The 130,821-nt window shown below is 35.3% G+C and overlaps 1 protein-coding gene and 1 long non-coding RNA gene across 12 annotated transcripts in view; both read right to left on the bottom strand.

Annotated features, from left to right (window-relative positions):
* Positions 1–9,999: 9,999 nt before the first annotated feature.
* LOC138696210 (uncharacterized) lies at positions 10,000–65,888 on the bottom strand. 3 transcript variants are annotated; one of them, XR_011331286.1, is made up of 7 exons: positions 63,214–65,888; positions 59,481–59,658; positions 54,928–55,065; positions 48,529–48,614; positions 32,889–32,992; positions 22,520–24,305; positions 10,000–11,504 (listed from the first exon to the last, which is right to left on the bottom strand). It is a non-coding gene; the product is annotated as an uncharacterized lncRNA (long non-coding RNA). The 3 variants fall into 3 exon arrangements; XR_011331284.1 differs by lacking the exon at positions 32,889–32,992; XR_011331285.1 differs by lacking the exons at positions 32,889–32,992; positions 63,214–65,888 and adding an exon at positions 61,174–61,337.
* Positions 65,889–110,563: 44,675 nt separating this feature from the next.
* Positions 110,564–130,821, bottom strand: part of Btk (tyrosine-protein kinase Btk29A) — a 361,167-nt gene continuing 340,909 nt past the window's right edge. For 8 of the 9 annotated variants that reach the window (XM_069820855.1, XM_069820852.1, XM_069820853.1 and 5 more), the window contains one exon: positions 110,564–111,919. In XM_069820855.1, coding sequence (XP_069676956.1) covers positions 111,818–111,919 — 102 coding nt within the window. In that variant the 3' untranslated portion in view covers positions 110,564–111,817. Of the gene's footprint in view, positions 111,920–127,990; positions 128,051–130,821 lie in introns of all 9 variants that reach the window. The other variant, XM_069820854.1, reaches the window with a different exon arrangement.

The following is a 130,821-nucleotide window of genomic DNA, read 5'->3' as shown; positions in this document are numbered from 1 at the left end:
TCGAGGCTTAATTATCAGCCCTTTATTTCGAATAAATTTTATTCAGCTTCCTCCAACTGAAGGCTGCCTAGGAGACAAAGCTTACCATAAAATTGTTGTTATAATGGGGAAAAAAAAATAAATAATACAATGGAGAAGAAAAAGAATAAGAAATAGCACAATTATAAATAATTGGAAAAGACTAAACAAAACATCATTAATTCCAGAAGAAACATAAAATTTCCTAGTATCTATTAGCTATTGGATGATCACAGTCGTCTATTTAGCACTGGTTGCAAGACCCAACTTAAGTAAGCAGATCGCCATAGCAAAGAGCTCAATCTATATAACTGTAGAGATGGTTTCTTAGGATTTTTATAGGTCCCTTCACTGCAGACATAGATACTTCAGTGACAAGAGTTTTTCCTAGACCAAACTGCTTGCAAAAATGCGCGAATCTTTTTGTGATGGTTCCTCTAGCCCCAATCAGTAATCCAATAACTTCGATCGACGTTAGATGATATTTTTCCTTATAATATGGTATATTGGGGTCGTATATGTCGCATTTTTCCTGATGTACCTCAGCAGGTTGATTTTCGTGTGTTTCCATCCTTACAGTTGGATCAATTATGAATCCGCTTGTTGATCTTGTCGGGATAGCGATGATGTCAATGCACCTTGTAGATCCATTTGTGGACAAACCATGGACCTCCTCCTCTACTTGGTAGTTTTTTCCTCGTAGGGCCGATGCTAGGAGGGATCGAATCTTGTGGTGACGACTATTCCTCAGTAGTTCTCCATGAGGACAGGCTCCCAGAATGTGAGCAAGTGTTTCTTTCTCACTCTGACAATGTCGGCAGTGGGTTCCATTCTGAGACCTATCTGGTAGAGCACGTACTGGACATACATTGGCAGTCATCTTAATAGCGTCCTTCCATTCGGTTTAGATAGCCATTTATTACCAGGCGTGTATTCTTTATATAGAATGACTCCCTTTCCTTTCTGAGGCAACGTACACCAGGAATCAAATTCTTTGTCTCGTAGGAGTTTTTGTAAAGATGATACGTTTATCTGATCAGAGGAGTCAATATTTGCCAATCCAAGTTTATCCAGACTTGCTTGTATTTCATTGGTCAAATCACGTGTATTTGAAACATATATGTTGTTTGTCTTTGCAAGCAATTTGCAGGCGTTGATAAACTGTAGAAAAGCTTCCCAGCTTGCTTTATAAAGACCAAGTCCTTTGTATTTCTTAGGTGAATAAAGCATATTGTCTGGAGTGTCGGATGGAAGATTTAAAATTTCTTTTACTGTAGTTCTAATCAGAATGTCAGCATCAAAGAGAAACTTTGAAGGAATTCTGTTCATCGGAGTTGTTTGAAAGGTGTAAATAAGTGAAGGACATATAAAGGTGGATATGAGAAACTTCTGGTATGGCTGTAAAAGAGATGATGTTGCTATAGCTTCCAGCTTTTGTTTCAGTTTGTCCATTGTTGCTCTAAGATCGAAGACCGTTGTAGAACTGTAATTGACACCAAGATATTTAATGGTTTCATCTGGAGTTATGGATGGTATTGAGTGACCCGAAGTTAAGGTTAAAGCACTATATTCAAGAGATCCATTTTTAATGGACAAGACTTTGGATTTGGTTAGGTTAAGTTGTAATCCAATTTCTTCAAACTTGGAAATAGCCTGGCAGGTGAGATTTTTAGCACATTCTACATCTTTACCCAAAATGACAATGTCATCAGCGAATGCAATTATATTTATATTTGGGAGATCAGGCATTAAAGAATATCCAAACTCTTCTAAATTCTCATTACATGACAAATCTGTCAATATATGATCTGTAGATAAATTATACATTGAAGGAGAGAGGGGCGAACCTTGTAAACCTCCTTTTTTGATAATGACAGGCTTCGTCTTCTGATGGTTGGTCTCGATTTGTGTGGAATTTCCATTTTGCAAGCCAATGATGAGGTTAGATAATTTGGGAGGTATGTTTAGGGAAGACAATGTCTGCTCCAGATGACTATATGGCCAATGCTATCGAAGGCCTTGCTTATATCAAGAAATACTAAGACAAGGTCTTTTTTTTTACGTTTTGCTGAGGACAGAATGGATTCTAGTATAGAAGTATTTATAAGACAGCCAGGAGAATTTGTGAATCCTCTCTGATGTTCTGAGAAATTAACAAAAGATCGCAATCGTCTATCCAATATTCGTTCCAGGACTCTTCTTAAAACTGAGCAGATCGTTATTGGTCTCCAATTATTTGGATCTGACTTATCATCGCCTTTAAAAATTAGTATTGTTCTTGCACGTTGGAGACATTTTGGGACTATAGTTTGGGACAGCATGAATGTCGCAATGCGAGCAATAATATCGTAACAAGTATCATCTTTAAGTGTACAAACAAGTACTCTATTGGGACCGGGAGCAGTATCAACAGCTATTCCTCTGATAGAATCAATTACTTCTTGTTTGGTTATTACAGTGTTCTCTAGTTCTTCAGATAACACTTGCGCGGTTTCTGTGGGGCAAGGATATTCGTGGCGCATATGGTTGTTAGGCATAGACAGCAAAGAAGAGAAATGATCATAGAGTGTATTTGTGTTGATTTCACATATCTCGTGTTTATCATTCAATACATTTCTCACAGCTTTCCGTCGTTGGTTGTAGAAAAGAAATTGCGTCTTTTGATATTCATAACGTTCTTTGCGTTTTTGTCGATCACGTTTTGATGATCTTTCGGGATTACTAGATGTCATATGACCTCTTTGAGTGAGTTGCAACTTCTTTTTCCTCCTTGCTTCATAATGCTTAACTGCGGGATGTTTTGGTCCTGGGAGAAGATGTATTGCTCTAGCCAAAAACTCTGCGAATTCTTCGACCTTGTTACTGAAAATATTACTGTCACTTATATTTGTAAATTCGGATTTCCACATTAACAACTCATGTTTGTAACTAGCCAAACCCGTATCTTCATTGGAACAGTCAAGAAAGCTGTTTTCTTCCACGGGCTTGGAGATGTTAGATTGTAAATCGTCTTTATTCCTGCTTTCCCTAGCCCTAATTCCATTGGTCTGTCTGGCAACGATAGTGTTTCTTTGCTCGGAAGGATGAACTTGACTTATATGTATATTAACTCCATGGTGTCCTTTATAAAATTTTCCACAGTGTGGGCAAGGTACATCTTGCGTGTTTCCTTGATTAATCGTATTTTCAATTACACTAATAGAATCTTCTTCATCGAATAGGATGGAATCTTTACTGTCGACTTCCATAGGAAGAGAAATGTCAGGACTGAAGAACTGTGCCATAGCACAGACATCAGATGTGCGCCCTGGCATACCGTAATATATGCAAAGCAAAAAACAGTACTTGAAATAACTTCACATGACACTAATGAATAATTTTGTGGGTTCTATGCACGCTAAATCCACTATAAAAATGTTATCTGTTAAGGTTGAAGGAATTTCAGAAACAGTGTCAGCCATAGTAGATGTAGCGGAAACAGATGTCATAACACAGAATATATAATTGTAGTGGGTTATGAAAACAGTTAAGAATAATATTCAGCGATACACAAGAAGTTAATATACGAAATAGAGAAAAAAAAATGTCCTTAACAACCACATAAACAAAGCCAGTTTCTTTGTATAGGATGAGATATTATAATTAAATCAGTTTGCATGGATTAAAAACACTCCTAGTAATTGTAGATGTTATAAATCTTCTAATAAACACACTGCACTAACTGTTAGGCAGAAAACGAATCACTAACATAGCTAAAACAGCGAAATACACACCACAAAACAAAGATACTGTTATTTATTCCTAGAATCGCTATTGACGCTACTTACTGTTGCAGTTTTCAAGCAGAAATCGTAATATAACTTAGAAAGCTTACCTCAATGGGAAGAGGTTCATCCTAGTTGTCCCATGGGAATCGAACCAAGCTCCTCAATACACACACTCTCCATAAAGTGCTATCTTTGCTTGCTTTAATTGAAATCAAAAATCATAATGGCAGTCCAATATGTCATTTGCATTGTTGAAGATTGAATTGTTACAAGTTGAGGGATGAATTCCATAGAGAATGAAAAAATGGAACTAGCATCAATGAGTAGAAGCTGTAGGAAAGAAAACTGATAGTACTTGGGTTGAGAACTTTCGACTTGATTTTAAATGTAGTCGACCAGCCACAAGGGAATTTAAATATTGTAGTTTTTTTTAAATTTATTTATTGGTCGACCAGCAAATACAGACCACTGTTAAATTATGGAATATCACATACAGAATATCATGCTGAGGTTAGCTGTAAAGGCTCCTCTAATTAATTTAAATTAATTAATTAATCATTTTTGTGAATTATGAGAATAAAAATATGATGATTTTCTGTCTTAAATTTATGAAGAGTCGTCAGTATCGCTAAGAAAGATGTCTTGAGGTAGTTTCCTTTTAAGTCTAGATGGCTGACAAGATCTTGCTCCAATGTTATATGTCACAGCTCCAGGAAGGCCAGGAAGTTTGTTGAAGAAAGATTTTGACATTGAATGAATGTACTGTTCTAGTGGAAGAATATTGTAGTTTTCATATTTTATATTTAAAACGAATAGTTTTAAGTTTCTGAAGAAATTGTTATAACATACATTTTATGATGCAGTTACGTATTTCATTCCCGTCAGTTGATTTTTATCAGTAAAAACCACACATTTTCACTTTTTCGAAAAATATTAATTTCAAAACTCTTTTTCTTAGAGATGTTCTTCCTCTTCTTTTATTAATTTTGTAGCTGAAACTTAATTCTACACTATGATGGCTCCGTTTTCATAATAGTTAGGAGATGAACCTAAATGTTGCAACTGTGCATTTAAGAAAATATAATTCTTCTCATGTGTTCATTTGCGTATTTGGATTTAAAAATTACATTTCTTCCATTCTCTCTGGAACAAGTGAAAGTAGACAGTTGAAATTTCACAGTTTTTTTATAATACTACATTATGTCAGTCATGTGGTAATTAACTTACTGATTGAATATAGATTAGAAACTTCTGTAGGAGTCAAAACTTTTTCAAATAATACAATAGAAATAGGTTAATTCGACATTGGATAATTGGAATAAATGTCTATTTCTCTGGTAATTACTTTGAAACTAATGTTGATAATTCATACTGCATTCCAATTTTCGAAACTTACTTTTAGAAAATTCATTAATTTCAATGAAAATAGTGTCCATTCTGAAATCCTAGAGGTTGTTGATGAAATCCCATTATTTTTTCTTCTAGCTATAAAACGTTGTACAGCCTGATTATTTAGTCCTGACAGTCGCTGGCGATCTGTGCCTGGGTCAGGCGAGTCCATTAAGTTACGCCAAGGGATGTTCAGGTTAGTCTGTTGCCTGCAGTCAAAGCGATTGGATGTCTCGCATGGGGTATAGCATTGTGTTTCCAGTACAGTTGAGCTGTACTGCATACTGACCGCTCGCCCTTATCTCTACTCTGGAACTCTCCCCACTACTCCTATTACTTCCCCTCTTTCGCGTCGCTGAGCTGTCAGGACTAAATAATCGGGCTGTAGTTTATTACAGTAATTCATTTTAATTTATAATAAAACAAAATAATGTAATTTTTATGTTATAGTAGCTGAAAGCACCTGGCATTGCCCGAATTATCCTTTCTGCTTCTATTTTTAATTAAACTGGTTGTTAGACTTTCCATAAGTCTCGGAAACTCGACTATAGACAACCAAAACGAATTTCTCGTCCATAAAGATGCATCTTCACTTAGCGTCATTTACATTAACTAATAAACTTCTTAGCCAAATGTCTGTCAGGGTTAACTCATTTTAAATCAGTTGTAGATCAGGCACCAAAAAGAAAACATTTCATTGTGTTCCCTACGTTCAACTGCTTTTTAATTTATTTATTTATTTATTTTTGTTTATTTATTTAATCTGGTATAGTTAATGCCATCAGAAATACTAATAAAATAATAGAGAAAGCTCAAACTATAAACAAAGTAAAACCAAGAAGTTCAGCAAAACAAAAACATACCCCTCAGTATATATATATGCCCACTAAGCGTTGACTCAATATTCTATAGATTTTACATTTTATCTCTGGCAGTCAGTGACCATTAAATTTCAAGTGGCTTATCTTATTAATGGGCATCAGTATATTAAAAACATTACAACCTTTCTGCTGTCTCCTTTTATCCCCACCACAAATTTGATACAGAGACAGATATAAAATAATTATAAGATCTGTACATTGATTTGAATAAGGTTAACATATGTCCTCTTTTCCCCGGACATGTCCTCTTTTTTCAGTCAAAAAAAGTGTCCCGGCGGATTTTACGAAAAAGGGTGTCCTCTTTTTTACTCAAGTAAAAAAAAATCTACTTTTAAGGGGAGATTGGTACTTCCATATCTTACAATGTTAAATTCCTCAATTTTGGGTGCACTTTTCTCAGAAGTTATAAAAGATACAAATGTAGACAAAATAGGGCATATATAGCATACCTCTATGTATACAACCGGTTCAATAAATTTAAAATTCCACTGAACAGTTGGCAAAAAAAAAAAATTAATTGATAACATTTTTGCATTAAGAATTACTACAATACTTTTGCTGAAGATAGGGCTAAAAGCTGATAATTAGAAGAAATAAAATCATATTATCATTTTACACATATTAAACTACCTACAAACGATAAAAACCACAATTTAATTTTTTGTTAAAATTCGATGTACAGACTCCACTTAAATGCAATCTCGCTGTGTTGCGTACAGACTATGAAGTATTCTGCCCTTTTGTTGGCAAATACAGTTCAAACAGAGTTACAAAACGTTATCAAAAACTGTTTCATACTTCAACAAAGCTAAAGCATAGTTTCTTAATCATTGTTGTTAGCCTAAAATATCAATATTCATTTTATTTTTAATTGTTGCCGGCTGGTTAACCTGATAGTAATATGACGTGCATAATTTAGTTTTGTCATTAAAAAAGATGATTATGTTAGAACTTTTGTCGATAGGAAGTGTTCTCTTTTTTTTATTAGAAATGCCCTCTTTTTCTGTTATGGATGTATGGTAACCCTAGATTTGAAGCTGTGCTGACACAAATTTCACGTAATTTCATATCTATGTTTTCTTTCACTTGAACTTCAGAGACAGCTACGATAAATAAGAAATTCCCTTGTTCCCAGTCTGAACCCATAGGGGTGTTATTGTGAGCCAGTATTTATCTCTCTATCGGTTGTACCCTGGCTTGCAAAACTTTTGTCCTATGAAATAATGTGGAAGTGAACTCTGTGAGATATGTTGGCAATGTGTCTACATAACCCACTCCACATGTTGGCCTGGGGAGGGAGGTATTTGAAATCTGAGTTGCAGCTAATCAAACCAAAAAGAACCTTTTAGAGCAATAACGGTATAAGTGAACTACAGAAATAAAACATTGAATTTATTTTGCACCGAAATGTTTAAAAACATGTTGTTTATTTCTCTTCAGTATTGTAGAACTTTCCAGGAAAATTTTTTTATCTTCCCTGCACTTATAAATACCATATTGGATCATAAACATAGAATAGATCGCACAGCGTTTTGACAAGAATATTTTTTTTTAGTTGGTTATTTAACGATGCTGTATCAACTACTAGGTTATTTAGCGTCGATGAGATTGGTGATAGTGAGATGATATTTGGCGAGATGAGGCCGAGGATTCACCATAGATTACCTTGCATTCACATTATGGTTGGGGAAAACCTCGGGAAAAATCCAACCAGGTAATCATCCCAAGTGGGGATCGAACCCACGCCCGAATGCAACTTCAAACCAACAGGCAAGCACCTTAACCGACTGAGCCACTCTGGTTGCTGACAAGAATATTATGAATATCCATAGGAAAATGTGATATTTTCAGTTTAAAAGATTTTCTCAAACACCAGTCATGGGCCTATTCAGGTATTTCGTCCTATTGGGTCTACAAGTTCCAGCCAGAATAAGTAACATCAAGACAATGCAGTGGACGTATTTCTGTCACTGTTTGGGGATGAATTTCCAGGCTATGTGGAGGAACTCTGTGTAAAATTGAAGAGAATTTGACTTCCCAGCAAAATATTCACATACTGGAAAATATAATGCTACCTAGCGTGTGCATGTTGCAACCTGATAGAATTATATTTTTTCAACAGGACAATTCTTCCATCCACACATCTTTGTTGTATCAGATCTGGTTCTAATAAGATGTTTGATGTTTAAAGCACAGACATTTGCTATTTCTATATGCTTTGTTTATTTTTTAGTTTGTTACATCCAGATTTTCGTTCCGTTACTATAATGAGAGTAATATGCAAACCTTTCTTTATGTGTGCAAAATATAAATTAAACTGCTGTATCCTACGGGATACAATTGACAATCAAGTTCTAAATTGTAGACATACCCATAACAATTTGTCTTAATAAAATTGTTTACCCGATTTTTTGGAATATTAATCTGTTGATTATTAGTGCCATCTTTAATCAATGTAATTAACGTAGTGTTATTACTCTATGACAATAGCCAAAGGAAAATATGTTATAGATGCATCATAACTAGGGAGCGGATTTTTATGTGATAAAAATTTTTAATATATTTATTTTTTATGTGCTAAAAAGTACGAAAATATTTGCTAAAAATATTTTTTTTAAATATGACAAAAATACCTTAGCCTACTTACCTTGAAAATAAAAAGTTATAGGCCTAGGTACTCACCAACCACACTTGAGTGCTAGTAGTTGGCCGAGAATTGCAGTGAACAACAAAGGTTATCTCCAAATTCTGCATCACAAATGCATACCGATTATCTCTGAACAACGACTTATACTGTGAAAACGATCTTTCCACATCACAGGACGTCAGATATGCATATTTAAAGAAAAGAATGTCACAAACACCGTCAATTTCACCTACAGGCGCATCCTCTAATACTTGAGGAACTTTACACATTTTTTTTATATCGACTGTTTTTCCCAAATACATTCTTGAATTTGTCCCTTAGTAATTGTGCTTCTGAACCTGGTAGCGAGTCTAGTTTAATTTCCACGGCACGCACCTCCTTCTTTCAGACAACAGGTTTTTGGATGTTTCGAGTTTTTTATGGTGTCACACAAAAAGCTTAAATTTGCTAATAGGAAAGCCAAATCGTTTTTTAAACAAACATCTTTCAATATACCTATCTTGAAGGATATCGATTGACGAAGCCCAATAACAGGGAATCACAAGAAGAGTGCATGACATGAGCGAGAGGCGAGAGATTTGTTTAAATTAAATAATGTTCATACCCGAGCTCTTATCTGTTGTGTTTCACAAACAAAGCGTGGAATGAAATCATCTTCAGCAACAATAAACATTCCTAATTATTGTTGCACGATCTCTCCTCCTTGTCCATGTTAATTTATCCTCTAATAATAACATTGATATGCTGCCTAGCAGTTCTCATAACTTGAGGCGATACTATTACAAAAATGGATCACGGATACACCACACAGCGCTTAGAAACATGAAGCAACCAAGAATTCTTAAAAAAAAGCTAACATACTTCTGAGTGATATAATTGATTTAGTTTTAAAATATTTAAAAGTGCTTGTAAAAAATTATTTAAGTAAAAAAACTCCAAGATTTATGTGTTTATGATAAATTTCCTGAAAATGTAGTTACATAATTTTTTTGTGAAAATATGCGTTTTTATGTGAAATAACATTCGGGTTTTAAACTTGAAACTTCATGTTCGGAATTTTTAACTTTGTTAATTGTGTTTTATCACACACGAAAAGAATATTTAATTACATAGGAATCCGCTCCTTAATCATAATGCAAAGAACCGTGGCATGAGGAGGAGCTACAAAATACAGGTTTATTAAATTTACCTATATCACTAGACCACTAAGTATACATAAAGGATTCTATTTGAGTTTAGAATCAACTAGCTTAGTTCAACCTTTCTGTTGTAAGGAAGGGTGGCTTGTTACCTGTGGAGAGGCTAATTGCCATCTACGCTACTATCTTTGGATGAGTACAAATACCAACTTAAGAACGAGGAAAACTGTACAGTATATCAGACAAAAGTTTTGCGAGCCCATGTACGAAGAATCAATATATACATATATAATTTAATTTATATTGGAACATATTTTACCCCTTGACCACTGTATGCTCGCTTATATCATATCTGGTTTTTTTAAATAATATGACTTGAGTTAATTATAATTATCTTACAAATTCAAATCACATTAATTACTGTACATTATTTTTTATTTTATATATACAATACAGAAAGGTACAGTGTAATTTTACGAGAAGTCATTGTTTAACAAGAAGAATAGGCCTAATATTCTGAGAGACATATATTTTTGAAATTAAGAGATTGTTCTTTCTACAATGCTTAGCATACTACATTAGCAACATGATTACACAGATAGAATTTCGCAATAACACATTTTTAGACATAAACAACAATATTTTGAGAGACATACATTTTAGAATTAATACAGTGTTATTTTCAGTGGCTTTCATATATTCACATACCGCATTAGGAGCATGACAAAAGTATCAATGAATTGCTTTTTGATGTTCGTACAATTCTTTGTTTTCCCCTCTATTGTATAACTATATAAATATAAAAGTTTAGGTATGCTCACTCGAAAGCAATTACTGAATTGGTCTTTTTGAGAAACCTCTTAAGTCACGAAAGACAATGTTCTGGGGAATGACAAAAAAATGTTTAAAAGAAATGCATGAGTTAAGAATTGGAATATTTTAAATGAAAAATGTTGGTAAAATATAACGAATATTTCCGTATGAAAAATTATTTCTTAAATAGAATATGACTCTAGATTCATGTTGGGAAATGTTTGAATTGTGGGGTTTTTCAAAATGTGGTAAAGATTTAACAAAACAATCTATTTCATGAATTAATTGACAATTTGGTTAAAAATAATAAGAATTTGATCTCAAAACCAGTATTTAGAAGCTGACTTCATAATTTTTACTTCATGTGAACAAATTTTACTAACCTGTATGAACTGTCACTAACAAGAGAAGGGTTTCGGCTCAAACAAGAATTTTGTATCCAAAATTTGTATACAGGCCCATCTTTACATTTCTGTAAAGCTCTCAAAAGCATTCATTTGTGTAATATGTGGTTTGTCTGTTAGAGTACTGTACAAGTTGAGGGAGTGGGGAGAGCACTGCACAAGTTAAGGGGGTGGGGGACCTTGCCTGTAAGCCTACCCTGCTCACAACAGCTAGAGACAGCAGTTTATATCTCGCTGGTGTTTGTACCGTGTCTCTTGTTGCTTGGAAGGAAAGTTAAAATGGATGAAAGGAAAACTCTAACATATGGAATGTTTTAAATGTATTGACATCTAAACTGAGGAGATGTATCCTAAAACAGACACTGTCGGTAATGAAGACCATATGTTTGGTAACAAGCTCATCACTTTCTGGAAGTGGTATCTACCACCAATGTACAGCATGGCATCTGCAAACAAGTGAAAGGAAAATTTGCATTAAAGAAAAATACATGTCAACAGATACTGTGTACAACGAAATATATGAAAAAGGCGAATGAACTGAAGATTTTACGGAGACAGTGTTGCTTCCAATACCGAAGAAAAATAATGCTAAGAAATGTAATGAGTTTAAGACTATCAATCTGATATCGCACTCGGCGAAGATTCTTCTGAGAATACAGAATCGACATTTATATTCTAAGATGGAAGAACAGTTGGAAGAAGAGCAGTTTGGCTTCAGGAAGGGAAAAGGCACGAGATTTGCAATTGGACTGCTAAGAACAATCAGCAAAAGATACCTAGAGAAGAATAAAGGAGTGTATGTAGTGTTGGTGGACTTAGAAAAGGTTTTTGACAGAGTGGATTGGAATAAACTGATGCAGATTCTAAAGAAAATAGGAGTGGATTGGAAAGAGAGAAGACTATTCAGTATTGGTAATTTTTATATGAAACAAGTCAAAGTCAGGATAGGAGAAGAAATGTCAGAAAGAAGTTAAATTAAGAGAGGAGTACAACAAGAATGCCCTTTATTACCTATACTGTTCAACATCTACTTAGAGGATTTAGTAAAGAACTGTTTTCAGAACATGGGAGGAATGATAATAAGAGGGAGAAGAATAAAGTGCATAATATTTTACTGATGATATGGCTTTGTTATTAGAAGAGAAGATGATACTAAGGGATATGCTACAGGAGCTAAATGACAAGTGTGAACAGTATGGGATGAAGATAAATGCAAATAAGACGAAGATCATGGTCATAGGGAGAAAAATAAAGAAGGTAAACTTGCAAATTCTAAATGAGGCGGTAGAGCAAGTGGACAGCTTCAAATACTTGGGGGGTGCTATAAGCAGTAATATGAGCTGCTGCCAGGAAGTCAAAAGCAAGACAGCAATCGCCAAGGAAGCTTTTAATAGAAAAAGGAGCATCTTCTGCGGAAAAAGAACTAAGGAAGAGACCAGTGAAGTGCTTTGTATGGAGTGTGGCATTGTATGGGGCAGAAACGTGGACATTACAATGAAGTGAAGAAAAGTGAATAGAAGCATTTGAAATGTGGATATGGAGAAGAATGGAACATGTGAAGTGGATAGACAGAATAAGAAATGAAGCTGTGTTGGAAAGAGTGGGTGAAGAAAGAATAATGTTGAAACTGATCAGGAAGAGAAAAAGGAATTGGTTGGATCACTGGCTGAAAAGAAACTGCCTACTGAAGAATGCACTGGAAGGAATGTGAACAGAAGAGTTCGGGGCAGAAGAAGATATCAGAAAATAGGAAAGATTGGAGAAAGCTGGGTTTGCAGTGAAAGACCTGCTCTTGTGCAGAACAGTGAATGAAAAAATAAATGAATAGTGTAATGTTCTACATGCCGACTCATGAATGAATGAATGAATTAATTAATTAATTAATTAATTAATGTCTATAACAGGGCAAAGCCCCAATTACAATAGACAGTACAGATTTGTTTAAAAAAACACAGAATTGCATATAACATGAAAAAGGAGATAAAACAGAAACAAATGCATGCAAGATACAAGTGTAATTAGAAAAAAAAAAAAAAAAACAAACAAATGTTATAAGTATTTGTATTGGTAAACTAGGTTGGTTTCTAATGCTGAGCACTAGACAACTAAACTGGTAGTTTTTCTCAGTGTAGTTGATAACCATTATCAACTGATCAAATTCCTGCACATAAGTTGATAGGATCTTTACACAGATCCCTATATAACTATTGCGTCTATCTTTCCTGATAGATCACCTGGGGACTATGCCATATTAAGTATGAAGTAATAATTTACAATTTCTGAGTTTCGAAATATAGTAAATTACACATGAACTTCGAAAAATGATAGCAAACTTTTGTTAAAACTGAACATTTTTAATCATGTCCTCAAAACATTAATAAAATGAACTATATACAGGAGGGTGCATAAGTAGGTTTACAGTAATACAATATATAGTGAAACCCCGATAATACACGCTCATTTGTTATGCTATCCCGCATTACCGGTATACACTCTTTTCGTTCAGTCCCTTGACATTCCTATACAAACCATGTAAAATCCACAACTTAATATGCTCATCATCCCATTTAATACACTCTTTCATCTGCTGAAAATTCTAAAATATCGTACTGTAAAGGATACTGAGAAAATTTTCCCAGTCTTCTACATTTACCACTGGCACCTGCATATTCAAGAATTTATAGGAGCCTTTTTTCGGTGAATACAATAGAATGGAATGCGACCCTTGAGTACTACTGTATTCAGCTGTATTCAGTACAGTACTGACTACTGTATTCAGAGTCTGTCCTTCTTGCTAGCAGTTTTAAATCGCATTGTCAGTGGAGATTTGACGGAAAAGAAGTGGAAGCAGTAGACATTCCAAATCCTTCTCGCAACAAAGTCCTTGCCGTGGTGTCTGTGATTTGTAGATTCATTAATATTTCTAGTAGTCAAATTACTGATGTCACTTCCAATTTAAATCATGTGGAAAATGCAATTATTCATAGTACTGGATCAAGTGCAAGACAGAAAAATATTTTTGGCTTTTTTAATAAAGGGGCACTTTAATTGATAAGACATTGTATTTGTTCTGACATTTCCTGAAAGGACAGAAAATAAAATAACCTTCTATCCTGTATGATTACAGTATTTAATCCTTAAATTTCTTCAACAAATGTTTATGATGATTCATATTTTTGTGGTAAAATTTAAAAAATCCAAAAATGACTCACTTTTGCTAATATGTAGTCCCGTTTAATATGCTATTTTATACGGTCCCTTGAAGAGTGTTTTCCCAAGGTTTCACTGTAGTTTTATTAAGTACAAATGAGGATTACATACCAACAACAACAATCACATAACATCAATCGACAATCAACATCAATTTAACAACCTGATAATCATCAGTGTGCAAGTATTGGGCCTCACTGTCCCATTAGCCACTTTAGCCATCTTTTCTTAGGTACCAAAGGAGAGAAGTTTACAAACCTTGCAATTTGACTTAACCCCCTTTACACGAGCACCCGCGACTTCATCCCTGAAGAAGATGGCAGAGCTAGCCGTCGAAAGCTTGGAAGCTAATCTCCAACTCACCTGGCTGAGAACCCGAGAAGAGTTATTCTATATCAAACGCCGGGAAAGCCTCAAGTCATACATGTGTATGGTTTTTCATACATGTCACTAGAGTGTTTTTGCTTTGTTTTGGCTTGTTTACTTCACTATTGGATGTATAAATTAGCACAATGTATCACACAAAAAATTACACCACTTGCTTCTTAGTTGAGGCCCAATACTTGCACACTGATGAGAAAGTCCTCCTGCTCCTCTTTCTTTTATTTTTTGTCTTCAGGTATTTTACGCTTTAACATCCAACAATAATGAGGATGCATACTGATGCTTCATCGTCCCTGGTATCTCCTTTTGAACTCCTGCAGATCCTTGTGAAATCGTTCACCTTGCTCTTCGCTCAAAAATCCTAGATTTTCGGGGAAATAATCTAGGTGAGAAAACAGAAAATGAATTTTGATACTCATGTAACAACCAAGTTCCTTGTATGCTTCAAGCATGTTAGCCACAGTGTTTCGGTAATTAGGACCCTTGTTGTTACCAAGAAATTTTAAAACAAATTCACAGAAAGATATCCATGCTGCTTTCCCCTTTTCATCCAAAGTGTTCTTAAATGCTGCATCAGACATCTGTTTTATTTTGTCAGGACCATTAAATATATTTTCTTTTAATTTGCTTCAGATAGTAGTGGAAATTTCTCACATATGTATTTGAAACAGTGTCTTTCCTTATTTAAAGCCACATTCTGCAGCACCCGACTCTGTCACTCGTCACAATTTCCCTCACCACTACAACAGACTCAGATGAAAACTATTCAAGATTTTCTAGTCGCACAGTGATTGGTACATCAGCCCCATGGGGTACAGGTAAAATGGCTGACTGAATAACTGGATACACGATATGCTTTTTATTTTTAGAATCGTACCCCTTCACATCACACGAACAGAAGTAGCAGTCATTACTATGGTTCGACTGCTCTCTCCAAACCATAGGTACTCCAAAAGATAGCAACAGTCTTCTGCCATTGATCCAATGATGAAGTTCTTCAATGTATACTCTACATACTCTGTGTGGTGTCCAAGCTTTACTTTGGTCTCCAAGTTTGATTCCAAAATAGGCATGATATGACTTTTTCACAAAATCTGTAAAATTACGCCTCTGCTTAGGCAATGTGTATATCCTACATAAATTATATAATAAAAGTGGTCTGGATTATTTAGACATCCTCGATGCAACATGGTAAATACTTTCTTACTGAACTAAAAACTCTCAACTTTCTACTCCACAATAAAGCTTCAAAAACTGATTTCGTTTCGTTTCCAGGTGAAACACAGACTATTGAAATGTGAGAGGAACTAGACAAGTTGAGTTGAGTCTCTCACCAAGGTATGGCTGACATTTCTATCTCCCACAAATAAAGATAATGGCAAAGCTGCACGTTATTTCACCTTAACTTCCTTATACGCTTGCACCCTCTATCTGCTAAGAAACATCTGTTATCCTTGATTTTCAATATAAACATCTTAAACATATGTTGAATATATTTGGTTTTCATATCTTAACATACTAAAACTACAGTTGTTAAAGTGTTATAGTTTAAATAATTACGCTATAAATTGTCGTAATATATTATAAGAAAATTAAAATAACAAAAAAATGGTACGTGACAGGAACTTTCTGGCTTCCAATTTTACTTCAGCATGCTAAAAATACCCTAAAAACATTCAAACTTTGGAGGCAGTAATTTCATCGCAGACTAGTGTAATTATATAATTGAATCATTTAAACCCATGTTACAGTTACAATTCAATCTGAAAATAAGACCTAGCCTATATAAGCATCTTTCTTTTAAAACTGAACCAAACTACGTATTACAAGAAATATAATTCCTTTGCATAATTACTCGTACACTGATTTAATTTAATAAAAAATTATTAAACCTATTGCATTGTGTTCCTTGTAAGACTTCAACAGAAAAGCCTAATAAATGCTGTAAAATTCAGTAAACACCAAATCGGATCTTTTTTTATGGACACCAGATTTCTTTACCAACATTCATTCATTTATAGTTTTCTGTCCAAGGGCAGGTACTTCACTGCAAACCCAGCATTCTCCAGTCATTTACCATGGAGTATACCGTATTAAAAACTTTAGGTATTCACCTCCAAACTGTGGAAAAAATTATCACAGGCATCATCAAAGATTGCTAGAGCATTTTGGATTATCACCTCTATTTTAAATCTTTATATACAGAGTGTTCCGCTTATAAGTATAACAAAAGAAATAGCTATAACTTCTGAATTAATACAAGTATATAGTTGAAACCAACTGCTACAAAGAATGAAAACTGGGAATTTTTGTTACCTTATGTTCCATAAACCTCAACATGGCTTCCATTGGTTGCACGGGAAATATCCAACCGGTATTCAACCTCGACCCAAGTGTTATGAAGCATCTGTGGTGTAACATTGTTGACAGCAGCATAAATTCTTTCTTGTAAGTCTGCCAAATCACGTACTGGCGTCCTGTAGACCTGGTCCTTAACAAACCCCCACAGGAAAAAATCAGGTGGTGTTAGATCTGGTGATCTGGCAGGCCATGTGATGTACGGTGATCCTCTTCCGATCCATCTTGCAGGGAATTGTTCGTCTAAGAATGTGCGAACCATGTTGGCAAAGTGTGGTGGAGCCCCATCTTGCTGGAAAATTGCTCCATCTGGGAGTTGTGGCACAGCATACAGTTGCAACATATCCAGGTACGTGTTTGCAGTGACTGTCTTTTCAGCAAAGAAATAGGGACCAATGATTCTGTCACGCATGATCCCACACCAAACATTCCATTTAGGGGAATCCCGTTGGTGTTCAATTACGACACTTGGATTTTCCGACCCCCAGATGCGACAATTGTGTTGGTTTACTTTTCCACTGACGTGGAAGGTTGCCTCATCTGAGAAACAGACTCGAGTTAGAAATGTGTCGTCATCGTCCACTTTATCCAACATTGTTTCTGCAAAGCGTTTTTGTTCCAGTTTATCATTCGGCGTAATCATCTGATGAAGTTGCAGCTTGTACGCTCGCAAACGCAATCTTTTATGGAGCACTGTATGCACTGTTGTTGGTGGAATGTTCAACTGCACACTAGCCTGTCGAATGGATTTCCGCGGGCTTCTCTGAAATGCCTCGCGAATGCGTTCGACATTTTCGTCAGACACTTTACGCTTGGAATGTTTACCTGCATTAGACAACAAACTTCCTGTTTCTCTGAGCTGCCTATCCCATTTCATTATTGAGACGTACGTCGGTACAGCTTCCCTCGGTCTAAGATTGTACTGACGGCGAAACAAGCGCTGTACACGAATTATGGATCTATGTTCTGCTAATGACAGCACACAAAAGGCTTTCTGCTGTGGCGTCCACATGCTGACTGACTAAAGATACGATACGAATTCTCTTATTTAATGATCTGCGCATGCGTGAGTCTTCTAAAAATAAGTAACAAAAATGGATTAAAACTTCCCAATTTCCTCTTTACAATGGTACCAATCTTAACCCATTTGCATGCATTGTTATGAAATTATAACTATTTCTTTTATTATACTTATAAGCGGAACACGGTGTATATAATATATATAAAGGTCGTCGACTTTCTGAAAACCTATGTATATTATGTAATTATAGGGGATTATTCCTGCGTTCGTCCATGGTCTGGAATTTAGGTTAAGTTTAGATTTAAGACCTCTCCTGGCACCACATTATCATAATCATCCTATCACATCATCGGGGTAATGTAACTCCGCCTTCCAGGCGCCCCAACCTCAGAAGTGGGTTACAATTAAGCCACGGCCAGGAGTGAAGACCAGAAATGTCGAAAAGACAACCTGGTGGCATTGGATAAAAAAAAATATATATTATGTAATTATTGTTTAATTTTTCAGTGGTGTACCTTGATAAAACGACTATGCTTTACGAGAAAATATTATGACAAGATGCATTTAATAGCTTTTAGATTTCATGTTCTGAGTTTCATCCATCTCAGTGAAATTTGAAAACTTCTTTTTCTTTCAGTGACAATGTCGAGACTGTATTCTATTTGTTTCCTAGTAGTCCAGTAAAGGGCAATGATGTTTTTATTCTTCTGTTTTAGTCTTTTCTCATTAAATTTCGGCCAATGTATGAAACTGGTTCCTATCCAATATTATGAATCTGGGGAACTACATTGAGCATTGAAATATGGTTTCGCAAGTTATAATAGCTGGGAAGTTCATTGTACTAACTACAGATTACCCTGTACTGGTTGGATAATCTTTCACTCTGCTGAGGCATGTGAAAGTGAGGCTACTAGTTGGCTGGTAGGCCTTGGTCCTCCACTGGCTGTCACGCAATGGATTTGTTTGTTCTTAAATTATTAAGGTTTAGATTTTTGTTGTTGGGTGGGCTGTATATTCCATAGATGTTATACTTTTGTTGGGTTTTACATGTTGTGGTCTAATGTGTCCATATGGCTTGCTGATTTTGAAGTGAGATTTCAGATTGTTCTCCGAGAACTTTGCAGACCTAATAATTTGGTTGTTTCTCAACACACCTACAATGCTTTCACTAGGATCCCACAACTACAGTAAAACTTCATTTGTTCTTATTTTGTTGGAGTCTAAAGGAAAAATGCATAAGTGAGAAAAACGTATAACTGAAACAACATTTAATAATATCTGAATTATCATTTGAAGACTATATGGGAAAGACGTGTTAAGTATATTTAGTAAAATTTTGCAAGAGAAAATTAGAACTTCATAGTTAAGTCATCTTTGAGTTCATAATACAGTAGGCTACTGGTACTCAAATTTATAACACATATTCTTGAAGAATATAAGATTATAATCTGTATTATTTACACTGCAAGTGGGCAAGCACCCGGTGGCAGTGGTATATACAATATTAACATTATTAACAATACACAATAAAATGTAGGAAATCTTAGCTTCTTAGAGCCAAAGCTGGCTGATATATTACATTTCGAACACCAATCCAGAAAATTTTACGAAATTGACTTACCTTGTTCTTATCATGTGATCTTCATCATTTACAACATGTTATTGCTTTACAATATATATATCTGTGTGTGTGTGTGAGAGAGAGGGGGAGAGAGAGGGAGGGAGGAAGGGGGAGAGAGAGGGAGGGAGGGGGAAGGAGAGAGAGAGGGGGGAGAGAGGGAGAGAGAGAGGGGAAGAGAGAGGGAGAGAGGGGGGAGAGAGGGGGAGAAAGAGAGGGGGAGAGAGAGGGAGGGAGAGAGAGGGAGGGAGGGAGAGAGAGGGGGAGAGAGGGGGAGAGAGGGAGGGGGAGAGAGAGGGGGAGGGAGGGAGAGAGGGGAGGGAGAGAGGGGAGGGAGGGAGAGAGGGGGAGAAGGGGAGGGAGAGAGGGGGAGGGAGGGAGAGGGAGGGAGGGAGAGAGAGGGATGGAGAGAGGGGGAGAGAGAGGGGAGAGAGAGGAGGGAGAGAGAGGGAGAGAGAGGGGGGAGAGAGGGAGAGAGAGAGGGAGAGAGAGAGGGGGAGGAGAGAGAGAGAGTGAGAGAGAGAGTGTGTGTGTGTGTGTTTTTTTTTTGGATTGCTTCTGCTTGCTCCTAAGGAATAAACTAAGTCCTCAAATTGTTGTGACAACTGTTTCCTAATTTATTCAGTTACATCATGGTGTGTTATGGGAACATTTCACTGTTTCTAAAGCAGTAACAACGCCATTAAAGGACACAAGATTGTTGGAGGCAAGCATATGCATGCATCTTCTGATTTCCACGAATTTCGAAGTGGCCCACAACTTAACAATGAACATGTACTGTATATTCGCGTTCGTACATTTTCACAGCAAACCTAATTTCGAATAAAAGTTTATTTGGAACATAAAAATGACGTTTCATATCTCTTAGAGACTTAAAATACGATCATATAAGTTTAACAAATAACGAAAAACGTATAACCGAAATAAATTGATATGGAAAGTATAGAAATTTTGCTGGGAACTCAGAAAAAAAAACGCATAAGTGTGAAATGTATAAAAGAATTTTTACTATAATAACTATAGGGGAATAAGTATTCTAAATACGTGTTATAAACTATATGCAACAATATTAAAGAACCGATTGAAGATAATAATGGAGAATATTATCTCGGAAGCTCAAAATGGGTTTCGTGAAGGAAGAGCTTGTGTAGATGGCATATTTAGTATAAACCAAATAATAGAAAAACATAGTGAATATAACATACCAACATATATGGCATTCATAGACTACGAAAAAGCCTTTGATAAGGTTAATAGAAATAAATTATGGTGTATTTTAGAACAAAAAGGTATACCGAATCATTTAATAACAATATAAGAAGTTTATATGTAGACAACAAAATAATGATAGAAACAAGAACAAAGAACGAGGATAAAATAGCAACAATTAACAAAGGAGTGAGACAGGGCTGTCCTCTCTCACCACTGCTTTTTAATATATATATATATATATATATATATATATATTGACAATGTCATAGTAGAATGGCAGATACATTTAGAGACACATTTTAAAATTAAGAATAGGTTTTTAGACACAATTTTATTTGCAGATGACCAAGTTCTCATCTGTAGCTCAGAGGATAAATTTACAAAAAGCCATATACCAATTAAATAATGTAAGTAAAAAGTATGCATTAAACATCTCCACAGCCAAAACAAAAGTACTAGCATTTCAAGGGTCCAATACAATCAGGGCTAAAATCATTTTAGAAGGAAAAATGATAGAACAAGTAAACAATTTTAATTATTTAGGCTGCAGTGTATCATACGTTAAAAATGATGATGTAATAAAAAAGATTAATAAATTTAACTATATATGTGGAACAATAAAAAGAAACCTCAAACAAACTAGGAAAGAAACTAAATTAAAATTTTATAAAGTAATGGCAGTGCCCATGTTCCTATATAGCTCGGAATGTTGGACATTAAGAAAAAGTGAAGAGAGAAAAATAGAGGCCGCCAAAATGCGATTCCTAAGGAGTATGGCTGGCTAAACTTAGTTAGACAAAAGGAGAAATGATGACATAAGAAAGGAATTAGGCATCTTTAAACTAACAGAGAAGATACACCAATATAGAACTAAGTGGAGGGAACATGTGGAAAGAATGGAAGAATACCGCATTCCAAAACTGCTATTAGATTACAGACCAACAGGCAAAAGAAACATTGGCAGACCAAAGAAAAGATGTACTCAACAAATGTTTAATGCATGAGACTGGAACAAGCCATTAGAGGCTTAAACCTTGACGATGATGATGATGATGATGATGATGATGATGATGACGATGATGATGATTTTTTTAAGGGGAGACTCCATTGAAAAATTCAACTTTTTTTCTTTGGTACCGATTGAAACCAAATTTTGACACCATGTTTAGTATATAAAAAGATAAAAAAAACCCAAAGTTTAAAGCCCCAATCTTAACTGGTTCCCTTTTTATTTATTTATTTTTTTATAATTTTTACCGGTATCAAAGAATCCAATTTTCTAGTAGGCTTATAAAATCGTAATTTTCAGCCTTCAATTTTTTAAGTTTCGTGCACAAGGCATGAACAGAGCTGTTGAACTAAGCTCTATGCATTTATTTAATGAAAAATGTTATTTATTTACTTTGTGATATTTTTTAAAGTTTTGAAATAATTTTTTGTTCTATAATTCATGTATAAAAATTATTAAAAAATAAACAACATATTTTACAATATTGATATACGGAAGCGTGTAAATATCCCATAACTACTTGCTGTAAAAATTTAATTTAATTTGGTTAATATTTAGTATGAAAAAATTTGGTACTGAAATGGGGGGGGGGGGAAACTTGCGGAAAAATGGATTTTTTGTAAAATGAATATTTCTTTGAGACACATACCCATTAAAATTCTCCTGCATCATATGTTTTTCCTTCCTGCTCCAATAAAGTTTTCTCTTCATCCAATTTCATCTCCAAGGTTGCCTTTCTCTTCAATTTTTCCTTGTGAAGACTGCAATCGTACATTCTGCTTCACTGGATAAGCAGATCTTCTTCTGGGAAGATGACAAAGGAGTGGTGAGTTCCCTGCTCTGTTCAGTCTTCAAACATCCCTTGTTAAATTGAGACACAGCTTTTACAAGACCCTAAAGTATATTCTTTTGTGAAACAAAAGTTTCTTTGGGACACAGACCAAATGACACTGTGTAAGCTCTCACTTGCGTTTTGAGTCATGCCATTAGTACATCTTCCTAATAGTATGTCTGATGCAAGCCTCTGATACAATGGAATTATTTTAGTCACAGTAGATATACTAAGTGGAGCATGAATATTGTCTCTATGACGTCCTGGAACTTCATCTAGTGCAATACATTTATTGTAAAAGCACCATGATAATTTACTTTTGGGACACTTTTGATGTGGTTTTTTATCGGTGCTCATGCAATGATACAGTGTGGCATATACAGCTGTTTTCATTTTGTAGATATCAGGGACATTATTGACAATTGCTGCCCTGTAATAATTTGTCACTTTCTTCATTGTCGACTCCTTGAAACTGCCATGCAGCCATTCCATGCGGACAGGTGTGACATTTGCATAAGATTTTTAACTAGTTTACTGACCCCTGATTTTTTGCAGTTCATGCTAAAACTCTCATACCTGGATCACAGTGTAGTACATTAAACCTTGCACCTGCTGTGTAATTATTGTCGCAGAATTCTAACTATACTTAAGATAGCAGCATCGTAAATGATGGAGGACGGGTGTGACAAAAATTTGCCCTTGCAGTGAACACCTCTAATGAAAACAAGAAAACTCTATGAACTTAATAAAACAAATATCTTGAGAATTTTTGTACTAAAAGTTATTTAATGTTATAAATGTTTCCTGTAATAATTGCACATTTATACCTGTATCACAACATTTTAAAAATAATTATGCACAGAACGGGTGGACGGGTGTGACACATTGAAGTTATATTTGGCCTATGTGTTGTGTATCAAAATGATTAAAATTTAAAACTAAAAATGATCCATCCATATGATTTTAGGGAGCATTAAATTAAATAGTAGTAATTGTAATAAAATATTTTAACAACAAACATAAACACAGAAATCAACTGAAATAGTACTTAGTTCTAAGATTGTTCAAGAACATCAATACTTCTACAAAATACATAATAGAGTCTTGTTTCCTGTAACCTTTATAGTTGGTTCTGGAAGAATACCTGTCAGTCGTTCATATGAGACATGATGCATAATTATCATCCATTCTGAAAATCTGAGCGATTTCTCTGTCACACTCTCTCAAGCACAGAATTTTAATTTCACTATCTTCTTCAGCTGCCAGAACCTCGTTCCAAGATTTCTTCCTTTTCTTGAACACTCTACTTGGAACATATGATTCCAAACGGTTTTCAATAACTGCTTATTTTTTACTCGGGCTTGTCCTGACATCCCTCTAAGTCCGTGTACTATTCAACCCCAACAGCCTCCCACATTCCCCCCTCAAACGGCCTGAGGTGTACGCCACCCCTCCCGTCTGGCCAATGGTCTGAGGTGTATGCTACCCCTCTCATCGGGAGGTGAGTGGGTTCTGCTGCTGTGTCATCAACTACAATCTTTCGCATATCCATGGAGGCCGGCCGAGAGTGTCAGGAGCTTTGGAGGGCTGCCACAGGCACGATCTGAAAACCAAGGAAGACAACCAGAATGATAAGGAAAGGATAATGAGGGGGGGAAGGAAGTGGCGAGAATGAGTGGAGTTCCAGACACCTGATAAAGTTACCTGATATTCAACCATAGGAGTGATGGGAAAACCCCGAAAGAAACCTCACAGAGGCGACTCGTCCAAGCGAGGAATCGAACCCCGGCTCGCTGGATTCGGGAGCGAACACACTACCACGAGACCACAGCAGTGAACGCCTCCAGCTTTCGAGATATTTTCTGATGATAGTATTTTTTAAATTATCGTAGACTATACTAATAAAAAGGCACAGGCTTTTCATTAAGAATGGAATACAAAGAATCCAGAAAAAACAGAGACAATGGCTGCCAACAGATGTCGATGAAATGTATGCATGTTTAGGAGTCTTGATAACCACGAGTGTTTTGGAAGCTAAACGGGAATCCATAGAGCTCTTGTGAACTACAGATTCCATGTATTAAATAGACATTTCTTGCTGCGATGTCTCAAACTCAATTTCAGCAGTTATCGACATTCATCAGATTTGATAACACTAGTACAAGAGATGAAAGAAGACGAAATGATAAACTGGCTGCTATCAGAGATGTCTTCAGTTTATTTGTCGACCACTGTAAGTCCAGCTACAACCCTAATTCCCATTTTACATTAGATGAACAACTTGTTTCTTTCCGAGGACTCTGCCCTTTCATTATTTATGAAGTCAAAAGCTGCTAAGTATGAAATGAAATTTGGACCCTGGTTGATGTGGAATCAAGTTACGCAATAGTTACAGGTGTACACTGCAAAAGAATGGGTAATAAAATGAAGGTCAAAGAGCAGTGTTGGATCTAACCAGCTGCCTACAAGGAGAATATGGCATTACGACAGATATTCTTTTTTACATCTATTCCACTTGCAAGTGAACTTTACAAGAAATATTTGACACTTTGTGGAACAATGAGAAAGAATAGGCAAGGAATACCTAAGAAATTGCTGTCTATCCCTAAAAGGGGGGGGGGGAGTCGATGACAAAATGGTAAATGAATAATCTGTGAAAAGAACCACAAGAAGATGGCCTTATGTTTTATTCCTGAACATTGTCGACATTGGGTGTCTCAATGCTTATATACTATGGAAGAAGAATTCACATCTTCAGTCAAGTACTACGCAAGGAAGAAGGAACTTTCTGCTCCAACTTGGGAAGGAGTTGATCATTCCGCAAGTGAAATGACGACTTCAGCATCCCACAGGACTTCACAAACCAGTAATAACTGCAATGAGATAACTTGTTCCTGAGCCAGAGCTATGGGAAGAGAAGATGGTGAACCTCCAATCAAGCTATAAAAAAACTGATGTCAGCTATGCTCTAGAAAAATTGACAGGAAGGCTAATGTATTCTGTGAAATGTGTAAAAAAAATGCATGTGTGAAAGCCATTTAAAGAAAATTACCAAAACAGTGCGTCTTCCAAGCAGTGCAACTGTGAAGTAGATTTCAGATGCGAAATTTGTTACATAATTTTCTTCTGTTCAGCTGTACACCCTACTTATTTTTTGTGAATATTTTTGCTCTCGTTGTCTTTAGTATATCTGCCCTAAAATAGTTTGAACTTTAAATTTGAACTCACAGAAGAAATTGTGGAAAACTTGAATAAATGTATTCGAAATATGAAAAAGTGTACTAGAGAAGGAAATTTCAGTTAGGTTAGAGTAAAATTGGACTTGTATTGTTTCCGAACTCATTGATTAAATATTCTGTATTTTCAAAATACACTATATTCATAATTTTCTTTTAAGTATCTGTCGGATACAGGGGGGAGAGCCATTAATCCTTCCCATTGAAGGCTTTAAGGAACCAACCTGGACAAATACCCAATGTCCCATCCCTACCTTCCCGTGGTGCAGCTGTTAGTAAGCATAATTTTATGAGCTGAACTAAAGGGTGGGGCTACTCATCCATTAGCACTGGTCAGTTTGATGAGTTAATGACTGAATTTGGTATAATTTTCCTCTCTCCAATACCTAATTCCCTCTTTACCCTTTCCTATCCAGCCCTCTGACTGAACTCTTACTTTCTTCGACCCCAACGGCATTAGAGCATTCGAGGCCTAGGGGTTCATTTCCCTTTCCTTCCTCCTCTTTCTACTTTTCTGTTCCTAGTGCTGACCTGCTATGGCACTAAAATCGTCCTCCAGTGGCTTAAGCAGGGAAAGCTGGTGATCAACAAGATCTCCCAGCTAGGTCCAATGGACCCGTCGACCAACAGCAGGTGTGGTACTCCAGACATTCTGGGGGTTGTGTGTGAATGAAGTAGCCACCAAAACGTTAAAATATGGTGTTCACTTAAATCGGCTACAACTTGCCATTTAACCATTCCAATATGAAATGAGTACCATTAAGGTAAAATTATCCAGAGGTAAAATAGTCCCCCAATCGGATCTCCGGGCGGGGACTACTTTAATGGTACAGAATCAACTAAACATCTTACAGCTGGCGGTATAACATCAGCCAAGAAGACTGAACTAGCCAATATACTGTCAGATAATAATATAGATATCTTCCTTATCCAAGAAGCAAATCTTAATGCTGATCAATTAAAACATTTTAATTTATATGAAACTGTTACCCAAAGGTAGACAGATTAGTAGTGGAATTCTCGCAGATACATCAAAGAAATTAATTACAAATTTTCAAATCATAAAAGAAATGGATAATCAAGACAAATTAGAACTAATAAAAATTGAAGTATGGAAAAATCAACAACATTTCAAAATCTACAGTGCCTATAACCCACCTAATAATCCCCTTGATCTATCTTTGTTTGATATACAACCTAAAACTATCATAATTGGTGACTTTAACGCCCACTCCCAATTTTGGGGCTACGATAATGTAAACCAACCTGGAAAAATGATCATGGACCTCCTAAATACTACAAACGCAGAACTTGTCTACAGAAAAGAAGATCCCCCTACTTTCATTCATTATTCTGGTTCTGGTACAAATCCAGACTTATTACTAGTAACATCAGATATCCATCACGAAACCAAGAAAAAAATAATTGAAGACCCTGGATCTGGCCATAGAGTCATCATTGCTTCTATCCATCTCCACCAAAACCGAAGACAGGCACCCTACAATAACAAAACAACATGGAACTTTAAGAAAGCGAATTGGAAACTATTTACAACAGAACTCGACGAACACCTCAAGGTCAACACACCACTAATGGAAAATACAAACTCAGATAGATTGAACAAATATTTCTGTGAATCTGTTTTTAAAATTGCAAAAAAGCACATTCCACGAGGCAAACCAAAAAAATACACCCCATTCTGGACAGAAAACCTGAATTTATTGAAACAAGATAGAGATAAAGCAAGAACCAAAGCAGAACATAGCAGAACACCAGAAGATACTCAAGATTGGAGGAAGAAGCCTGCCATTCTTAAAAAAGCAATCATAACAGCAAAAAAGAACAGTTTCAATAAATTTATTGAAAATATTAATTACAGAACCGATAGCGCTAAACCATATAAATTTCTGAAGAATATTTCCAATACACAGGAAAATACTATCCAACCTATCATTCATAATAACAAAACACTAACAGATAGTAGAGATATAGCAAACGCATTTAATAAACACTTCTCAAACTCTCACAGATTACATCCCAATATCAAAAAAACTGACAAATTTATCAAAAGAGAATTACATAAAAATAATAAAAACAATATTACTAATACAAAACCTGAAATATTTCATAAAAATTTTACTTCCAAAGAATTAACTCTAGCTATACAAAATTTAAAAACCAAGAAATCTCCTGGCCCCGACAACATTCATTCCGAATTTTTGAAACATCTGGGGGAAAAAGCCAAGTCTGTACTCTTATCCATTTTCAATTTATCATGGAACACCTCAATTCCTGCAGCTTGGAAAAAAGCGATCATTGTACCAATTCCCAAAAAAGGGAAACCTGCTCATGATGTTAATAGTTATCGACCAATAGCACTATTAAGCATGATAGCAAAAACCATGGAGTCCATGGTCTCCAACAGATTAACTTGGTATTTAGAATCCCAAAATCTTTTATCACCAAGACAAGCCGGTTTTCGACAACTACACTCTACAAATGAACAAGTCATACGCCTCGGCCAAGAAATAAAAGACAGTTTTAACAAGAAAGAAGATACCTTGGCAATATTTATTGACTTTCAGTTAGCATATGACTCTGTTTGGAGAAATAAATTATTACTAAAACTCCAGAAATTAGGTATCTCCAGCAATATGTTCAGATGGATATCAGAATTCCTTAGTTAAAGATTCATTGCCACTAAATTCAATAACTCACTTTCTAGTTACAGACAAACATATCGAGGTCTACCTCAGAGCGCTGTCCTCAGCACAACTTTATTCAATATTTATATAAATGACTTACCCTCCCTATTAGAGGAATCAAACATGAAAACAGCACTATTTGCAGATGATATAGTTTTGTGGACTTCCGGATCTTACAGACATAAAGACAAAATTCAAAATTCTGCTCTTAAAGCTCTAAATAAACTACATGAATGGAATACATCAAATTTGATGACACTCAATTTAAGCAAACGTAACTACCAAATATTTTCACTCGGTAAAAACGAAAGAGAATTCAATATCCAATACAATGGCCAACACCTTCCTAGGACTTATGAATCCAAATATCTTGGGAGTTATTTTCGATAGTAAGTTAACATGGAGCAACCATTTGAAATACATTTCTGAAAAAGCTCGTAAAAGATTCTCCCTTCTAAAAAGACTAGCAGGAAAGAAATGGGGATGCTCTAGGAATACTTTGAACACTACATACAAAATGTTTATACAGCCAGTGCTGACATACTGCGGAGAAATTTTAATTACTTCACCTTTCATAAACGACATAGAATATGTTCAAAACCAAGCTCTCAGACTCATTACTGGTGGAATCAAAACAACGCCAATAGATTCTATGAGATTCCTCACTAATATTAAAAGCATCAAAATGACAATAGAAGAAAAAGCACTGATTCAATATGAAAAACTTATCAGATTACCAGGTAACAATTGGCATTCATACAGTCCTCTTTGTAGACTGAAAACTCAAAAAAGTTTCATATCCATTGTTCAAGAATTAAAACAGAAAATCAATATCCCGAATTTAAAAGAAAACTTACAAATTAAACCAAACCCTTTAACTCTATTAAATATAGAATGTTGTTGTTTTCTAATGCCAGGCGTTTGACAGTAAAGTCATTTGACCTCTTGCACTCCAATATTTTTCAAAGATATTATCATGACCAGCCAATGAAGCACAGATTTTGAGGTGCTCAGAATCCATTTCTTGATTAAATATAGAATATAATCTAAATGTAACAGAAGAAATACTGAAATCAGAAGTAAACACTGAAATGCTGAAACAATTGTCTTTAGAGACAATTAATATTAGGTACCCTCCACAAAACTGGCTTCATTTATACACCGACGGATCCTTGATCTCCAGAGAACAAGGTGCCGGTGCAGGTGTTAAGTGCTGTCTCTTCTCACTTTATAGATCTCTTGGATATGGAACAACAAGTTTTGATGGTGAAATCATTGCAATAAGTGAATGTCTCAGGAATCTTCTATGCCACATCAATAAATTTAGGAATGCAGTTATATTGTCGGACTCCAAAGCAGCTATTCTATCAATCATCTCTAAACACACACCTTCATCTCAAACAGCAGAAATAACTAAAATGCTCTCTCAATTATTATCACTCAATAAAAGAGTTGTGTTCCAATGGATACCATCCCATTGTGGAATCCTGGGAAACGAGAATGCGGATGCTTTAGCAAAGAAGGGCAGCACTGCTACTTACAGACCTGTTACTAAATCTACGTATTACTCTGTGAAGAGATTTATTAAATCTACATACTTAGACTTCAACAAACAAAATTTGATAACTCAATCCCAAGGGAAAAAATGGAACTCTCTGCATCAAAATCCACAGTTAATTCCCGATTTACCACGAAAATCTTCTGTAGCTGCATTTAGATTGGCAACAGGCCATGATTGTTTGGCCAAACACCTGCATAGAATTGGAATATATCAGTCCTCTAACTGCCCATTGTGCAACTCAAACCAAGAAATGGATTCGGAACACCTCAAAATCTGTGCTTCAGTGGCTAGTCATGATAATATCTTTGAAAAATATTGGAGTGCAAGAGGTCAAATGACTTTATTGTCAAATGCCTGGCATTAGAAAACAACAACAACATATTGTTTTCATTGTTCTTTATAAAGCAATTTCTCCTCGGGGTTTAGGTTGACCCCGCTTGGTAGTTTGTGTTGGTCATAGAGCTTGGTAGTCTAAAGGTTAAATGCAACAGACTTATGTCAGTAGATTTACTGGCATGTAAAAGAACTCCTATGGAACAAAAATTCCGACACACTGGCAACGCTGATATAACCTCTGCAGTTGCGCCCAGGTTTCTGAAGCATATGTCAATACTGGCTTGAAATATGTTTTATACATTGCCATTATACTCTTTATGGGTACATCTTTATTCCAAATTAAATGTTTTATTAAATTGTATACATTTGAACTTTTCTGTATTCTTTTGCTAATTTCATGCTGTATTTTTCCATTTGAAGAAATTTCTGTTCCTAAATAATTAAACTTCTCTACCTTTTGCAAATTTGTGCCTGATAACTTACTATTTCAGTCTTCACTCTGTGTTCTTGATATTTTCATAACTATTGTTTTCTCAATGTTCATTTTTAAGTTAAACTCTTCTGCTACTGTCTTCCAATACACAAATATTTGTTCTAAGTAATTTACAATTCGAGGTATGTATATAAAAATTTTCTTGATGAGAGAATGTAAATAAACAGTGATTTTATTAGTAAGTTTGGGGACTCTAGCTAGTGAATCACTGCGTAGAATATAGAATATTGTACAGACTGTCATCTGTCTCTTACTGACAGGGATTGTCCTGGAATGGAATACTGTCGGGACATTGATAGCAATGTTCCACAATTTTCTGTCGAATTCTACCAAAATCACCTAAATATGGAAAATTCCAGAAAAAAATTATCAAGCAGTACTGTGTACATAAAAATGTTTAAACTCTGCTTAGGAAAGTGAATAATACCAAAAGCATAATTTATCCTTGAATACAGAGTTGAATTTAACCTGGGTGGTTAAACAATTTTCAGCTACAACATAAACACGCCTACTTAATACAATAATACGTTCATTTCATTCATCCATTTTGGAATGAAATGTCCTTTCTTTCTTCTATTGTTTTACCTCTTCTTTTCAATATTGACTTACAATCTAATGTAGTGTAAGGGAAGATATATCTCTGAACCAGCACTGAAGAAAAACTCACACTGTGGCCCTTCCTGATACGTGGTTCGCACGGTATGGGGCCACCACTAAGACAACACGAGATAGTACATGTCAAAGAACAAACACCCACTCCCATGGATGGACTGCCATGCCAGGAATCAAACCACAGATTGCTTGGATGGTAAGTGCATACATTATCCATACATTCTTGTGTTGTAACAGGACAGGAAGGAAAACCAAGACTAGTGAGTAAGCACAATCAAGTATGTTTGATTTCTTATAATCACGTATCTATGTGATGCCGAGGTTCAGAACTGTATCTCTCTTGTTTTAGAATGCAATATGTAAATATAAAAATATTAGTCTTTATTAAACACAATGTGTACAACTTTTTAGCCATTATTTTTTTGTTTTGGAGGCCTGGCTCAGGACCACGCAAAGTGAGGGTGATTGTGGAGTATGGTGGAATGATGATGATAATGGTGAGAGGAAATGAGAGAACCCCGAGAAAAACCCGTGCCTGCTTTGTCTATCACAAATTCCTTCGCGACTCAGGTGATCCCAGGCAACCACAGTGGAAAGCAGAGAGGCTAGCCACTCTGCCACAGGCAATAATATATAAGTATAAGCAACCTAGGCCTACTCAAGGATATGAATAAAAATTCATGACACTGTGTTTAAGGTACTATGGCAATAACAATACTCATAGTATCTACAAGCATTAGAAAACAATAAGATTCTTCCTGTTGCAAGCTCATTTCTCTCACTCTGTTGTGTGTGGCAGAAGTAGTTACAATAATTGTACAGAGTAAACAGTTTGAGCTAAAATTATTATTATTTTATTTATTTTTTTATGAGTCTAAGAAACTTGTTCCCCCTAAAGCTGGTAATTCTTATGCCCAAGCACCAACTGTTTGCCTCAACAGTAGGAGGCATGAGAATCTCTAAGCAATGTCGAATGTCTAGGTTCACTGCCTTTGAAGGTCATATGCAGGAGATTTGCAGTCAAATATAGCATATCAAATGCTGAGTATATGACTCGTCACAGCACTGAAGATTATTTTTCCCGTTACTAGTCTAAATAAAGGCATTATAATCATGCACTTTAAACAAAATAAATATTTTACTCAACATAAGAATGAGGGTGCTATAAACTCAATAGCATATAAGAGTTGTTGCCAATATTGTAAATGTGTCAGGTTTCCTGTTCGTCATTTTCTATACTTACACACATTTTCCGAACTGGTAATTCATCCTGTGATTCTGGAAGTAATTCCTTCAGGGGCCTGTACCTGCGATCCAGGCCCATGTATAGAGATGCATATTTTTTCACTGTTGATATGAAAGTTCTGTTTTATTACAAACTTCTCGCTCAGTTAATGACATATTATATTAGCTAAAATTACAAACAAAAAATTGTACAGTAATCAGTACACTGATGGAAAAATGAATTCAATGGTCATAACTGACTGATCAAGTGATTATTTCATCGAACTCGACTAAACTTTGATAGGTCTGTATCAATCTTCAATCCAAATACCCACTTGAATATGATAACATTATTATCAAATATGTGAAAAATTCTAGCAACTATTTAATTAGTATAAAGAGAGACATTATTCTTCTATATTTTTCAATTTTGTAGTAAATGTTATATGAAAAACAAGTTTCTATTCTTCTATATTGTTTCAAAGTAAATAAAAGAAGGTCAACACGAAAAGTTCATCATCAACATAGTGCATCCACGGTAAAGAACACTTTCCTGGTCATTGTCCCAGTCACTACTTCTGTGCTCTATCGCAATCTCTCGGCAGATGGGGACACATGTTGGCTGTATTTTGATAACATACAACAGGAGTACATACCATACCTCAGTTCTTTCGTCAGAAGACAAAAGTGCCAAAACACAGACTTTTATAATGAAGAATCGGTAGAACAAAGAAAAATTATCTCCAGCTGGGACTCGAACCCAGGTTTCCAGCTTTACGTGCTGGTGCTTTACCCACTAAGCCACACTGGATTCAAGTCCCAATTCTGGATTGAATCCCTCTCATTTTTAAGTTTAACCTACTGTGTTCTCCTTTGTTGGCCTACCCTCATGTACCATGTCACAATATGTGTGACAGTAGACACAATATCCAACCATAAGTACAGAGGTTCACTCATTACGAGTGATTAAGTGGCTGGGGTCCGACAACATGGTGCCATCTTGAATCACAAAGTGATTACTTATGCTTTATCATATTACTATTATGTAATGAAGTACATACTGAGTTTCAGTGCAGTAATTCTGCGTTTCCATATGATGAAGAATTGGTAGAACAGAGAATTATCTCCGGCACCAGGACTCGAACTTGGGTTTCCAGTTTTACATGCTGGTGTTTTATCCACTAAGCCACACTGGATTCAAGTCCCGATGCCAGATTTAATCCCTCTCATTTTTAAGTTCTACCTACTATGTTCCCTTTGTTGGCCTGCCCTCATGTACTGTGTCACAGTATGTGTAACAGTAGACACAATGTCCAACCACAAGTACAGAGATGCACTCATTATGAGTGCCTGGCATCCAACGGAACATAGTCCTGTCTTGAATCACAAAGTAATTACTTACGCTTTATCATCTATTATCTACCAACGGGGTGAGGGGGTAGAGAGAGACAACACATAGTAGATAGAGAGAGCAGCTGCCATGCGAGAAGCTGTGAGAGTAGGGATGTTCCCCTACCGCTGTTCTGTTCTTTCAGAACCAGCCATTAAAACTTAACATGTTATGCTTATTACTGAGACAACCTGCTATCAAACAGAAGGATAATGGGCCAACATTGAGGATAAGTTTAGGTACCGGTAGGTTTTTATGAAGAGACAGCTTAGTGACATGTAGCCACATTTCAGTGACAAGGTTAGACAAGGTCTGATGAGGACTTATGTGCTTCGAGTAAAAATGATACAAATGAATGTCAGGCCAATCATCCCTCTGCTCCTTGATACTTCTTAATATCAACTATGATTTTGAAATCCAGTTCTTCCCTTAACATACTTCATTCACTTCATTTATTTCTTTTACAAGATATCTCACTCACAATTACAGCATTTAAATGGAACCTGTAATTGCAATATTTAAAAATACGGCCTCTATGGCTATAGGCCTATAATTCCTTATTAATTAATTATTCTAAACTTTACCATATACATACAACTTAGAACAATACAAACAAGAGTGATTCCTAAATAAATTTACTTCATACAAAACTTACTTTCTGATATAGTTATGTCATTTGCACTTAAAAAACTAGCTGATGTAAATACAATAATTAGTCTCTTTTCCTGTGGTATCAGCTGCTGTAGAAGAGCTCATTGTAATGATCTTGCTACTACATGTTCTAAGAGCACATCTAGAGACGTAAAAGCCATAGAATTACATGTATGCATTTGTTCAGCTCATGTAAAATATTTAAAAACAAAATTTATAAGTAGGCCTATGGTATGACAATAGCAGCCACATATGCACTTTTTCAATCGTGAAACAAGTGTGCAGGTATAGGGTACTCCTAATTATTATTTAGAAAAGGCAGTGTGCATGTAGAATAAATTAAAACGTACTATATTTCTACCATTGATATGAAATGCAGCACCTGAAATGTGTCTATAGCTTAATTGGAATTTTTTTTTTTATACTGGTACTGGTACTTACAGCTTCATTTTACTTGTATTCCTTCACAGTATTAAATTCCTAATTATGTGTTTGCCTATAACAAAAGGCATATTGTAATTTTATTAACGTGATTACAACTGATTACAGAAAACAAATATAATAACTGATTTGCAAAATGAAAAGAATGTTTATATTTTCTAACTAAAAATGCAAGATGAGTGCAGCCATTGCAATTTTATTTTTAATGTGACAAATTTACTGCATTTATGTACCGGTATTACTTATTTTGTTAGCATTGATAGACATATATATTTACAAACTATTTGATACACCCAACATTGCACATGTGGGCATAGTCCAGGATCTACCATGGTTACTAGTCAAAACAAAATAACAAATGAAGAACCATGATTAGACCCAGATCACACACGCACGCACACACATAATCCAGTCCCTACCATCATAGCCCACCTCCATCAAATCTATTTTAATATTATCCTCCCACCTACGTATATATATATATATATATATATATATATATATATATATAGAGAGAGAGAGGGAACCCAAGAGTTGGAACTTAAACTGAGACGATTCTTCTGACGCCGGGGTGGGTATCTGGTGTGGCTTAGTGGATAAAGCATCAGCACGTAGAGCTGAAAACCCGGGTTCAAATCCCGGCGCTGGAGAGAATTTTTCTCCGTTCCATTACTCTTTCATCTTATGATGACGCAGAATATCTGCATGGAAATATCATATGTACTTCGGTAGATTAAAATAATATATATTATATGCGTAAATCACTTCGTGATTTAAGACGGCGCTTATTCCGTCGGATCCCGGCCAACTAGTCACTCATAACGAGTGCACCTCAGCACATGTGTGGACTTCAGTCCTGCGTTCATAGACATCTATGACGTAGTGCAGAGGACGGCCACTAGAGGGAACCCAAGAGTTGGAACTTAAACTGAGACGATTCTTCCGACGCCGTGGTGGGTATCCGGTGTGGCTTAGTGGATAAAGCATCAGCACGTAGAGCTGAAAACCCGGGTTCAAATCCCGGCGCCGGAGAGAATTTTTCTCCGTTCCATTATTCTTTCATCTTATTTCTTTTGAAGGTTATGCCACAAATTATTAATTGGATTAAGATCCAGGGACTGAGCAGGCCACCCTAGAACTTGAATATTGTGTCTTCCCAACAACTGTGTTGTTGTTCTGGTAACATGTGCAGTGGCACTGTCGTGCATTAGAAGGAATTCAGGACCAATTTCTTCAGCGATGGGAAAGACTACAGGCTGCAATATCTCTTGAATGTAACAATTTGCTCCTAGTGTTCCTTCAACTAAAACGAGGTGCCATTATTCTTCCCCATAACATGATAGAACCTTCTTGGAATCTATGAACCTCCTGTACATATCTTAGTCTTTCTGCTTGACCTGGTTGTCTCCATATGCGTATTCTTCTGGAATCTGGATGTAGACCGAAGCGTGATTTATCAGTAAAGAGAACCTGACCCCATTGATCATCTGTGCAATCTTCATGTTGCTGACACCACAAAACACGAGGTTTTCAATTTCCACGTCGAATAGCTGGAAACCTCAATGGGCAACGGGCATTAAGACCTCTCTTGTGCAATTTGTTCCTAATGGTCTGGGTTGATACAACCACATTCCCAACATTCTGCAAAGCACTTCTTAACATGCTTGCAGTTGAAGTCCTTTCTCTCAAGGCTCTTAGACACAGAAATCTGTCTTGTGCGGCAGTTGTAACTCTTGGTTTATCTGGATGTTGTTCTTCTGGACTACCAAATTCACGATATCAACTCCACATTCTGAATATTACGCCTCTTGCAGTTTTCAGAGCCATTGCTGAGTCAGCTTGTGTTCCACCGTTTTCAATTATATCAATTGCTCTAAACATGTCATCGCAGCTTAAATAACGATGCTGAACATTCATTTCTACTATTTTTTAATGTTTTACACTGTTGAAGTTACCCGAATTCTCCGTTACAAATGAACTAACCACCCTATCTAATGCACTAAAATCAAATACCTTACTATAATAATACCGGACAGCTATATACTAGCAGCATTGACATGAGTGCGAAATATTGCGGACTTGACATCTAGTGGAGCAGCATGGAATTACATCCACAAATACAAATATTAACATAGTGGAAATTGGACTATTGTTTAAAACGTGAGGTACTAATGTAGAATAATATACGAGACACTTAAGAAATGTTGAATAGTACCATATTTAATGTAACGTTATTTTATATCAAAGCTGCATATTATGAGAAATATTGCATGCTTCATATTATTTTCCGTAATTAATTGTTACATATTTTTTCTTTGCTTTAGTGAGACAAAATTAATTCTGAATTAAGAATGAATTTACAATAACGCTTTATATACCCATTGCTGACAACTGCAAAGATAAAAATAGTAATAATCTGATGCTTGTAATAATTAGTAAAGGTATGTGGACAACAATATAAATTATAAATTAATTTGCTAAAACTTTACAATTTCCAATATATTTTTCTATCCATTTATTAGGCTTAAATGAAAAAGCCAATTTTTATTGTCCTATCAACACAGAGACAAAGGCCTACTAAAGAATTTTGTTGACTCGCGTTTTATGAACTCTCGGAAATCGAAAGTACGATTTGGAGCAATTTGTAATGCTGTAATTGTAGCAATTATAAACAGCACATATACACCCTGACATTTTAACACAGCACTAATTAATAAAATTATTAACCAGCCCAGCAACAATATACAGTTGATTACAGCTTGTTTCGCGAGTATCTCCACACTGGCAGCCTAGGTAGCAGCACCAGCGTCGTTTGCGCGCAGAACTGCTAGCTGCCCGGTATTACGAGGGGGATCCAGGAAATAACGACCGTTTTGTTGTAATAATTAAAAAAATATATTTATTTGAAAAAACAAAGTCTGTTACATAACTGAAGCTTCCTTTACTTCTCTACATAATCACCACCTACATTTAAACATTTGTCATTCGTATCTGTTCACTAGCTTTAGAATTCCCGTGTTATACTCCTCTGCCGCCAGTTCATTAAGCCAGGTGTTCACTGACTTCTTCAACTCTTCATCACTTCCAAAACGCGTACCACCCAGAAAGTCTTTCAGCTTAGTGAAAAGGTGAAAATTGCTAGGAGCAAGGTCTGGACTATAGGGCGGATGATCAAAGATTTCCCAACCGAATTGATCCAGCAATTCTCGAGTTGAAGCAGCAGTGTGCGGGTGGGCGTTGTCATGAAGAAGCACAACTCCTCTCGAAAGCATTCCTCGCCTCTTGTTTTGGATGGCTCGCCGTAGTTTTCGTAAAGTCTCACAATAACGATTTGCATTGATCGTAGTGCCTTTTGGCATGAAATCCAGCAAAAGAACACCTTTGCGATCCCAAAAGACAGTAGCCATGACTTTTTGTGTTGAGAGAGTCTGTTTGAATTTTCTCGGTTTCTTGGGTGATGAGGGATAATGTCACTGACGTGATTGGCGCTTGGTCTCTGGGGTGTTGTGAGACACCCAGGTCTCATCACCAGTCACAATTTGATCAAGAAAGGCATCTCCATCTGTGTCATATCGCATCAAGAATGTCAATGCTGAGGCCATTCTCTGAGCTTTGTGTTGGTCACTCAGTTGCTGTGGAACCCATCGTGCACAGATTTTGTGGTAGCCAAGATGTTGCGACATAATTTCACCAAGCAAAGAACGAGAAATGTCAGGAAAGGCAATATGCAATTCGTCGAGTGATGTGCGCCTGTCTTGCAAGATTCTGTCGTTCACTTTAGTCTTCAGGTCTTCTGTGATGAGTGATGGGCGTCCGGGTCGAGTTTCATCGTGGACATTTGTTCGCCCATTGTTGAACATTTCGAACCATTTTCTCACATTTCTTTAATTCAATACAGTATCACCATACACTTCTTTCAATTGCCGGTAAATCTCTGCAGGTTTCAAATATCGGGCATTCAAAAATCGAATCACACTCCTCACCTCACAGTCGGCGGGATTATCAATCACGTCGTTCATTTTGAAGTAACACAAAATGCACAATGGCGACTTGTTGCAACCAGTACTCGCAACATTATGAGAACACATGTTAAGGAAGCCAGTTGACCTTCAAACAAGGAAGGGGAGTCAGCTGCGCGGCGGGTATGCGCGAACGGTCGTTATTTCCTGGATCCCCCTTGTATTATAGTAAGGTATTTGCTAAAATAAGAAATTCCAATTGATATTTGATAGCTGTCTCAACCAGGGTTTAATAATCGACCTCCTAATCAATTCTAAATGAATATTTATATTTAATTCAATTTTTTCTTTAATAAAAACCATAGTTAGGTAGGCTATCATTGAAAAATTTATTGGAAATGCAACAAACAATTTAGGCTACAAAACAAATTACATTTTATAAAGAATATAAATGATGATTAATTATGCAAATCGATGACTTCAGTGCAGTGGAGGATATCATGTCCAGGGTGCTGTCAGGAACTTTTAATTTTCGGAAGACTTCTAAGGACTCCCATGGGATTGTGCCTCTAGCCCCAATCATAATTCCTGTAACGTCCCATGTCTTGATGTTATATTTGATCCCCAAATCGCTGCAGCATGGCAGATAAATTGCTTGTTTTTCTTTCCAGACTTCTCTAGGTTGTTCCTCGCTGTTCTCAAAACGGACTGTGGGATTGAGAATGAGTGCACAATTTTTTTTTTTTTTGGTCTATAACAATGATTATGCTGTTCGAGTTGAACCATCAGCAGAAAGACACCCAATTTCCTCGTACACCTCATACTTATCAGCCCGGCAAAGTTTATTGGCAATCATGGAGGGAATTTTATTATGACAGTCAATTCTCAGTAATACTCCCTTCCGGCAAAAACCCAGTACATGGGCTAAGGTTTCTTGCTCATCGCATCTTCTGCAATGGGTAGTACCAAGGCTTCTGCGTGGGAGGGTTCTGACTGGAAAAACGTTGCAGCTCATTTTGATCGCTTCAGTCCATTGGCTGCAGGAGAGACCCTTCTTGTTGGAAACCATTTCTCTTTCTTCCAGTGGGAATAAAATGTGACACCTTTCCCTTTTCCAGTAAGTTCACTCCATTTCTTAAAGGAGTCTTCACGAAGTGTTCTCCTCGAACATTTTTGACGAAATCATGAACTTGGTCTGGCTGAAGGGGTAAATGACTAATACTCAGATCAATTTCGTCTTGAAGGTTTTGGGTAGCAGCAATATAAGGATTGCTTTCATCCAGAAGCAGCCAACATACATTTATGTGTTGAAGAAATGCTTCCCACTGAGCTCTGAAAACTCCTAGACCTCTTAACTTTCGCGGTGCATATATCATGGCATCAGGATTTCTTTAACAGAACTACGGATAATTTTATCGACGTCAGCTAGAAACTTTGCAGTTAGATCTTTCAATGGTGCACACTGCAGGGTATATATGATCTGCGGCCAGGTATACTGATTAATGATGTTTAACTTTTGTTCAGGAATCTGCATGGCGGATGATACAAGTTGGTTCAGGTTTGTAGCGCGTTGAGCAATAACTTCAGAAGCGTTAAATTTTATTTCATCATTGAAGTTAATCTCTAGATATTTAATCGTTTCGTGAGGGGTAATGCAATGGAATTCATTGCCATCAGCAGTAGTAAGAGGATGGGAACTAAGCTAACCCCTGTGAAGCGAAATTACGTTACTTTTACTAGTATTTATGTCCAGACCTATTTTTGCTAGAGAGCCCATGACTAGCATTATAAGATGTTTAGCTGCATCTTCATCTTTACATACAAGGATCAAATCATCCGCAAAAGTGAGGATCAATATGTTTTCCATTTGAGGAATTACATTATATCCATATTCTTCTGTGATCTGACTCTCACTTAATTCATTTAATAGGAAATCTAAGGCCAGATTAAAAAGGATAGGGGAGAGGAGGGCTCCTTGGATCACTACTTTTTTCATTGGAATTTGTTGACTTTTTGTGGTTCTATTTATATATATGCTAGTTGAATTTTCCTGAAGAAGGGTGGTGACAAGAGCCTTCAGTTTGGGAGGAAATGGAAACTTGTAAAGGCTTTTTTCAATATGAGCATGAGAGACATCTTTAGAAATATCAAGCATAATGATACAGCAGTTTTTCTTGTTCGGTTTAGAGTCCTTCAGACAACCATTCAAAATTGATGAATTGATAAACATTCCAGGACTGGACATGAACCCGTGCTGATTCATTGTGAGTTCAAGGTATGATTGGAGTTTTTTATCAATTATCCTTTCGATTATTCTGCGAAGTAATGAAAAGATAGTTATAGGCCCCCAGTTATTGATATTATCAGGATTACCATTCTTGTAAATGAGAATGGTTTTACCACATCTTAAACAGGGTGGAACATGCCCCATCGAAGCATATAGGAAGCAATATATGAGATGGTTTTGTAAGCTCTAAGATCTTTTATAACTTTCATCCGTATACCGTCTTCGCCAGGAGCAGTGTCAATTTTGATACCCTTGCAAGCGTTAATTACTTCAATATCTTTCACTATTACATTCTCTGATTCAAATAGGAACGGAATCATGGCTTTCCAGCGAAGTAACAGACTCAGAAGTATTTAGAAACGATTATATAACATACAGACGCGACCGTATAGGAACAGGGGGAGGAGTTTTTATATGTGTGAAAGAGTGCCTGCAGAGCGCTGAAAATTTTAAAGACTCAGAGTTGGAAATGTTGGGTGTAGACATAGCGGATGATTATTCACGAAACATACTCGTATTACACATCATCGGTTTATACAGGGCTCCGAAATAAGGCTTGAACATAGTGTGTAAAATAAGAGATATGTTGGAAAATAGAAACATTCGCAGCCAATATGTTATCGTCGTGGGAGACCTAAACTTGCCCCAGGTAAACTGGCAGGGTACAATAGACGGAGGGATGGGTCAAACCCAGTCATTAGTAAACTCACTCATCTGGAAACACAACTTAATACAAGTAACAGATAGGGCAACACAGGGAGATTCCTTACTAGACATATTTCTTTTAAGACCCTCAGAAATAGTAACAGGTATTGAAGTAATTGCAGGTATTAGTGACCACGACGCGGTAATTCTTGAAATATTATGGAATGCTAAGTATAAGCAAGTGGAACAAAGAACAAAAATATCTTGCAATATAACAAAGCAGACAGAGAAGGCTTCCAAAATTATCTTAGAGAAAAGTACTCAACATGGGTAGTAAAGGGCAGTAGTGTAGAAGAATGCTGGGCGGAGTTCAAGCAGATTATACTAACAGGAATATTCATTCATTCATTCATTCATTTTATTCCATAAATCTTACATGAGCAATGAAGCTTTAAGATGTGGAACAAGTCAAAATTTTACAATATTACAATTATAATTTTTACAAATTTTTATAGTTTTACAATTTAGTAATTTTCTACAATTTTTACAATTTTGTGCAATTTTTTACATTTTGGCGAGATGTAGTGAGATGAGGTGAGGTCCGAGGATTCGCCAAAATATTACCCGGCATTTCATCATTTAAATACTTGTCTACAAAATGAATCTTGGGAAAAATGTATATAGTGCTGATACCATTGATATTAATATTAAATTTAATGCATTTTTCACTTCATTTACGAATTATTTCAATGAATGTTTTCCAGTCAAGGTGGTGAAAAAATGTAAAAGTAAAAACATGTGGATAACTCAGGGAATTAAAATATCATGTGCTACAAAAAGAAATCTATATTTAATGAGTAGGAATAGTGATGATCCTCATGATCTTAATTACTACAAGAATTACTGTAAAACTTTGACAAAAGTTATAAAAGATGCAAAGAAAATATATCTGAATGAAAAAATACAAAATTCAGATAATAAGATTAAAACTATTTGGGATATTATTAAAAATGAAACTAATCGATATTCAAAGAATGAAAATATTACTTGCATTAAAATCAATGATAGTAAAATAGATAACCCAAAATCAATTGCAAATCATTTTAACGACTTCTATATAAATATTATTCAGAACTTAAACATTCAAGATTGTGCAGAAGATGCTGCACTTGGTTACCTAACTGATGCATTTAACACTGAGTTTTTAGGTCTCAAATTTATTCCCACTACCGCAGCAGAAATCATGCATGTGATAAAACAACTAAAAACAAAATATTCCTCTGGATATGATGAAATTCCAAGTAAAGTTCTGAAAGCTTGTTCTGAAATATTATCCCCTCCGTTAAGCTATCTATGCAATTTGTCAATGCAATGTGGTATTTTTCCAGAAAGACTAAAAAAAGGGAGATAAATGTACCATTGCTAATTATAGACCCATATCATTATTAACAACATTCCCAAAAGTGTTTGAGAAAGTTATGTATAATAGATTATATTATTACCTGGAGTCCAACAATATATTAGTTTTGGAACAGTTTGGATTTAGAAAACAAAAATCGAAGGAGAATGCTGCTTTTAGTTTGGTGGATGAAATACTAAATTCATTAAATTCGAAACTACATGTAGATGGGATTTTTTGTGACTTGGCTAAAGCATTTGACTGTGTAGACCATAGTATATTAGTAAAAAAATTGAAGTTTTATGGTATTAAAGATGAGACGTTGGGTTGGTTTACATCGTACTTATCAAATAGAAAACAAAAAGTAGAAATAAGTGTACCAAATAGTCATAAAGTTACTTATTCAGAATTTAGAAATATTAAACATGGTGTTCCGCAGGGGTCAATTATCCCGGTTAAACGTTTATCAAACAATCCTGACCCCGAATATTATAATAATTACATACAGAAACTTAAAAGAAAACTAAGGAAATCCTACAGCCAGTGCAAGGAAAGCATTGTAAAACAAACAAGATTCAAACAACTATCGAAAGAACTGCTTAATGCGAAGAAGATAGCGCAGGAAAATTACTTAAATAAACTTTTCAAAGGTGAACAAAACGGGTGGGGGGAATTTCATAAATATGTGAAGAGATGACGCAAGGAAAACTATTCGAGCCTCCTTCTAAAGAACAACCTCAATGAATTTATTGTACAGGACAGAGAAAAAGCAGAAAAACTAAATTCCTTTTATGCCACTGTTTTTTGGGATGAAGGCAATAATACCTAACTTAGCTTCTGTGGAAAATACGGATCAGTTTTCTATCAAGTCTAGGGACATAAGGAGAAGGATCTCTAATTTGAAAACTCATAAATCAGTAGGACCTGATGGTATCGCCGGAGACATGTTAAAATTGGGAGGGGAAGCCATGATTCCCTATCTAGTTCGTATATTTGAAATATCAATAAATAATGGTACTGTCCCGCGAGATTGGAAAGATACAATAATGGTGCCAATTTATAAGTCAGGGTCTCGCTCAGAAACAAAAAATTACAGACAAGTCAGCCTCACCTCTATGGTTTACAAACAGATGGAACACTTGATTTCAGCATACCTAAGGCAGCATTGGAATGATTTAAATTGGTTACATAATTGTCAGCGTGGGTTTTGGAGGGGGCTACTCATGTCAGAGTCAATTAGTAACTGTATGTCAGGATTTAGCAGACGGAATAGATTCAAATAGCCAAATAGATGCAGTGATTATTGACTTTAAACACGCATTCGATGTAGTCCCATTTGACATACTGTTGGTTAAACTACAATCAATGGGGGTTGACTTCAAAGTACTCCAATGGATCAAGAAATTTTTAACTTGTCGGAGGAATTATCGAGCCCAATAGAAATTACTTCCGGGGTCCCGCAGGGGAGTGTCTTGGGGCCCCTTCTATTCCTTGCTTTTGTAAATGATCTGCCAGTTAACATCTTGTCCAGGGTTCGCTTATTCGCGGATGATTGTATCGTATATAGGGAAATAAAAAGTCATGAGGATACTACTCTCCTTCAGAATGACCTCAATAGAATAAACGATTGGGCAATGGCCAACAAAATGAAAATAAATAAATTCTCTAAAGAGAAAAGCCATTAGCTTTACAAGAAAAAGAAATAAAATAATCGCATCGTATATGTTAGGGGGTGAAACCATTCCGGAAGTTAAAAAATGTAAATACCTAGGAATAACATTTAGCAGCAATCTCGGCTGGGGGGAACACGTTACTGACACAGGGGGAAAGGCATGGAGGGCGTTACGCTTTGTGATGAGGGTACTAAGAAAAGGCTCTGATAAATCCAAAGAGATTGCATATAAATCACTAGTTCGTCCAGTAACAGAATATGGTGCTGCATGTTGGGATCCTTACAGATTAGAACATATTAAGACACTGGAAAAGATTCAAAAATGGGCTCTCAAGTGTTGTCGTAATAATTTACCATTAAAATGGGACACACTCACAGACCGGAGAATGCGAATTCGATTATGAGCAATGTTCAAAACATACAGAGGTGAGCCTGCCTGGAGAGAAATAAAAAATAGGTTGCAGCCGCCAAATTACTCTTCAAGGAACGACCACTCATATAAATTGAGGGAAAGAAGACAGAGGACGGACACTGGAAAGTTTTCTTTTCTCAATTGTACTGGAATGCTTTACCCGCAGACTTACTAAAGGCTTTACCAATAACCAAAAATGTATTTAAAAATAGGCTTAAAGACTTTATTAATAGACGGTAGTACATTATACACATGATTTAAAGGGTGTAATTGATATCTTGTTATTTGAAGTGTTCTATCAGTGAGGAAGTGTGTTGTGTCAGTGAAGTGTGTAGTATCAGTGAAGTCTATTGTGTAAGTGAAGTGTGTTTATGTCAGTGAAGTGGCTGTGCAAAGTATTTGAACAGTGCAATGGTTTTGAAGTGTTAGTTAATTCAGGATACAGTCAGTGCAGTGAGTGAGTTGACAGCGAAATAAGTGTAGTGCCGAAAGGTACTTGTGCAGGTATAAACCTGTCACACTCGTGGGTCTTAGTTCGAACTTAGGGTTAAGATATAAATTAGATTTACTTTAAATGTTATTTTAAGTGATCATGCTTCATTTAATATAGTAATTTAGGATGCTCCTTGTTATTATCATTATTATTATTAATTGAAAAATGAGTTCTATTCAGTCAATACTTAACATAAAACACAATAAAACATGTTATAACAACATTTAAACATGTTGTTATAACATGTTTTATTGTGTTTTATGTTAAGTATTGACTGAATAGAACTCATTTTTCAACTAACATTGAACTTAATGGAACCAATATGCCTTTGAAATTATTATTATTATTATTATTATTATTATTATTATTATTATTATTATTATTTATCATTATTATTAATTATTGTTTTTTTATTAGTTGTGTTTATTAGTAATTGTCATTACTGAGTGTAATTAGTTACCACTGCCACCGGTGTATACCCATTTGCAGTGTGAATAAATACATACACATACACAAAATTTTCTTCTTTAGTAGCATATTCATAGTCTTCGAGCGAGCAGTTATTACTGACTCCAAACAGATTGTTAAAATGGTCAGAGACAATTTGTTCAACTATCTTGCATTCAACCGAAGTATAAGACATTATGTGCTGAACAACTTTCCTACGCTGAAAATGATAATAGAACTGAGCTAATTCAAAGTTAAATTTATTTTTCCTCCGCTCGACATTTTTACGACTAGTTTTCTTGGGATTATTTGATCCTTTATAAGTCATTCCTCGGGATTATTTTTCCATTTTTGTCGATGTTTGTAATATTTAATGGATGGATGTTCAGGCCCTTTACATTACTAATAGCATCCTTTAAAAAGGCGCAATAACTATATACAGTATCATCAAATACGTTATTATAAGGGAGGTCCAAAAGCGCTAGTGATTCAAATTTGTGTTCCCATACCTGAAGGTCAAGAGTCTTCATGTGTGTCTGCTGATGGGCAAGTCTCTTGGACGACACAAAGCTGTGAGAGAGATGCTCCTTTTTGGTAGGACTGAGTTATTTTATTCCTGTGTTCTTGAGGATGGGAACGCACTAAATGGTGGTTAATACTCTTAAAGAAACGACCACATAATCACATTTTGTTAACTGCTTAGGCGAATCGTCCTCCTGGTGCAATGACGTCTCTGACATTAGATGTACTGAATGTAAGTTTGGAGCAGAGTCACTTATTTTGTCTGTGTTAGATGTATGCTGAGGCAATATATCAGCATCATCATTATTATTATTATGACTACGAGCTATATGAAGGTGCAGACCTCGGGCAGTAAATTGCTTATGACATAATTTACATTTAACAGAAGTTGATTTCTTTATCGGATTTATTTCCATTCACTGAAATTTCGGATTATCTTGTCAAATAAAATATGTGATTTCTAACAACAACTCCAACAATAAAATAAATGAAATTTAACTTAAAAGTTTGTAAATCTTGATGAAAATTGTATCACTAAAAGAGAAATCAATATAACTGTCCAATTACAGTAAGGCACACTTTACTAATATTTGTAACAAATCATCAGCCAATGAACTTCACTTTAGCACAACACATATAATGATATTCATTATTATACCTAGAAAATATCCATCAATATGCCACATGAATTATCAAGGCAAGGCCTCCTTGAATGCTTCATAAAACAAAATAATGGTTGCTATGGTGTCTGGTGCATAGATAAATGAATAAAGTCACTTACGTGTGCCCAATGCTTAGTACTTATTAGGATTTGGAAAGAATTCTATTAATAAAATCATCTGTTCCTTAGACAATTTTGATGTGTGTATTTACACAGTCTATAGTAAAACGTTAATTAGAATATAATTCATGAAGTTATTAGACTGAAAGGAGGACATAACAGGTACCTAATGATAAACATTGGAAATGAGAAAGCAATATCGATCTGTGGGTACTGTAACTAAATTATCTTAATTTAGATTTTCTACTGAACTTGGAGCCTACTGGTATATCGTGTACTTTACAAGAGCAAATTACTTGCCAGCTACACATACACATAAATGATTTAACTATCCTAATAAAGAAATAAAAAAAAAAAATAATAATAATAATAATAATAAAGAATGGACATTTGCAGCCAAACAGGCTTATGTGCACTCAAAACTCTGACAGACCATGAAGCCATTCTAAAAGTTATAACTTGATGAAAAATGTGGCTTAAACCAGTCTAGCCCTACTGACAGATAAACAAGTCGGTTACTATAAACCACTGCTCTGAAGAAAGTAGATATCTTTCCTCACCTGTACAGGGTTGCTGTGTGATGTGACAATGACAGGGCTTGCCTCATAATTAAGCCTTCAAACACTTTGTTGTGCAAGTTCCGATCCTAGAGGAGGAAAAAAAAAGTACTGTACATGTTTTATATGACATCTGATTGATAGTGCCTGTTGTCGTAAGTGTAAGCCAAGCAGTGCTTACTTGTATAAAAAATCAATCGCAATGTTTGCAATATGAATATAAAATTTACAACACATTATACATACCGGTACTGTATAATATGACTCGTCAGTTCACGACAAATCTGACTTTTGACTAAGACTAGCACAATATGAAGAAAATTTTGCCAATATATGAAAATATTTATTTAATATTTCAATGCTACAATATCTTTGTTCCTAAACTATTTGGAGCAGGTTTAACTCATAATTTACAAAATAATTAATACTGTAGTTACCTGAATGTAAGAAAGAGGCAACTCAATTTTTTACAGCAAAGAAAACAAAAAAAAAAAAAAAAACTTCTTAACATTGGCTGCACTTAACACAAGTCACAACATAAGTAACTTTTCTATATTTTCTGACAAAGATTACACCTTCTGTTAAATATTATTTTGTACAATGAAAAGATTACTCCATATCACATGAAGTAATAGGAGCATATTTGTAATGTGCTACAGTTGGTAGGTTAATATTTGTGGTATTTCACTACTCTTACCTTCAAGCACCTTATTAACTTGAGAGTAGAATGGGTGGTTTGAGTTTTTCAAGTTATTTCTGCAAAACATGTCTGTTGTATCCTTATAATATCAGGAAAGTTCGGTTCAGTGTTAGTTATAGAAATATTAATGGAAGGGGGGTAATAGCATAAATAAATGACAAATATTTTTATGAAGGAAAGTATGAAAATTTTGCTAAAACATAATGAAATATGACATTTTTTGGGTTAACTGCATTCTACACATCGTGAATCATGAAAATTCTTATTCCCATACTGGTAGTAAGCATGTTTTAGAATATGAAATTTCATTACTGTCACTACTTATGAGACACTTGTTGGTTAAGTTCGGGCCCCTCGTGCGTAAAAAAAAAAAAAGAAAAAGATATCACGGTCAAGTGATAAACCAACATCATAAAAAAAAAAAACAAATTCCTAGAAAAGTAACAGTAAGGAATATTTATTGACTGGTGTTCGCAAATTCTTTTACCTAATGTATATGGATTTTGTCAGCTGGTACGTAATTCATTGTCAATCCTAACTGAAGCCATCATATACTTTGACCTAAGGGGAAGATATTTTTGTGCGTGTTTGCATTTTTTGTGAGATTTTTAGTGTACCTGAAAGATTTTCAGATAAATTCGTTGCCAGTGCTATTGATATTGTATATCGTTGTAATTCTATAGAAATAGGAACCTGTTCATAAAGTTCCTTAGAATGCTTATTAAATCATGTCACTGTTAAATGAGGAAAGCAACTAAGACTAGTAAATGGGAATAACCAAGTAATGCAGATTACTACATACCGGTACTAAAGATTAAGATTACTAAATACTTTTATTGATGTCTCTATCTGATATATGATTACTGTACTCCCTAATACTAACAAGATCTGCACACAGCACTTGCACAGGTGAAAGAGCATCGTCACATTCATGGTCATTTAATTTCCTGTGTTGGCTCAGTACCAGCCAATTTTCGTGCTGGTAGATTCATTGTCATTGTTTTATCGAGCGCATTTACGAATAAATAACAGTACTATACAAATATGGCTTTCAGGTATAGCTCCCTGTAAAGTGGACTTGAATAATTTCAAGGGAAAAATTGTTTTGGGGTCAGGCATCAAACCTGGGACCTTTGGCCAAGTGCACCATCACTCTACCGACTGAGCTACCCAGAAACTCTACCAGACCCCAGCTCAATTATTCCCTTTTTATCCACATACCTCAAGTGGCTTGACAACACGTCAGAAACCCAACACTGAGTACACACTTTCTGTGTGATTCAAACTTGTGGTTTTCTGTTAATAATTGAGACAGAGTCTGATGGAGTTCCAGGGTAGCTCAGTCGGTAGAGCATTGGCGCGCTCAGCCAAAAGTCCCAGGTTCGATGCCCGTACCAGATACAATTTTTCCTTTGAAATTATTCGAGTCACCTTTACATGAAAGCTGGATTTGTATAATACATGTTACCATTTGTTAACAGAAAACCACAAATTTAAGTCACACACAAAGTGTGCACTCAATGTTAGGTCTCTGACATCTTGTCAACCCACTTGAGGTATGTGGATAAAAAGGGAATAACAGCCAGGGTCTGATAGAGCTCAGTCGGTAGAGCACTGGCGTGCTCAGCCAAAGGTCCCAGGTTCGGTGTCCGTCCCCGGAACAATTTTTCCCTTAAAATTATTCAAATAACAGTACTGTATATCACATCATTTTTCGAAGTTCGAAGTGTGATTCTGACTCATAAGCTGTACATGCTCAGTAGTCATGCTATTCCTTCATTTAAAATCTTACGGACTAGGATATATGAACGTATACCCCTCCACTATACTGGGTGTAAAAAAATATATGCTACAAGGCTCGGTGATAGGTAGATGAGTACTACGTGATCATATTTTGTTAATAAACCCATGTCCGGAAACACTTTGTTTACATGCTAGCATCTCTGAAATGTGGAGGAGAATATGGGCAGTACGGATCACAAAAGCTAGGAAAGAAGTACAGTAAAAAAGACAATTGAAACTGAAATTGCACCCATGTCCAGAGACCCATGCCCAATAGTCTGGCCCCCTCGCTCACCTGACCTGACACCATTGGATTTCTTTGTACATGAAAACTCTGGTGTACGAGACTCCCATGGAGACACAACAAGATCTTGTGGCACGAATTCAAATAGCAGCTGGAGTCGTCCCAGATATGCCAAGAATATTTCCAAGAGTTCGACATGACATATCCAAGCAATGCACAAAATGTATCGAAGTTGGTGGCAGCCATTTGGAGCATCTTCTGTAGTTAATTAAAATAACGTTTACTTACAGTATTTCAATTGTCTTTTCAACTTCTTTCCTAGTTTTTGTGATCCGTACTGCCTATGTCTTCCTCCACATTTCAGAGATGCTAGCATGTAAACAAAGTGTTTCTGGACATGAGTTTATTTAACAAAATATGATCACATGGTACTCATCTACCTACCACCAAGGCTTGTAACTTTTTTTTTACACCCTGTATATGTTGTTAAAAACTTGCTACACTACATTCATTTAATACAGTTGGTATTAGCATTGTGCATTACAGGCGCTATGTTTGGTTCAAGTTTGTCAAGTACAACGAAGTTCGATATTTGCCAATGTTCGCTCTGCAGGAGGAGGCTGTCGTGTTTGTTCCATCTCGTTAAAAAAATATTCTCTGTTCTCCCCTCCCACCCATTCATATTTTGACCAGTTAAGCATTTTAGCACAGATCTTGCGATTAGTTTTTCATATGAAATAAGGCGAAATTTTTAATGTCTTATTGTCTCTCTCATGTTCGAACATAGCAGACACTAACTGGTACAACTTCCACAAACTGAAGCACCACAAAAGCAGTATGATTGTCGCACGTGATTTGAGAACAATGCTCAACTACAATATGATTCCAATTTTAAATCTTGTTCACATTTTTGTAAATAATTCATAAATAACACCTGAACCACATTACTGCGAATGAGTATCTAGCATTCAAACACTAAAACAAAAATTATATCAACACATTAATTGTTCATATATGATTAATTAAACAGTGACTATATATACACAATTCTCCCACCATTCAGATGTAACAAATATTTAAATATATTAATTTTAAAAAGTCAAATATTCCTAACTTAAATATATTAAGCTCTTCATCAAACTATTCCCTTATTTACCTATCACAGCAGGCCATAATATATCTTCAGAAATTTGTCTTGTATTTCTTTAGCTCCACCTTGATGTGATGAATATTCGTCAACTGTGAATATACTTGGACTTCTCCAGATGGATTGACACACAACCAAATAGATCACATCTTGATAGATAAACGGAGACATACTAGTATAGTAGATATTCGAACTTTCAGGGGTGCAGACTGTAATTCTGACCATTATTTGGTGATTGGAGAATTAAGAGAAAGATTATCAGTAGCCAAGCGAGTAGAGCAGCAAGTTAATATTACTAAATTCAATATTTTGAAATTAAAGGACGAGGAAGCTAAGCAAAATTATCAGGTCGAAATTTCGAATAGGTTTGCCACTTTAGAAAGTTCCGACGAAGTTGAGAAAGAATTAGATGTTAATAGCGTGTGGGAAAATATCAGAGATAGTATCAAAATTGCAGCTGAGCAGAGCATAGGTTATTATGAAACTAAGAAAAAGAAACCGTGGTTTGATGAAGATTGTTGCATGGTAGTAGAAAGAAGGAAACAGGCAAAATTGAAATTCTTACAGGATCCAGTTGAGGAGAAGAGAGATAATTATTTCAATGAAAGACGGGAAGCAAGTCGTACACTTAGGAATAAAAAGAGAGGTTACTTGAAGGAAAAACTGAATGAGGTAGAAACAAATAGTAAGAATAAAAACATTCGAGATTTATATAAGGGTATAAAGGAATTTAAGAACGGATATCAGCCAAGGGTAAACGTGATCAAGGATGAGAATGGTGACTTGCTTGCAGACTCTCCATCAATCCTAAACAGATGGAAAAACTATTTTGCGCAACTACTAAATGTACATAGGCCAAATAGAAATGATCGGGACGAAATTGAAATACAAACTGCTGAGCCATTTATACCCGAACCCACACTTTCCGAAGTCGAAATTGCGATAGAAAATCTGAAAAAGTACAAGTCTCCGGGTATCGATCAAATTCCAGCAGAATTAATACAAGAGGGTGGAAGTGCATTATATAGCGAAATTTATAAACTTGTACTTGCTATTTGGGAAAAGGAAATTGTACCAGAACAATGGAAGGAGTCCATAATTGTGCCTATTTTTAAAAAGGGGGACAAAACCAACTGTGGTAACTTTCGAGGAATATCACTTTTGTTGACGTCGTACAAAATTTTGTCCAATATTCTTTTGAGAAGATTAACTCCGTATGTAGATGAAATTATTGGGGATCATCAGTGCGGTTTTCGGCGTAATAGATCGACTATTGATCAGATTTTTTGTATTCGACAGATAATGGAGAAAAAATGGGAGTATAAGGGTACAGTACATCAGTTATTCATAGATTTCGAAAAGGCATATGACTCGGTTAAGAGGGAAGTATTATATGATATTCTTATTGAATTTGGTATTCCCAAGAAACTAGTTCGATTAATTAAAATGTGTCTCAGTGAAACATACAGCAGAGTCCGTATAGGTCAGTTTCTATCTGATGCTTTTCCAATTCACTGCGGGCTAAAGCAGGGAGATGCACTATCACCTTTACTTTTTAACTTCGCGCTTGAATATGCTATTAGGAAAGTTCAGGATAACAGGCAGGGTTTGGAATTGAACGGGTTACATCAGCTTCTTGTCTATGCGGATGACGTGAATATGTTAGGAGAAAATAGACAAACGATTAGGGAAAACACGGAAATTTTACTTGAAGCAAGTAGAGCGATCGGTTTGGAAGTAAATCCCGAAAAGACAAAGTATATGATTATGTCTCGTGACCAGAATATTGTACGAAATGGAAATATAAAAATTGGAGATTTATCCTTCGAAGAGGTGGAAAAATTCAAATATCTTGGAGCAACAGTAACAAATATAAATGACACTCGGGAGGAAATCAAACGCAGAATAAATATGGGAAATGCGTGTTATTATTCGGTTGAGAAGCTCTTATCATCCAGTCTGCTGTCCAAAAATCTGAAAGTTAGAATTTATAAAACAGTTATATTACCGGTTGTTCTGTATGGTTGTGAAACTTGGACTCTCACTCTGAGAGAGGAACATAGGTTCAGGGTGTTTGAGAATAAGGTGCTTAGGAAAATATTTGGGGCTAAGCGGGATGAAGTTACAGGAGAATGGAGAAAGTTACACAACACAGAACTGCACGCATTGTATTCTTCACCTGACATAATTAGGAACATTAAATCCAGACGTTTGAGATGGGCAGGGCATGTAGCACGTATGGGCGAATCCAGAAATGCATATAGAGTGTTAGTTGGGAGACCGGAGGGAAAAAGACCTTTAGGGAGGCCGAGACGTAGATGGGAGGATAATATTAAAATGGATTTGAGGGAGGTGGGATATGATGATAGAGACTGGATTAATCTTGCACAGGATAGGGACCGCTGGCGGGCTTATGTGAGGGCGGCAATGAACCTTCGGGTTCCTTAAAAGCCATTTGTAAGTAAGTAAGTAAGTATGTGCACGAGTATTTGGTGTTAATAATTTTTGGAAATGGTGATAGTACTGTACCAACTGGGTGAGAGCCAACTGCAGAAGTGAGGAACCAGTCACCAAAAGTGGGAAATGAAGACAGGATCTCTCGATTCAACTCCTCCAAAGATCGTTTCCATCCCGCAGAGAAAGACTGAACAAGTACCAATGCCTTTTCTGGAAAGAAGATATAAACTTTTAACCTTTCAGAACATTTTGCAAAATATACAGTCATTAGAACTGGCTATGTTTACTAAATTTTGAGCTCTCAAGTTCCAGTCATCACTCATCAGGAAAAATGAGAGAATTCAGAAATAGGTGGCATACCTCTTGTTGTATAGGTCTATGGTTTCTGTCACCAAATCCTATCATCGGAATTTCAATTCTCTCATTTTCTGTTAACATTTGAAGGGTACACAGGAATAACGTTCAAGGTCCATTTTAGAAAGTTTCGAGAAAAAACGAATTTTAAAGTTTAAGCACTTAGTACTTAGTTATGTGTGTATTTAACAGAAATTGACGTGGTGGAATGTAAAGAACGATGATTTTTTATTAAATATACAATGCCATTTTGTTCTAAATTTGGATGGCAATAATGGACAATGCAATATAAACAAACAATGTGTAAACTTCCAAAATAAGAACGATCAAGGTCCAAATAGGAAACTTCGAGATACATGGGATACAGCGTGCATTACAGTGAAACACCACTTCTACCTCAGACATTTAATTTGCTTTTGAGCGTTTTATATATAATTTCAAAATATAATTCTCGTTTTCTTTTCATTGGTCTTGTACTGCAGGACTTTTGAAAGTCATTGAATGTTGCCGTTTTGAAATATAATAATCCTTGGTGCTACAGCCCATGAAGGGCCCAGACCGACCAGCCAGCTGCTGGCCTCACGTCCACATGCCGAATTAGAGATGGACGATCATGCAACCAGAATGGAGGTACTGTGTGGTTAGCACGATGATCTCCCCAGCCATTATAGCTGGCTTTCGCTACCTATCATAGCTCCCCAAGTGCATCATGATGCTGGGTGGGCACTGGTCCCATACACTGGCCGAAATTTCATGAGAAAATTTCTTCCCTCATAAGGACTCGAACCAGCACGCATTCTGTAACGCAAGTCTTAGGCAGGACATCTGAGACCACAATGTCACAGCGCGGGACTTGAAATATAATGTCATCATATAAAGTGGTTGAAGATTTTCAACTATTTCGCATTGTTCTTCTTCTGATTTCTTTTCAGTGGCTTGAAATATAATTAAAATAATGTTAGAAAATGACTATTTTAGACTAATTTGGATGTTTAATAGCATTTGAAATTAAAATGCGATAAATAAAATTAAATATAAAATAATTTTGACAAATAAAATAGAAACTAACTACATAGCTTTCATATCGTCCGCTTGATGATAATCAGGAACACATTTTTAGTAAAGTATCTTATTTTACATTGTAGATTGCAATGGATCTCTAGGCGAAAGGGCTTTCTTTTTGCAGTAGCTATTCAGAAATTCTCCCCATCCATAAAATACTTCTTTTTTTTATTGAGTTATTTTATGACGCTGTATCAACATCTCAGATTATTTAGCATCCGAATGAAATGAAGATGATAATGCCGGTGAAATGAGTCCAGGGTCCAGCATTTGCTTGTACTGGGTTGAGGGAAAACCCCGGAAAAAACCTCAACCAGGTAACTTTCTCCGACCAGGATTCGAACCCGGGCTACCTGATTTTGCGGCCAGATGCGCTGACCATTACTCCACAGGTGTGGACTAAAATACTTCTTCTATCTTGCAGTCAACTATGAAGAATGGTTCAGGTTTCTTCCTAGGATTAGCAATCTCATGTCACTAGTCATCAGGAAACTCACATCTTATCTTCTGGTTTATAAATTCTACATTATTATTGCACTCGAGGTATGAATGGCCTCTTTCCGGAAATGTTGCTGACAAAAAAAATTTCTTCACTATATGCACTAAGAAATGGAAAAATCGAATCACAATAAAATGTGTTATTCTGTCATCAGCAGGATTCACAGAACATATTGAATTCACGCATAGAGTCAGGCAAAATTTCAAAACAGAAATACCACAATATTATGCATACTTCATCATGAGCTTTGTTCGAAATTGTTTCATCATGTGTACAAAATACAGAATTCCAGTAGAAAGTGTATGGACTTAGCACGAAAAGACTTTAGTTGCCTGTGGTAATATGCTTCACTTGTTGAAATTTTAGGAATCGGAAGATTCTTCCGGTAATCCATAGAAATTGCTTCCTTAATCATAAACTTTCTGGATATCAAAGGTATCCAAACATTCAGAACACTTTACCTCATACAAAGTATCTCTTTTCCTCTTATGTAATTCATTTTGAGTCGTGGTTTTTGCCTATTCAAATTGTGTATCTGAGCTGCATCTTTATCGTTGTTTATTTCTAATTCAAGTTGAGATATATTGGTTCTAAATTTATCGCAAATACATGCGTCACTTCTAAAATACCTAAAACTTATGCTGCACTAATTAAAAAAAAATCAATTAATATTTCTTGTAGGACCTCATAGTATTTACAATGATAAGTCCTGTCAGGTGAGCATTCTATGTAGCACAAGAAGCCATTAGATTTCATTCACTCATTAATCTACTCCTTTCTATAAGTAAAATATTCTGAGAACATCTCAATCCTCAACACTTAAACAAGCGTCTTCTGTAATTTGACTCATGATCTGTATTCTTTTCGATGAGTTAGAAGTACATTAAAAAATTTTATTTTCTTTGTACTAGCATTCTGCATAGCTATATTCTCTGCTATTTCTGATACCTCCATTTCACTTACGACTTAATTTTAAGACAACATCTGGAACAACTAACACAAGCCTGAACGAATGTCCATGAAACAAGATGCAAATAAGACCTCATTTACTTTAGTGCAAAAAATAATCATTGCATTCTTACTCAACAGTAGAAAAGTAATGAAATTGTCGTCAGTGGCATAGCCAACAGGTGGGCCTGGGTCGACCTGGCCCACGCGTGAATTTTTAGTTTCTTTTTTTACGGAAAACACTCAAAATTAAAAATAAACCACGGATCCAGAGCAATAATTAAGATAAGAAGTAAATAATGCATTCATTTTTTCAAGAGCCAATTTAACTGTGTTAGGTTGGGCCTAAAAAAACTGTCTGATAGCAATAAAAAGAAGGAAGTTGTGGAGGCTACTGGATTGTTACATCAGCCAGAAAAATTTTACATCTTATTTTATTTGGTTTATTTAGACCATGTTCTTGCTCTTGCAAATTCGTTATCGGAAGCACCTCAGTCTTCAAAAATGGATATTAGTAAATGTTCGTCCCTCATTAAGGCAATGATAGAAAACTTTTCAAAGCTCCGAAACGAAGAAAAATTCGAAGAATTTTATTCCAGTGCTGTTTGTATGACAGAAGTTTTCGGAATCAGTGTCTCTGCACAAGAAAAAAGAAATCATTGATCACTTCAAATGCGACAGGCTCATGTCAGTAGATTTACTGGCATGTAAAAAAACTTCTGTGGGACAAAATTCTGGCACACCGATATAACCTCTGCAGTTGTGAGCGTCGTTAAATAAACCATAATTAAATTAAATCGATCACCTCAGTCTCTGGTAAGAGACTATTTTGTTACTGATGATGATGACGCTACGCTGAAGAGTTCCGATTCAGAGCAACAAGATAAGGTTTTGCTGAGAGCAAGTTTATATAATATACTTGATAATATCATATCAGAAATGAAAAGACGGTTTGAAGAAAATTCTGTTTTCTGCGAAACAGTATCAGTTGGTCATCCAAAGTCTTCTGATTTCATGAATTTCAAGATGCTGCCAGAACTTGCTGACTTGTATGGATCTTCAAATTTTGTGTTAAACATAAACAAGGAACTTCTAGAGAAATAGTGTCCCTGTGAATATTAAATCAAAACATGTGTGTGACCTATATTCTAAACTACAGAACATAAGCATGGGTTTGGCATTCCAGGAACTACTCCAAGTTTTACAAATTATATGCCTACTGATCTGTCCCATCACGACTGCATCCGCAGAAAGGAATTTTTCTGCATCACAACGAATAAAAACTTACACCAGGACAGCCATGTTAAGCAGAAGGCTTTGTAATCTAGCAATTTTATCCATCGAGAGGAAGAAACGTTGGAATTTGTTGAAGGACCCATCAACAGTGGTCAACAGATTCGTGCTAGGAAATTTCGACAGCTCCAGATCAACTTATGAAGCGTTTGTATGACCTGCATGATTGTTTATTATAATTTTGCATGTTATTAAATAAGACTTCCGAGAATGAGTTTCAAGAGAGTTGACGACAGCGCCATTGTCAGGTACTTTATAAGATCCTGTCTTGTAAACGCAGTACCAATCTAAGATAATAGCTCAACCATTACCTTTCTGATTATCCAAGTAGAGCCACAATAATTTTGGTGTCAGAACTGATCATAACAAAACTGATGACCGGTAGAACCAGCCATAACAACATGTTGGAAGTATCTAATATCTATAGTGGCAGTAACAAAATTAAATGATATGCAACAAAGATACTCACTTTCACGATTTTTCAGTTCATCTGCTTGTCCCTTGTCAACCAGCACTTCACCTTCCTTCACAAACTGCAATATGCCACCAAACTAAGGTGACAAGATTTCTTCCACATATTCTGCACTGCGAGTATTGAACTGTTCATGGAAGCTTTCTGCCTCTTTAGAATTGTCCCGAGTGCATTCCTTAATGCAAACATCAATATTTTACTTTACATTTGTTTGTTTATCAACTGTCCGAAGACAGGTATAAACCTCATTAGTGACATCAATAAAGGTGTGTACACACATAGGAAACGAACAATGAACAAGTGATGAAGCGAACTTTCACTGTTTGGAGCAACATACAAATAATCAGCAAATGGTCAGGGAACATTTGCGTTTGCTGGTTATTTGCAATAATGGTAGACGATTTATTATAGTAAGTGCAGCAATTATTATGGGCAGTCTAACAAAAATAAAGTTGAAAAATAAAGGGTGATTGTGACAGATTCCACTATACAAAAGTCGCAATTGGTATAGAATAGAAGCATTGACTTGTTTACTTACTTACGTTAAATTCAGTGGGATAGTTTTAAAACCTCTGTCGAATTTCACCAACAGACTTTGAAATGTTACTATGAAAAATAGTCTAACACTTTGCAAGAAAGACAGACTGGTGAGAAGCAATACCTGTTCATGAAAGATTAGCACTAACACTTCAATATCTGGCAACAGAGGATTTGTATACAAGTTTTATGTATTTATTCGAAGTTTCCAAACAGCCGAGTTCCATGATTTTTCCAAAAATTTCCTGGTCCCGATATATTTTTTTTTTATTTTAGTAGGTTATTTTACGATGCTTTATCAACATCTTAGGTTATTTAGCGTCTGAATGAGATGAAGGTGATAAAGCCGGTGAAATGAGTCCGGGGTCCAGCACCGAAAGTTACCCAGCATTTGCTCATATTGGGTTGAGGAAAAACCCCGGAAAAAACCTCAACCAGGTAACTTGCCCCAACCAGAAATCGAGCCCGGGCCACCTGGTTTCGCGGCCAGAAGTGCTGACCGTTACTCCACAGCTATGGACGGTCCCGATATAATTCAATAAGATTGATGCAGGATTGTATTTATAATTTTTGCCACCTCAGGCAACTAAAGAAATGTTGCCCCCTCTATATAGATAACAATATATGAAAATTAGTCAAAACGAAGACAGAGAATCGAATAATCAATATTCAAATGGAATTAATTAGCAAAAAAGAGAAAATAATACAAAAGAAATAAAATTAAATATAACTTTAAATGTCAGTGCTGTATTACAGTACATTCAGCGGTCACCACCCTGCTTTTTGTTGGATCTGAAATCTTCTAGATGGGCCTATTGTTTCATTCCTTGACTGGTGAAGTAGTCTCTAGTTGCTTCATATATTGCTCAGAATGCTGGATCTAATTTTACTTATTTCATTTCCATACTCATCATAGTCATTATTTTAATTACATGGGTGCTGATCAATATTGCTATCATTTCACTTTCATTATCGTACTTATTGTTAGTTTAGAAGATGTATCACATAGCAGTGAAGATGTACTCACATCAGTTTTTGAAAGAATGGTTAAGTGAGATATGGTCCACTTTGCAATAGGTCGTTTCTACGAAAATGTCCAACGTTTACAAATGTCCACGTAGAAAATTCGTCCATGCCATAAAAATGTCCTTACCTGAAAAGTCCACTGTCAGCAAGTCCTCTTCTTAAAAATGTCCTACATTTAAAAATGTCCACAAATAAATTCGTCCATTTCCTAAAATGTCCGACAAGGAGAAGTGCAAGGAAAGTGCCGAGAAATTTATTGTCATTTCAATTATGTTATAATATTACATATGTAATTCATATTGAGGGTCGCTATATAATTTCATGTGGTATGATATCGAAAAATTTTATTCCTATCTTTGTAATCTTGGTAATTACCGATAATGTTGAAAATCCATTATTGATACATCGTTTATTTACTGGCCGCTTAATATTTGTATGCCCACCAAGAAGCTGGGTTACTTAAATGTTCTGTTTCCGATTGCTGTTGTTGCAAATGGCTAATGAATCGCCAAATGTTCACGTGATATGCCACCGTAAGTCGTTGGAATTGGGAGTGGAATCCTTGAACCACATTATTCGTATGCTGTTTGCCATTAATTACTAATTCATAGATGTTCCATGTCGTAGGAGAAAATCTAGGAGGAACTGCTTGCCTTCGCCCTCTTGCCAGATGACCAGTAATATATGTAATTTCAATGTAAGATGCTAAGTCCAAGACATCATCCACAAATTTAATAAATCACAAACAGATTGCAAGTCATTTAGCGGAATAAAGGGCAGTCCCATAGTTTCCTGTATTTGGTTTCATACTTCAGGGTTTTCAATATCCAAATATTGTGCCCTCAGACCCCTGTTGACTACATTTCTCCATACTGCTTGACTGAAATGGAAAAGACACCCACTCACTACTGCCTGAGGAATACCAGTCGACAAGCATTCATATTGGCGATTTAAAAGTCATACATTGTATAGGTAGGATTGCAAATGAGATTTAAATGTGCTGAATAATTTTTTATCTCATTATGCAATAAGTATTTTCAGTCTTACTTGCAGTTAGGTACTGTACTAAAGGAAATACAAAACCTCCGACAATCCCATGCACTGTGAAAAACTGAAGGAATTGATTTGGTACAGTCTTGAACATACCATCACTGAAAATCGTGTCACTTGCAGCCAAAAGTTCTAAATTTCTATCGGTGGCAAACATTAACACTTGTCCATCATTAACACCTGAATCAAAGAAGATAACATTTTCTCCCCTCAATGTTTTGTTGTAGGGTTCAACAATGTCAATTTCTCTTATTGATTGAGGAAGTAGAGGACGATTTAGCTTCTGCTGATAAGAAACCACTCTGATTACTGCATTTCTTTGTGGAAGACACGATAATTTCTTCGTTATGAACTCCAGCAAGTTCTTGTCTGACAACAGAGCCGGGAGGTTAGTTAGTAACTCATCCCTGTTGAACAACTTTGTATGTTGGACCTTTTGTATGGACCTTTTCATATGATGGGTTTTATAATATGGTGGACCACATAGAAGTTGGATTTTTTCACTCGATGGACAAATTGTATATAGGACTTGAAATGTTGGACTATTTAGTTTGTGGACCTTTTGTTATGGACCTTATAACCTGGAAGCGAAAGAATACCTCAGTTTAATTTTGAACAATTTGATTTTATGTGTCTTACTACATAAATACTTTTTGTTTCTTTTCTACCCTAATTATTTAAGTTTTCACTGTTTTCTATATTCAGCCTCAATTCTTTTCGTATCCGAACTTAATAATACTAATAACTAATAATACTACTTAAATTATGAATCAATTTTAGCCAAACAACAATTATTCGTACTTGGCACCAAGTTCGCCTAACCAACCTCATCAAAGGATTTTAATAGATTTGATTTCGTAAAATACTACCGGTACCTTTAATTATGTTTCATACACATGCAAATAGAGCTAAACTTGCTTACATTATAAAATATTAACTGAAAATATAAACGAAAATATCCACCAAAAATAGTGCCTAACCCTCTGCATTTCTTATGGGTTTTGAAAAAATGTAAGAGACAAACTTGCCTAATCGTCACATTATATAAACTTTGCAAAAATATAATTAAAAATAAGAAATCATCCATTAAAATATACTTATTACAAAAGTAACTTACCTGATGAAGTCAGATCACCATAATTGGGTTGATAATCTTTGCCAGCATCACTGTTATCTTCAAACATGTTATGAATGGACTCCAGGTCTGACTCTTCATATGCCATGTTTGTTTGTTTGTTTGTTGCTTAGGCAACTATGTCGCACAACTTGCGTCTAGAGTCTAACCTATCAAAAACTTTCACTTGAGTAAATAGAATTTCGCTCGCCAGGTGGCAGTGGTGTTACAGTTTTCGTATTAATAGAATCTTTTGACACTAGACAGGGGCAACACTAAAGCCGAAAAATAGAGATGTGTATTGTTTTATTAAGTCTTGCTGCTTTACACTCTATTCCCTACTCTATTCAGTAAATATGTTAAAGGTTAAAAAATAATTGACAAAAAATATTAATTTACAAGCTGTCCAACAGGGAATATGATTATTGTAGGTCTACCGTACTAATCAAAACCAAGTAATTGCAAACAGAAAGAAAAACCATAATTCTGATGACAAAATGTAGACCTATTCTGATTTCCTGAAATATAATGATTTAACATAATATACCATTTTATGAGGTCAAACATTGGTCTGAAAATGTCGATTCCTCAACATATTCTCAAATACTTCAAAACAAAATCTCACCTATCTCTGATAGACATTAAAAATCAGAAGAATTCAACACAAGGCAGTAATACCACGCCAAAAAGTATGTTTCCAATTACTGTACAATGCAATACAGTCTCATAGCAACACTTCATTGGAGAAGAACAATATTTCAAGATATAAATCTCATAAATTAGACTCTACTTGTGTAAAAGTAGGATCCCATTATGTAGAATTCATCCTTCAACAATTTGATGAATTCTGGAAAGAAACAGCTAATGAACAATTTTCTGAAACAAAAAATACAACAATTAAGGGATATAATTAGCCACCCTACCCATTATCTCCTGGCTTAGTTGCTTTATAGCAGGGCTGGACACCGAGAGTGAATCCAAACTCTAAACGGGGACACTTAATATTCAACCGTCACAGCATCAACGCTGCGCGGTGTTCGGCGGGGAAGAAAGGGATTGAAGAGAAGTCATATAGCTCCCCGTGAGAGAGTAAAAATCGCTCTTTGTGCCCAGCCCTGCTTTATAGGGCTACCTGGTTTCGCGGCCAGACGCACTAACCGTTATTCCACAGATGTGAACGGCAATGGGAAGGAGAATGGTCTCCACAAGACGGAAACAAATTACAAAGTATAAAGAATACTGTTCAAGGTTGGGATTTGTCCACAAGAGCGTCACAACACGACGTTTTACTCACCCGGTTGAGGATTGGTCACTGTCGTCTGACACATGACCATCTCCTATGTGGCGAGCCTCAGCCGGAGTGTGATTTAATGTCGTGTATCACTTACGATCTAACATATTTTATTGCATTGTAGGAAATATGACCGTGTCAGTCGACAATATTCAATTCGGCTGACTCTATGTGACGTCCTTGGAAATGATTTTAATTGTGAAAATGCATTTTTGAAATTTTTATCCAATACAGGACTTGATAGGGTGATTCAGTTTTTTATTGATCCATTTTACTTATCCTCTGGACCCTTCACATCCAGAGGTTACATTTGTTGTTTTATATTTGATTTCACATACTGGTACTTGGCATTTCGGACCTTCTACATCAGAAATTTTTATAAAATTTATTATTTTGAAATGCGCCGTATAATTTGTCTTTGGTGGTGTTTGTTTTATTATCTTATCTTCTTTTTTCAAACACTACCTAGGGTCTGAGAACTATGATTTTTTATGAATCACCTTGTTAATATTGCATTTGTGTACTTCTTTTTAATGTGGCAATGTTTTTTAGTTCGTATTAGCATTCGACTTGTATTGTTTGTGTTCATTTGTGTTTTTGATTTCTAAAGAATTTTAGATAAGCGGCAAATAGCCATAGTAGCTGATGTGTCCTTTTAATTAACTATCGCCACACAGAAAAATTAAACTGAGCATTGTTGCAGATATTCACGTTTCATTGGTAAAGTCTGTCTCAAAATAAAATGTACCATATCAAAGAATTCCAAATTTTCTGGATGGCATAAAATTTATTTTTCAATTCCAAAATTTTGCGACACACTTCATGGGGCTGCGCGACACACCGGTTGGAAACCCCTGATCTAATGGATAGTGTACTTCGTGGACTTGATTTCTGCACATGTTACATTGACGACTTATTGATAGCATCAAAGGGTGAGGGACAGCATGAACCACATCTTCGTCTTGTTTTCCAGAGGTTGCGCGAACATGGACTTTCTATTAACTTATCCAAGTGTACTTTCGGCGTCAACGTACTTAGACCACACAATCAATAAACGTGATGTTGGGCTGCTTGAAGATCGTGTTAAGGCAATTGTAGATTGCCCGCAAACCTAAGACCATTGCTGACTTACATAAGTTTCTCGGTATTATTAATTTTTTACAGACGTTTCCTCAGTAATGCAGTGCAGATACAAGCCCCATTACATATTCATCTTCACGGTGCAAAAAAGAGTGACAAGCGTCTTATTACGTGGAATAGAAAGGCTGAAGAAGCATTTGAACTATGCAAGCAACTCTTTTAGTTCACCCACAGAACAATGCTACTCTAGCTCTTCACATGCATGCTTCTGGTGCTGTACTCGAGCAGTACAGTTTCGGCCGTTGGAAAATTTTGGGATTTTTCTCTAAGAAGCATATCAATACGGAAATTAAATACAGCACACATGATCGTGAAATCTTAGTAATTTACAAGAGCCTTAAGTATTTTCGTTGTATAGTTGAAGAACAAAGAGTGATTATTGTAACTGATCACAAACCATTGAGTCATGTTTTAATAATAATAATAATAATAATAATAATAATAATAATAATAATAATAATAATAAAAGCAGACAAAGTTTCTCCCAGAGATTTCATTAGTCAATTTACGATGCAAATCATCCACGTAAAGGATACGGACAACGTTGTAGCAGATTGTTTGTCACATATGAGTGCCATAGATATGCCGATGATAATATCCTCAGATGAACTCATGGCTGCACAGGCTGCTGCAGATGAAGAACTTAAACAACATCCTCAATCTGATTCAACCAGCTTACAATTAGGCCTAACAAAAATTCCGGTAAATGAATCAAAGGAAGCAATTTATTGTGATATTTCAATACAGGTCATTCGACCTTACATTCCATCTGAAACTTATACAGCGCAAGTTTGTTTGGCCTAGAATTAATTAAGAAATTATGCAGTGGGCCCATATGTGTCTTCTTCAGTGTCAGAGAAGTAAAATAAGTCATGCCAGTACATATTCCCATGCCAAGCGCAAGATTCGCTCACGTACATATAGACATCATTGGTCCATTTCCAGTTGTCAAAGGTTTTCAGTATTGCCTAACAATGATTGATCGATTCACAAGATGGCCTGAAGCGATCCTGATATCTGAAGTTTCTGCAGAGACTATTGTAGATGCATTCTTCAGAACTTGGGTTGCAAGATTCGGCGCACCTGCTACTATTACAACAGACAGGGGCTTGCAATTTGAATCTGCTATTTTTCTGTAATCTCATTGGCACTACAAAAACACGCATAACAGCCTTTCATCTCTCCTCGAACGGCATGCGGCTAGCATAATTTGCAGAGCGTAATATGTTTAAAAACTAAGAGTTGATATCATTGTTGATATTTATGTCAATATTAATATCACCAGAAAGTATAATTGAAAGTTTATAAGAATTTAAGAATATTAGAAATTTATCAATTAATTCCAAAAATAACTTTACATTGTCATTGGACGAATGATACACAGAGACAATAATTGTTTTGTGGTTGTCAAGAATCATTCTGTTTCAAAATGTTTTTCTAGACAAAATTTTTCAATGTTTAATGGAAAAAAAGTAATATGATTTTAGAGATAAATGGCAACTCCTCCATGAATGTAGTTAGTTCTGTAACATACTGGCACATTGGTAACCGTTAATAATGGCAAGCTCGTGCATATTTTTGGTATACCAATGTTCAGAAACAGTAAAAACTATGTATCTCCCTTCGTTAAGTAAGATTTCTATTTCATTAAGTTTGCTGAATAAGCACTGGACATTTAATGAAAATATTTTTAGGTCAGAAGACTGTAGATCCTGTCTGCTCTGACAGTTACTGGCAGATTTTGAGATTGTGAATCATTTCTTTCCAGTTAGGGGACACACATTCAACCCCTGTAACCCGGATTTCGGAATAAAAAAAAATAGATGCTTGCATAGAATCAACAGACTTCACATTTCAGATGAATATGCCTGACTGATCGCACAATCAAGCAAGTCTGATAAATTTAATGTAACGCTAATAAAGAGAGAAGATATACTTGATTACAAACACTGGTGGGCACAATATATTAAGAAAGATGTATTATATATTGAGTCACTACAGAAGAGAATTACAAAGGAACAAAAACAATAATTTGCAATCAGCCAAATCTCACAGTTGCAAAAGAACTCCAGGTACCATAATAGCACACACATTTGGTGGAGTTGTAAAGAACACATTTAAACTGACGAAAATAGCTGAAAGTGATATACAATATACAGTTTAACTCTCCTGAAAAATTTGATTCAGTGGGCAGCCTACTCTTTAAAAATAATTGATTCAATTAATGAATTGTAAAATGAATATATAGAGGTTAATCCTGATTATGACGATGAAAATGTTGATTGTTACACTGAATTTTTGCATAAAGAAAAACTAGATGGGTATATGTACAAATGTAAAATATGTAATACTTACATAAAAACAGCTTCTGACAAATATCAGTATTTTAAATGTCAAATTTGTTTGGATAAAGTTGAGCTGAAAAAACATACATGCATTTACACAGAAAAATATATTTTGATTTTGAAGCTAACCAGGAGAGTGGAGAGCATAAATCAAATTATGAAGTTGCAAAGTATCTAACTGAACAAACATTTTACTTCGGGAATTGTGATAAATTCTGTGAGTGGTTAATATCTAAAAAGCATTAAGGTTACACAGTTACAGCACACAATGCTAGATCATATGACTGGTATTTCGTATGAGAAATGAGTTTCAAATCGTTTACAATTTATAAAGGTTGTCAAATCATGTCCATGAATCTCAAAAATGTAAATATGAGATTCATAGATAGCTACAACTATATCTCTCAACCATTGAGTGCATTCCCGGATACATTTGGATTAACAGAAGTAAAAAAGGATGTTTTTCTCACTGGTTCAACACAACAGAAAACCAAATCTATGTAGGACCAATACCAAATGTAACATACTATGGAGATAAAACTATGAAAGAGTGTAATAAATGTAAACTGGAAGACATGTGTAAACACTGGCATACAAGAAAATCGCTTTTTGCAGTGGCATAAAGAACGAGTTAAAGGAAATTACGTATTTGACTTTCAGAAAGAAATGAGTGAGTATTGTGAGTCTGATGTAGACATATTTACTCAAGGAGTTAAAAACTTAGGAAAACATTTCTAGATAGCTACATGTAACAGTGACCCATTTTAGTATACAACAATCTCAGGTGTGCAATGTCTGAGTTTAGACATCATGTGACAATGACTAAGTTTAAATATCATGTGGCAATGGTTAAGTTTACAGATTATCATATAAAATCCGACACCATAGCAGTATTAAAAAATAGCAATCATAAACATAAGCAAAAAGTTTTGATCATGGTTAAGAACATCAGGCAAGTCGACAAAACATGCTCTGAACAGTGGTGTACTAGGATGAAAGGTTGATGGATATGATAAAACAACTAAAACAGTTTATCAGTTTGATGGATGCTTCTAGCAGGTTGTCCCAACTGTTATAAGGATGATACAATTAACAACAAAAATAAAGAAAGCCTGGGTAACCTGTATAAAAAACAAAACATTTTACATAACAGCTAAGAGATGAAGGTTATAATGTAGTAGAGATGTGGGAGTGTGAATGAGAACCTACATACAAGAAAATGAAACATGAAATAATATAGTAACTCCAATCAATCCTAGTGATGCTTACTTTGGTGGATGCACAAATGCATCTAAATTACACGTTCGTGGTAAAAAGTTTGTATCCAACACTTATGTTCTATGATAAGTTTCTTGTTGGTCACCCAATAAAAATATTTAATCCTCAAAATTACAATCCAAACTGGTTTGGGTTAATTAAATGTGAGGTACAGTACAATTATTTAGTCCTGACAGTCGCCGGAGATGTGCGCATGGGACAGGTGAGTCCATTTAGTTACGCCAAGGGGTGTTTGGTTTATTCACTCGCTTGCCTTTACTGACTGCTCGCCCTTATCTCTACTCCGGAACTCTCTCCACTCCTCCGATTACTTCCCCTCTTTTGCATCGCTGAGCTGTCAGGACTAAATAATCGGTCTGTACAACTATCAAGAAAATTGTACCATCCTGTGTTAACTATAAAAGAAGAAAAATTAATGTTTCCATTATGTAGTAAATGTGGTAATCTTAAAAATCATAAGTGCCAACACAGATTTTGAGAGAAGATTTGTTGGTACATGAAGCATACCTGAGATTGAAAAGATACTTGAAATGAGATGCAGTATAACAAATATATATGAAGTCTGACACTTTAAAAAAACAAGCACCACCATGTTTAAAAGTTACATTGCAAAATTCTTAAAAATAAAATTAGAAAGCAGTCTGTGGGAAAATAATTACAGTAGTAAAGAATTGTTTGTTGAAGACGTAAAAAATAGTCTAGATACTGAGTTGGATATTGATAGCACTAAACCCTGAAGCGTTACGTGCAATGGCTGAACTACTTTTAAATGCATTCTATGGTAAGTTTGGTCAACAATGAAAAATGGAAACAACATAAACAGCACTGCAAAAGATCTATACGATACACTACTAAATGATAAAATAGAATGTGGTAACCTATCGTTAATCAACAATAACACATTGAAGCCAGATATCAATCAAAAGACAAATGACTTGAAGACCCTACTAAAGAAACATATTAGTAGCATTATTTACAACACCTCATATATATATATATATATATACAGGGACATCATTTTATTTTTACTTCAATTTTTATTGTACCTGAGTTTTTGAATGTACTTCACTCCCACCCCTTCTACTAATGAAGTTTAACCATCCTCCACACAGAACCAAGACCGCATATACAGTCATAGTAGCCTTACGGTCATAGTAAACAGTACGTTCCAGAAATATGTTCACGTTTTCCAGCGACAAAAGAGCTTTCAATATTGAATCATTTTCGCACAGGTACTGTCGTCCATTTGCCTACGTCGTATCCCGGTTTCCCCCACCAGCTTTTATTCGCCAGCTAGTGGCCGGGCTGTCTTAGCTCTTTTCTCAGAACATTAATTTCTGTTAGGAATTGGACGTCTACGTAATATTATACAACTGTTTAAAATAACTTAAATAAAAGGGCCCTGTTAAGTAATTAACTGTCACGTGATTTCCTCCCTTTCTACGACCCTACGATATAACCACTTGAAAGGATAGTATGTCTGAGTAATTTTATCTTTTCGGATCAGGCAGAAGTGAAGATTGAATTTACAGTACGTAAGGTACTATTTTATAGAGTAGGTACAGAATTATTTCAACATGAGTTACTAGTACGAAGAACGAAACTATTAATTGAGATTAGGTACAATAGTCTATAGTGCAATAATATGCACCATTTTAAAAAATGTGTTTAAATATCCATATTATGATTATTTTTCATTTTAACTTCATTCTCTACACTGTACGCTAATGTGCTGTAGACAGTATAATATACACTGCATAATGAGTACGTCCACATGGACAGCTCAGTTCGTGAGTAAAAACACTCATTATTAATACTGTACTGTATTTTGATTAAACAAAAACCTAATGAAAATGATCAAACTCAAAAGCGCAATATTTCTTAGTTTACGTAAATGGATGAACTACTTTTCTTCCCTCCTATACCTAGTAAAGTGATTTGTTTGTATATTACGCCAGTATCATCAAACTCCAGTCGTGGAACGGGGAAGCAAACGGCGATGATCCAGAGGTATAGGCAAGTTAATATTAAAAATGTTAGTAAAAATAAAATGATGTCCCTGTGTATGTATGTGTGTGTATATATATAGGTTGTAATGGAAATGTAGGTTCACTTAATTAGGTTATTTTATGTGTTATTTTATTATTAATTTGTATTGTGTATTATTTTTATTGTGTGTAATTAAGTACCACTGTCACCGGGTGTTTGTCCACTTGCAGTGTAAATAAATACATACAAATGCTAGATAAACTAGGTGAGAAAGTAGTTTATTACGATACTGAGGCCGTGTCTTAAAGCCATATTTTCAGCTGAAGTGAACTAGATAGTCTTGAAGCAAGTAAAGAGATAAGTTTGGAAGTAAATCCCGAAAAGATAAGTATACGATTATGTCTCGTGACCAGAATTATGTACGAAATGGAAACATAAAAATTGGAGATTTATCCTTCGAAGTGGTGGAAAAATTCAAATATCTTGGAGCAACAGTAACAAATATAAATGACACTCATGAGGAAATTAAACGCAGAATAAATAAAGGAAATGCCTGTTATTATTCAGCTGAGAAGCTTTTGTCATCTAGTCTGCTGTCAAAAAATCTGAAAGTTAGAATTTATAAAACAGTTATATTACCGGTTGTTCTGTATGGTTGTGAAACTTGGATTCTCGCTTTGAGAGAGAAACAGAGATTAAGGGTGTTTGAGAATAAGGTTCTTAGGAAAATATTTGGGGTTAAGAGGGATGAAGTTACAGGAGAATGGAGAAAGTTACACAATGCAGAACTGCACGCACTGTATTCTTCACCTGGCATAATTAGGAACATTAAATCCAGACGTTTGATATGGGCAGGGCATGTAGCATGTATGGGCGAATCCAGAAATACATATAGAGTGTTAGTTGGGAGACCGGAGGGAAAAAGATCTTTGGGGAGGCCGAGACGTAGATGGGAGGATAATATTAAAATGGATTTGAGGGAGGTGGAATATGATGATAGAGAGTGGATTAATCTTGCACAGGATAGGGACCGATGGCGGGCTTATGTGAGGGCGGCAATGGACCTGCGGGTTCCTTAAAAGCCATTTGTAAGTAAGTATGTGAACTAGATAGTTGTCTAAAAAGCCGGATGTGACGTGAGAAGTCATGATCCTGTGGTTAACGTCTTTCTCGTTAGCCATGTCATGATCTAAAGCTAACTTACATAATGTATAGCAATCAAGTCTGTAGTAGCTAGTAAATGAAAATGCTTGCTTCATTGATACTTGTACATTAAACAAACATGGATACCTCATCAGAAATTGGGGTTATGAAATCTGAAGATGCTTTGGAAGTGAAATACTGTAATGTAAATATAATGTAGAATGACACGTTAATAACTTTGAACATTGACATTGTTAGTACCTTCTTCACAACTTTTTAAATATTATTGTAATATATTATGCCATTATCTTTTCTACAACAATGAAACTGCATTAGAACCATAGACAAATAAATTAGGACACTGCCTTCTTAATTCAGTGCTGCACCGTGATATCATGGTTTTTAGAAAAGTAGTCTATGAAGAAGGCTGTCTTTCAAGCATATATGTCCAAAGCTTCCTAGTGTGTAGTTTACAAGTCACCTAGTTGCTAATCACTAGGTGTAGTATGGACTTGAGCTTTGAGACATGGTCTAATTCTGTTATATATACATTGACGATGGTACAAATACTGTAAAAACCGGTTGCATGCTTGGAGAATGGACAGAGGAGTTAAAAGGTGACTACATAACAGAATTTATATCTACAGGCGCAAAGAGCTATTCATATAAAATGTCTAAAGGTAAGGTTGTGTGTAAAAGTAAAGGGTTTACTTTAAATTATGCAAAAGCTCAAAAATTAAATACCTCTAGAAACTATGATGGAAATTTTAAATAAAGAAATTGAAGAAATTATTTTAGAGTACAAGGTATTTAAAAAATCAGTTCAAACATTAAACCGCTATAAACATTACAATATTTGAGATAGGGAAACAACAAAAACATCACAGTGTTGGGCAAACAATGGGGTTTACAAAACATTGGGAAGGTGTCCGCTGTTCTCTTGTTCAACATGCAGCATTCTGTCTGCAACACCATGCACAGCATTTTGCAGATAATGTCTTGGAATATTGGCAATTTCTTGCGAGATGGCATCTTTCAGTTGCAGTAGGGTTGTTTGATTTGTCAGGAAAACTCGTTCTTTAAGATAACCCCACAACCAAAAGTCGGCCAAATTTAAATCTGGAGATTGCGGAGGCCACATTGTTGGAAAGTGCCTACTGATGACTTTGGTCGGAAAACGAATCTCAATTACGTGTGTTAACTCCACCATTAACAGCATGTTACAGAACTTCGTCATCCCTAGACTGAGGAATAACGATATGGAAAACATAATTTTCATGCAAGATGGCGCTCCACTCCACATCTTTATCCCTGCAAAACAATTAATTACGCAGATGTTTGGCGATCGTGTCATCAGTAGGCACGTTCTAACAATGTGGCCCCCACGATCTCCAGATTTCAATCCGGCAGACTTTTGGTTGTGAGATTACTTAAAGAACGAGTTTTCTTGACACATCCAACAATCCTACTGCAACTGAAAGATGTCATCTCGCAAGAAAGTGCCAATATTCCAAGACATTATCTGCAAAATGCTATGCATGGTGTCTCAGACAGAATGTTGTACGTTGAACAAGAGAACGACGGACATCTTCCCAATGTTTTATAAACCACGTTGTTTGCCCAACACTGTGATGTTTTGTTTGTTTTTTTTTTTCCTACCTCAAATATTATAATATTTATAGCGGTTTATGTTTGAACTGACTTTGGAAATACCCTATATAACCAAATTACAAAGAGTAGAAAGACACATACTTTGGTTAACAAAACAATTCAAAAGAAATTTAAATTAGAATATGACAAACGTGTAGTCCTACCAGAACAAGATGGTACTATTGACACTATTTCTTATGGAGATTAGTATCCTCCATTCAAAAGCAATATCCAAATCTGATAAGTGAAATGGGTTTGATAATGCATCAATAATAGAGTTATATCACTTCTTTAGTTATGTGATATATTGTATTAAGCTGCACAGCCCTTCAAATAGCTCAAGACATCACATCGAAATATTGGGAAGCACGAAAGAAAATGACTTTATTGTTAAATCAAGAGCATTAGATACATAACATAACATATTGTATTGTATTATACAAAAAAATTATTATAAATGAACCAGCAACTAAATAGCTATCAAGATGTAGAGACAGACTGTGAATCTGGGATAAGTGACGATATACTTTCTAATAGTGAATCTGATAATGATAGCGAAATTGAACATGGATTAATATTTAAAGGTTTTATCAAGCTTACTACGTTTAGAGGTCTCTTGAACATTGAATTAGAAAATAGACTAGTTACCGAGGAGAATGCCACTGAAATCACTTTTCACTTTAAGTAATCTAGTCACACTACCATTTTCCAAGAATTATTATAAATTTTGGTCTGGTCAAGGTTTTACTTTGATGCTGCTTGCTATAAGAGATGGATACATGAAAATTTATAGAGAGGAAGATCCCGGATGTTATTTTTTAGTAGGTTATTTTACGATGCTTTATCAATATCTTAGGTTATTTAGCATCTGAATGAGATGAAGGTGATAATGCTGGTGAAATGAATCCGGGATCCAGCACCGATAGTTACCCAGCATTTGCTCATATTGGGTTGAGGGAAAATCCTGAAAAAAACCTCAACCAGGTAACTTGCCCCAACCGAGAATCGAACTCGAGCCACCTGGTTTCATGGCCAGACGCGCTAACCATTACTCGACAGGTATGGACCCAGATGTTATGAAGTACTTCAATACAATAGAGCAGAATCGAGAGGTCCTTATGGAATTTGGACTTTACATTGAAGATCTTGCCATTGAAAGGATAAATAAAGATGAAAATAAATTTACATTATTTATAGGATCATAACCAAACAAAGCATGAGATTGAGTTTGTGTAATTTTTCTATATTTAAATACACCATGCTATTACGTTCAGACAATATAATGATAAACATAACAGAATCAGTGTTAAAGAAACACAATATTCCTTGCACGGTTACTAATAAAAGTGAAATGTGGTTTCAGTGAGAGAATTTATTTACACCTTTTTAGTGTTTTTATGCTTATAGTTAACGTGTCCCTTCCACTGTGTATTTATTCCCTATTAGTGGTGAATGGGAATCATACACTTCGCTTATATTAGTTAAGTTAATGAGCTCAAGCAACACTAATAATAGAGTGAGTTTTGAGTTGTCTAGTCTAGAGCACTAAGAGCAGTTTCTTCTGAGTACTACAAAGCCCTGTATAATACAGAAGTTAACAAAAATAAAGAACGTAAAAAGTCAATATTTCAGCTGGAAAACTTGTAAAAAAAAATAGTATAACCTGGCCAAGCTCAGCATGCACCTTGTGTCTGGCAGCACTGTTGCGGAAAACATAAATATAGATAACCAACAGGCGATACACTCACCTTATGATGACAACTGGTGCATTACGGAAGCATCACTCCCACATCACGTAGCTCCAACGCATCTGGTATAAATCCCACTTTCCCTCCGTGAATAATATTTAAATTACGTACCTTATTACACTAAGGGCGGTTGTCACGATTACGAGGTTTTCAGGAAAGGCAAAAAAACGAAATGAAATTGACTGTGAAATACTGCCTTATGAAATTGAAGAAAACTGTTAACCATAAAGGCAGTTTCCATGTTATCTAAGCTGCTGTGAATTCTGAAGTTGGAAGTCCACATTTGCCCTTAATGTTCCCAGAATAACATTGACCTCCGACCTTATACTCAGATTCTTGTAAACTATTGGGAGTTGCAGCTTTTGTGATCTGGTAGAGAAACCCTTTCTTATTAAGAATCCGAAAAGAGCAAAAATGTACATCTGCCCTTAGTGAAATAAGGTACGCAGTCCAGTATTAGAATACACACCAGGAAAACTGCCATTCTGCCAACACTTTTTTACCATATAATGTGTATGTATCCACATCTCGTCTATATAAACCACAGGTCTTCTTTTTCCCAATTCAGTTTTCCTAAGAGCGTGCAGGTATCTCGCCCTTTTAGCAACAATGTCAGGTTGTTCAATCATATGACATCTGTTGTCCTTGCATTTGGTAAAACGAAGCCCTAACATTTCGCTATTGTTCTAAGAATTTCCTTACACCCCATAAAATTGATTTCCTGTTTCCAGAAACTTAATATTGCGATGTACCGAAGTACATATGATATTTCAGTGCAGGAATTCTGCGTTATCATATGAAGAAGGATCGGTGAAGCAGAGAAAAATTCTCTCTGGCACTGGGATTCGAACCCGGGTATTCAGCTGTACGTGCTGATGCTCTATCCATTAAGCCACACTGGATACCAATTCTGATGCCGGATTGAATCCTCTCAGTTTTATGTTGGACATTGTGCCACGATCACACATCTGTGACACAGTGCATTAGGGTTGGCCACTAAAGGGAAACTAAGAGGTGGAGCTTAAACTGAGAGGATTCAATCCGGCATCGGAATTGGTATCCGGTGTGGCTCAGTGGATAAAGCGTCAGCACGTAGAGCTGAAAATCCGGGTTCGAATCCCAGTGCTGGAGAGAATTTTTCTCTGCTCCACCGATCCTTCATCGTAGAAACTTGATAGTTTGCATAATGTAGATAATTCTTTATGAATTCATAGTACTGCAACAATTTTCTCCTGATTACACATTCGCCAAATTCATCAATTACTATTTTATTTGCAGGTATGACTAGTTCTATCAGAGTAGAAATGACTGTACCTTTTTATTCAGCTAGCTTGCCTTCCTTTCGTATTTTACATGAACAGCTGGTTCCATAGTTTTTTTTTACTTGGTCATTTAACGATGCTGTAGCAACTACTGGATTATTTAGCGTCGATGGAATTGGTGATAGCGAGATGAGGCTATAGATTACTTGACATTCCTCTTAATTTGGGGAAAACCTCGGAAAAAATACAACCAGATAATCAGCTGAAGCGGGAATCGAACCCATGCCCAAGCGCATCTGTGGATCAGCAGCCAAACGCACTACTGCCTGAGCTATGCTGGTGGCTGTTCCATAGGTTTATCATGTGATATATGAACACGTTTCCTTTTCTCTAAAATTCTAAATCACAATATTTTATAACTCTGTGTATCTGCGTACTTCAGCACGAATCACAGTCCTCTTTGAACACACTGCGAGTATAATGTATGATGCACACAATGTCAGACTACTGATGTACTCTGACTATACTTCCTCCTTCCCCAGGTATCTAGTGTTTCCACTTTTTGCCGCAACATGGCAGAAGCACGATCTACTTGGTCAGGTTATATATAGATAATTGGAAGGGAAAAATTGTTCCGGGGCCGGGTATCGATCCCAGGACCTTTCACTTAGCGCACGAATGCTCTACCGACTGAGTTGCCCCTGGAACCATACACGACACCGTCACAATTCTTCTCTTTATATCCACACAACTAAAATGGGCTGACAAGATGCCAGAACCCAACTTTGAGTGCACACAATTCTGTGTGACTTAAATTGTGGCTTTCTGTTAACGTACCTCCAGTAACGAATATATTATACAAATTTGACTTTCAAGTAGAAGCTCCCTGTGAAGCAGGCTTGAATAATTTCAAGCATCCCGGGATTGATACCCGGCCCCAGAACAAGTTTTCCCTTGAAATTATTCAAGCCTGCTTCACAGGGAGCTTCTACCTGTAAGTCAGATTTGTATATTATGTATAGATAAGTTACAAATAAAAAAATGTTTTCAAATGGCTGGAGTTTGGTTTCACACCATTAGTAGTCGGGCTTCCCTCTAGAGTCCCACTAGATCTTTTAGGTTCTTTTTCCTTGGGTCTAGTTGTCTGCAGTATAACAGGTGTTCTTTGTTTGAAGCTACATCCTCTCCAAATAGTGAGCACCCTGTTCCGAAGACTAATCCCAATCTTTGAAGCTGTTCATCTAAGCAGCTGTGGCCTGTTCCCAATCTCAAAAGTGCTAGCGCAGTTCTTTGTATATTATAAAATAGTCTGTACCGTATATAAGTCTGTAGTAATTCTGTTCATTTCCATCTTTTAGATTGGGACATGCCTCCTGCATTTCAATGTAGTGGGAGACTAATTTTATTTAATCCCAAAATGGTCCCTGCCTGGAGATCCGAATGAGGGACCTTTTCACTTCCGGAATTAATTCCTTTGTGAAGCATTTTTCCACGTATGTTGCTCATTTTGCACCACCCATGGAGAACCCTCCAAAAACTGTAGGATGAATAATTCAGAATAATCCAACGGTGCATTAATTTTATAACAATATTATTAATAAATTGATTACTTGTGGACACAATTTCCTATTAATGCAATTCATAATGTGAAGAACAGAATAACGTGACCTTAAAAGTAGAATATAGAAAATAAACTCTCAATGAATAAAAACGACTTTGTTGTTCAAATATATGGACATACACGCTTTACAGAAAGTGAATCATGAATATTATATACTGTACCAACAATACAGTTTACAAATAGACAATATCTTCATATCCAATTACTACCACCACAAACAAAATCAATAGCATTTGCAACTTAACAGACAACTTTAATTTAGTTTCAACATAAAATATTACAAACACGCCATGATACAATATGTCAGTAAGGAAAAATTTAAGTTATTTACGATTCCCAAACATGTATGTGAAATTTGAAATCTGAGTTCATCCAATAGGATAAAAAAAAGTAACCAACTTTATAGAGCAGAGAGATGCAAGGAACAGAAACTCGAGGCCGTATTAAATCAACCTCATTCAAGCATGAAAACTGTCACCTGCAGTAAGTCAGACAGATGTATATGAAAGACCAGGGTGTTATACAATTAGACTGCTCTGCAAACGAGTAGACAGAATAATCTCATAATGATAAAACTTAATCTTATTCAATAATTTTATGAAGTAGGAAAATCACAACGTACTCCTCCAGCAAACAGCACATTGCTCACAGCCATGTTGACAGCTCCATAACACTCAGGTCTATAAAATAACTCAAATTTCTGTGTTTGTTCACAAGCGACATATGAGAAATTAACAATAATAATCAGCAAATCAGCCTTATCATTCAGGAAACATATCAAATTACATTAAAGGGTACAAAATTTCCTATGTTAACACAAAATTTCTAAAGTAAACTGTTTAAGATTATTTAACACTTTTTAATTTAGTTTAAACATTTCATGGAATCAGCTTGTACATATTTTCCATAAATAATCTTTCACTTGACGATATGTGTGAGAGAAAGAACAATTGTATAGGCCTACATCTGAAGTCTGATTAGTGTAATATGTTACTATCCTACTCCATTATCTCCTGGCTTAGTTGCCTCATGAGCGATGCCTTATTGTATCACTTGTGATATTCAAACCTGTCTTTGGACAGTTGACTAAACAACAATAACAACAACAGTAGGATTTAATTAAAATATAAGCCCAACAGGTAGATACCAAAGCAAACCATATGCTCAGAGAAATACGGACCTTCATGTTGTCATATCTGTTCATATCCGTAATGATAGTGTGTATTCCTTAAGTTTACAGTTGCAAGTTATCTTCTTTAACAAATTCATTATTCATGCAACAATATTCTTAATTCACAGTCTCACAAATAAGGTTTTTGGACTTCCACCTACCTCCTAATCTTACATTCTTAACAACAAACATTCTCACAGGGACAGATAAAAGAGTTATTATTTTTTCCTTCTACCATGTTAATAATGTCAAAACAAGTATTTTTACAGATTTTGGCCACTCGAGCTCAATTACGAGGCACATCCAGAAAGTAAGTTTCCCTGGGGCCGTTTACAGAAAGAAAACAATTTCATGGAAAGATTTATTGGAACAGATACAGCAAATGTTTAATTATTTTTCAACATATATTCCACCGGAATTGAGACATTTGTCATACTGTGGGATCAAAAGAGAGGTGCAGATGACTGTTACACACTGGTTCCAATTCCAGATGACAGACTTCTACGACAGGGATACAAAAGTTGTTAGTGTATTTAATAAATTTCACAAACCCTATACAATGAGTCTTATGCAACCAATTCTTTAATGAATTTTTGGAAAAGAAAAAAATTTGGTCATCATCATCATCATCCTTCACGAATTAGGCCTCTGTAGACCTGTTTCGGCCCCATCTAGCAGTCTTCTTAACGGTCTTCCTGGTCGACGATGTCCTCTAGGTTTATATTGCATCATAATTTTTGGGATTCTTGAATTTTCCATTCTTCTTACATGATCTAGCCAATTGAATTTGTATATGGTGATTTTTTCTTCTACTGACTCTACTTCTAATTGTTCTAAAATTTCTTCATTCCTTTTTCGGTCTAAAAGAGTATATCCTGCTGTTCTCCTGAAAAATTTCATTTCCGTTGCTTTGATTCTGTTCATGTCTTTTTTCTTTAATGTCCAAATCTCGCTTCCGTATAGAAGGGTGGGTAATGCTAGTGTATTATATATTTTTATTCTTGTAGATTTTTGTACTAATTTAGCTTTTAATGTATTGTTTATTATTCCTAGAATTTGTGTAAATTTGGTAATTTTCTTGTTCACATCTTTTTCATTTTGATAAGATATTTCACAACCCAGATAATTGAAATTTTGCACTTGTTCGAGGCATTGGTTATTGTGTATTATCTTACTTCTCACTGGGTCTTGTCCTAAAAATGCCATTACTTTTGATTTTTGTGCTGAAATTTCCATCCCAAAATCTTTTAATATTTCATTTAATGTATACAATCCTCTTTGTAAATTATCCTCTGAATTGGAAATTATGACTTGATCATCGGCATAGAGTAAGGTATTTAATGTTAGAGCACTGGTTATTTTGATTCCTGATGTGTAGATTTGGTTCCATTTTAAAATAATTTCATTTATATAAATATTAAATAAAGTTGGTGATAGTGGACAACCTTGTCGAACTCCATTATTAACTAATTTTCTTTCGGATATACAGTTATTTATTTTGACACTTATTTTGCTGTCCGTGTAGATTTCTATTATATTTTGGAATAGCAAATTTGGAATATTTTTTTCTTGTAATATGTCGAATAAAAGGTCTCTTCGGACTTTATCAAAAGCTTTCACAAAATCAATAAAAGCTATATGGGTTTCTAAATTAAATTCTCTTCTTTTTTCCAACAATAGTTTGATACTAAATAATGGATCTACACATGATCTTCCTTTTCTAAAGCCATTTTGACACTCCAGAAGGAAAGTTTCAGCATGTTTTTTTAATTTTTCATTTAAAATCCTACTAAATATCTTATAACATGTGTTGAGGATACTAATCCCTCTATAATTTGGTGCATGTCTTTAAGTATCAATATTAATCTGAAGGAAAAAGTCTAATAACAAGAATTTCATACCTTTCAGAGCAATTTTCATATTCGAGCGCAAGATATACTAGTGAGATCCGGACATAGAAATTGAGGTTCACGAAAAATATTAACCAAAAATTCTAACCATAATTCACGTTATCAAGACTTAACTTATATTTGCTAATATGCATAAAATTATAGTAAATACTATTACTACGAATATCATAGGAAATATTAAAATTTCTATGCATAAAATCCTTAGGAAATTCTTTTGTTTGTAGCAAAACAACGATCTTGGAAGCCATGTTTAGAATTTACTTATGACCTTAATAGAAACTATGAAATTCATGCACAATACGTAGTTCAGGTCTCTGCTTCATAGTTTTTCCTAAGAAAAATCGTAGCATCCCTGTTTTGTGGCTTCGTTTGTTCACTAAATTGGCTATGATAAGTTAGAATGGCTGTTTTTTTTTTTTTTTTGCGAATTCGGGCTGCGAAAACATACAAAGAAAGAAGAGCATCGGCAGATGCGACTTTAAGAAACTTTATAGATTTGAGAAACAAAACGTGGAATGGTTAAGCGAGTATTTTATTGGAAACAATGAAGAAAGACGTGGAGTAGCATTAACCTCGGAACAAAAATGAGAATTTTCTTGTGTTATGTGGCAGACCCAGGTTTTCAGAATGGAACAGGAGAAGAAATGAGGAGGAATTCTTCAAAATGCATAATGTCCCAGGAAGTAAATTTTCAGGAGAAGTGAAAAACTGATTACTTAAGAAATATTTATTCCATTTTTTTCAAATTCACAAACACGAATAAGAATGAGATCCTGAAAAGTGACAAAAATTACTGTGTGTCTTACTATAAAAGTTTTTATGAAGGACTAAATGCTTTTCGTTTCGTCCTAATGGACAAAATTCTATTTGATCAGTCAGTTTTGGACATTATGCATTTTGTCAATAATTTATTAATATTAAAATGGTAATTGAGATGAAGCAGATTTTAATCATGAATTTATTATTTAGGCATATTTGCATTATAACTTAATTGTAATCAAATCCTTATAAAATAATATGACATATTTTGAGTCCAAGCAATTTGTTTACAATTTTCCAAAAACTTTTCCTTATCTTAACAGTCAAAAAGATTGGTGGTTATGTAATCAAGAAAATTTATTTATAATATTTTCCCAAGAACAGGTTCCTTATCTGAACAGTCACAAGCAACGTCTTCTTTGTCGCTAAGGTGAATGCAAGGAAGGCAGAGGTAGTTTGTGAGAAGTTCAGTTTTTCATTTTGCTTCCAATTTTCTCCAAACCTATGTGTTAGTAATTCGACCGCAATTTTGATAATGTTTGAACCTGTTGCAAATCAAATGCGAATGTCTTGCTACTATTAGGATTAAGCCTCATTAATTTATGAAAGACTTTTGTCTTCAGTCTGTGTGTCCAAATTCAGTCATTAGCTTATTCTTTTTATTCATGTCTGTGGCAATAGTCATTTCATTTTTGCTCTCTGCAGGCTGTTTACCGGAATAGAACATTGGAAACGTCCTACACTATTTGGCATGGCAGATCAAATTTCATTAGTTGAGTTGAGGATCGTTGTCTTGAAACCTGTAATACAAAGCAACAAAACTAAATGAATGAATGAATTAATTAAAAGCTAATACTTCAATTTTGTAAGCAGAGTTATGTATTTCTAATCTCCTTTAATTTGTTCAGGCCCTGCAATACCATATTACATTGTTCTTACCTGTTTTCAATTTTTCTTTTTGATTTTCTCTTCATCCGTTTCCTTGTCCCTCGACCTTTTTCTTCTCCAACTATAACACTAGAACTTTGCATCAGATGATCCTTTGTTCTGACAGTGAAAAGTAGAGAAACTTCCACCAAACAACTTTACTTTACAATGAGAATGAAAAATATCTCGACAACGCATATAAAAGAAAATAAAAATTATTAATTAAAGTCAACACTAACATTGTTGTATGATTCCACTGATTGTTTGAATTTAAATTCTAGTCTAACATGGTTGCCATATTATTTCGTGTCGGAAGGAAAACAACATTTTAAGGAGAAATGGACAAAATTCTATTCGATACATTCACACTAGAGGACAAAATGCTATTCGGTCTGTCCACTACATTTCGAAGCTCTATTACAAAGTGTTAAAATGCGTTTTGTTGAAATCTGAATGCAGGAGTGTGTAGGGCATGTTAAAAACTATCCGATTTCATATCAAACTCAATTTTGTCCATGGGTGGACATTATGCGTTTTGAAGAGTTACTCCTCAAATAAGGGTTCATCAGAGTACAGTTTCAAGAACAATTGCTTTCGTGTCAGAAAAATAACAGAGAAGTTTCACATCTGGATCAAGTTTCCTTCCAACATTGAATATATTAGGATAGCTAAGGGTAGTTGGCAGCAGAAGTACAACTTTCCAACTACAATAGGTGCACTCGACTACACACATGTTAAAATTTCTAAACGGAGATGAATATATCAATTGTAAAGGTTTTGCTTCAATCAACATTCAGGCAACATGCGATTCTAAAGAAGTGTTAACGTCAGTTGGCCTGCTTCAGTGCACGACTCACGAATTTGGCAGAACAATACCGCACAAGCTGTGATGCAGAGGACCAAAAATACCATACTAATTGGAGATGAGGGTTATGGATGTGCACCCTGGCTCATGACACCCTACAGAAATCCTAACACACCCCAGCAACGGTCTTACAATCGTCTACTAGCTGCAAAAAGAGTGATTATTGAATGCTGTTTTGGCCAGCTAAAGAGGAGATTTCCAAGTCTTCACTGTGGTGTGAGAGTTGATTTACATCATGTACCATCATTTATACCAGCGGCGATTTCTCTTAAGGAGCACAGGAGCAGTGTACCACTTCTTCAAATAACACATGTTTTTAAATGTATATCTATGAGCTGCAGTAGACTATGTGAGCTACATAATTCTTTATTATAATACTATGTAAAAATAACACTGCATGCATGCCTGTGTACTGTTCTTGTTGACGCCTGGGACTTATGTTTACCGCTCGACACTTGCGGCACACTGCTCCATTCGAGCATGCGCAGTAGTACTTTTTCACTGGCAGGCTTTGGAGCATGGTAGGTAGGTTTACAGTGAGCGTAGGAGAGGTTAGGAGCACTTTCAGATGTGTTCTCAAGCTCGTCCCATCATAAATGCTACAATGAATAGTGTGCAAAATCTGTTAAATGTGCAATTTTCTATAAGACCTTTACACGAAAAGATCAAAATAAAGAAGATGGGTAGACCTACACAAGAATTAAAATTATAAGTGACGAAGAACAGTAATAGAGAAGTGACAAGAAAATTCAACATTCGGACTGACAAAAAATGCAATATGCGGCTGCAATATAAAAGACGCTGTATTTTGTTTTCCTAGCCTGTTGTTCGACTGCGAACATTTATTGACAAAAATAAGTACGTTTTATGAATTTTATTTATTTTTCTGTTTGAATTTAGGACTTTGCGTAGTAACTACATAATTTTGATTATCGTTCTGCAGATATGATTGATTTGAAGCACATGAATGAAGGAATTAAAAAACACTATTCTTCAGCTGCACACATCAACAATAATGTTAAATTAGCAGTGTTGGGTCAAACAAACATATAGACGCAATTAGATTCAATTGTATTGTTGAACTTCACAATGATAAAGCTACCAAGCACAGATATGTGCGTGCGGTTTTGTGGAGCTTTGAGTTGGTTTTAAGAGGTCACGAAGACGGTACTCATCTTTAAACGCTAGTATTTTTCTTGGCCTCGTCAATTTTAGTTCTGAATTAGACCCACTCTTAAGGAACATTTGGGAAGAGCAACAGTGTTTAAGAGCACGTCAAACACTATACAGAACAAAGTCCTTCAAGCCATTTTGATGTATGCCATGATGAGATTTCAAAGAAATAAAGAAAGCTGCTGACTTTTTAACAGTTAAGACTGATGAGACGACAGACGTATCGAATGCTTGTGAACGTGTGAACTGTGTTATAAAACGCAATATAGCGAAAACAATATTATTTACGGTGTGCTGCAATAGAAATTGAACACTTTACTTTGCTATTACTGGACCTACATAGGAAACTGATTAACTGCAATTTCTTGACTAACAAAATTATGTAAATCTATACCTACGTAGCATATGTTAATAGTTATGTAGTAGTTAGTACCTATAATAATAATAATAATAATAATAATAATAATAATAATAATAATAATAATAATAATAATAATAATAATAATAATAATAATAATAATAAATATTTGTGCACCACCAGGATTATTTATCACCACACGCCACTGATTTATACTGACATGTTTCATTCTTCATAACACTGCAAAATATCTTGAAGATAATGACGATTTTAATGAATTTAGTGACAGTGATTTTTGAGACAATGACGATGATGATAATGGTGATGTTGATTATGGTAATGCAAGTGCAGTACGTGAGAGAGGTCAGTGCAAGAAGGATGAAATTGCTGAAATTGTACATAACATGTAAATTATAATATTCAAGTGTTAGTCTACTTAATTTTCACAAAGTTTGAAAGTTTGTTTCTAAGTAATAAATTACAGTCAAAACTACTACCGGTATTTAAAATTTATCAAATTCTGCGCCTGTCATAATTTCCATTAAATAATTAATGTGGTATACAGAAATAATTGTCAAATAATAATAAAATGTTCATCCTTTATGGTGGCAGTGATGAAATTTTCAGTACACATTGCAATACAGTCAAATAAATTTAAATTACGCTTTATTTAACAACGCTCGCAACTGTTGAGATTATATCAGCGTCACCGATGTGTCAGAATTTAGTCCCATAGGAGTTCTTTTACATACCAGTAAATCTACTGACATGAGCTTGTTGCATTTAAACACACTTAAATGTCATCGACCTGGGCCGGGATCGAACCCGCAATCTCGAGCACAGTAGACAGCACTATACCGACTGTGCTACCCAGGCCGACGTAATACAGCAAAATTCAAAAGTAAATTAAATGTTAAAATAAGCTGTGGAAAATATTAAAAAAATAGGAGGATTATCAGCAGAGTGAAGCAAAAAGGAGAGGGGGGGGGGAAGGAGCTAGAAAATTACCTCCATTTTCATTTCGAGGCTACATTTCACAAAATTGTTTCCTTCAAAGAGCTCAAATTTACTCTACATAAAAAAGGTGAGCACCTAAAAATTCTAACTCTGGTTATTACAATGTGTATAATACGTATATTTTTGGAAAAGAAAAAAATTTGGTGCATGTTTCTAAGTATCAATATTAATCTGAAGAAAAATTTAATAACAAGAATTTCACACCTTTCAGAGCAATTTTCATATTCGAGCGCAAGATATACTAGTGAAATCTGGACATAGAAATTGAGGTTCACGAAAAATATTAACCAAAAATTCTAACCATAAGTCACGTTATAAAGACTTAATTTACATTATGTTACTTTTTCTCTGTACCCTAGTGTGAAAGTACTTTGGCTGATGCTTATGTATCTTTTAATACAATTAAGATGCCAGTATCTTTATTGGCAGGGCATTATAGTGAAATTTCAATGTTACATCCTCTGAATTTACGTTTTTTTTTTTGGATTTTATGTTATAAATAATTTATAATCTGTATTAAAAGACCGTAAGATCAGTGTTAATATTTCCTTGAATTAATATTTTTGCTCATTTTTGCGTTTTCCGCGATTTTACATTGGAATTTTGAATTCTTGTTAGCAGAAAGTCCCTCGATTTTAAGTGCAATTTCACTCGTGAATCTTTCGGTTAATATGTTAATTGTTTCTGCTAAATCAGACAATCAAAATTGCATTGTAAAGCAAGCCAAGTTGTAATGTTTTTCTTTGAACTCTTATAGGGGAAGCGTATGTGTGTGTGTGTGTCTCTCTCTCTAATGCTCTGGATTTAACAATGAAGTCATCATCCTTCTTGCTTCCCAATATTTTGATGGAAGGTCCACAAATGTCCTAAGATTATAGGGAAAGCAAATGTGGAAACGCTTACTGTTAAATTATAATTGAGGGACTTGCTGGAAGAAGGGCATATCGCAGGTGCTCGTGTAAAGGGGGTTAAGTTGATTTGGCTAAACTGGAATAAGTACAGATTTGAAATATCCACAATTACTTTTCTCTTGTGTTAAAGGGGTTAAGTCATTCTTCCATCTATGATGCAGTTACAGTGCTCCATATTTTGTGACAAAGGGGTTTTGTTCAGTACCAAAGGAGAGAAGTTTACATACTTTGCAATTTGACTTAACCCCCTTTACACGAGCACCCGCGATATATGCACCACTGACAAAGATCTGCACGCTCTACTTTCGGCAAATCCCTCAATTGTAAGAAAAATAAACAATTTTCCACTTATTCTGGAAATGTTCCCAAACAAGAAGGGAGTAAGAAAGCAATGTGAAGTTTTCCTATGGTCTAATAAATGGAAAATTAATCCCAATTAATGGTCACTTCGGAACTCACATAAATACAGTAGTAATGGTTGGTTTGCAAGTGCTGGGTTATGACAGTGACTACTGGGTGTTCAGTTCAAAGTGTGTCATGGCTCGCTGTATGCCGTCACGTGGCTAATCGATGAGCCTAGAGATTTCAATCTTCCTACACTTCCGCTGAGGTGTATTACTAATCTGCCAGAGAAGTTGCCTACCAAGTACGGCGTTCATTCAGAAGAGTACTTACCGATACGTACGGTAACGCCGGTAGTGGCAGGAATGTGAACTGTTTCGAACATGTACTGAGGTGAGTTTTTTCTCACTGTCGGGATATGGGGAGAGGGTTAAGACGATTACTTACGTACAGTTTGTTGACATTAACTTGGACGGTCAACATGGCCATTTGATTTGTATTGTGGAATGTTGCCATACGCAACCGATGATAACAACCTGCGTACGACTTGGCCGCGCAAAACACAGTTCGAAAGAGGTTATGGTAGCACACAGACGTACAGACCGCCATCTGTTGCTATGACGTTAAAGTTATACCGTACACGTTCTCAAGTTCAGATTGAACCCCTTGATTAATAGGCAACTTCTCTGACACAAAAGCTGAAACTCGCTTCAAATCGCTGACTCATAAACAGTGATGTCATGACACACTTTGAAATGAACACCCAGTATATGGTCTGAAATAGAAAGAAATTATCCATGTTAGTGGGCAATCGAAAATCCCTGAAGACTTTGATATCATCCTTTGGTATAGTTCAAGCAAGTCTGTACTGCCAACACATCCATCTACAGAAAAAACTGTACATCATGGGTATCTACTGTACAAGGGAGGGGAAGTAAAGTGAGGCAATTTTCTCCTAAGCCACGACTTTGGGTGTACCTTTTTGTATTTTTATGCTCTAAAGTTTACTGTTTAGTCGACAACATATGGTCATAAGTCGAAGTTTTATATATATTTGTGCACATTCAAAGAGTCAAAACTAACAAACACATAAAGTCATAGCTATCATTTCTTACACTGTAGTATTGGAAACACACACAGGTGTATCATCTGGTATCCAATCAGTGAAGCACATTCTAAAAATCTCGATCACTTTTTAGCAACATTTGGCAGAAATGACAAAATGTAATATAAAATTTTAGGTAACTGCACTACTGTTAGCCTTACATTGCTCACTATGGTGAAGTAACAATGAGTTATGATTGTGTTGCAGGTGATTTAAGTTTGTTGTGTTATTATTATTCAGTGCAATAATAATAATAATAATAATAATAATAATAATAATAATAATAATAAAATGCAACAGCCCACAAAGTGCCAAGGCCAACCAATCAAATGATCTTGCCCCCCTAATAAAAGATGTAGGTCGTCCCATATTATTTGCAGATGACACAGTATAGTAATTACAGCCAATAACTCCAACACATTCCAATCTTCAACAGAGGCAATTCTGTTCAAAATATGTGACTGGTTCTCAGTCAATAAATTTGTATTAAATTGTAACAAAACTAACATAATTCAATTTAAATCCTGTTCAAATTCAACCTCGCAAATTTCAAGCGCAATAATTAACAAGAGATCCCTTTTACAAACAACAACAACCAAATTTCTTGGCTTAAAAATAGATAATGTGTTAAATTGGAAAAATCATATTAAAGAAATTAGATCTATGCAAAAGACAGTAAATACCTTAAAAACAATATACTTTGCATACTTCCACTAGGTAATGAGTTTTGGAATAATATTCTGGGGAAATTCCACAGATAGTAACAGTATATTCTAATACAAAAAAGATTAATTACAATAATAGTAGATGCCAAATCTAGGAAATCTTGTAGGACTATTTAAAAAAAATGACAAATAATGCCCATGGCTTGTCAGTATATTTGTTCATTAATAATCTTCCTTGTATGTAATCGTGAAAACTTTGTAACTAGTTCAACAGTTCATAGCATAAATACCGTAAACTGGGGTAAAGAGGATCACATGTGGTAAAGTGGATCATATGTGTATTGCCTAGATAAGGCAGCGCCACATGGATCACACATGAAAAGAAAACCTTTCTTCTATAAGTGCCACTAAAAATAGTTTTCTTTGCATGTGTGATCCATGTGGCGCTGACTTATCTAACAATACATATATGATCCACTTTACCACATGTGATCCTCTTTACCCCAGTTTACGGTACACGTCAAAAAATGACTTTCATACTCCATTGGCGTTATATGGCAGTAAAAATTTTTAATACCCTCCCTATCAATATAAAAAATGAAACTCAAAACTTAAGATTATTTAGGGCCAAATTAAAGAAGTACCTAATTTCTCACGTCTTCTACTCTGTAGATGAATTCATGACATTCAACAACACTTCATGAAATTGATACTAAAACTTTGTGTTGTACTAGTAGACTACATTGTAAACCTCGTCTGTATACAGAGTGTTTCCGAGGTGGTGTTACAAACTTTCAGGGATGATGGCGAAGGGCACATGTATCAACTTGAGATAAGGAACCATGGTCCGGAAATGACTGAATCGAAAGTTATAAGCAAAAATAGTTGTGTGTAATTTTAATTTGGCACCACATGCCCTCCTTCCCTTAACTTTTGGCCATCATCCCTGAAAGATTGTAACACTACCTCGGAAACACTGTATATTTCACCTAGACTGCGACTATAAATAAAGACTTTATAATAGTATTAAGTTTTTGACTTGTTCCATATTCTAGCTGTGAAGCAATGTATGAATACCATGGAATGTTAATAAATACAATACAATACAACTACTTGTCTCATGTCCACATGCCTCAGCAGAAGTGAATGATCAACCAGTACAGTGGTAATGTGTGGTAAGCACGATGATTCTCCCAGCCATTATAGCTGACTTACGAAATCGGATTTTATTATCACTATAGTTCTCCAAATTCATGACGATGCGATGCTAGGTGAGCAGTCACATGTACTGGTCGAAAATTTCTTTTCCCATGAAGACTTGAAGCATTATTCGCTATGGAGCTGGGAAAATATTTTGCTGTTACAAATTCATATAGTACCATTATGCTGTTCCAGTCTGATAGTGGATTATCAGTAGGGCTAGGATTTTGATGAAATTGCATCTTTTTTCTAGTAAGTCAGAAACATTGCTGCTTCAGTATTTATATGTGATAAACTGAGTGTTTTAAGACATAATTATTGTTAGGGCATTTTTTTGTATTTTTTGCCTGTTTCAACTCTTACGAGCATTTTTTGGGTATTTTCATTTAATTTTGGCCATAAATCCCCATTATTAATGTAAAATAATCTTTATTTCCTTTGATATTTTCTCTACATAATTTGTCCATTAATACCCATTCTTTTGTATAATATTTTAATCGTTTTTCCACACAAATATTGCCATTTTAACGTAGTACATCCCATGTAATGGATTAGTCCAACCACCCCTTCAATATAGACTCCTCTATACCTGCTAGTTCCGGAAAAGAGTGATCGAAAGGCTGTCTGTCCATTCCACACAAGGTGCCTATATCATTATTTGTATTTGTAATGTATACTTCGTGACAGAACATGACTGCCTTCTTTCTTCGAAGGAAGACCATAAATACTCACCCCTCTTCACGCGTGAAAGTAAACTGACCCACTTGCCGACAAAAGACACCCCAAAGTTTCAATGTTGCCGAATGTGGGGGTGAACTCAGGTTCCAGTGGGTTTTTAACTCAGTCACTAAACTGGCATTATACTAGCTTACGATCAGCGACTTCTTAAACTCCAGACTTTTTAGTAAACTTGTCTTCTATTGTGCATATTGAACGAGAAACTCACCTTCACTTTTGTAGGGTCGGACAAATAAAAATTTCAACTCTTAGTATTGTCTGCAGGCTAAAAGTTGGTGTACTAAATTCAGAGTTTATTATGCCGAAAACTAAAATAAATACAGAGGTGAAATTAAAACAATATGTATCGCAGTATGGTGAAAAAGTTTTTAGCACAGATGGAACAGTGTTGTATTGCCAGCTCTGCAGTGTGAAGGTGGCAGCAGAAAAGAAATTCACGGTAGAGCAACATGTAAATCGTGATAAACAACGCGCGGACTTCAACGTCTTCAGTAGGAAAAAAATAAGCAGCAGCTATTTCTGGGTTAGTGTTCATCAAATCATTCACAGTTTTACGAGGATTTGTGCAAAGCCTTCATTAGTGCCAACATTCCATTGAGTGAACTGAGCAATGTGAAACTACGAGAATTCATGGAAAAGTACACTAGAAAAATCTACCAGACTCTTCTACTATATGAAAAACCTACATACATCGGTGTTACGAAAAAACAATGGCAAATATCCAACAAGCTGTTGATGGAAAGAAAATATGGGTGTCGATGGATGAAACCACCGATTCAATGGGGCAATTTGTAAACAATGTAATGATTGGAACAATGGAGGAAGAAGGATCGTGTTCAACATTTCTGCAGAACAGTGAGTGTCTTGAGAAAATTAACTATTCCACAGTGTATAAACTTTTTGATAAGTCAATGAATTTACTGTGGCCAGGAAAAGTAAAACACGATGATGTACTTTTGTTTGTGACTGATGCTGCGCCATATATGGTGAAAGCAGGTAATTCCCTTAGGGCACTCTACTCGAAAATGGTGCACTGGACATGCCTTGCGCATGCATGTCACAGAGTTGCAGAGGAAGTGCGAAGTCAGTTTCCGATGGTAGACCAACTTACCAGCAATGTAAAGAAAGAGTTTGTGAAGGCACCGTCAAGAGAGCATCCTTCAAGGCCATGGCCCCCGGAGTACCAATGCCGCCTGCACCTATCCTCACAAGGTGGGGAACTTGGATTGAAGCCTGTGTATATTACAGCGAATATTTCAAGTGTGTGAAAGAGGTGGTAGATTCTTTCGACAGTGGTGATGCTGTTTCCATCAGGATTGCATAGAAATTCTTTTCTGACTCAGAGATTGAAGGAAAACTCTGTTACATTAGATCTAATTTTGGTTTCCTATTGTCTGCAATAACTTCTTTGGAGAAGTCTGGTGTCAAGCTGGTTGAACAATTAGCATTAGTGAAAAATGTAGTGAACAAGTTAAAGGGTGTTCCTGGACATATTGGATCTTGCATAAATGAAAAAAATTAAGAAAATTTTAAATAAGAATGTAGGTTATGTAGCAATGTGCTCCATATCAAAGGTTCTGTCTGGGGAACAATTTTCACTGGAGACAATTGACTGTAATTTACTGGTCAGTGACACTGCGTATTTTAAGTATGCACCTATTGTTTCAGTTGAGGTAGAAAGGACATTTTCTATGTACAAGACTTTATTAGCTGATAATAGTCAGAGTTTCAATTTTGAAAATTTACGTAAGGTGTTTTTTGTACACTGCAATTACGCAATTGCTCAGTAAGTGCAAAGTAACATGGACTACATGAAAACTACATCAGGTAAAATAATTAAAATGTACTACTTAAAGAAAGTTACGTAAATTTAAATAAACTTGAATATTGGTACTAGAATTTAATTACTAGTCTAAATATTAAGTAGCACAAAACCTCTTTTCCTACTAAGCCAATTTTAGAAAGTAAGATCAATTTTTAGGGCATTTTAAGGGTGTTTTTTTAAGATTTTTAGGTCATAAATGCATTGTTTTTAGGACATTTTTTCATGATTTTTAGGTCATCAAAATCCTAGCCCTAATTATCAGTGTGCGGATTATCTGGTTGAGGGTTATTCATGTATCAATGAAATTTATTTTACTTTACTTCTGTCACGAAATGTTTAATATATGTGAAGTGAGCTTGGAATTCGAGTGCACGAGTCTCAAAGTTAAGGTTGGTTCACAATAAACTGGGAATGGAAATGACAACGAGAACGGAAAAAAATGTTAACATAAATGTATTTAAATGTGAGCATTCACAATAGTTAATTGTGAACCAGGCTTTAACTCGGTATAAAAATATTCTGTCCGTAACAAGCCACATCTTCCACTTTATTTCCTGATGCAAATCTCATTGTAACATAATTTATAAGGTTTATTTCTCAACTGACCCAGGCGAAACTATTATTGATTGGTTGAACACTTGTAATTGGTCAGTACAATCCATGTTACCCTTACTGTTCTCTCCGGAGAAAGTACAATTATGACAATAATGAGTAAAAGTACGAATGTTACTAAGAGCAACAATATCAGTGTAATTAAAATCACACTGTTCCACATCATCTAGAACAATATCAACATAAACTTACTCCAACAGTTACTGTTAAGAGTGATAACTGAATGTGTTAAATATTTAACATATTAAATTTTCAAACACAGTACTGTAGTCTAGCAGATTATATAAAAAGTTTCATTCTGCAGTAAAAAGCAAAAATTATATTATTCGTGTTTTCAGTTATCCATGCACATTTGTTCAGTGATTAGCTCGGATAATCTAGAGTTTGCTGTATATGTTCACGATACATACAAGACTGACTAAGTGGCACTCAGAAGTCAATACCATTTGCCATTCCAATGATATGAGAGGAACTACTGTTACTTTTGCCTAACAAAAGTAAGTGGTTTCTCTTGAAAATCAAAATATGCCACAATTTATTTGAATATTCTCTTGGCTATATGACTAATAAGACATGACGATTCCTTGCCAATTTCTATGCCATCTGAAGTATTAACCTTACATGACGAAATCCCACACATCCATTTTGAAACTGAAGCTGAACCCTTAACATAGAACATTGATGACCCTGATTCCCAGTTACCAGTACTTGAACCTCATCTGATTTTTCCAAGCTGAACTTAATCAGAATAAGCAAGATACCTTAATCTAACAAAAAGTCAATCTGAACTGTTAGCTCTCTGTTACAAGGCTGGAAATTATTTCAACCGAGTCTCAGAATAACAGAATAAGGAAACAAACATTCTTTGCAACCAATTTTTTCAAAGAACTAGAGTATTGTAACAACGTTTGTGGGTTAAAGGAAGAACTGAGTCTCATTTCAACCCACTAGATGGCTCCTTTTCATTGTTTCGTCGACGTTAAGTTTAAAGACAGTATTGCTTTATAGTGGTAATTTGTACCCTTCTGTGCCCATTCCTCATGCTGTTGGTATGAAAGAAACCTAGGAGAATATGAATTTATTTTTAAAGCTGTAAACTACGCAAAATGTGACAAAACTGTAGAGTTAAATAGGATTACTACTAGGAATGCGACATAGTTTCACCAAATTTTGCTGCTTTCTATGCAAGTGAGACAGTCTAGTTAAGCAGAAACAGATGAAGTTAAAGAGTGACCTATAGGCAGTGGCGGCTCGTACCTTTTATAAGGAGGGGGGCTGCAGGAAAAATAATAAATTATAAAAATGATTACGTACCTAGAATATTATTTATAGATGACTTCCATGCGTCGTGATTTGTAGGTAGAAAATTTTTCAATAACCTTTTGGTTAAAGTTTGGAATGCTTTTAACCATGTTCCTTTCCATTAAAAGCATCCCAAGGGCAGCGAGTCTCTCTTCGCTCATGGTGCTACGCAGGTAGGTCTTGATTCTCTTCAAAGAAGAAAAACAGTGTTCTGGCCCACGTGTCATCATAGGAAAGGTCACAGCAATACAAAGGAGCTTTAAAACTTCCGAAAAGCTGGACCCCGGACTCATTTCACCGTCATTATCACCTTCATCTCATTCAGATGCTAAATAACCTGAGATGTTGATACAGCATTGTAAAATAACCTAATAAAAAAACTTCCGAAAATGATGAATGTAATTTTTGAGAAATCATAAACTGCAGCAGCTGGGTATGACCTCCAACATTTCTGAATTCTTCTCTCGAGTACAGAACAGATAGTTCAATGTGCATTTTCTCTTTGTCAAAAAAGCAAATAATTTAGCACATTCACTCAGTTCTTCTTCAGCGAATGTTTTGCAGAACTTGGCAAAACTGCTTGACATTAAAAGAGTCGATACCTGGAGATGGTTTATAAATTGGAAGTGTGTGTTTACCTGAGTAAGGATAACATCACATACTTCCTTGGCAGCTGCAATTCTTGACCGGCTGTCATTAACTTGACGACGTTTATTTGAATTTTCGGATCCCTCGTGTTCTGTATTTTCGTCAATTGAATTTCTGATACCATTAATAGCACGTACAAAGTTAGAAATATAGCACCGAACAGTAGCCACATCTGCCAGTCGATTCTGTAATTGATTATAAAGGATGTCAACATTTGACATAATCCTTTGAAATAATGCGATCCAGAAAGAAAATTCGGGATCTTGCAGATTTTTAAGAAGTGCGTGGGCTTCCCTAATAGTAATGTTACTAGAAGTCTCGGAGTTCATGAGAATTTCAAAGCACTCAATCAAAGCATCTTTCTTCTCGTGAACAACATTAACTGTTCTCGACTTAAAGTTCCATCTAGTTGCACCACCAGATGGTATTCGTTCTGCTACACACGAATTCAGGACAGAAGATCTCTGTGGTGATCGAGAAAAAAAGGCTGGAATGGCATTCAAATTCGCAAAAAAATATTCTGGCTTTAGTATTTTGCCTACATGCTCTTTCCACTGTGAGATTTAATTGATGAGCAAATCAGTGCAAGAAATGAGCATTGGGGTATACCTCCTTCACTTTCATCTGCACACCATTCATCACCCCACTCATCACTGCAGCGCCATCATATGTCTGACCTATCAACTTCTCTCTTTCATTTTTTAAAATTACAGTAAGTTGAGATAAAATGCACTCTGCTATGCTCGTTGCATTTTGACCTGAAGGTTCAAAGAATCCCCAGAATCTCTCTACAGTACACCCTCGATTATCACAATACCTTAGCACAAGGACAAGTTGGAACACGTCTGATATGTCCGTTGTCTCGTCTGCCATGACAGCTACAAATTCCGCCTCAGCAACTTCAGCTAAAATATGTTCTCTGCAGACCTCCAACATACACTCTAACATCTCGTTTTGAATAATCTTGGATGTACCTTTAAAGAAGGATGCACTCTCTAAATGAGATTTAAGTACAGAATCGAGTTCACATGAGTATTTTATCAGTGACAAAAAATACTGGGGTTATCCAAATTCTCAGCTTCATCGTGTCCTCTTAGTGCTAGTTCATTTGAGCCACAAAATTTTACGCAGTTTATTATTTTAGATAGTACTTCTCTGTTTTTGCAAACTTCGTTGTTGTGTCGCTCGACTGATTCTTGGTAAGTCTTACTTAAACCCGCACGGACATCAACCGATTCTAGGAGAGCAAGGTTAACGACATTATTTACATGCTTTTCAGACTTCTCGTGCTTGTGGATTTTTTCATAAAGTCTCTTTAAGTCTGACACTCCTTTATCAGTCTATGCCATACTTGCAGCGTCACCTGAAACCCCAAACAAAAGACACGGAAAACAGAAAAGTGCATTCTGAATTTCACAGCCACAAAGCCAATCAAACTTATTATAAATATCAGGATTAGAAGTTCTAGTGCATTCTTTTTGTCGACTGGTAGCACACTAGGAAATGTTTAACATAGGAGTAGGCCGACCACGTGTTTTTATATCGCACTTTCACTCAGTGTTAAACTATTAAATTTCAGTGACTTTAAGTACTTCACGCCGAAATTATTGTTCTCCATTATTGTATTTCCTATCCACACACAAACTAAATTAGGTACACGAATAATACTCACTTGCCTAACAGCGCTTATTGCATGAAAACAATATCACACCCTGGTCACTGCACATATTTCCATTTCATAACCACACACCACCACGGGCTGCATTCACAGCAGTCCAGCCTGATACGTTTACCACGTGATTGAGAGGGAGAAATGGAATCAAGAGCTTTGGTTGAAATAAATGGCAGCGGGACTGCCAGTTGCAGGGAGGGAAGCGGGCTGCCATAGTTAATACAAGGAGCTGAGAGTGGATAACACCACGACAATGCACTGTCTGGTGACAATCAAAGTAACTAATATTTGCAGATTCAAATCCATAAACATGAACTAAGTTGTAAACAAATACATTAAATTATTACGCTTTGTCCATAATTACCAGTGATCCTAAGGGGGGGGGGGGCTGCAGCCCTGCAGCCCACCTTCAAAAGCCGCCCCTGCCTATAGGGTATGGTTGGGTACCAGGGGAAATGAGTGTAAAATATGAACTGTTAGTTAAGAAAGACAAAATTTTGCTACTGCCACTTCACATTAAATTAGGCTTAATGAAAAACTGTGTAAATTCTATAAGAGAAAGAGTTGTACAGTAAAATCTCTCGTATCTGGCACCTAAATAACCAGCAATACCAAAACAACCTCACTCTTGGCTAGGGCAAAAAAAAAAAAAAATAGTCATTCATGCAAAAGGGAAGAGTCGGGCGAAGATGTGAATGGTTTTTGTGGATTGCACATGACGCATATTGTGTTTACTCTTTACATTGTTTATGCATGAAAACATAGACAAAAACCCCGTTATGTCAATGGGGTAGATTGGGTAGCATCGGTAAGTTACCACTTGGGTCTCACAAACAATACACAGAGATGATATCTTTAAATTTACCACTTGAATTCGCCATTTTGAGTGGGTGCTGGATGAGTAGAAGAAAGTATGAAATTCTCTGTTCCTATAGCATGTAAAAGTTTCATTTGTGTGATAGATAGCATCATGGCTACTACCGTTAAGCACAAGAGGAACGTCCTCCCACTGAAGCAAAAGCTTGAATTACTCGAGAAAATAAAGAGAGGAGTTAATAGATCCAAATTAATGGACGAATATAAAGTTGGACGTTCAACTTTATACGATATAAAGAAACAAGGCAGTCAACTTCGGTGATTCCTAAGTAACAATGATTCTACAAAAGTTGCGGAAAATCGGAAAATTGTACATCAGTCCCACTGTGAAGAATTGGATCGTGTTTCATAAGAATGGTTTGCAATTAAAAGATCTGAGGGAATGTGCATTTCTGTATTGATGCTCAAGGAATTGCACCAGAAAATGAAACTGCAAGTGAGTGTGGATTTTTCGTTGGGTGACCTAACAGATTCAGAGAGACATGGAATCCGAAAACTAGACTTGTCCGATGAACAAAGGAATGCTGACGAAGTGTCTGTGGATCAGTTTACTGATCAGTTCCAGAAAATTGTGTCTGAGAGTAATGTTACTGTGGAACAAATATATAATACTGATAAGACTGGTTAACTATGGAGGTGTCTTCCTATAACACTGGAGTGTGCAACAAAAACCTCGCCTAAGTGCTTCAAACAAAACAACGATCATGTAACTGTTACGGTATGCAGAAATGCTGCAGGTATACACAAAATGACTTTGACAGTGGTGAGAAAATACCGAAATCCAAGGTGCTTCAAAAACGTAAAGAATGTCCCTGTCCATTATCAAGCAAAAAAGAATGCATGGATGGATTGCCACAGCCTGGACCGTTAGTGTTGCCACATTAGGAAGTTCGCAAGAATTTCATGTTCAGTGAATATTCGAACCGAAAATTAGTGTATTTTTGTGTTAAGTAATTTGTTTTAATAAAGAAAATCCACACAGTTTTATGTTATTTGGTTATGATCAAGTGACTGAGAAATAAGCTTCATATGAGTGCAGTTTCAACAAGATGGCATCATAAAATACAAACAGGTAATTTTTTTTTAAATACTTATTCAATTATCTGGCAAAATCTCATATCCGGAACTTGCCTGATCCCATTGGTGTCGGTTAAGAGGGATTCTACTGCATAACGAAGTTTATTATATAGTTTTCAGTCTAAAAACTTATTGTATATAATAAACTTTGTTATATATACACAACTTATCTGAAAATATGACACTGAAATTTCAGAAAGAGTAGTAGTTTCCAGTAGCGCAAACCTGCTACCATAAGCAGCAGCTGCTACTGCATGATGGTACTGTTGATCCATCTCACTTAATAATGATGGGAAAGCTTGGTTCCATTTAATTAAGTGATTATGTGCACTCTCAGAATTGAAGGCACTGGGACACTAATTCTGAGATTTCGTATTATTCAGCAAATTATAGCAATATTAAATAATAATAAAAAAAGTCAGTGAAAATAAATTTAGGTGCGAAATTTTGGTAAATTAAATTTTAATTCCTAATTTTATAAAACGGACCATCTTCAGGCTATTAACTGGACATAACTGTTTAGCAGCATATCTCTTCAGAACTGAAATGTATATGCCACCAAAATGTGTTTTCTGCAGAGAAGAGGAAATTCAACTATGAACTTGCAGCACATACTAAATGTTTCAGAGAAAATGTAGTATTTAATAATTATGAGTAAACATGCAAAACCAGATTAATTATAGATTTAAAAAATATTATTGCTTTATTTAATGAATGAGAAATAAGTGACAAACTTGTAGATGAAGTGTAAGTCCCAAGAATAATTACAAAACAAGTCTACAGGGCTAATGTTGCCATTCCGAATCTAAAAGAATACTTTCAAGTTAGCCTGTTCCATTCATTCAGTGTATGAATTCATTATTAGCAAGTTTAAAGCTACTATTTTCCAATTAAAAACACTGTTTCTTACGACATTATTACATCCTGTACAGTTGCTATTAATGACATACCTGCACATAGCGAGAGTCAATAGCAGAGCACTGTAACATAGCCATTTCCCGACACAACATTTCTAATGACTTACTGAGACATTCTAATGTGTAGTTAGTAAATAAACTGGAATATGTAGGATATCATATAGGGCTGTGACCTTCCCTTATTGACAGGAATGAAATACTTGTCCAGAAATCCGCACAGTGATTTTTCTGTCGAATTCTCCCATATCCACCACAATAATGAAAATTCTAGAAAGCAATAATAAAAAAAAACATTACTGTACAGATAAAACTGTTTTAACACTTCTTATATCAGGAAATAGTATCAAAAACGTGATTGGTCCCTGAATGTAGGGCTTAAAACAATTTTTTAGCCACAATGTAAAGCATGTTTACTTAATACAATAATTAGAGATGGAAGTATTCGAATAAAAAATAATAATTATTCGATTCTTGTAAGTTCTCGAAATATATTTCGAATCATGAAAAAATATTCAAATACTTTGCTCAGATGGTACAGTATGCTGCGAGAAGTGAAGAATGAGAACAGAAAGAAACAGTATAGAGAAGGAAGTTCTCGAGAACACCAATTTCTTGTCAATTGTATACATTCGGCTAACCTCACTTACAAACATGAGGTGGTTGTGTGCAATAAAGACTTGGTTCAGACCGTCTCTCTCTGTTTCACCTCTCTCCTCTTCCTTTCTCTCGTCTAATTATGGAACACAGGAGGAATGCAACATCTTTATCGGAAGTTGCTGATAGCTACAGTATGTGAGTAGAATAATAAAAAAAATATGAACTCCTACACTTGCACAGTATACTGCTGTCACTATTATCATTATCGTTGTCATGCTGTATGTTGGATAAGAGAACCGAAAAGTGAAAACCTGCTGAGAACAACTGGTATTTGAGAACTTTTATTCGATTCTGTCCATTACTAACAATAATATATTACTTTAATTCATTCACTTTGGAAAAAAATTATTCTTTCTCTTTGACCTTCTCTTTTTAATACTGACTTACATACAATCCAATGCAGGGGGAGTGGGAATATTTTTGGACTGGCACTGAGGAACTTATACTGAGGATCTCCCTGATCATGTGGTCAGCATGGCACAGGACCACCACCACCACCACTGAGACGACACAAGATAGCACATGACAAGGAACAAACACTCAGTCCTGTAGATAGATGATAAATCTCTTCCACTGCCAATTCCAGGAATCGAACTAACTGCTTGGATGAAAAGTGCTTTATGCTCTCGAAAGAGCCAAGACAGAAAGGAGAGCTAATGTCAGACAGTAAGCACGATGAAGTGCATTCGTTTAATTTCTTGTAACTATGTGTCTGAGCAATGATGAGGTTCAGAACAATGCTAACTTATTTTGGAGTGTGATATATTAAATATTAAGTGATGCACACTCACTTTCCATGCTCTATCAAAATATGACAAAAATATTTACAATAATTGTACAGAAGGAATGCTTTGCGCTAAAATTATGTTTTTTTTAATTATTAATTTCGCACGTACTTAAAAATTCAATAGAACAATAGAAGTAAGAAGGCAATTATAATATATGGAAATAATAAACATTATGTGTTCTGTTTTGCTATCCTTACTTTATTTCCCTGTAGTTTTCTCAACTGTTACAACAGTTTTCCCTAAGACATAATGAGTAACCCATACAGATATTGTAATCATAATGCACCCTAAAAATGTCCTTGCACAAAAATATTCTGTTGATGCCCTTGCTGTTCATGTAGCTGCTCGTCTAGGTATCGACAATCTTTGGACTTCAAATGGTTGGATTGGTAATCTTAAGGACATGAGTCTGTAAGTGTCTGTTTATGTGAGTTCTGCTACGACACGCTGGGAAGGAAAATATAGAAAACAAGTGAAGATAGCAGTGGGTATTACTAAATATTTTTCTTGTACGTGCAACTCTCACTTACTCTCTTTCTTTCCTCTCAAATACTCATTGAAACATTCGTCATATTAATGTAATGTTTAATCAATATACATGCTAATTACAGTAGTAGAAGATCTCAAAGGTACACTGATAAGTTCTATGCCTTTAAGGTTTCTGTTAACTTCCCGAATAAAGGTGGCTAATTGGACAATATCACCAATATCAGTCCTTCCATCAAGAGTGATCAAATAAATATGAACTCAGTAGCCTTCTCTTATAGTTGATGTTTGAGATCTTTCATCATATTTTCAACTCTACAGGATATAGTATGGTTAGATAAACTTATTGACTCAAATGAAGGCAATTCTTTTGGACACAGAATGCTGCCTAATGCAGGAGTGCTACTTCATAGAAAATTATAATATATCTGGACATTATCAGTAAATAATACTTGTAGTAATAATAATAATAATAATAATAATAATAATAATAATAATAATCCCTATTCTGAGCAAGATTAATCCAGTTCCTACCATCATATCCCACCTCCCTCAAATCCATTATCCTCCCATCTATGTCTTGGTCACCTCAAAAGTCTTCTCCCCTCAGGTCTTCCAACTAACACTCTATATGCATTTCTGAATTCACCCATACGTGCTACATGCCCTGCCCATCTTAAACATCTGAATTTAATGTTCCTAATTATATTACACGAAGAATACAATGCGTGCAGTTCTCCGTTATGTAATTTTCTCTATTCTCCCGTAATTTCATCCCTCTTAGCCCCAAATATTTTCCTACGCACCTTATTCTCGAACACCTTTAACCTCTGTTCTTCTCTCAAAGTGAGAGTCCAAGTTTCACAACCATACAGAACAATCAGTAATATAACTGTTTTATAAATTCTAACTTTTCTAGCTTTTTTGAGAGCAGACTGGATGATAAAAGCTTCTCCGCCGAATAATAACAGGCATTTCTCATATTTATTCTGAGTTTAAGAATAACAACTGACATTTCTCATATTTATTCTGAGTTTAATTTCCTTTCGAGTGTCATTCATATTTGTTACTGTTGCTCTAAGGTACTTGAATTTTTCCACCTTTTTAAAAGATAAATTTACAATTTTTATATTTGCATTTCGTACTATGTTCTGATCATGAGTAGAGCCCATATGTTTAGGCATTTATTTTGGTTAAAATAAGCAGGTATATAGGCATTAAAAATGGTATAAACAGGCAGTGAAGTAGGCATTTATTAATCATGGAAACAGACAAAAAATATACAAATATTTAAAAAACTATCCCATATGGTACTCACTTTCCTTGGTTACATTTCACAACAAGATGCTATTTTAAGTTGTCGACTGTCATAGTGAGCTGCCTGTCAGAGAGAACGTTTTTCATGGTGGAAAAAGATCTTTCTACTTCTACTGAAGTGGTTGGGGCAAACTTAAAACAACTTATTTCAGAAGAACTCATATCGACAGCAACAGAACTTTCACCTTGTAGAATGTCACGAATGCTTTTAAGTTTCTCTAGGTCCTCATTAGCACTGATAACACGTTTGTACTTTTCACTAACAGCTACCCCTTTGTCTCCTTGAGCTTCCTGCAGTTGATTTATTGCATCTTCCACGATCACCATAGATGAAACCAGCATATCACCTCGTTTCTCCAACTGCCAGGTCATTGTTGAGTTCTTGATGGTACAGCAGCTTTTTCACCTTGCGAACTGAAGCAGCTTCGTCTTTGGACATAGCATCAACTACCTCACGTATCTTGTCCAGATTGTTAGGATAATATTCAGCAGCAGAGATTCAGGTTCTCTATCTGGTCAAAATGGGCTGTGGAGGTAAACTGAGGTCTGGTGCTATGTCCTTGAAAATCTGGATTCATGAGGGCGATTTTAAGAAGACTTTCTTGGTGTTTTAAATCAACTTGTCTACGTCAGGATACAAACTTTGTAATTCTTTGGCGATTCTGTGCAGCCCATGGGCCAAGCACGTGAAATGAAGCATTTTTAGGAAGAGAACTTTCAAGGCTTTAGCAGCTTTTTTCATATAAGGTGCCGCATCCGTGACAAAAAGCAGGACATCATCATGTTGTATTCCATGTGGCCAGAGAAGCATTAAGGCATTTGTAAACAACTGTGTGACTGTGGAACCATTTGCTCTCTCCATCTCTTCCGTGGTAAAAAGAAATACTGAGGGATCATCTTGAGTTGGTTCCATAGTTCTGATGATGACACTGTCCATGTAACATCCCATTGCATCTGTCGTCTCATCATATTTTCTTTCCTACAACTCCAGTATGAATCCTCTGAAGAGTCTCTTGGTAGCAGACACTCAAATAATTTTTTCTTATTGTGGACTCCGATGGAACCTCTTCTTTTGTGTATTTCTGCAAGAACATTCTGAGGGACTGATTTTCTAGCTTCCAAAAAGGAATTCCCGAGTCTACAAAAGCCTTGCAGAGATCCAGAGAAAACTGAGATTGTCTACTGGTTGTTGCAATCACTATTGATATTAAAGAGAGCTTCTTCTGCCCAGCATTTTGGTAATTCCAGTGTTATGTTTCACTGTTGCAAAATGTTGAAGTATAAAATACTTTTTTTCATGGTTAATTGTTTTTCCACAAACTTTGCACATCAGAACAGTACCATCGGTAGATAGCGTGTCTGAACCGAATTCACGGACATAACCATGCAGTTTACTACTTAAGTATGGACTCACTTTTGGCATGATAAATATTGCAATAATCACGAAAACTGGAGATGTTTAATACAAGTTCAGTCCCAAACTAACATATTATTCTACCTGCTACAGTGAAGAGACTATATCTGTCTCTACTTTCTTTCACAGATCGGGGAAAACCGACTGTGTATTGTCTCAAAAAGAGGGGTGTGAGAAGGGATTAGAGACTTCAAAGTATGCTGACTTGTGTGTGCAAGTGACAACAGTAACGGGACCTGGAGAATTGTTTTTAATACTTCCCTCATCCCCTTTCTTTCACTGGTAAACCCCAAAGTGACCTGAGCACTGAGGGTTATACTGTTCAAACATCTTTGTTACGTGACATAAAAGATGGAATCGATAAGGGAGAAAAGTTTACGACTTCTTGGAAACATATGTATTGCTGGAGAATAAGATTCTCAGCAAATATTTGTATGAGATGAATATATATTTTTAATTTGTACAACCGTTCTTTTTTGTTTTTTATATAATTTATGTGCGGTTTATTTTAAATGCATTAAAAATATTGAAAATGTACAATAACGACGTAAAAAGGCTAAAAAAAAAAAAAAGTTATTTAACCTTAAAATAGGCAACAGGAGCTAAAATAGGCAAAAAAAAGGCATAATAAAAATTGGGCCTATTGTCCCCAGATGTGTGGAAACATGTGTATCTCTAATAAGTCTTTCATACATACACTCAGTTTAAAAAAGGCATTTTGCCTAACATCCGGACTCTAGTCATGAGACGCAATCATATACTTTGTTTTTTCGGGGTTTACTTGCAAACCATCTCTTTACTTGCTTTAAGTAAAATTCCCGTGTTTTCCCTAATAGTTTCTGGGGTTTCTACTAAAAATTCACGTCATTTGCATAGACAAGCAGCTGATGTAACTCTTTCAATTCCAAACCCTCTACGTTTTCCTGGACTTTCCTAATTACATATTCTAGAAGAAAGTTAAAAAGTAAAGGTGATAGTGCATCACCTTGCTTTAGCCTGCAGTAAATTGGAAAAGCATGAAAACAGAAACTGACCTATACGTGCTACATGTCCTGTCCATCTCAAACATCTGGATTTAATGTTCCTAATTATGTCAGGTGAAGAACACAATGCATGCAGTTCTGCATTGTGTAACTTCATCCCTCTTAGCTCCAAATATTTTTCTAAAAACTTTATTCTCAAACACTCTTAATCTCTGTTCCTCTCTCAAAGTGAGAGTCCAAGTTTCATAACCATACACAATACCAGTAATATAAATGTTTTATAAATTCTAACTTTCAGATTTTTTGACAGCAGACTAGATGACAAAATTATTTATGAAGTAATCCTCGTAGTGGTTTTTCTAGTATTTCAAACAAACATTGATTCTTTATTTCTTGCCACAGAACATTTGGAGCTGTCGGCATAGATTTGATTCCCACTTGGACTGATTACATGGTTGGGTTTATTCAGAGGTTTTCCCAACCATAAGGCGAATGTTAGGTAATCAGTCCTCAATCACTATCACCAATTCCATTATCACTATCTGCATCTTCAATTACAATGATAATGACTAGATTGCTATGTAGCATGAAATGACAATGAAGAAGCAGACAGTTGCAAGTTGCGAAACAGCTGCACCATCTCGTGATATACACTTCTACCTCTAGCGTAATTTGAAAGGAAAACGAAACATTACGATGTATTCCTGTTCAAATGAATGAATAAAAAAGAAAGAACAAGTTTTATATGGATTACTCTGTATCTTCCCTCTAGAGAACAGGTTACAATGTTCCTTTCTTTCCCTTAAGACTAAAGAGGTTCTGTCATGCGCCCAGGAGGAGGGATTTGGTAATTAAGTACTTTGTTTCACGGAGGAAGCAGTCTCTTTTAATAGGGAATGCTATGAACATCCAAAGAAACATATTTCACAGATTTTCAGTGTTTCAAATGGATGGATTTGAAATAAAAAGCATTAATGATGGTGTGGTGGAAGCATGTGTAAAGTTTTTAAACGAGAAAGGGGTTATGATTGTTGATGTTAAATATTGTTATGTAATTTGAACAGGTTTCTTGAACACAACAGCACAGACTTTGGAAACAGCTCATATAATGATAAGTGGGTTAAGTATTTTGAGAGTAGCGAACATGATGAATGCCATTAAGAACTACTTAAAATTGCAGAATATTTTTTTTGCCAGAACACAATGCAAATATAGAAGGGATTTTTGCTTTAATTTCAGCATAATGAATGAATGAATGAATGAATGAATGAATGAATGAGAGAAATCATTTGAATATAGATTCAGTCAAGGGTCTGTTGCTAGTTAAGTACAATTTTAAGCATATGTCTCGCTCAGAATTCTAAAAGTATACTGTAAGTCAGTCTACCACTGTGGAGTTCAATGGTTAGCATGTCTGACAATGAAACAAGCATAATGAATGCATATATTTAGAAACGTAACATGTACATGGATTGCTTCTGAGGTTTTCACTCAACCAATTGGAGCAGAATTGTTGGGTAACTTTTGGCAGTAGACCTCGGACTCATTCCGCGATCATTTATTCACATATCATCATTATCATAGTCCGGGTTAAGTTCACAGTGCAGCGTACTGCATTTGTACAACAGCGTGGCTGTCCGGCAACAAATATCATTCATAGAACAGGAGTGGTAAACACAGTAAGCCCTAAGCTGTGGTGCGAGCCTTCAAGATCTTCTTCCGTAAAACGAAAAGGAAAAGAAAAAAAAATGTAAGTCAACAAGGTCAGCGTGCTTTGTTATTTTAAAGAAGACGAGTTCATCATAAAAATACAGTTCGGTTATATGGCCATGCCCAATAAACCAGTATTAAAATACTATTGTTAATTACTTATAGGCCTAAATCATCAATTTTTCTATTAAGATAAATTATTTTTCCAAAAAATATGACTTTCCCTCGGCATAGTCTCATATTATGTAATATGATTTGAAATTATATATTACATGAAATCGATATACTGCATATATACACATTGGGCATCTGTAAAGAAAATCTCATATTCAGATATTCATTGTTCGACTATCATCATACATTAGATTATGTTTTACGACTCATATGATGGATAAAGGTACGATCACACGTCGCTACTTTTGCAGCGTTGCAGTAAAAAAAACTGCGCAACTCTTGTACTGCGACGTGTGAACAACGGTGCAACCCAAAAAGTAGCGGCTGCCGAACCTGCTGCCCGCTACTTTTCCATGCTGCGCGCAACTTAAAAGTAGCGACGTGTGAACAGGGTTCTCAGGGTTGCAGCCGCAGCATTTTTGATATCGGTTTTGTTGAAACTTTTGCTGCAGTTGCAGTGTTACCACCCAAATGTGTCAATGATACTTTTATTGTTTGGATATATTTTAATGTTAAATGTGATGAAAATAAATTATTTGTAACAGTTATTAAATACACAATACAGTCTGAGCATAACTGGTGACGATATAATTCATTTTTTAAATTTTCCGAAGCACAGTTCCAAACAGGAGGGTTGCCAACATTGATTACGTGAATATGCTGTTGGTTATCATTTAAGTATATAGGCGTTTTTAAAAGCTTTATAGTAAAAATAATGTCAATTTCTGAATACTAGATACGACAGAAAAGCAAATAATAGATAAGGAAGCTTTCGCATGAGTTTCTTAATAATGCGAACATAACCACAAAATGTATATTGAGAAGTCAACACGGAGATGGGAACCTGCAGCATGACTGCAGCTGCAAAAGTAGCACCTTACGTGTGAACAGACTCGCAACCTCCAGTTGCAACTTTTGCAGCACTCGGGTTGCGCAGCACGAAAAGTAGCGTGCAGCGCGCTACTTTTGGCTTACGTGTGAACACGACACGCAACTTTTGCAGCTGCAGTATAAAAGTAGCGCTGCAAAAGTAGCGACGTGTGACCGTACCTTAAGGTGTCCAGGTTAAGTTTCACAATGTTGACATTACAGTGACTAGATGTGAGAGCTGCATGTGACATGACAGGTGTCACCATGGCTGCATATTCTTCAATCCTTATCCGAGTTTGTGCAAGTCATGTAGAAGAGGCAGCATAAGACATGGTCCTTGCAAGTTGCTCTCAGCAAGGTTTTCTGAGGGCTACATTGACACATTTTCCATACATATTTACCACGTTCATAGGAAATTGCGCAACATATAAAGCTATTTTCTGTGTGCACAAACATCCGAACGTGAAAAAATGGTTATAACATTTCGTAATCGACTTCTTTATCGGTTGCTCCATTGATAGGTCCTAAAAGAATGTGCACCAGAAAACTCCACTGCGTGCAGGACTGCTTGCACCTAACTTCATAACTATACAGACGTGGACAAATTATTAGCAAAATGTACAATTTTTATGGCATATTTTTACAAAATTTGACTTTTCAATTTAGACTACTGTTGACATTTTTATGATTATAGTACTTAGATATATGTAAAAATGTCAACTGCAGTCTAAGTAAAATTTTGTAAAATTATACCATAAAAATTGTCAGTTTTGCTAATAATTTGTCCACGTCTGTAGTTGCAATGAAGTAAAACTAGCTGGCGTGTTCTTACAAATGACACCTGACGCATCCTGATATATCTGCCAGGCAATACACTGCAAGTTACTGAAAGTGGGACTATCTTTATAGACATGGTGTGTATACATACATATGGTTATAAATCTGGTCACCTTTCTCTGCTCACATATTATGATTATTGTGTATCGATGTGATCATGATAGATCAAGTACCTTTTGACTTTACTGTTGTGGCTCAGTATTACCACAGTTTCCTGATGAAGATAAAAAATACACTAGAGAACACATGCCACATGACATAACACTATGGAAAAGTGTTTCCAATTTCCCTGACAATACCTGTCCTTATGTCAGAAGTGGTGTTACAGAATTGTTGGTCTCGTTCTTTCTCTAGAACAACTGGGATGTCGCATCTCATGTTCTCTATAACCCAAATATCAGTGCAACAGGCTCGACTTATACCCAATGCTGAAAATTTCCATACTTGGAGTTCTTCTGAAATATGATGAGATTATCCTTTATTATTACATAATTAATTTTGGAGCTTAACAGTTGAGAAGTAGGAAACTACACTAAACAATTGTAAAAACATATCAGTTTTATAATTCCACAAAGGTGAGTAAAATGTTACTGCGCATTTATTTTGTTATTAACCTCATATTTTACACAACAAAACACTGAAGAATGACTACTCACATTGCCTTCAAATGACCTCAATACACTGAGTTGCATACCTTGACAATTAAGAGACTGAATAATTAAGATCATGTGACAAATAATTTTTTATCAAATTTGTCAATTAAAAAAGACAAAATATATAATGTTTCTAGTAAAAATAGCCCACAATATAGGCTACACAGTGAAAATGCTAAATAGATCACAATTTCCATTAAACAAATTTCAAATCTCGTTTTGCAGAATAGGCACTGAACGTTTCTGAGGAATTACATTATGGAATCATGGTTTGGTATGTCAGTATATGGTGTGTTTTATGCAGAAAAAAGTGCAACTTCCATAAACTGAGAGAGAGAGAGAGAGAGAGAAAAGAAAAAAAAAAAAAAAGAAAGCTGCTATGTCAGGTAGTAGATTTATTGCATGTAAAAGATACCAATCCCATTATTCATGAATAAAGGCAAAATTTCATGTCCAGACCTGCCATACTCTATTTTCAACTCTTGGTAACAGATGTCACCCCAATAACGATTGGGAAGACCTCTGTTGGAGAAAAGTGGGAACATTTGGATTCATAATCTCACTAATCAACAGAGCTACCTGTATAATGGTCCAACAAACGTACTGGTATAAGGTGCACGAATTAAAAATGAGTATCCATTAAATCGAGAACAATTGTGAAGGGCCAATGAACTTGCTGTCAAGTGCTTATGTTAGGAAACCACCTTACCAACAAAAATTTCACTAAAGCAGAAATGTAGCACTAGATTCTTATTCTTCATAATACATTGCAGGTATGAAATAAACCACATGTTCACTTTGAGAAATTAAAAAGTCTTCCAAGTGATATGTTTCTTGAATGATTTCTTAGAGGAATGCAGACTGGGAATGCTAAATGCAACCATATGGCCACATTGTGTCAATAAAAACACTTTCACTTTCAAATGACATGTCCCAGCATAAACCGGAAAAATACGGCATGCAGACTGGCACATTAAACGTGTAGTAAGAACACCAAGACGCAGAATATCTCACTTCCGTTTTGTTGCCTGGATGGCACGGCAGATCTCCATCCACGGGTGTCCACTACTGTAGGAGGCACAGAAGATACATACCTCGGCTGACGTCGTGGCAGCTGTGGGGGAAGAAGGTGCTGGAGGCTTGCAGCGGGGAGATGACAGGGTGCAGTGAAGCAGGGAGAGTCAATCAGCTAGCAAACCTTGTGACACGTTCAGAAGCTGTTCCTTGAGCATGCGGAATGATGGGCGATCCTCAGGATTGTGATTCCAACACTTCCTCATCACCTGCAAGATAAAATACAGGCTGTACTTAATTCACTACATATCTATCAATCTAAATGTTGTATGGATAGTGTGTAAAGTTTCCACGTAAGAAAGCCAAGCTCAACTTCTAGGAAGTTCAATTGAAAGTTTTGATAAATGCAGTACTGACACTTTCTCTTTAGACACTCCTGATTCCATGATCCATCATTCCAAAATTAATTATACTACGGAACATGATTTTTACCTCTGGGAAACTAGCCGCTGTTATTTTATGAACTTTTATACATAGAAACCGAATATGTTGTTTATAACTGTCTATTGGGTCTCATTTTCTTGTAGATTCAATTCCCGACTATGGCAAATTAATATCGTCTACAGTAAATACTAAGGCTTTGTAACTTATATTTTGCAGAATGTATATACTAAATAAACCATTATTCGCAGTTTACAGCATAATAGTTACATTAATAAACGTCCTAATTCCTAAACCTATTGTGTGTGTCATGTACTGATCAGTAGACATCGGGTTTTTAGGCACTAAAAATTGCAGTTTTAGGCGCCTAAAATAAGCTCAAAATTTGTAAAATTAGGCTCTATTTTAATGACAATAGGCATTTTAGGCACATCAAGGTATCATACTTATTTCTTTCACTGAAATTTTTAGTTATACACTAAAATACGCACAAAAAAGTATGTTTAAACATTAAAAAAGAATACTATATTATATTTATAAACAGAGCTGCACAAATTTAATATATTGAAACTAATGAAATAATGATTATTGATATCAAGATTACTCATTTTAAGTTATTGAAATTCAGTTCCATGCTCAGACTTTATTATAATTATCTGCACAGTACACCACCAGAATTTTTTCTAAATTCTCCACAGTTAACCTTTGCCTTTTGTCACTGAGAATCATTTTGAAAGCAGAAAAACTTCTTTCAACCGAAACTGATGTGAGAGGCTCAAATTTTAAATTAGGTACAATAGAAACATCAATACTTACTGCAACATTTACACTTTCCCCCGATATCACTCTTGATACTTTTTCCAACAATGAAAATCCTATATTCTTATTTAATACGTTGTCCCACTTATTTTTAACTTTTTTCCCAGTTTCGCCCAAAGCAGAATGTATGTTCACTTGAGCTTCCTTTACTATTGCTATTTGGCTACAAAGAGATTGTTTTTCACGTTCTAATTGTTCAATGCTTGCAGGTATGAAAGAAAAGTTTGATGTTATGTAGGCAATATCGTTTTTCACTCGTGAGTCATTCAGACAATAATAATAATAATAATAATAATAATAATAATAATAATAATAATAATAATAATAATAATAATAATAATAATCCCGAAAAGACAAAGTATATGATTATGACTCGTGACGGGAATATTGTACGAAATGGAAATATAAATATTGGAGATTTAGCCTTCGAAGAGGTGGAAAAATTCAAATATCTTGGAGCAACAGTAACAAATATAAATGACACTCGGGAGGAAATTAAACGCAGAATAAATATGGGAAATGCGTGTTATTATTCGGTTGAGAAGCTCTTATCATCCAGTCTGCTGTCCAAAAATCTGAAAGTTAGAATTTATAAAACAGTTATATTACCGGTTCTTCTATATGGCTGTGAAACTTGGACTCTCACTCTGAGAGAGGAACATAGGTTAAGGGTGTTTGAGAATAAGGTGCTTAGGAAAATATTTGGGGCTAAGCGGGATGAAGTTACAGGAGAATGGAGAAAGTTACACAACACAGAACTGCACGCATTGTATTCTTCACCTGACATAATTAGGAACTTGAAATCCAGACGTTTGAGATGGGCAGGGCATGTAGCACGTATGGGCGAATCCAGAAATGCATATAGAGTGTTAGTTGGGAGACCGGAGGGAAAAAGACCTTTAGGGAGGCCGAGACGTAGATGGGAGGATAATATTAAAATGGATTTGAGGGAGGTGGGGTATGATGATAGAGACTGGCTTAATCTTGCACAGGATAGGGACCGATGGCGGGCTTATGTGAGGGCGGCAATGAACCTTCGGGTTCCTTAAAAGCCATTTGTAAGTAAGTAAGTAAGTAATAATAATAATAATAATAATAATATTTATTAATACTATACACTTGAGCTACATTAGGCATTGCAGCTCGAAAGAGCAGAAGCTCGTGCTCGGGCGCAGTTCAGATCAGTTATACAAAATACATCACAAAATTACGAGAGTTCATTGAGCACAATCACATTAATAAATGGTAAAATACATACAGCATGTAATAACAGGGTCTATATACAAATAGAAAATACAGAAGTACATGAATATTAGAGTAACAATTTTAACTCAATTAGCTTAAACAATTAAATAATTAATCTGATTTGTTTCTTAAATCTATGTGTGTTAAGTGTACTTAGCTCAGGGTAAGCTCTAATTAATGTATTATATATTTTGGGTCCAAAATTTCTGCTGTGTTTTAATCCAGCAGTTGTGTGGCATTTGGGAGTATTTAGAAAGAAACTGTAGTTTTGTCTCGTCTGGTATTCATGAGGATCATATTTAAACTTATTGTGGTTTTTATGGAAGTAAATCAGCAATTTTTGTTTATAAATTTGTTCTAGATTTGATACGCCAAATTCCTGAAAAATTAATTTTGTTGGGTAATCAAAAGGTTTATATAGACAAATTTTGATAATTCTTTTTTGGAGCAGATTTAAAGGACGGAGAGTCGATTTTGCCATTCCTCCCCAACCTAAAATACCATACTGAATTATTGATTGAAACAGAGCTAAGTACACAGTACGCAGAACATAAACAGGTAAATAAGAGCGTAGAATGGAAAATTTGTGGATTGTTTTACGCAATCTGTTACACAGAAAGGAGATATGCTTGTCCCATTTTAAATGTTGGTCAATAATAATGCCTAAATATTTAACTTGTGAGGATATACTCAAAGCGTTACATGAGCAAGTAGGTAGGTTACAATCATGTATAGTTATACTTATATTATTATTTATTTCTAGTTGCTCAAGGCCATGTGATGTTAATGAAAATGGTATTAATTTTGTTTTAGAAACGTTCAAAGAAAGTAAGTGAGCATCCAGCCATTCTTTAATAATATTAATACCACTGTTAGAATTTTGATAAGTTTCATTCCAACTCGAACCGCTAAATATAACCACAGTATCATCAGCATAAGAATACAGAGTACCAGAATATTTCTCAATGTCAATTTTAAGTAAATCGTTGATATATATTAAAAACAAAACAGGACCTAAAATCGTCCCCTGAGGTACACCTATATCAATGTTACGTGATTTACTAAGGTGATCATTTATTTTAGTTGCTTGAGTTCTGTTACTTAAGTAAGATTTAAATAATTTTAAAGCAATTCCATTAATTCCTAATCTATCCATTTTATTCAAAAGTATACTGTGATTGACCGTATCGAAAGCTTTTTGTAAGTCTAGAAAAATTCCTAGACATTTATTTCCTACATCTAATTCTTGAATTATTTTTGAGGTAACTGCCATAATAGCATCATCAGTGCACAAATTTTTTCTGAAACCAAATTGATTATCATTTAGTAGTTTATTTTTTTCTAAAAATGTTATTAACCGTGTTTTTATACATTTTTCAAATACCTTAGAGAGACTGGGTAATAGTGAAATGGGTCTGTAATTATTAAGATTACTTTTGTCACCAGACTTGTGAATTGGTATCACCACAGCATGTTTTAGGGCTGAGGGAAATACACCTTGAGATATGCACAAATTAAATATAAAGGCAAGTGGTTTAGAAATAGCTTCGATAATAAGTTTCAGGGTATTTGTTGTAATACCATCAATACCAGGAGCCACATTATTTTTTAAACTGTTTACAATATTAATGATTTCACATTCGTTTACAGGAAACATAAACATAGATGATATACTTTTATTATAAAGCTTATAGTGATGAGTACCAAATACTTTCTTTTTTATATTAGATACGATGTCATGACTTACATTAGTAAAATGATCGTTAAATTCATTTGCGATAGTTTCCTTATTTTCAATTGTTATTCCATTTCGACTTATAATTGTCTTTAATATACTATTTTTATTACATTGGGTGTCAGTAGCTTCGTTTATGGTCTTCCAAAATTGCTTTGGATTATTTTTATTTTTGTTAAATTTTTCAGATTAATATTTGATTCTCTGATTTCTTATTACATTAGTGAGAATATTTCTATATTTTCTGTAGTAATTTAATAAAACATTGTTTTATGGGTCTCGTTTAACTTGCTTAGCTAACTTAACCCTAGATCGTATTGATTTAACAATACCTGTGGTAATCCAAGGTTTAATTTTTTTGTACTTACTTGAGAATTTGAGAGGGACATGATTAGAATATTTACAAATTAGGTTACAGAGTATTTTATAAAAATTATCGAAACATGTATCTGCGTCTTCATTGTAGAATATAGATTCCCAATTAATATTATTAATATTTGAGATTAGGCTTTTATGGTTTATAATTAGCTTATAATTGTCCGAAGGTTCAGTGGCTTCTCTGCTAATACTTTTATTACTGATTGACAACAATGCAAAAGTCATATAATGATCTGTTATTGCGCTTGCATATACTCCAGGTATAAAATTTAAGTTATTTCCCGTTTTTAGGAAAATATGGTCAAGACATGAATTGGATGATGGACGAGTAATGGAATTTAAGTATTTCACGTATCCATATTCATGCATGATATTTAAATACGTGTTGCCAAAATTATCTAATCTATTTTCTAAAAGTTGAATGTTTATGTCACCAAGAATAACATGGTTGTTTAAATCTTTGTATATTGACAAGAAGCTTTCAAAATTTTTCAGAAATTCATTTTTGCATAGTTTTGGAGATCTGTAAATTGCAGTTAGGTTAACAAGAGTATCATTAATAAGTGTTAATTGAAAATGTATAGCGTTGCAATGGGAAATGTCAATATCACTTAAAGACACTACGATGTTTTCCTTGAAATATACAACTATACCATCACATTTATTATACTTATTACTTTTAACAAATTTTTTATAACCATTAATATCATAGCCAGAGTCATGATCAAGCCAGGTTTCAGTTAGAACTATAATATCAAAGTAAAAGGAAAAATTATTAAGTAAAACACAGAGTTCGGAAAAATTTTTGTTGATGCTACAAATGTTTAAGTGAAATATTTTAAGATCTGATAGAATATTGGTAATATACTCATTGCAGTGAAGTAAATCGTTAAAAACCATTGTGTTATTATTGTTATTAAATTTGCACTGATGGATTTCATTTAATATAGTATTACTAGCCATTTTAAGTCAATTATATTGTATAATTAAACGTGGTTACCGACACAATAGTATTTACAAATTATTTACATCGTCAACATTAGCGATTTTACTCACGGGGCTCGCTTCATCTTTTCTTGCAAATATCTTACCGTCTCTTGTCCATACAAATTTATACACTGCTTTCACACACGCTGCACTATCAGTTTCAGGTAATTTATCAATAACTGTGACCAATTCTTTAAAATACTTAGAATAATACACCACTGACTGAATCCAGGTTCCCCATCGTGTAACAACCGGCTGAGGTGGGAGTGGGATATCTGGAAAGTTCTCTCTGAATATTGAAATCCTGGATGGGGCTTTACAAAAACATTTTTTTGTGTTAGAAATAAACGAATTGACAAGAGGAAATTCATTCCGGATTGTTTCAGAAACCCTGTGAAGGCCATGTGCTAGATAGGTTACATGCGTGAGGTTAGGATAAAATGTTTTAAGAAGTGGAGCTGCAGCAACCATGTATGAGGCATCATCAGTACAAAACAACAGAACTTTAGAATCGTCTATATTACCTGAGTATAAAGACTGTAGGCCTTTATTTACAAAATAAGCAATGGCTTGGCTATTCACTTTCGAAAGTTCCTTAACACATACGAGGTGTGGAATCGAAGGTCCATCAGGACTAAGTTTTCCTACTACTATATTTGCTATATACCTATTCATAGGATCTGAGGTTTCATCCACAGAGACCTATATGTAAGAATCACCTATATCCTCCCGAATGGAAGCTAAAGTTTCATTGTATATTCTGTCTACGTAATTTTTTCTTAGGATCGACTCAGATGGGATATTTTGTTTGCAGTATTTTTGTAAAAACTGTCTTAAAACCGGATTTTCAATTGCATTCCAGGGAATGTTAGCAGCAACAAACGCTCTGGTTAAATCAGCATAGAAATTGCTGCTGAGATTGGATGAAGTAGGCTGTGTTAGTAAAGTTTGTTGCAGTTTATTTTTCTCCTGAGCTTTAGCCTTATGAGCCGCTCCTTGCACATGCTGCTTTAGGTGGCACTTCTTTTCTTGCGAAATCTAAAAATGTAAAGTAAACTGAATTAAAATAAAATCCTAATTGTTGTATTGCCGTATTTCTATCACAAAGTTAGTGGGTTCGAACAATCAAAATTTTAATGACCTGCAAATACTTTAACTATCGGAATTTAAAAGGTTAAAGTGTAGTGGTCTTAAAAAGAATTATACCTCAGGATAGCTCAGTCAATGTATAAATATTATAGGCCTACTCATTAAAATTAATAGAATTTATATATTTCAACTATTGTTACATACCTGTTTGCTACAGATCTTGCAGAATATTATTTTTCCATCATAAGTGAATTCTGAATATTCTGTTAGCCATTGCCGGATCAATGTAGATTTTGCACTTATATTTTTCGGCATTATCGCGTTAAACTTCACAGGAAAACGTCCTACCGCTCAAAACTTCTCAACACAAATAAGGTGAGGGAAAGAGCAACTGTTAACGAGCATTCAAATGAACCGTTGTTATTGAGATTCAATTGGACAAAAATACAAAGTTCCACTTATTGTTGCATTTCCTGGTAGTGTTAACACTAGGAGGGCCATTCTTTTAAATATTTTGTAACGGTTTACCCTACTAATTCGCAGTTTTACGACTTTTCATAAATATTTCAAAAACACTCTTTCTCCAAAAATTGTGATTTTATGACACTCTGAAGGGCAGTACAGCTAATCGGTTTCAGATCGAAAACAGTCATTTTTATAGTATAGTATATCTCTGAATCGGTAGCAGCACATGTTGTGATTGTTGCCTGCTTCAAAACTAAGGTTGGGTTTTCTGTCGGCATTTATGCCTCCAAACATGTTAAATTCGGTGAAATCTATTGCAAGTGTCGTGAGATTCAAAACATTTTGTTTCCTTTATCAATGGTTTCATGGCCGGTGTGAAGCAAACTTTCCACTTTTTAAATGCCTTAAATTTCGCAGTGAATGCATGTATAAATTATAAAAAGTAAGAGTAAAATGCGAAACTTTACAGTGAGTTAGGCATTTTTAGGCGAATATTAACAAATTAGGCTCTAATAACCGTTTTAGGGCATTTTAGGGCACTATAAAACTCTTTGAATACCTTTCAATTTCCGTGAAACACAAATATTAATAATTATTTTTACTTTTCTCCTAAAGAAACAAAATAGGCATTTGCCCTAGAATCCGATGTCTGCTGATCAGATGTCCCAGATTAGGTGGGACACCTTTAGGCATTTTCTCCTGCTGTTCCCTCAAAATCGACAGTTAAACGTTCTGCATTAGGGAAAGACATACACTTTTGTCGCAATTATCGAGATTTCGTTTCCAAATACCACAGCACTGACAACGGCTGACAAACAAATCAGCTATTTCCAGCTCTTGTGCATGTCGGTCGCATGTTAGTTCTGTTGCATCTGTCCAGAGCACGATTGAATCTAAGAAATCTGAGTTAGTAATTTTTTTTAAGTCATTCTCTGTTCTGAATTCTTCACAATGCCGAAACGAAAATGGTCTGTCCAGCTACGTTTTGACCATATAAACCAGTAGTGTCAGAGTTGTAAGCTCTGAAACCAGTTGTGGTGCTAGAGACTCTAGTCGGAGCGTGAACTTGCTTATGTCTGTGGAAGCACCGGAGCACGCAACGAGTTATAGTGGAATGCTCCTCTCCGTTTAGACTGTGTCTGACAATGCTGATATAAACGCACTAACACTCTAAAATAATACTGAGTGGCAAAGCCTCAAAGTTGAATATTTAGATGTTGGCTTCGAGTCTAGCATCAGACTATTATTGTCATTGTGCGATTAGTGACTGCAAGGAAGTGTGTACAAGAGGAAGCTCCCACTCCTACTGAATTTTAAAGATAAAGGTATGTGTAACTTTTTGGTATAATAATTATACATATACTGAGAGCTGTGTATCTGTTCTATTAACTAGTATTCGTTAGGAGAAAAATTCAATATTATTTTTGTTCTAGAAATTTAAACAGAATTTGAAAAAATATATATCCGGACATATTGATAAAAATTTAGTATATTGTAGAGAAATTTAAGATGATTAAGAAGAAAAAATCCTGCAACCAGGACTTGCTTTATTCGAAAACAAAATGTTGGTTGGTATCATAACAAATTGACACAAATGGCCCAAAATCGTAATAAAAAAGCAAACAGGATGTTAATTTAAAGCAATTGAATAAATTAAGGAATTGAACTTATAATAATTTTATGCAATGAACTTACAGAATTAGTATTGAAATAAAAGTTAAATGTCTTAAGTTAAATTCGTTTGTTTAACAATAGGAATTTTAATATTTTCATAATAATTGTTACATATGGTGACTCATATGGAATTCTTCCAGAAGAAAAGGTGTGCAATGAATGATTTATGTAATTATGTGAAGGACAAATTGAATATTACAGGACTGTAGTGATACCACTGCAAGAAAAATTATAAAAACGGTTAGATTTTTAAGATGCGACTTCAAGATATTTTGGAAGCAATGTGTTATAAAATGTGACAAGTTTGTGCTAAAATACCGAAAATGTTTGAATTTAGAAAAAAATTTCCCGGAATCTAACGAGATTATAACGTTCACATAGTACACAGAGTCTACTCCTGCTGCATAATCTGTTGGAAGACCAAAAAAATAATTTTCAGAAGGCAGTTTAACCTTTATGTAGTCGCGTGGGGGTCAAACTGACCCATGGGTATTTAAATTTAGCTTTATTTTCATTATTATGTTGGCTATACCGTTCTTTATTTCCATAGCTTCCTAAAACAAGGATACCTTTCGGCCATTGTCATTGTTGTTAGTCTAACAGTTACCCTGGATGAATTAGGACGTGTTGATTTGTCACTGGGTGAGACTGACCCCCACGTGACTAATAGTGTAATTTTTTGTTGGCAATCAGATTTTCAGCTGAGAGAGTTCTGAAGCCTTCATCTGCATACTTATGAGGAGAGAATGTGCTTATTTTGTGTCCTTTTGTTTTTTTCTGTATTTAATTAATACATTATTTTGAATAGACCTAATTCAGGTAACCCGAGTTTCTTTCAGATTGAAAAAGTAACGAATTACATCAATGCCTAAGACATATTTATTCATAACAGCCCTCACACTAAAAATCTTAGGATATATATTTTTTTGGAGAAATTGGCCATGAATTGGCCAAACAAATAGTGAAGAGAGCCATAACTAGCCACATTCCAAATAAAGACATCTTCGAGCTAGTGCTGCTAAAATTGCTAAAAGTCTACCCCCCCCCGCCCCACAGACGAAAGAAATAGAGGAGAATTCCCGACGTGCAAGATGTAGTGTTTTTTCCGAGAAACAAAGACAATAAAACAAGCAATTTTTGTGTCACATCCAGGAAAATTATGTGTAAAAGCCATATGAAACACGTAGGCTATGCATAGAGTGTCTAGAAGATAGGAAAAATGACGAATATGTGTGAATTCCTCCACAAGGGTTATTAATCTTGAATTTTATTAAGTCTTGATTACGCTACCTTATTTGGATGATACTAACTTAATAATTTATGTAACGTAAATTCATGTTTTACTCGATTAACATCCATGGACATTTTGCAGGATTTGCAATTGTGTTATTTTCTGTGTAATTCCACTCAAATTTTTGTGGTTTTTTAGAGTAGAAATGTTTAACACACTTATAAACTAATACTATGAGTAAAGTGATTTACAAAAAAGTCATTAAGGGCCATAATTTTTTCGATTTTCTTGGGGAGTCAAAACAACCTACACACAACTACCTGTGTCCATTTGTTTCATGCGACTACTTAAGGGTTAAAAACAAGGTGTAGATTAGTATATTCATTGGTGAAGGAGAGATCAAAAGAAGAATTGTGTCTTGCAAGTCAACTCTCATTGAGGAGTGTAGGGATGCAGCATCTAATAAAAGACAAAACAGAAACGACTTCAAAAAAGGCTACAATGTATAAAAAAATCTACCTTTTACCATGTCCGCTTCTTAAAGAAGCACAGTAATTTTATTGGTATATAAATTCACTAAACAGCAATACATTAATTCTGAAAATCTGTAATATAGAAGACAAGGTATTAACTTTGTCTAAATGCACCTCTCTCACACAAGTATAATAAGAGTGTATATACAGAAAAAATATGCTACCTGTAATTACTATACAAAGTTTCACGAAAATCTGTTAAATATGAGAAAAGTTATTAATTTTGTCTAAATATACCTGTAATTGAGTAGTTTCTCTTACACTAACGTAATTAGAGTTTGTATACAAAATAAATATATTACGGTACCTATTACTACAATACAAAGTTTCACGAAAATCTGTTACATAGGAGAAAAGTTATTAATTTTGTCTAAATTAAATGCACCCCTTATAATAGGGTAGTTCCTCTTACTCAAATGTAATGAGCGTTTTTATACAAAATAAATATGTTACTGGTGACTACTGTACAAAATTTAATGAAAATCTGTTAGATATGAGAAAAGTTACTAATTTTGTCTAAAAAAAAATTATGGTTTATTTAACGACACTTGCAACTGCAGAAGTTTTATCAGTGTTGCCAGAGTGCCAGAATTTTGTCCCACATGAGTTCTTTTACATGCCAGTAAATCTACTGACATGAGACTCTCACATTTAAGCATACTTAAATGCCATCGACCTGGGGCGGGATTGAGCACAGAGCAACCGACGTCTAAATTCACCCCCTTATAGGGATAGTTTCTTTTACACGAACGTAATAAGAGTTTGCACACAAAACAAATATCTTACCTGTAACTACTGTAAAACGTTTCATGAAAATCTGTTAGGAGCGAAGTTATTAGTTTTGTCCAGCTCTAAAGAGCAAAGTCATCACTCTAAAGAGCAAAGCTGTCACTCTAAAAAGCAAAGCCGTCAGTTTTACAAGAAAAAGAAATAAAGTAATCATATCGTGTATGTTAGGGGGTGAAACCATTCCTGAAGTTAACAAATGGAAATACCTAGAAATAACTTTTAGCAGTGATCTCGGCTGGGGGGATTACGTTACTGACACAACGGGAAAGCATGGAGAGCATTACACTTTATGATGAGGGTACTAAGGAAAGGCTCTGATAAATCCAAAGAGATTGCATATAAGTCACTAATTCGTCCAGTAATGGAATATGGTGCTGCATGTTGGGATCCTTACAGATTAGAACATATTAAGACATTGGAAAAGATTCAAAAACGGGCTCTCAAGCATTGTCGTAATAATTCAACATTAAAATGGGACACACTAACAGACAGGAAAACGCGAATTCGATTATGCGCAATGTACAAAACATACAGAGGTGAGTTTGACTGGAGAAACATAAAAAATAAGTTGCAGCCGCCAAATTACTCTTCAAGGAACGACCACTCACATAAACTGGGGGAAAGAAGACAGAGGATGGACACTGGAAAGTTTTTTTTTTTCTCAATCGTACTATCAGGGACTGGAATGCTTTACAAGCAGACTTACTAAAGGCTTTACCAATAACCAAAAATGTATTTAGAAATAGGCTTAAGAACTTTACTAATAGATGGTAGTACAGTGAAACCTGTTCAAATCGGAACCTGAATAATCCGGAATCCTGTCTATTTCGGAACAATTTATTGGTCCCGGCAAAATTTGTATGCATTATGTGTAATTTTTCCTGAATAAAACGGAAACTGTCCAACGCGGAAACGGAAACTGTCTGCTACTGTTCAAAACGGAAACAATATTTTGGAGACACTATATTTTGTAACTATATTTTGAAACAGCGTGTAATTTCAAGGAATATACGAAATATATAGGTCACTAAGATAAAAACAAGTTTTCTTTGCAAAATTTTAGAGGGTACGAGGGTGTGTTGGCCTGTAGGTCATAAATTTTATTACCCTGTTGACTAGGCAGACGAGTCCCTTCTAAGATTTTCAATGCTTCACACCCGTGTACTGTCGTAGCTAAATAGAGCGCAAGTGTAGTGATTTCCAGGTAAAAAAAAAAGTTGCATAAAATGCGGCATTAACATTAAGTGATGAAGTAAAAGTTATCGAGATAAAGGAAAATTAGAAACAAAGTCTATGTGAATTAATGTTGAAGTTCAGTGGAAAACTCAGGTGTGACACTTTAAAAATTAAAGATCGTAATGAGTGAGTGGCTTGCGGCCGATATTGGTGACAAAAAAGAAACCAGAAAGCAACTGTTTATGTGGAAATAAATGAACTGTTGTGAGAGTGAGTTCTTCATGACCTTTCAAAGAACAAGCCTGGATCTATTCTGCAAAGCAAGCTATTGAACTGGGAAAGAAATTAAATAAACCAGAATTCAAGGCTTCTAATAGATGGCTCTTAGTCCAATTAATTAATAATGTGCAGTGATATGCAGTACAGTATTAGAGTATAGTGTTAGATATTAAATAAAATGAGATTAGTAAACTTTAGTAATGTTTAATGACTAATGAGTGAGTTACGATAATATTTATACAGAAAATGAGATTTTAATCAAGATGATTCACCAACGGAATAAGCAGCAGAAAGCTGATTTAATGTGATTAGTGTTAATTTTGTACTTCTTGCAATTTGCGGCATGTCATGCATGAATGACAAAATATTCCATTTTAATGTCACACCTGAATAATACGGAAACCTGTCCACAACGGAAAAAAAATTAGGACCATGTCACTTCCGTCTTGAACAGGTTTCACTGTATATTATGCACACTATTTAAAGGGTGTAATTGATGTTTTGTTATTTGAAGTGTTGTGTATCAGTTAAGAAGTGTGTTGGGTCAATGAAGAGTGTTTGTGTCAGTGAAGTTTTATAGTTTATAGTGGTAGTGCAAAGTATTTGAACAGTGAAATGTTTTTGAAGTGTTAGTGAAATCAGAATAGTGTCGTGAAATGTGTCGTAGTTCCAGTGCAGTGAGTGAGTTGACAGTGAAATGAGTGCAGTGCTGAAAGGTACTTGTGCATGTATGAACATATCATACTCATGGGTTTAAGATACAAATTAGATTTACTTTAAATGTTATTTTAAGTGATAGTGCGTTTAATTTAGAATGCTCCTTGTTAATATTATTATACTATTGTTATTGTTATTATTATTATTATTATTATTATTATATTATTATTAGTAGTATTATTCTTGCACAGGATAGGGACCAATGGCGGGCTTATGTGAGGGCGGCAATGAACCTTCAGGTTCCTTAAAAGCCATTTGTAAGTAAGTATATTATTATTAATTTATTATTAATTGTGTTTAGGCTATTATTAATTGTCATTATTGAGTGTAATTAGTTACTACTGCCACCGAGTATATACCCATTTGGAGTGTGAATAAATATATACATAGAGATTTACACTTTCACCACTGTGCAGTGGTTAGCCAATAATAGGCTATCACAATAGATGCAATAATTTTAAAACAATAAAAATGAAAACATTAAAAATTACAATGACTATTATAAGTTTATTATGTCATACTACTTTTGACCAATAAAACGGTACAAAGGACGTCTTTCAACCAATCATGGCTGCTTATCGCACATTTTATCACTTCCCTAGCATTTGTTTATTGTTATCACTACCCTAGCATTTGTTTTTATCACTTTTCTACCATTTGTTTCTTTGTTTGCCAACATTTCAAACTGAACATTTTTACGGTACTATAAAACATGTTTTGCGATCGTTATTTGTTTTCCACATAGATAGTTGACAGAAAATGGAGGCTCCATTCAAATGTTTTGGTGAAGAGAACATTAGTGAAATAGAATTTTAATAAGCCAATTAATATCTAATTTATTGTATTAGAGTACTTTATTTCTTCTAATCTTGATATATTTTCTTCTGTTTTACCACCTCTCTATCATTTGTTTCTTTGTTTGGCAACATTTCAAACTGCAAATTCTTTACGGTACTATAAAACAAGCTTTGCAATCATCGTTTACCGCATACACATTCAACTGAAAATGCAGCTCCGTTCAAACATTTTGGTGAAGCTAACATTAGTGAAATAGAATTTTAGTAAGTCAATTAATATTTTATTGTATCAGAGTATTTTATTTCTTTTAATCATTATGAACTTTCTTCTAATTGTGTAATAGTCAATTAAATTCCATTCGAGTTTTGATTTTCTCTAAATAAATCAAAACCTCTAGTGAGATTGCTGTTGATAATAAGGACCAAATTTTATATAAGTAAGCCTATACAAACAAAATCTATGCATTAAATTAATAAAATTAAGAATATAATGCTAATTAATAGATGCAAAAATAACAATGATAATAATGAAAAATTAAAGATTACACAATGATATTAAAAGTAAAAAGTAAATCCGTGGTGCTACAGCCCATGAAGGGCCAAGACCGACCAGCTGGCTGCTGGCCTCACGTCCACATACCGAAGCAGAGGTGGACGATCATCCTACCAGAATGGAGGTATCTTGTGGTTAGCACGATGATTCCCCCAGCCATTATAGCTGGTTACACAATGATATTAATGATAAATATTTACAAGTTTAAAGAAGTTAAAAAAAAGTCTATACCATATAATTACATAGATCGAATTTGCTGCTGTGCATGTTGGTATTTTTAATGCTTCTGGAGACTGGGGAAAGAGATTTGGATTTTCTATTATAGAAAAGTAAGTGAGCTCTCATGTCTTTCATAGGAACGCGAAAACTAATGTTACTTATGAAAGAATCACAGGTTATGTCACCTCTGAGGACCTTGAATAAGAGTTCGTGATGTCTGGAATATAAACTTCGACAATTAAAGTTATTTTTTATTTTATTTTAGTAGGTTATTTTACAACGCTTATCAACATCTAAGGTTATTTAGTGTCTGAATGAGGTGAAGGTGATAATACCGGTGAAATGAGTCTGGGGTCCAACACCGAAAGTTACCCAGCATTTGCTCAAATTGGGTTGAGGGAAAACCCCGGAAAAAACCTCAACCAGGTAACTTGCCCCCACCGGGAATCGAACCCGGGCCACCTGGTTTCACGGCCAGACGTGCTAACCGTTACTCCACAGGTGTGGACACACACAATTAAAGTAGTCACTGTTTTTCTCATAGCTGTATCAGGAATCATTGGGCAGAAATCTGTATGAACAAAAAGATATGCATTTTCTTTGGATATTTTCTAATTTAGTCAAATCAGTTGTAACAGAATTCCATATTACAGATGCATATTCGAATTTCGATCTAACTAATGTATAGTAGAGTATTAGAAAAGAATCAGACTTACAGGTAGAGAAAGAATAAGTTACTGACTGTATTATTCCCAACATTCTGATTACATGACTGTATAATGTATTCAACGTGCTTGCAACTGTCAATGAATATTCCCAAGGTTTTCAGCACAATACGTTCTGTTAATTTGAACATTATTTTGGTAATAGCTGAATTTGAAAGGAGAAGTTTTTCTCGAAAATGGCACGGCATTGATCTCTGAAACGTTAATTTTCATACCTTGTCTTCAGACCACTTTTCAACTGCATTAATGTCACATTGGATAGCTGACAGTCAGTAATACTTTTAACTGTATGGAAGATTTTTAAATTATCAGCAAATAACAGGCAGTCAGAAGTTATTCTTCTACAGATATTATCTATGAAGATTATAAATAGAAGAGGTTTTAAAATAGAGGGACTCCACAGTTCAAGTTATATAGATCAGAGCATTTATTAAACAGTTGTACACACTGTCTGTCACTTACTCTTCAAACCAGTTTATATAACTTACAGACTGGTGCTTCCTATCTTCTGAAGCAAGATTTTATGTGGCACTACATCGAACACTTTGCTGAAATCAAAATATATTGAATCAGTTTGTCTCTGTGTTTCTATTACTGGTACAATTTGATTTAGGTATGAGATAAGATTAGTTACTACAGATTTAGATTAAATAAATCTATGTTGTGCTGCACTAAGTTTGTTTTTCACATAAAAGGAAATGTACCGGTATTTGTGAATAATGGTCTCAAAAATTTTTTTTGAAGTTATTCAGGAGAGAGATTGGTCTGCAAGTTCTAACATAATTTCTTTTGCATTTTTTTAAATACAGGAAAAATTGCTGTTTGCTGCCATTATGAAGGAAACTTATTGTTTTTCAGACTAAAGTTAAATATATGGGTTGAAAAAAGGAATACAAATTTCCTTTACAGCACCCTTTAACTATAAAATTTGAAATACCATCTGTGCCAACTGTTTTGTTGGTTTTAATTCTTTCACTGCTTTATGAACATCATCATGCGTTACAATCAGTACTGGTATAGGTAGACTGTCTAATATTCGTAATATTGTTTCCATAAGTAAGGTTATGTTTTATACGAACAGATTTCAAGTGATTAGCAAAAGCATTAACAATTTATTTTTGATTTGTAAGGTGTTTATCATTAAGAATTAATTCGGAGGCATAACAATCTATCTTACGAAATGATTCAATGTATTTCCAAAACTTTTCTGTTTCATTTTTTAGATTTTCATCCATACCGGTATATTTCGAAGACATGATATTTTATCAGATTTGATTTTTGATTTAATAAGATTTCTATAATAAGAAAATGTTTGATAATAAAATTCAAATTCGGGTTTTTTTAATTTTTTATGTGCCTGATCTTTCTTTCTGATAAGTTTATGCAAACTGTTAGAAAACCATTGAGGAAAAGCAGATCTTGTAACTTTAGTGACAGGAACTGTCTGAGATATGACGTTATTAATAACAGAATTGAGTGAGCTATCTGTATTATTAACATTTACAGCTTGTTAAACACAAGAATCCATCATAATTTTATTATATAGACTACAGTCAGTGTTGCCACCTTTGGTACAATTGTACGGATTTGATACAATTTTAAATGGTCTGTACACTCGTATGTAGTTCATTTTTTGGTGCAATTTGTATTTTATAATGTGAAAACTGAGAAATTTAATGTTTTATGAGCTATCAATGTTGAATTACAGATAACAACAGCATGTTTATTGTCAATGATCACAATAATATTTAGTCAGCTTAAACTTAATAATTGAACGCATCCAGAAATATGATTTGGTAGGGGCTATTTATAGTCAGTGTCACAGAGCAACATCAAGCTGTATAGCTGTAGGCCAATCTTACGTGAAGTGTGGATGGTTGGAATGGCTGGAGCTAATGGACAAGTTCCGAATAAAAATAAAAGTTACAGAACTTCGAACACTACTGGTATTGAGAGTTTGATCTTTTTATATTATATATATATATATATATATAGTTAATTCCCGATTTACCATGCAAATCGTCTGTAGCTGCATTTAGATTGGCAACAGGCCATGACTGTTTGGCCAAGCACCTGCATAGAATTGGAATATATCAGTCCCCTAACTGCCCATTGTGCAATTCAAATCAAGAAATGGATTCGGAACACCTCAAAATCTGTGCTTCAGTGGCTGACCATGACAATATTTTTGAAAAATATTGGAGTGCAAGAGGTCAAATGACTTTATTATCAAACACCTGGCATTAGAAAACAACAACAAAACAATATATATATATATATATATATATATATATATATATATATTGTAATGAAGCCCATTCACATACAGGCCTGTTAAAAAATAAATGTTTCAAAGATCACACACTTCCCACCATAATGGATACAGACACATCAAGACAGTAATAAGCTAAAGCTTTCATGTTTCTTTGTTCCCCCTCTTTTTTCTTTTTTTGATTTGGCAGGCTTGAGCTTCCTCAACCCCCCCCCCCCCCGCCATCACCATGGGTGTGCCACTGTAATTGTAAATATAAAGTACCAGTAATTGCTTTTAAAATTAAATTTTTCGTTTTCTTTAATGCTCTCTTTTCTGGTTTCCTGAAAATAGGTTTCTGTTGTTGAGGTGATGATATAATTAATTGAAGTCACCTTGGGACAACATTGGGTATGCCTGCCTATATGTAAAAAAATATAGGTAACTCGTTTTGCTGTAAATACAGTAAAGGAACAACAACAAATGTTAGTTTCCTCTCATGTATTAATGTATTTTCCCAGAATTTTTAATTTCTTGGGTGGATGGTAAAGTTGATATGGTACATTTAGTAAACGAAAAAAAGTACAGTTTGGTACAATTTTCCATGAGATCTGGTACATTTTATTTTAGGTCAGTGGCAGCACTCACTACAGTATAAATTCATGTAATTGCATTGAGAATAAATTAGGAAGGAACTTTGGCGACTTTGAGGGAAATTATATAGTATGACTTCAAGAGTTATTAACAAGAATGAATGGTACTTATCTTGCGAAACTAATCAATGGGGGCCAGGTTGACAACACACACTGTTATATTTGTCAAGTAGGCTTCTGTCGTTAACCTTGGCATTTTGTTGTTGAAGTCCAAGGCAACAGAATGATGAAATTAAATCATGAGTCTTAATTTTAGCACAGTAATGAATGTCTCCAGCACAACAACTAGATGACCAATTCATAGCAAAAGCATTAAAATCAATAAGAATGAGAACTTTATTATTATGTAGAGACCCAGAAACAAAATTTGGGCCACCTGAATTTTCTAAGTTCCAGTTATAACATACTGCGCATG

Source organism: Periplaneta americana, chromosome 3 (assembly GCF_040183065.1).
Source record: "Periplaneta americana isolate PAMFEO1 chromosome 3, P.americana_PAMFEO1_priV1, whole genome shotgun sequence".
NCBI lineage: Eukaryota > Metazoa > Arthropoda > Insecta > Blattodea > Blattidae > Periplaneta > Periplaneta americana.
The sequence above is the reverse complement of the archived record's forward strand: the minus strand, read 5'-3'. Positions and strand labels throughout refer to the sequence as shown.